This window comes from Python bivittatus, unplaced genomic scaffold, assembly GCF_059951505.1.
Source record: "Python bivittatus isolate LINGU-HERP-01145 unplaced genomic scaffold, Pbiv_v1 ctg000840_np1212, whole genome shotgun sequence".
NCBI lineage: Eukaryota > Metazoa > Chordata > Lepidosauria > Squamata > Pythonidae > Python > Python bivittatus.
Window position 1 is genome coordinate 15,624,799 of NW_028277113.1, and position 144,179 is coordinate 15,768,977.

At 40.9% G+C, this 144,179-nt stretch overlaps 1 protein-coding gene across 2 annotated transcripts; it reads right to left on the reverse strand.

The window, feature by feature from the left end:
* Positions 1-3,876: 3,876 nt before the first annotated feature.
* NEDD9 (neural precursor cell expressed, developmentally down-regulated 9) lies at positions 3,877-64,558 on the reverse strand. 2 transcript variants are annotated; one of them, XM_007427162.4, is made up of 7 exons: positions 63,803-64,554; positions 38,258-38,680; positions 11,851-11,952; positions 9,345-9,446; positions 6,629-7,822; positions 5,727-5,816; positions 3,877-4,907 (listed from the first exon to the last, which is right to left on the reverse strand). In XM_007427162.4, the coding sequence occupies exons 1-7, from the start codon at positions 63,812-63,814 to the stop codon at positions 4,398-4,400; spliced, it is 2,433 nt and encodes an 810-aa protein (XP_007427224.1). In that variant the 5' UTR covers positions 63,815-64,554; the 3' UTR covers positions 3,877-4,397. The 2 variants fall into 2 exon arrangements, with proteins under 2 accessions (XP_007427224.1, XP_025021773.1); XM_025166005.2 differs by lacking the exon at positions 11,851-11,952 and having other exon boundaries at positions 63,803-64,558.
* Between the last annotated feature and the right edge of the window lie 79,621 nt (positions 64,559-144,179).

Genomic DNA, 144,179 nt, shown 5'->3' on the forward strand with positions numbered 1-144,179 from the left:
CTGGAGGTGCCCTGGTTTGGAAAAAACTGGAATAGGACAAAATGTATCACTTAAAACCTGATATTTATTTTTTTCTCAAGCCATGCTAAAGAAATTTGCCTCGATGCTATACAAAATGTGTGAAAAAAAATCCAATGTGAAGATTTGTTTTCAAGCACTCTTTATATATACTGTGATTTTGAAAACTGTTCCTACATTGTAAAAAAAAAAAAGATCCTCGGAATATTTGTGTGAATCGTAGTTCATCCAAAAGAGAAACCTGTTGGGAACCATGGCCTGTAGGAATATTCTTAAGCAAATCTCAACCCCTGGTCAAGCAAGTAATGTAATTGAGGTCCTGTCCTAGTGTCTGGAGACTTAGGAACTGGATGGAGATGGGCAAATGTAAACTTAATCCCAGGAAAGCAGAGTGGTTTTGAATTAGGAAACCATCTGACCCCAGAGAGATTCCATCTCTACTTCTGCACAGGGTTACAACCCCCATTCTGAACTGGTTCATAATCTAGGGGTATTTCTTGACTCATGGTTCCTGCTCAAGAACCTGCTGGCAGCTGTGGCAAGGAGAGACTTTATATAACTTCATCTTATGTGCCAATTATGACCTTTCTTCGAGTAGGAAGCACTGTTCATTGTCATTTGTGCCTTAGCCCATAGTCTTGTTTGGATTATGGCAATGCATACTCCATGGGGCTGCCCTTGAAGATCACTTAGAAGTTACGGCTGATCCAGAATGCAGTGACCTGGAAGTTATGGCTGTATCATGATTAACTCATATAACTCTGCCCCAAAAGCTGTACTAGTTACATTTGCATCCTTGTGTAATTGAATGTGCTGGTTGTCACCTTTAATGCTCTGCATGGCTCTGGACCCGAGTATCTTCAGGCCTGCCTTCCTCCAATTGTTGCTGCCTGTTTGTTAAGATCAGATAGAAGAAGTTGCCTTCAGACCTCTCCACTTGGAGACCTTCAGGAACTTTGGAGTAGCATGCTCCCTGAGAACCATACAGCCCCAAGCTTACTGGATTTTAAAAAGGCAATTCAAACCTGACTTTTCCTATAGGCCTTGGGAAAGAGTTTATGAAATGCTTCCTCCTGGAATATTACAAGCTGTCGTTTCCAGTGGGGTGTCTTTTTTGAATGAACTGGGGTTCACATAAATACTTCGATCTTTCATTATTCCATAGCTTGCAATAAGGAATGTATTGGAATTAAGTCTGTTTATTGTCCCTGGGTGAGACTTGTGAATTGTTTGTTACTTGTTTGATTTGTATGTATATTTTACACTGTATTTTATGGAATAGAATGTGTAAGCTGCTCAGAACTGGTTATGACTGGAGCATCATAAAAGCCAGCTACCCAGCCAGCCAGCACGTAGCAGCCCTGTGCGGTAGAAGCTACAAGTTCAGAGTGATGTGTAAGCAATGTTTTCTTGTTCCATTCAGTGATCACAGATAATTGGCACTGAAGATGGAATGGAAAGCCACACGTTCATTCAGGGCTTTCAAGACTATTGCAAGCCCCGGAATGCAATGAAACCCTTGAAACTGAAATTCAAAATCATGTTTAAGAACTTCTCCGTTTCAGCAGCAAACTTTGTAATTAGAGTTTTGCTGGATTGAGTTGCTTATTTACATTTTATAAAACTATCACTCCAGACATACTTCATGGAATGTAGAACAACAAATAAGTCTTAGTATTCTAAAAACATATCGTTATGTATTGTAGAGAAATAGCTGAAATATATTTGTAGACTATTCGCAAAATGATCTCGGTGTTGTGCTTGTGCCAAATGAACCTTTAAGGCTTGGAATTCTTCCTGGGGAACTCAAAAACTTTCAGCATTAATGGGAGCTTCCCAAGGCGGAGGAAGCAATATCTGTGACATCTAGAACAACTTAAAATGTAACACATTACTTCATGTTCTGGTCTTTTCAGTTGTCCAATATATTACCCCCTTCCAAAAAAAAAATGCATTCTGTTTTATTTTTCAACTTTATTTCCAAGTTTGATGGTGCATGCATGTATGTGTGTGTAAAATAAGCAGATACATTGCACAAGTCTCAGCTCAGCTATGTGGGGTGAGTCTCAATAGATAGAGCTAGAACTTACACCATGGGTGGCTAATAAATTTGAATGAACGAATGTGCTCATTTTACACTATCTATTGTTCTTCTTCCAATACTGACTTGTAGAAAAACTGTCAACTCTCAGCCAGGCAACCGAACTGGGTGAGGAGTTCTTGGTGCTATCTTGAGTTTGGTCCTTTGCTTGCAGATGTTTCATTACCTAACTAGGTACATTGTAAATGTGAGAGTGAGGTTTGCTGCCTGTTTCTATTAGTGGATGACTCATTGGGTCAATAAGCCTTTTTCAGCCCAACCTACCCCACTGGGTTGTTAGGAAGATAACTACCCTATCATGAGGTACCTATGTAAGCCATTTTATGTTCCTGAAGAAAAGGGGATACTAATCTAACAAACCCTAAACAAACAAAAATTGTAATTCTTATGACGACAGATGTGCAATAACTGTAAAACAGCAATGAAAGTACTCCTCTTCATGCTTTGTTAACCAATCTTAGATCTAGGCTATCAGCTGTAGAAGTTAGTACAAAGCAGAACAGAAGGAATCTCTTGGCTGCAATCTGGCAGCCACAGGATCTGAGTCAACATGCATAGGATTGTAGTGTAAAGCACTATCTGACAAGTAAATATACTGACTACAAAGACCCAGACTACAAAAACATGCTGTTGTGTGCAGAAAAGACCTCTAGTTTATTTAAGCTGACAAGTTATCACAAGGTTGTAGGTAACATTTAGTTAGCAGCAACCTGCTGCATAAGCAGCATGCTGGAGTAGCTTAGCTCAAATGATCACAGAGCAAGAGGGACAGAAATGCCATTAAACTTTCAATCATGACTCGGCATTGCTAGCACACCGGCCCTTTAATCCTCACTGCTACAGATTGTAAAGTTACCCCAAATCTATTGCGCGGCAGCAATTGTTGCTGTTAAAGGAAAGACTGAAACAGGAGACAGTTGTAGCACCGTTAACGTAGAATATTGGTAAAGCACCTGTAGGCCATTGTGCAAGGAAAAGCTTAGGAACAAGCATGGATTGAGAAATGTGTAAATGTTAATCAACTGCAAACACTTAACAAGACTCAGATTGACTACCTTTTTTCTTATTACCCAGAAAGGTTAACTCAGCCCGCAACTGCTGCCTTATCCACAAGTTTGTGTAAGTTTGCCTTCCTTGCATAATTAGACCAATGGTCTATCTGGCTCAGGGCTGACTGCTTGATAGAAGCAGTGTTCCACAGTCTTTAACAGTAGTCTTTTCCAGCTTCTCCCCCTCACTGCTAATAAGTGCAGATGCTAAAGATCATACACTCTTCAACTGAATCATGTCTGTTGGGTTCCTGGAAGAGAAAGATATCTAATCACCAGTTGTGGTTTGTAGCTCCACAGTTTGACTTTTTCAGGCACCATTTAGTATACTTTTCAGCTTGTATTATCTGGTTCCTCACTGCTTAAACTCAATTCAGGATGGAGTGTGACTCTGAACATTATCAGATGTTGACATTTGACTGACTGCAGTACTCAGATGGGAAACCGGTATTATTGTAAGGATACCAGATCTGGACTGGTGAAAATTGGGATAATCATTAAATGGCAAGAATGAATTAGCACTGGATTTCTGAGGTCCAAACTAGTAGCCCTTACTCTTGTGAAATGTACAGTTAATTTTTTTCAAAATGGCAGTCTCCAGAAACTAAAGTAAAATTAAGACAGTCATTCTGGGCATGTTCCTTTCGAAATGAAATATGTGGAAATGAACACATTTTCACTTCCAAATAAATTTGCAGAGCATTAGTGTTAAGGGGGATATAGTTTATTTGCTAACCATTATTCCAGGTAGGGTTTGTTGGCATCTTCCCTTTGGACTTAAAACAATATTTACCTTAAGAGTTGCCATAGCCTTTACAACATTGTCTATATGACATAATTAAGCTAAAATAAAATATACATTATAGCCCCTAAAAGGGAAAAATAGTATCCTGTTAATGGATATCCTAAAATCAAGGCCATATATACATCACAGAACTGATGGATGTTTTTGTTAAGGTGCTTACATAATGGATTCTATGAAATGTCCCCACATATACATATATGCAGAATACCATTTTACATTTATAAATGTATACTGAAAGTGATAAACTGAGATTGCTGAAAACCTTTGTAATTTCTAATCCATAAAATGAATTTAAAATATTCAATATAAAACATCTACAGAAAAAAAAAATACATGATCAAGTTTAAAATTTGTACATATTACAGAAGACACTTTCCAGTTCTTAAGCATTATTCCTTGTTGGTTTGAGTCCATCCTGTGCACCTCAGTAAGATGCCATGTGAACCAAAGAACATTTAAACAACTGTGCATAGTGGGAAAGGTCTGTTACACGGTCTACCATATCTTGCAAAGATGCTGTGCTAGGATAATTCAAGGCAGCCACCTTGGTTGACATAACAATGCTTTTGAGCAATTCACACAGCTGGTTGCTGGAATTCATGATGCTGTTGCGCATTTCCTGAGTTGTCAACTGCCTAGTTAGGGTATCCCCAATGAAGACCAGTTTATGAGCGCTTAAAATGACAAACTTGCTATGAGCTACAAAGATCCTTGGGGGCTGGGCAGCACTGATGCAGTTGAAGAAGGCATCAATGGCATTCAAGAGGGAATTAAAATGAGTTTCGCACTGTTCTGAATAAAACAAAAGAAGCTGCCTCTCTTGAGTGGCTACCAAGTTCTTCGTTGGGTGAAGGCCTTGAGGTGACTTCCACTTTGAGATGTCATTTTCTACCGGCTTTGTGATTTCTTGTTCCAACCGCTGGAACTGATTCAACTGAAAGGCGAACAGGAGAGTCAACACCATGTACTTTTATCAGCGCTTGACACCATTCCTTTTAATAGATGGCTGAGACCTGACAAGGTTGCAACCAAAGATCAGTGGGCTACAGTGAAGAACCCCAAGACAGGAGGAAATATAAAACATTTCTTAAATGTTGATTATTATGATCTTTAGGTTACAAGCCTGTAGATTGTCATATGTGTAAAACACAGACCTAGGAATGTATCAATGATCAACAATAATATAATTTCATTGAAATTATGATGACTTTAAAAAACAAACATCCCCAATGGGTACTTCCCAATCATCCACAGAGGACTGGAGAAGAACAAACAGGCATGAAATGTTGGGTGGCATTTGGGAAAAGAAGACAGAAAACTACTGTGGGTGAGGAGTAAGAAAGTAAATTATTTGAACTCCTTATAGCTTATAGTATTCTGGAGAAGATCACTTGCATCAATGGAGGCTTTAAATAAACTGTTGTGCCCAAAGACACATGCACATTTTTCTCAAACATGGTTGCTTGAGAACTCCCCTAGGAGTGGGGAGAAGACTTGGACTCCTCCTACTCCATGTATATTAATTCTGATCTGAAGCAGGTAAATACAGCCAGGAGTTAGGGCAGTATCATATGTAATGTACTTATAATTTATCTCTTAGTGAGTAAATAAATACTTGGGACAGGCTGCTTTCTTTTAGGACAGCATCTCAGTGTAATCTCCTAGTTTAACAACTACCTCCCAGAGCTCCAGGGTCCTCCTCTTTCTTTTTTGCCCTCCTGATAGTTCAGATGCTACCTGTAGGGATCTTTACCTGATGATGCTCCAGCTGCATCTTGTTCTGCTTAATAATGTTTTCTTTTTCTAGCAACTCTTTCTGTTGCCTTTCAAACTCTTCCTTCCCCTGATCAGAGAATATTTGAGATACAAAAAAGTTACGTCATACAAACAATATCTCTTGAGATTGCAATTAAGTAGTTTATTAAACAGCAGGTATTTTATTATGTTTACATTGGGGTTAATTGCCAGTGAGGAAAAAGTAAATGAGAACAGTAAGAACTTATAGTTTGATATGATCTTAATAAAAGGAGTTGCAAAACCAGAGAAATGGCAGGGGAGGCAGTAAAGGATTTTGTGCATTCTGCCATATGGCTGGAGCCTTCCCCTTTGCATTTCCATTAACCAGTTAAGCAGGAGAGAGAATGGCTTGTTACTGCCAGGACATATCTCTGGAACCCACAATCCGACTGGTGCATCCTGGTGGACAATTTCCACTCCATGGTGCAGAAGTAGGGAGTGTGGAGTTGGGAAGGACAGTAATCACCCATTGGGTGGGAAGCAAGAGAGGCAGCAGATCCCATAACACAGATCTAATCAGGCCTGAAATATCCTGAAATGCCCAATATACAATACTAGAAAGACATTTTTGTTCCTCACCCATCAATCATATTTGAGGCATGAACTCATGCCGGACATAAGTACATCTGAAAAGCAAGTGACTTGGGAAATTCACTCCTAAAGGGTGTGTCTATGACCACTTCAGGCATAGTTTGAAAAGACAATTAGAAGATGGATATTATCCACTATAACTAAATGGATATTACATGTTCAGAGACCTAAGTCAAAATAGCAAGGGAGGACTGCTGACTTCAGATCCTGCTTATAAGCATCCCGGAAGCTCTGGCTGAGACATCTAGAAAGGTAGGTGGAACTCACCTGCAAGTGCACATAGTCGTAATCATCCATCCAGCTCTTTTCTAAGCTATTATTGCTGTTGCATTGGTAAGGCTGGTCTTTAGAAAGGAGTGGTGATAGAGAAGTGCAATGGTCCTGGTTTTTATCTCCAGGATGCAATGTTAGGGCCTGAGGATTATCATACACATAATCAGCAGCAGGATTCATGCTCTCTGATGCACTTTTTATACATGAGCTGCAAGGTCCTTGTTTGAAGAGCACCTCAGCATTGATACTGATGCTGGTGGTCAGTTGTTTGGCATCATCTGGGATTGTCCTTGCCACCATAACAAAACGATCCAGGTCATCACATTTGTTCTGAGGCTTGTTGAGTGCTAGGACATTCAAGGACCAGCTACAAGTACTGAGGTCATGGCTAGTCTGGGTCAAAATCTGATAAGAATCTTCCAATCTCTGCAGCTCCCTCCTCATTTTATTGTAGAGACTAAGTTCTGAGAGATAGGAAGCATTGGCAGTTGACCCCTTTGCGAAATGTAGGTAGTCAACCAGCGACTGTTCCACTTTGTCAACAGCAGTATGTATCTTGTTGATATGTTTTTCCATGTTCTCATATGAACGCCAGTCAGGATTGATGAAGGCCATCAAACTGGAGACAGCATTCTCTACTGTGTTCTGATTCCAATAAAGTCTCTCTATGGCTGTGTCAGGATCCAGTACGAGTCTTCTGTCCTGAGAAGGAGTAGCTGAAAAAGAAGATTCCTTTGATGTTGTGGAAGAAGTGGACATGTTACTCCTGGTGCTCCCTGTACTTGAAAAAGACAATCTGTTCATCCCATCAGTCACATCCTGCAGCCTTTTAGTATCCTGTGTGACCTGTGGAGGGACATCATATATTCCTTCTTTTCCATCAGGATTCAGACTTTCACCAAATGCTAGATGCTGTCCAGGGAAGGGAATTCCCCGAGGGGTGTCATAAATATCTGTCTGGGAAACTATCTGCTGTCCAACAAATTGATTTTGGTGGCTCACTGGAACATCATAGAGGCCTTGTTGGAGTGGTGTCAACTCAGAAGAGGCAGCTGCCTTGGCCATGGGAGGAGGGACATCATATACACCTTCCGATCTTGTTTCATGCTTTAAGCAAGCAGCCAAATCAGGCATTCCTTCTCTAGCATCCACATCATCTCTGCATGAGGAAGAGGGATTGGTACAGATCTGGAACATAACAAGTACATTTAAGTTACTAAGCTGAAAGTAATTTCTTAATGACACCATTTAAGGTATCAAATGTATAAATTACTACTATTTATGTGGAAAACAAGCAAAGTTACTTTTTGTGGAAGTGCTATTTCTGGCTGAGTAAGGTCAAGTCCTGGAAAAACAATGTAGTTGTTTGAAAGTGGCCAGAGATTAATATTGGCACAGAAAGCAATTGTTCAGGTGGTTTTCCTACAGCACAGTTAACCTGCACATTATGAAATTTGAGCAGCTGGAAGCATGTTTTTTTGAGCTGTGATCTGTCAAGCTCAAACATAGCACAACAAACATATCTTGCACAGCAGATACCTTGCACAAGATGACAACCTCACCCTACTACTCCTACCTCATGGATACCAAGACACTGACTGTAATGCTCTGTACCAAAGACTGTTACAAATTGACCCCGTTTACACATCATGCTAATGGTCAATGGCTAAACCCATTCCACATAGCCCCTAAATCATCAAAATTATTTGGATACCACTGTGTAGAACTCCTTGAGTGCCTTCATCTTTCCACTTGAGCTGGCTAGAACTCCCTCCAAATACTCAATGCCCTGTCCTTTTCCTTGCTCTTTTCTTGCTGTGTGTGTGTATTTTTTATTTTTTTTTAAGCTGTTCTCTAGCAACATAGCAAATTACTTCAGATCAGCCTGGAAACAATGGAGGAATAGCGTCAGGACCCTTCAGCACCTTCACTCTAGGAGGAGAAGAAAAACTCCATGGGCTGGGATGAGGAAGATGTTCTTACCAGTGGAAACCTTCTATCCCACTACCAGAGAGGAAAAATCGCAAATCTATTTTCATAGGGTTTTTTTCTGGAGCAAGAAAGGAGCTGATCAACTTTCAGTGTCAATTGGCTTGATGTGCAAATACTGCAACAGCCTTACTGTGTTGGGGAGACGCTCAAAGCCTACCCCTTTCCCTGACTGGAGCATGTGGAAGGGCCCTTACTAAAGCAGCTGGATTGACACAACATGCTAAACCAGATTAGCAATATTAAGAGTTCACATGATGTGTGAATCCAGTCATTGTATCACAGAAGTGAAGGCCACACAAACTGACTGCACAATGAATGGGCATTCTGATATTAACCTTACACAGAGATTTGTGCTGATGGAACCTCACAAAAGACTATACCTTGTTCATAGTTTTTGAACTCCTCTTAGATAAGCAAAAAGATACAATCAGTCCATTGCATATGTACAGATATTTTAAAAAACATTAATTACAAGAATATCTTACATAAGGATAGTAATTATGCTCTGCAGTGCACCTTTATAACAGTTATAAAAAACCAAACAAAAAATAAATGAGCTATAAAGCTTGAGGGGAATGTTAAGAGGCCTGGAGTTCAAAGCACTCTCTGCTATTTCTCCCATCTTCCCTTCAATGCAAAATATACTTTTTGTTTAAACATGTCTTTAATTCAGCATGAAATTACATGTTTGCTTTAAATGGAACATCAATAAACTTACCCCTTTTGTGGGAGGAACATCATATATTCCTTGAGATTTCATATCACTCATTTGAGCTGCTTGTGTAGGACTTTTAACTGATCCAGGGGGTACATCATAAATCTAAGCGGAGAAACAATGCATTACACAAAAGAGAAACATCATCAGCCTTGATGAAATCAGTCTGGGCTCTCTAATTGATTCCTTGGCAAATGGCATGTCTCCGCAGGGTAACTAAAGCAGCTCCAGCCAATAGCCATAAATGTACAGCATGTCCAATGTCTCTTGATAGCAAACAAAATTTGTTTATTGCCTCTCAATCACCCTACTTCCCTTCCATGAACCTTTGAAAGCACTTTGTTTAACAAGCCAAGCGGCTCCTTTCAAGGCCAGCCCTATGATTAGGCACAATGAGGCAAGTGCCTCACACAACAGAAGTTGGGAAGCAGAAGTGGCTTCTGATCATTCCTCCTGAATCCTCTGGCAATCTTGGTAGGGCAGTGCTGCATGTCTCACACTGGCCCCTTCAAAAAGAGAAGCAGCCTCTCAGATGGACTAAGAGTATTGTGGCTTCCCTAGGATTTAAGTCCAGTTTACTTCTACACATGAAAAGGAAGATGATGGTGAGGAATATCATTTTGTTCTTTACCCCAAGCAGCAAAATATCTTGGCAGTACTCTTTTGCTGGCAGATTTTCTGCTTCTGATGTGTTTAAAAGAAACACACCAGAAGCAGATGAGCAAAAGTCCCCTTTGATTATCAGCGGATTAACTGCCCTCAAGACTTCTAAGTGCTTGTTTTTTTCCAGGGGAAAAAAGAACAGAACTAAGTCAACTAGTCATTTAAGGGTTGTTGCACAGCTCAGCAGGGAGCTGTAGCCAATCCCTGTTCTCTGATCAGTTTATTTTTATGATCAACTTGTTTAGATCCAAGGTGTGGAATAATACAGTACAGCAAGCACAATATGCTGTATTGTTGCACACCTTGAATCAGTAACAAAAAATTAGAGATTTACATCTAAAAAACATTGTGAAAAATGATTCTTAGCTACAGAAGACAAAAGGCAAAGTTAAGTCCCTTTCACACCTTTCACTGTGAAAGACCTTTGGTAAGTCAGCTGCTTTTCAGTCCAAATCACTTGGTACTGATGTCTTGTCAAGAAGAGACAACTAGGTAAATATATATTTGAACTCCATATATGCACTCAGGCTCAGAATGATCCACCAAATTAAAACAAAAAACAAAAAAAAACAGACCTTGATCCTTCTGAAGCTTTAATGCTTGTGATTTATCACAGAAAAGTGGCCCCCTTGCTGTCATCTTTACTGAAGTATGCACAGCTGCTGATGGTTAACGATGCCTAATCCCCACAATTGATACCTAATCCCCAACAATTTTCATGAGGTGCAATAATGCTCCTCACTCTGTTGCACTGAGAACAGCAAAAATATTCTTCACTACATATTAGATTTGGAGACTTTATAGGATTGAGGGGGAGTGGGGTGCTATTTCTATGCTCCTGAAAGAAAAGCTCTAATAATGCCAAGCAGAACCAGATTTCATGTTTTGTTGACTGCAGTACTAACCACATCAGAAGCTATTGAATCCTTAAGGAAACAAAGATAGGTCTAGCCTCTTTGATGCCTCTTAAGTATTTTGCATATTATTTTTGTAGCATGGTTTTGTCCTTTTTTCAAAGGACTTCATATCCCACTGGAATATGGTTATATCAGTGAAGAAGACCCTCGATTTCACCAATGCTTGCCCAAATCTCTGTGTAGTATGCAATCATGAATAAAATGAAACTCAGTCTGGTTATCCCAGTTGACATTCAACACAGAGAAATTAAAAAACCAAGTAAGACTGGTTCACAGGTATGTACTTCCTATTACGGTAAACCCTCAGTTTAACAGATGCTGGTATAGTGATTTTAGATGTAATGGACAAATGGTTGGTTTGCATTCAACCTGTATTTAACAGACTAATGTCAGTCAAGTATCTGTTAAACTGAGTTTATCTGTTAAATCAAGATTTTACTGCAAATGACACCATTATGCAAGTAATATAAATGGATGCAAGCAACACAAGTGTGAATTTAATGGACACTCCCTCCCTTCAAATGATCCCTCAAGTCAAGGTTTTACTGTAGTGAATTGATGTTCCCCTAAGACTGGCTCTATTTATTATAAATGTTCATGGGAAAAAAAGGTTTCAGAATCTAGAAAAAAAATCTATACAAAGCAGAACATTTATGGCCTTTACATATTTCTCGTGATCAGTTGAATTAGCTGTCTCTCTTAGAAAAGAGTTGTGGATTTTCTGCTTTTCTGCTTCCTAACTTTCAGTGTATTTGTAAAATATTCTGGCCATCTAGACAGTACAAAAGCCCATCCTGTCAAGATTAAAAACAAAACACATGTTTAATTTAGAATGTGAGAACCAGACCTGCACATAGGAAATAGATACAATGTCAAGGCCTTGGTGGCAGCTTAATTTCAGTGCTGATGACATTTTTATTACTACATACCCCTTGAAGAGGACGAACTGGTGGGATATCATAGGTATCCTTCTGGTATTTGGTAGGGAACTCGTAAACATAACCTTGTCCTGACCTGACAGGAGTTATCACCTAAGGGTTAAAAGGGAAGTACAGGAAAGCATAAATAGTGAGCATTTGTTTTACAGATGGATGCATTTTATCTGGCAGTTTTATTAATAAGAAACTTAATCATCCTTATTATTGATAGAAAAATATAGATACCCAACCTTGGATATATATTTTAGCTCATCTCAATCATTTGTGTCAAATTACATCACTCTATTTACCTACCTTCTCTAGTCAATCTGTACACAAGAATGGAGATTAGCTGGCAGACCAAATTCAATGTAGCTGATACACTGACCTCCTGCAGCCATGGCAAAGTGAGGTTTCTGAGACAGGAGCCTAGGCCTAAAATTAGAACCAGTCTTTGAGGAAGAGGAGCAAATTCCAGTGACTAGGAGTGTTTAGGTACTAGATTAGCCTTTCCCAATTGAACATCTTCCAGAGATTTGGGATTATAGTGCTAGAATTTCCAATAAGTATTTTGGCCACGCTGACTATGAATTCTGGGTTCATGCTCCCAGTGAAGCTGGAGAAAATAAGGTTGGGAAAGCTGCTTTAGGTGTTTAAAATATGCATACAAGAAATAGCGTGTGAGTCATAAAGACATGCATTTGTTAGGAAACACATAATATATAGGTGCAGTCATCAGATTGGTTACAGCATCTAAGCTAGCTATGCTGAATAGAAACTTACTTATGATTTATGACAGATTTTATTCTAAACCATTAATTCAGCACTCGCTTTTCACAAGCCAATCATCCTAGTGAATCTTAGGACCAGTCCAGATTTGGGATGACAAACCAGACTAAGTAGGAACAGCAAGTCTGCATTTGTACAACACACTTAACTGGATCATTTCTAGATCAGGTGCCCTGTGCAAACTTAGAACCCTGGTCAATTCAGGGTCAGAGGATGGACATTCTAACTCTGAAGTCCATTGGATCAATCATTAGATAAAGCATCTTCCCCCAGCCTGGACATGTGCTGTGAATCCAGGAAGTCAAGCCCTTCTGACCTGCACTACCCAGTCACTCTTCCAAGGAAATGAGACAGAGGCATGGAATGGCTGAAAACATAAACTGCTCCATTATACAACTCAGTACCAAGTAGCCAAAGAACACACCTGCCTAAAATGGGTTGGCTGCAGCATCCACAGCATCCCCTTTTCTACCTGTGTCTTCTTCGTGGGGAAGAGCTCGTTGATGTAATGATGCCTTGCCAGTACAAGGGTTCATAAGATACAGACAGGGCTGGAAGAAATGGGGAAGAACCTTGTATTCTCCACCAACAGCAACTTTTGATTAGGTAGCCTGATTATGAGCTGCCAAATTCAGCAGGTTGTGGCTGTCTGAATTAGGTGTGTTGTGAGAACCAACTGGCTCCTTGTGGAGAACTTCAAGCTTATACTTCCAAGGAACTGTGGGCCATTACAAAATTAGCAATTTTGTGGATTTTTTTTTCCTAAAGGGCACTTCAGTTATGGTGGGTCTGGGCTGGATCATAACGACTGGCTCTGTCTGCACAACACCTTTCTTGTCCTTAACTTAATTACAGTTTGCTCAATTAACCTAATTGACATATTGTTCACACGGCACATTGAACTATAAACTAACAACACAGATTGAGTTCAGCTGACATGCTAAGCTGAAATGTGGTTGGCTAATTTTAACTCAAAGCCAATATGATTACAATTTGGACTGATTCCCCTTACACCTTCCTCCCACAACAGCAAATAACAGGTGAATGTTTGGCTTGGGTGCAGGAGAGGGAATGGGGATATGGATTAGAAGTATAGTGAAGTCAAGTCCTTCTGCCTTTCCTGCCAGGATCCCAATCTGGATTAGGCTTTTCAGATGGGCAACACATTTTTAAAAAGCTATTTGATGCAATTGCTAATTGTGTGAATTGCTTCACCTCTGTTTTAATGTATTTTAACAAATTACCATCATGGTTTCATACTATTCTTGGGTAACAAGTGAAGGCTTTACATCAAATTTGCCAATGCAGGGCAACTTTTTAGTTCTGTGTGCCTTTAAAAAATTATAAAGCCATCTATAAATAGTGTTTATAGGATAAACTGATACTTCATAAACAATAAACATTATTTACTGCACAATGTTCTGAAGCCCAGAGACAAACTAATATATGCCTGGGAATGGATGGCTAAGCAATGAATTGCTTAGTTTACACAAGAGAGGCCTTGGGAGGATTTCCTGAAATGGGTTGCGAAAAACAGTACACTATGAGTTTGGGGAAAAGTTAAGTAGAATTTATTCATAAACAAATCTATTTTAGTGTGCAATCACAATAGATCAGTTCACACAAATCAAAAGTAGTTTATTCTGGTTTAGTTGACATACAAATCCATGTCAACAAAGGTTTTTGGCAACTAATCATAACTGAACCATGGTTTGCTTTTAATTCACTAATTTCATCTTAAACATGGGTAGTTATACCTGAACTCAGAATCTGCATACAGTATTGACAGGAACTAGCCAAATAATTATTTAACAAACATTCTTTAAACAGATCCTAGATTAGAGTTTGGTGTGAAAACACAGCATGGTGGTTTTTTTCTGAATTATTAGATTAAAATCTTATGGCTTCTCCCTTGAGATATGAAGAGTGGCTTGGCTAATCATTTTTCAGTAAATCTTGGTTTACACTAGAATTGTTCAGGTTACAAGAAGATGCCTTTTATTGGGTTAAAATAATTCTCCATCTAGCTCCTCAGTGCTTCTGGGAAAAGTCTTCACCATTACCAAATATCTGGTCCTTCTAACTGGCAATGTCAGAAATTAAACCCAGGATCCTCTGTGTGCAAAAGATGCATTCAATTATCTGAAGTTTGGGCACTCCAAATCTGTTCAGTGTGCCTCCCAGTATCTGCCATGACCACATGACTAGGTGCAAAAGTGAATTTGAGAAATGTAAAGGAAAAGCACTTAATAAACCTAACAAGCAGGCAAGAAGGAAATCATCAATAGAAGTACCAACATGTCTTCTACCCCATGTGTTTTACAAAACAAAATGTCTACCTTTGGGGCAATCAGCAACTTGCAAAAGTAGATGTTTTCTTTGTCATTACTTGTTTCAGAAACAGAGGTAGCAAGAATGCTGATTTTTCTGAGAAATGAAGTTTTGTTTCAGATATCACATTAGACTTGAATACATTTTGGCACTTCAGACAATAGTTTCTATCCTGCTTATCAGATTCTAGAAGCAAAGTGCTTGGCACAAAAGTTGTAAGAGTTCTTCCCTGGCCTAAGTTTGTACAGGCACAACAAAACTAGAGTCTACGTAAAAGTGACATGGGTGGCTATGCAAATTGAATGAAGAATAAATATATAAATAAATAAAACTGTCACATCCTTATTTTCCATTGAAATGCAGAAAGCTAGGTTGCCCATTAGAAATGATGAAATCTCAAAGGCTGCACTTGAAGTGCTCAGTTGCAGTCACTTGACTGGCACATCATACTTAGTCAACCAACCACATAATGTGAATCTGTGTTTTATGTATCTCTTTATAATTTACAAATGTGTTAATGTGCACAGACACACAGGAAATACAAATGCCACAAGCTGTTTCAGTTCTTTCACTCCCTTGAACATATAAGCAATTTTGGAGTCAGGTTGTTCTTAAGATTGACAAATGTGCAAAATAATATCTCTCAGTGACAAGCTGTCTGACCTACTAATTCTGACTATTAAGCATTCTCCTTGCTCTGGAACTAAAGCTTTTTTGTGTTAAAAAAATAACATATTTTAACTCTGATCTTACAGAGGCTTTTTGTTTGCAACAATTTTTACATAACCAAGCAGTTCCTGTGGTGTTACAAACTATACTTTTGGGGAAACAGATAATTTGAAACAAAAGCTTCATCCTAGGGTAGCCTTACATTTTAATCCTTTTGCTAACGCAACAACTTTAGTGTCCCGCTGCTTATACAAACCATGAAGAAAAATTCTCAATCATGGAAATTTTGAAATCTGCTACTCTGAATTCCAGCCAAGGGCACTTGTATCATATACATTTCTCAAACATACAATTGGGTATTAATATTTCCTTAGGAACAAGAAAATGAAAATGTACCCCACTTGCATGTAGGGATTCTCTTTCTTCCCTGTATTTATGGACCCCAAGGATAGTCTCTAGGGGTTAGCCCAAACTTGCGTGAACATCTAATCTTTGCAAATAGTCAATCATCAGTTGTGCAGAGGCTCTACCCCATATAGTTGGTGTTGCAAATACTTTCCAGGAGACCGTTACTGTTGTTGCTATAATTATTTAATTATAACAAAATGACTGGAAAGATTATTGTCTAATCCAACAGGAAAGATTTCACTTTTTTTCCCCCACTCTCCTAGATCAGAAGGCACTTCTAGCCACAAGCCATCCAAGATTCACCTCACTTTGGGATATTGCCATAACTGATCTTGTAATACCATGGGAAGGGGAACTGCATCCTCAATCCATTCTCTTGGGTGGGTGGTCACAAGCAATGCCCAACAGATTCATGCACTTTTAGAAACAACAATGCCTCTACTTCTCTGCTGCCTGACAAATAACTTTTAAGATTCAGAAGCCCCTGGCAATGTGGCAAAGTGACCTGCTGTCTTATTTTTAGAAGCACATTGTCAGCCTACTTGGAATTTTAAATATCTTTGCAAATCAAGCTTATTAGATCCCAAATTAAATTTGACAGCTGTCTTCTGAATCTGTGAGTTTTTTTAAATTACAGGACTCATTAATACAAGGGCAAGTTTCATCCCTCGAGGGCATAAGGTTGGAGTTTTTTTTGTTTCTAAACCCCTATGTTTTGGAGTTATCTAATTTTCTCACCAAACATTAGCATCTCACATTTCTGAAATGACTTACCATGACTAACTGCCTTTTTGTCCTTTTTCATATAGTTTATAAAAGGGCACATTCAGAGAATCAGAACTTTCCATCTCCCATGCCTTCGGATTACAGTATAAAATACACCCTCGATGAATCCATCTGTTTGGATTGTTTTGCTGATTTATTCTCTAGCTTCCCTTTCTTGCAGTTCTTCCTGTGCAAACAGTAAGTCAGCTGAAGCAAGCAGGAGTAAGACCAGCTGGAACTGTTTTCTTCTGCGCAGGCTAGAGAAGAAAAAACTCCCCTTTCTTGGGCAGGGGATAAGCCAAAATGCAAATACCAGGAAGAACTATCCTGAATAGGAAGTTCCCTGTCCACAGAAACAACAGGATTCTACCATTAAGAGAACTAGTTTGGTGTAGTGGTTAAGGCCCCAGGCTAGAAACGGAGAGATTGTGAGTTCTAATCCTGCCATAGCCACAAAGCCAGCTGGGTGACCTTGGGCCAGTCACTCTCTCTCAGCCCTAGGAAGCAGCAATGGCAAACCAGTTCCAAATCTTGTCAAAAATACTGCAGGGACTAGTCTAGGTAATCACCAGGAGTCCACACTGGCTTGAAGGTGTGTGTGCATGCACACGTGCATGCACACATACACACACACACACACACACACACACTACCATTGCAAACCCCTGCCACAATATGGTTTGATCCCAGGGGTTTCATCTCATACCAAAACTGGGATTGAACCTTCATCTAATAATCCCAGATTAAAGGAGACTGACTTTTATTCAATATTCATTAGGGGATGCATCTAAAGCTGTAAGCCATGAGGAAGAAAATGCTTATATAACCAAATTGATTTTTCAGCCTCTGCCCTGCTCTGCATATTCTTACGTCTTGCCTAGAAAGAGCAAGCATCCAACAGAACTTGTTTTATATTCTTTACAAACACCTTACTGAGGGAAAAAAGCCCAGACATGGGGTGCCTCGAAGAATGACTGAGTTCAAAGTGCTTTGAAGCCCTTTACGGTGCAGCACCAGGGCCAGGACCAGGCAAAGCCTCACCAGAACTGAATGTGCCCATCTGGTTTGGCCATTTACAACGGGCCTGTCGTGAATACTCACCCTGAGAGAACTGCATTTGGGTGGGTGGGTGGGTGGGTGAAGGAGGAATTAAGCAACAGTTCTTCTCCATAGTAGCTCCCACACTTTGGACCCTCTTCCTGAGGTAAATATGGTCCATTAGCCTTCTGGAAATGACTGGAGCAGCCTATAAGCCCAGTGGTGATACCTACTACAGAAATGTAGTGGAATTTTATGTTCTTGTTTTATGATTCTGTTCTTACATTTGCACTCCCCAGTCCTTTGGGTTTTGGGTGGGTTAAGTATATAAGTAACTCAAGCTGCCAACCAAAAGATATTCTGGAGCTACTCCATCATTCACAGATCCAGATTTGCTGCACTAAAAGTGGGGACATACTGGGAAAACATAGATTATCAATGGAGGGGAGTGATGCTGTCTGGGGCCTCTCCATCAGGTTCTGTAAATGAGGCAATATGACTACATAATCCAAATCTCATCTGGAAGTTCTCCTGATCTACTTAAAATCCTAATATCTTATGTGATAACTGAAAAGAGGTCCCAGATCATACAGTCTGAATTCTTAGGGATTCAGGGAAATGTGTATACCCTGAATTTCAGGTTGGGCTTAGCTTAATCAGTTCTTAGGGGATACAGGGGATAAACTTTTTGAGCTTCTAAATTGGCCAGCTGTTGATGTCTTGTCTCGGTGCCCGGTCTGAATGGGAAACAACAGGCTTCAACTGAACCCTGACAAGACTGAGTGGCATTGGGTTTTAAGGCCTTCCAGATCTGGGACCTTACCATCCTTGGTTCTGGATAGGGTTGCACTGCCCCAAACAGACCCTGTGTGCAATCTGAGGGTCCTTCTGGACTCATAGCTCCTGCTCAAAGAGCAGGTGGCAGTTGTGGCTAGGAGGGCCTTTGCACAACTTCATGTTGTGTGCCAGTTGTGCCCATTCCTTGATCAGGAGGCTCTACTCTCAGTTACTCATGGCTTGGTCATGTCCTGAATGGACTACTGTAATGTACTCGACATGGGGATGACTTTGAAGAATATCTGGAAGCTTCAACTGCTGCAAAATGCAGTGGTGCAAGCATTTATATGTGCTCCTAGAATGGTACACATTACACTTTTTCTCCACATGCTGCATTAGCTGCCAGTCTGCTTCCAGGTTCAGTTCAAGATTCTGGTTTTGATCTTTAAAGCCCTATATGGCATGGGACCGGGTTATTTGAAGGACCGCCTCTCCCCAGTTCCATCTACTTGTCCCATCAGTTCCAACAGGAGGTGCATTTTACAGGTCCCATCTGCTAAGGAGTTCCATCTGATGGGACTCAGGAGACAGCCTTTTCTGCTGTGGCATCCACCCTTTAGAACATCATCCTCCCACCCCAAAGTGAGACTGGCCATGACCCTATTGACCTTCTGGAAATCTCTTAAAATGTGGTTTTGCCAGCAGGCCCAGGGGTCCCAGGCAAAATGGTTATTTAAGACCTTGTTTTAATCATTTTGTTTTACTGTATGTCACCCAGAGTCACATTTTTGAGATGGGTGGCTATATGAATCAGACAGACAGACAGACAGACAGACAGACTCTCCTTCTATTCCTTCCAAGTCCATAAAGCAATTGTTTCTATCTACTGCATTTCAGGCCCACTCAGTTCTCCAGCTCTTGTTTCTGTCCCTAAGTTTCTACAGCATTCTTCATCACTAATTCTCAGGCAGACTCTTAAATAAAATGCAGCAAGCGGCAATAACAGTGAATCAAGCAAAATAAAGCAAAAGTAAAGGGACTTTGCAAGGACTTGGCAAAGGCAGTTTAAAAAGCTTGGAAGAAACTGGGTTGGTTGGGCAAATTGTTGTGGATTCCTCCCATGCTTGTCTCCCTCTTGGGGGCCTGAAGAATGCAAGTATGGGAAGGATCCATGTCAGTTACTCAACCTACGTTATTCTTTCCTACCAGATATTGCCAGGACAGTGCGGGTTCCAGCCTTGTGGAAACAGCTTTGGAAAGATATGAACTGGTCTTGAGGTTGAGCCAGAATTTCAATGCCCTGTCTGGCCCTGGGCTGTAGCTGGGCACAGCTGATATACTGATGGGGCTGCCACATAACCTTGCTTCTAGTCTGTTGTCACTTATTGTTCTATCCTCTCTAGGTCTTCCAGTGGGCTACACATTTATAGAAACAAATGATCCACAGATTCATTTTGTAATGTAGCATTTAAAATAATGAACTCCCAGAAGAAGTAAACAGAAGAAGAAAAAAACATATCCCCCCCCCCCCACAGTTCTCTCTTTGCCCTCCCTGCTTTTGACTTTCTGGTATGCAGGAATCTGCTTCCTGAGAAACTCAAGGAACCGAAGGTTTTCATTTCTCCCTTTCTCTTTCCGAATGCCTGTGGTCATCTGGTTCTTAAAAATTGTACATTTCAGACCAGATTTTTAAACTTGTTTATGCATTAACAAAACCAGATGGTGTACCCACAACTCCTTTTCCTCCCCTCATATCTCTGACAATTGCCAAACACTATGATAATTTCATCTGTGCAAAACAACTGATAGGGGTCCTTGGCTCTGCTGAAGTAAGTGTACATGTGTCAGTCCTGCAGCATACAGGAATCCATTAAAAAAGAACAAAGCTGGATGTCTGTCAGAGTTGTTCATCCTCCAAAAGTGGTGACTAGGGCCCTTCTTATGCCAGCTTTGTGTTCTTTTAGCAAGAGAAATGCTGACTGTGCATGTTCTATGTTAGGCATCTAACTTTGTGGTTCATTAAATCCCTTTTCCTTACCCAAGGAAAAGTGAGGGGAATCCTTCCTCTGCTGCCTAATACAGAAGAAAAGAAGAGTATTGGAGAAATGGCTTGCAAGATTGGACTAATTGCTCAGCTAGCCCAACATTCTTTCAACATAGCCAAGAATCAGTTTCATGGAATATGATAGACAAAGGTGCAATTTAAGCAGAGAACTTTATTTCAGATATGTTCTTGGTTACATTTTTCTTTAACGGAATTCCAATGGAATTATCGTTGTGGAGTCAGACCAGCAGTAGCACAAATACAGCAGAGAAGAACAAATATATTACTTTTAAGCTAAGACCCTGATACTGATTCAGTGTATGCATGTCATGGAAAATTACTAGTAGAGAATGTGTAGCTAGTACAGCACCTTGAATATGCTTTCCACTTTAGAATAGGGCTGTGCAATGTTTCAGATTCAATTTGAAAGAAGAACTTTATAATGTATTGGTGGCTCATGAAAGCTGCTGCATCTTTTTAAAGGATCACTTTTGCAACAGCCATGCAATCCTGGAAGCAGATGCAACTGTTGCAGTGAATTGCAGACAAGTGCTGCATTTGCTTTCTTGCATGTTCCAAAGCACCTCTTCCAAATCAAATCCAAAGGCACAGCCCTACTTTAAAACAACAGCCAACTTAAGTTAAACAAAGGATACGCAAAATTCATCAATCCAGGAACAGATCTTCTGGAGAACTTGGAATGCTCTGCCTCCCTCTGGATCATGCCCTGGGGTTTCAGCGTTTTCCAAAAGTAAATTGTCCAAATCCATTTAAGGAGCTCTAGACCTAACATTCTGGATGAAGTAGGACTGTTTGAGGCTGGACCACACCAAGAACTCTTCAAACCACTACAGTTCGGAAGATTTACTTCTGGAAATTGCTGAACCCCCACCTCCCTCCCATGGAACAGTATTATCCTGGGGATAATGGACAGCTTTGGATCACTTAATTTTGCAATCCTTAAACTAAACAAACATACAAGGAACCATGGGGTTATTTTGCAGATTAATTTTAAAGAAACAAAATTATATTGCAGCTAAAAATAGCCTCCAAGTGTTAATACTAAGCAGATCAGTTCTGTAAGTTGTTACGCTTACAGCCCAGCTCAAAAGACTGAACAGAGTCCTGTAGCTAGGTTTCTCCATTTCCCCATAGCACAGATTTGCTATGAAATTAGGGCAGAGGTAAACAGCGTGGGATCCCAAGGTTACAAGCACTCCCTACGTTCCTCCTTGGGGGCACCAGTGTTTCCTCTGACTATTATTGGTGAAGATGAGTGGCACAATTTCTCCTGACCTTGAGGCAGAAAGCACACTAAAAGTGCAGTGCTCATCTTACAAGATGTTTAACAGAGTTTAAAGAAATAAAAGCAAAAAATCCTCACAGAATCCCCATAAAATTCTCCCCACCAACTGAGAAAAAAATAGCTCCACCCACTTTGCTTGAACTTTTACTCCCCAAAGTGCAGCCCAGCCACCAGCAGGTTACCCAGCCCTGGACTGAAGCAATGCTGTGGCAGGGATGCAATAAAACAGTGATAACAAAACAAAAGCTAGACCTAGAGATAATGCAGTAATAATCCTTCACAGTGTTAACTGTTTCAGCTAAGGGGCAGGAATGGATAAGAAATAGCAAGCTTGTTCCCTAAGTTTCAGTGAACTTTGAACAGGGTTCGAGTTCCCTTATTCTTTTAATCATTACAGAACACTATCTAGGTATGTGATAACTGTGCAGAGTTGTAGAAGTGGGCAAGTCAACACAAGGCAGTGCATTTGGCAAGATTAGTTATTTATTTAGACCTCTTTCATGTGTCTCCTAAGAGCTTGAAAGGGCACCATGGCAACATTCAACTGCTGATTGGTGGAATTATATTTAGTAGACCAAAAGATTTCCCTTCCATCTGAAGTCCTCTTACACTCCCCAAATCTTGTCTAAAGAGTTGGGGAATCCGCAAAGAAAGATTGTGAGGGCTCACAGAGAACTGCAGAAGGTAGAAAACATAACAGAAACATTCAATGGCATAATGGAAGTGTGCTTACATTGGAGGTAACCTATATCCTTATCTCATTTTTAGTTTCCCAATCATGTAATAATACAGGAGTTTTGATTGAAAGATAGTGACTTACTCAAAAACCACACCAGTTGAACTTGAAAGATGAGCATAGGACATGGGATGGTTCTTGTAATCTCTCTAAGACCAACAATCTCTTTACACCTAACAATTCCACATTATATTATTGTAAGCATTATCATATTACAATGCTCACTATATATTGTTTGCTACACCCATCTAAAGACTTTTTAATAGTTATTTGGAGTTGTTTGTTCAGGAGGAAATACTTTAAAAACAAATTGTGCTTCCTTGTATTATTTTAACCCTTTTCAAGGTCAAAAGGAAATGATGATTTAACATGACTCAACAAAGGTCACTTCTGCCCCTGCTTCTATGTTTTAAGCGAGACTGGCATCAGATTGAAGAGTTTTGGATGAAGGTGCTTTCTTTTATCTCCTCCTATAGATCAAGGGTCCTGTTAAATGGCAGTTTCTAAAAATAATATAGTCACAAAAAGAATCTAATTAAAACAAATTGTTATTAATGAAAGAATCCAACATTCTCTCCAGTTTTCAGGAATGTTGTTAACACTGAAACATGCAATAACTTTAAGTTTTATTATAAAACATAGATTAAAAATCCATTCAATGTTAAATGAAGTGGAATAATAGTCAAATTTGATGTCATTTGCATACAAAGAGATCATTTTGATTTTGCAAAATAAACTAATTTACAAACTGTCCATCCATGGTGATCCTGTTATCACTGTGGATTACCCAATGTATCTGTGAACACCCAGTTCTTTTAAAAAGGTCAGGAAGATCTTAAAAGCATATGACGGATTTTCCAACTTTCCTCAGGAAGGTTACATATACACTAATAGCTAGAAAATCATAGAGATAAGGAATTAGAGTGAACGTTCCAATTTATGTCACAATAAAATTATTAGCTATGTCTTAAAATATCACTAACTGCTTCATTGTTTTTACAAATCATAGCACATAACATAACCATATTATTTACTTGGAAGTAAATAATATGGAATTCTCTGTAACATATACAATCCTTTACACTAACAATGAATTCATTATCTCAGTGTAATTTTATGTACTATAGCCAAAATGGCTCACCTCGAGCACAGAAGGCTGGTAATGGTTTTGTGCTGGCCATTCTTTCTCACTGTAGCTTTATTGTTTATTGTTTATTTTTTATTATTGAGAAGAAAAAAAAGCACATGGAAAGTGCTTTAACAAAAAACTGAAAAAGTACAACAAAGGAAAAAATATTAATATGTCATAACAGTAAACAATTACAATTCTATATATACTTATCTAATGCAAATATTATTAAAGTACATATTTATTTCTAATACATTTATATGGCTATCATTTTTTTTAACCTACTGTATTTTGTATAAATGAGTAGCTCCCTAAGATTTCACATAAAACTTATTTCAACTTTATCTGAAATGTCATGGATTGAACCTCGGACCTTTTGTATGCAAAATGTATGCTTTTTGTAAGCAATTTTGTCTGCAAAATCCTATCACTAAATTACAGTTCCAAGTTGATTATTTCTTATTACTGTATGAAACAACTTCCCCCAAACTGGTACCCTTCAGACAGGGTTGCTTTTCCCCGTTATCTGGGAATTCTGGCAGTTGTAGTCCCAATGCAATTGAAGGACGCTAGTTTGGGCAAGAGTTCAGAACATTAAGGATGGTTTCACATGTTACACTAAAAAATCACCAACAACCTCAAGCCAGAACAGCTGCAATAAGTGGAAGATCCCACTCCACATGCAACTCTCCTTCCCTGATCCCATTTTCAAACAATTCCTAACCACCAAACATCCCTAAGAGTCTAGTTTTTAAAATATTTTTATATTTAAAAGAAAGTAAAATTAGACCCTGCTTTTTATTAAGAGGGCAAAAGCAAAACACTGAGAAAGAAAGAAAGAAAGAAAGAAAGAAAGAAAGAAAGAAAGAAAGAAAGAAAGAAAGGAAGGAAGGAAGGAAGGAAGGAAGGAAGGAAGGAAGGAAGGAAGGAAGGAAGGAAGGAAGGAAGGAAGGAAGGAAGGAAGGAAGGAAGGAAGAAAAAGACAGACCATAGGTGCCATCAAATAATGGGTTTGGAGATGGTCACTAAGAATACCAGGGACTGCAAGAAGAACCAGTCAATCAGTACTGGACCAAATGAAGGCCAACTGCTCCCTTGAGGTGATGATTAGCAAGTAGAAATTTATGTATTTGGCCATGTGTTGTGAACGCATGATGATGGATTAGAAAAAGGCACAGTTGAGGGGAATAGAAGAAAATGAAGAGAAGAGAGAAGGCTGATGGACAGGATCAAATAGAGTGTTGGAATGTTCTTATTCCTGGGAATGGGTTGAGATGGCAAACATCTGTTCATGCAGTCACCAGGAATCAAACCCAATTTGATGGCACCTAATGCATTAAATCCAATGATAGTATTAATGAATTTCAAGGTGGCTTACCACAAAGTATGAAATGTTTCTCAGGATAGATGTTAATGTTGAAGGAAACCAGTGTTCTATCTTGTATCAGTAGCCAGAAATAAGGTTGACAAAAAGCAGCTGACTAAATAAGTCACTTGCATTTAAAAAAAAAAAACCTGTATATATATATAACATTTCTCTTTAAATATATCTTGACTCTTACATCAGAGATAACAAGCAATTGTCCCAGGGATCTTGTACTTGGCAGCACACCCTCACCTGCCTGCACTCCATAGTCCAGGCCCACCTGCAGCGGCCCCTGGCAGCCATGCACCCCTCTGCACTCCTTGCCTGACACCCCCGCCTCTTCCCACTTAACAACCCGCATGTCCTGGAGTTACGACGGCAACCAGGATTGCCATCGCTAAGCAATGCAGTCACATGATGTCGCACTTTACCACTGCATTGCTTAGCAATGGCAATCCTGGTCCCAATTGCTCTTGTAACCCGAGGACTACCTGTACATCACTGAGTATCTGTGTATTATTTAAATTTAGTTAAATAAATAGGTTAAATATATATTGCCCTTTTTACAGCACTCAGAACCTCATTTTGCAAGGCTCACAGCAAAAACCATCAGGTGAAGCCAGCATCAGTTCTGACTCAGCCAGATTCACAACATGCAAAAAATACACTGAACTTATACATTGCCTAGCCCTAAATAGAGTTTTATCACCCTAACGGAAGATAATTTCAAGTTATTAAGTTTTGCTTTAGTTTCACAATGTTTCCATGAACAATAAAATATATGTAGGTGGAGTGACAGTTTCCTGGAAGAAGCAACTTAGCCACAGCCCACAAGAAAGATTTTTTATCACCTCCTTCCATAAAACTCAGTGCAAAAGTCCAGGACTTCCACAACTTTCTCACAGAGAGAAGGAGAAAAACATGTTGGCCATCTGTTAGGGTAATAGTTTAGTGCTAGAGGTGCCAACACAGAGTTAATCATCTGAGCAAATGTTTGTGCCACCTGTCTGAGCACACGTACCTAGTAATCATGTATATGTGTATGTTTATGCACGTCTCTGCACACGGCTGCAAAGAAACTGCTTGATTGCAAAGACAAATAAAATTCTGTGGGGTTCTGCAAACAGTTACATTATGGAAAGGATGTAGAAACTGAACCACACTGAGATAAAACAGAAACTCCTCTTCCATCCATCCTCTTCCATCCATCATTAAATGTTCTCCAAGAGCTGGCTGTGACCAGTAGTTATGTCTACCTAGTTAGCTGGATCCTACTCACAGTACACTCAGCATCGGTGATATATACTGTTAGATCTCTGTTAATCTCTTGTAACAAACTCTGTTTGGATTGTCCTTGAAGCCCTCAGGGAGTACTGTTAACTAGAGTTCTGACAGAAGTGTATTTATTCATTTCATTTAGATCCTGCCTTTCCTACAGGAGCTCAAGGCATTCCTTCCTCCTATCTTCCACCACAGCAACAGTCCTGTGAGGGAGGCTGGACTGAGGGAGAGTAACTGGCCCAGGCACCCAGTGAGCCTCCGGGGCTAAGAGTGGACTAGAAGCTGGGCCCCTGAGGTGCCTATTCTGTACCTGATCCAGAATCCCACAGTCTGCTAAAGACTCTTCTACTGAAACAAGCATGTGCCTCTGTGGTAGATTAAATTTATTGGATTGCTGACTTGGTTTTATTTCTTTAGTTCTTTCCTGCTGCTTTTTAATATCTTCATATTATTGTTTTTATTATTTTTGTGTTTAGCAAGGTGCTTTGAGTGACTTGAGAGAAAGGAAAAGCAAGGTATAATGAGAAAATAAGAGGTAGAGCAAGGTAAAATAAGAAAATGTATTGTGTAAATTTCTAAAATAAATAAATAGAAATTAGACTGTGTGTTGAAATCAACAGGGCTTGCATCCAAGTGAATGAATGAATGTATATCTCTATCACATATTATTATACACACACACACATACATATCTATGATCCGCTTCATATTTAAATAACTACATGCATATGACAAGTCATCTGTAAGGGTTAAAAGTCATTTGCCTTTCCTTATTTCTTTCAAATGGAATTTGACATAATCAAGATAAAAAGTAATTAATGCTTAGCTGCCAACTTTGGTGTGAAAATGAATGCATTCACTCACTCACAAAAGACATCTTATACATATTCTGGGCCTCTAACTCAAAATAAACTTTCTACAGTCACATTAGTGAATCATTCCTTATTCCTGATTGAACGAGTCTGCAATTAGTGGTTTTCTGAGAAAGCCTGCAAGCTAAAGAATAACCAGAGACGTAGATGCTAATGGCTGAGATGCATGACACTACTCAGTGAATATGTGGGGTGAATAAGAGATGGAGTACTTCAGATCCTGTTACACTGGAAACAGGCATTATGCCTTTAACTGTCTGAGCCTCTTATACTTTGATATACAGACAAACCTGCTTACCAGAATTCAAAAATTAACCCACATGCGTGTTGCAATCATCAATAAATATCCCAGAAATCAAATACTTCATATTACAGTACTTTCTTTTTCAATGCACTGTCCACTCAATCAGCTTCTTGCCATCAAGAAGTCACTTACTTGGTTTGCTTATCCCCAAAATTAGGAGTACATGCAGCATTTAGCTCTTACGTGGTAAGAGTACATTATATGGGGATATGCTCCATCATAGCTTGCATGGTTATTAGCTTATTTACATAAAAACATTTTTCTCCTCAGAATGTGAGGCCATATAATACTCAGATTGCCTAGTGTGTAGGCAGAAGCTGAAGGGAACTATGAGGAATGCAAGGGCAACAAAGCAAGTTGCCAGCTTTAAGTAATGAATGAATGATACTCTTAATGTGTCTGAAAAATGGTTGCCGATTGGTTCAACTTTTTGTTATAATTTAATCACTGGCTTATAGACTGGCAACTTCTGAAAACTGAAGGGTTTACCTATCAGAAGCTGACTATTGGTACATTGGAATTTTAGAAGCAGTGCTGAAGCAGCCCCAGAAGATAATACTTGAATGGAAGATGAATGCCAGCTTGAGATTCTTGAAGGAAAGAGAAGATACACATTTATTCATTGATCTGTCTGTAAGATTTATTATGCGCCACAATCCTGAGGGACCAATAAATGATAGAGATGGCTGTCAAGTCAAAAGATATACACTGAGAACTGGTTCCTAACTATTTATTATTGAAGTGATGAGCATACTTACATTATACACCCACCTGCATTAACATAATTCTGTTGTTTTTTCTTTAAAAATCCATTTTAGCTGCATTGGTCCATGAGGCAAATAGAGCAATACCTACATTAAAAAATAAAGACTTCCTCAAATTGAGTTTGGCTCGTGGGGTCTACCATGTAGTTTTATTGGTAATGACAAGTGGCTTGCTCTTGCCTTCTTTCTTCTAATCTACCTACAGCCCTGGGATTTCCTTGTATCTCCCATCCAAATCCATCCAAATATAACCCTGCTTAGCATTTATTGAAATCAGGTAAGTTTAAGAAGTTTTTGTCCATGAACTCGACAATACCTTCATCAGAACAAAGAGTGTGCAGACTAAAATCTGTTTCAGGATGAAGATCATAGAATGAACACATTAGTTAACGGTAGGCACTGTCAATGTCAGATTACACCTAGCAATTAGGGGCATTAATTGTATGTGTAATCTGAAAGCATCCATTACTAAGCACTTCTACTAATGCTACTGTATTCAGCCTACAATCTTAATTTAGGAGCTGACTTTGAAATGAAGATCTTGTGGCTGAGACATCTGGCCTATTTTTGGGCCTGTCTTTGTGTCTTCTACACCCCAAGATTGCCTGATGAAGAGTTTTGGAGAATTTGAAAGCTTGTATGCTCCTTTGTGTCATTTTGATTAGTTGATAACTAGGACCAATCATTTGGCATAGATTACACTTTTGCTGTTAATGTGGTCCAACAAACTGAAGACAATTTTTTATCGCCATGAAAGTGTTCTTTAATGCAACTTCGGAACCCATTGTTTTAAATGATAACCTCATCTCTGCAGAATATTTTCCAGAACTGAATAAAAGTGACAACTTCTATTAAAAAAAACAACTAAGAAATTTAAGTGATAGCTGAGAATTAGAGCACCCTACTCACTAGAACCACAGCTATTTTGACATATTTAAAATGAGAAGTGAAACTGTACATTGATGTTTAGGCCTCCTTTTCTAAAATAAACTTTGGTTTCAGAATTATGTAGCAAGAAATTGGGGCATTATGTGACTATAGTTGAAATGAGGGCACGTAAGGGGAAGAAGTATTCTCCAAACGGAAAAAATGGTTCACAATCAAACTTCAAATAGTGCAGATGTTTTTCTCCCTTTGATGTGAAAATGTCTTGTGCAGAAAGAACAAACAAAGTTAAGCTGCTTTCACCATAACCACAGCCTCTGGCTTTTAAGGAGCATGTGAACAACAGCAGCAAACAATAACGGGCCAGAGAAAATGTTTCTTATTTTCAATCTTTTTTTTCCCCTCTCCCTTCTCAGTTGAGGCTGTGATTGCAGCTTAATTGGAAGGAAGGACATGGGAACATGGAACAATATGATGATGCGACTCATTTCTGTGTGAGCCTTTGCCAACCTTGGATGGGACGGAGAGAGGGAAGAGTGCCTTAAAACCCTTTTTTGTAAGCGTTTTAAGGCACTCAGAGTCTCATGGAAAGCACAGTTGTGAACAGTTTGCTCAGAAATGTTTATACGATCTCATGGATGCCTTAGACTGTGGTTATCTTTTTATTTAGACTGATATGATACTTAAAAAACTTGGTAGCATACCAATTTTGGAAATATGTTTTAATAACAAATAGCAGGCACTGGCTTTGCTACAATACACAATCTTTTTGGGTTGCTTTTGACTGGGACTTAATTATGCGCTACATCTCAGCTTCAGCATTTGTTGTCAGTGCCAGGTCTCAGACCTGGAATAAACAACATTGTAATAAATGGTGCCCTAGACACATTCAGAATGCCTTTAGCTTCTCTACTGACTAAATATTCCAAGCAAAATACCCCTTCACTTGGGATAAAATGTCAGGGATTTGGGATAGCACCTATGACTAGATCTAATTAGGTATTGCCATCTAGTTCACCATCATCAGACTTGTTCCTGATGACACAAACCCTTTTAAGGATATGTATGTACATGTTACTTACGCCTCCGCTCTACGGACCATCACTCTCCAAATCTAGTTCCTAGCCTCAGTGATATATTGAGGAACAATGGAAGAGTGTCAGGAAATCAGTAAAGAGCTCTATATATTATGTTGCGGTCATCCATTACTTAGACCCAAACCAAATCACATAAAATAGTTACATCTCTGTAGGGGCTCAAACCATCACATTTTCTAACAATTTGGGTTCATCTATGATGGACAGGTTCAGATTCTGTGAACAAATTACAGTAGAGTTTCATATGTTGTTCATTATTAGCCTCAAGTCACATTCGTTTGTTAGATTTATTTGTTTGTTTATCAAATGTATATGGCCACCTATCTCCCACAAAGTAACTCTGGGCAGAACCAGGAATTAAAACATTTTACAAATCCATTAAAAACAATAAAAATAAATAAACAAGACCATGAGAGGAAAGATGTTACAAATACAACCAACATGCAGGGTCCCTATTACCAGGGGATCCCCAGGCTTGCTGAAAAAAACCACGTTTTGAGGGCTTTTCATAAGGCCACAAGGGTTATTTATATACTGTTGCTTTCTCTTCAAAGATCTGGGCAATTTACAAATATAAAATACAACAGTATATAATAAAACCCATAAAACAGAACACATACAGAAATGTGCATTATCAAAATCCCAAACAAAAATAGTAGCCAAGCATCACCACTAAAATTCAAAAGCTTGTCTGAACAAAATCATTTCAACTACCTTGCAGAAGATCTACACAGAAGGAGCCAGACATGTATCGGTATTCCAAAGAGTTGAGGCCACCAAAGAGAAGTTTTGCCTTTACAGTTCTGCCTGTGTCCATCACTTCTCATGGAGCTAGGACCCTCAGTGATTACACAGGACAGGCAGAATCATTTGAAGGAAATGGTTTGTAAGATAATCTGGGACCACACTGTATAGGGCTTTACGAGTGCACTCTTTCCACCCAAGTCCCAGTAAAGGTAATCTAACAGAATGACCAATGCTGTTTCTGTACCATTAGCAGGTTTGAACCTGGATTGAAAGGGATCTAGATAACCTTCATTTAGGAGCTGAAATTTCACCAAAAAAGGAAGATTGAAAACTGAGTGGAAGTTGTCTAATAAAGCTGAATTGAGAGATGGCCTCTTTAGGAAAGAGCACACCATTGCCTACTCCAAGGTTGGGGGTACCTTCCTCACTTTCACTAATTACTTCAGAAACCAGATGTACACATTCATTCAATCAGTCTATTTACTGCCTCAGTCTTCATGGAGCCTGCACACTTATCTACCACCAAATTGTGCATACACCTGGCAGTCACCAGTGGCAGTCTGAAGCTAAGGTATTTAGCAATCCCACCTCCCTGACTCAGAAAAGGCAATGGCTATTTGTGGGGGCCTGCACCAGATTGCTAGTCCCCTTCTCCTTTACTGACCAGACCAATGCCTTCCACCATACCTCCCTCTGCCCATCACTGTGGATATATGGATATTTATAATCACCAATCTCATAGCTCTTGGCTGGATTTCCTGATCCCTCCCACCAACTCCAAATAGGTTTATGTATACCCTGGGAATCATGGTCTGTCTAAGCATTCCTGCTGATTCCCCTGACCACTCACACCCACACAAATGTCCAACTAATATACCTGTGAAACCCCCCCCCCCATAAGTACTACTTTCACTTCAGGGGCAGCCCTCCCATCCTTTCCCTATCTCCCATTTGACAGCAGACTCCAAGCCTCCCACTACTCCACCTTGATTGCTACACTCTTTAAGAAAAACTAATAGACTGCACCAGTACTATATTATGAAAATCATAGGCTTGTTTATTCCAACCCTGGTCAAACTTGCTTCAATTGCCATTGTAAGAAATAATAATAACAACAACAACAATAGTAACAATAGTAACAATAATAATAAAAAATCAAGAGCAGGGCAGAGTAAAAAGCAGACTTGTCTGCAAATCTTCTGCAGATTAATTTCAAACCACTTCTGATTTATTCTACATTTTATTGGCCTTGCAGTTTTGCAACCATTCAATCAATGTAAAGACAATAGCACTGAAGGAGGATATATGTGTGTGTGTGTGTGTGTATGTGTGTGTGTGTGTGTGTAGCGGCTGGACAGCATAGTGGCTAGAGTGCTGCCCTTTGATGCGGGAACCGGGGTTCAAATCCTGGCTGGTACCTACTTTATCAGTAAGGGTCCTTGGGAAAAGACCCTTAATGCTTTACCTGCCTACCTCGGATATGAAAGTGACACTAACTAAAAGAGTCATGCTGGCTCAGACGTTGCCCAGATGAACAAGGTCTGTGCCAGATGCTGGAGAACCAGGACAATCTGATTGTAAGTGGGCTACTGGAACAAACCATACATGGACAAGACAAGAGAACCTGGAATTGATTTATAACAGTAAGACCTAATGAGTATTACAGTATTACAACAGTAGACCTAAAACAGTATTACAACAATAGTTGTACCTAAATAGTATTACAACAGTAGACCTAAAACAGTATTACAACAGTAGACCTAATGAGAGGGGTTATATGAAACGCATGAGGGAACTATGGATGGACAATAGACCTACATCCACACTAACTGAGAAACAGCATTACCCAACGCTTCAGCATAGTGAAGAGGAAGCTCTTGTCACAACTTGAGACAGACCAAATACACATTACATCCCGGATTCAAGAAGACCCGGAAGAACAACTGGATATGCAGCCAACACCTGAAGCTGGAATGTCACTGCCACCCCCTCCATTACAAAGCAGAGCAGCTGATGTGAGGCATAAGATCATGGATAAACTAGCCGCAGTTAACCCTTGAGACTGATTACCAAGTCTCAGTGGAAAAGTACTATCAGATAGTATGCTAGAAGATGCCAATAGTACCTTCATGACAATCGCTACTACAATGCTTGGCTACATGACCAGACATTATGGTAGTAGACAAGGACCAGAGGACAACAGTGGTGATAGATATAGTGGTGCCAAGTGACAGCAACATCAGGAAGGAGCATGAGAAATTGGAGAAGTACCAGGGCCTGAAGGAGGAATTAGGATATGGAAAGTAAAGGCCAAAGTGGTCCCAGTAATGGTTAGGAGCACTCAGGGCTATGACTCCTAAGCTGGGAGGGTGGCTCCAACATATCCCAGGAATGACATCAGAGCTCTCTGTCCAGAAGAATGCAGTGCTAGGAACAGCTAAGGTATTGCACAGAACCCTCAAACTCCCAAGTCTCTGGTAGAGGACCTGAGACTGAGGAAGATTCCATAATCGAGTACCTAAAAAGTAGCTGAGAAGGCCAAAAGAGTCTTATACTGCTTATAAAGATTGTCTACTTAAGGTTGGGCAGAAGTCAGATCTGTAACTAAGATAAATCTCTGGACTTATTATAGTAGATTGACAAGGATTTATAATCCATAATTGTTGAACTAATTCAACAGCAAAATATTTCCCTGCTCTTAACCCTTCCATATATTATTCTGCTGAAATTATTTCTGTACAATTGTGGTACTCAAATCTTTATCCAGAGAATTTTATTTGCATTTAAATGTCTGATCTTTTCCATGAGGTTCCAGGTTATGGCTCTTCAGAGTCCTAAGAAAAACTAGCTAGTTTCTGTTAGCCTGAAATCTGTTTGCTCCTACACTACTAAAATTAGTAAAAGAGCCTCAGTTCTGAAATCTTTTGAGAGAATAGCTAAAATCAGTCTACCAATCCAGGAAACCCTGTTGCAGCTTCAATACTCTCCATATTGTACTCAAGTGATCAAGACAGGTGATCTTTGAAACAGTTATTTCATTATTTAAATCAGAAGGGTCCAAATACACACATTAAAAAGATCAGCATCTTGTTCAATGGTATGAGATTTCCCCAAACTCAGATGGGTGTTAATTATCTTCTACGCCCAGGTCATCATTCAATTTTAGCAAGATAGCACTACCCTTGATGGATATGTCAAACACGCAGGATGTCAGATGGACAATTCCAAGCCTCCTGTCCACATCCTAGAATGCCTTGGCCCACCAGACTGACCTAGGGCATTTCCATACTGCCACTGCTTCCCACAGCTGGCCCTGACAACAGTAAAGCCAAATAGTTCCTATCCCAACATTGCTGCAATTTCCCATCTGCATAAAATGCCACAAAAGCTACAGGCAGGAAGAAGGGTTTCTCCGTTTAAAAAACCACTTCTTTTAAGTTACTTTGATTTAAGATCACCACAAAGCTAAAGAAGCAACAGCAGCAGTTAAATCTAAACACTTATCACGCTGCCAGAAAAACCTGGATAACCATCAGGGATTCCAGGATTGTTCAAGAATTATGGACTTTTAGACAGTCAGAATTAAGGACTTTTAGACAGAAGAAGTAGCAAACACATTGTAAATGTAGCTGCAACTCAGCTTTTTAATTTATTTTTGTGACAAACAATCCTGACTGAAAACCTCATTTTCAACAAGGGATTTAAAGATTTATTCAAGCCATCCATCATTTATTTCAGCCAATTTGAAATTATTTGTTTTCAGAGCTGTATTTCAGCACCATAAGAGAAGTTGATCCAGCAATGGCCTTCACATTCCTCAGTTATTGCATCACTCTAATCACCTGCCTGGAGACGTCTCTCTGACCTGTCTTGCCATGCCCGCCAGCAATAACTGCTGTGTGAGCATGGTTTTATAATGCTTGGTGCTTATCTAATGGAAACTGTTAGGACACAAACACTATGTTCCACAGAGGGAATTAGCCACTTGCAAAGACCTCAGTGCCCGCTCCCTTTCATAGGCGCCTTTTCAAAAATCTCTTTGAACAACTGGTCCCATGCAGATATCTGCTATTTTGATAGAGGCACATGGACTAAGTGGCAACAGGTTCTAGCCCAGCTCATTTCCTGATATGCTAGTTTGCTGTTTTCATGACATTTTCCACATTGAGAAACATTTGCAAATGTTTATCAGCTCTGCAACTCTATTTTCCCATTTCATGGTCACTTCAATGTGGTGCATGCAAAATAATTAATTGCAACTAGATTAAGTATAATTATATATACATGGAGTCATTCTTTCTTCCTTGATATGTATGCACACTTATACACTCTTTTTCTCCTCTACCTCCTCCTGTTCTCTTACAGGCATCTGATATGTTGTGTGCAGTACAGTACTGGAGGCCTCATGGATGTTGCTGAATAAATAATACATAGTGCCTTCCCCTGTACACAGCTATGAAAACAAGCTATCTATACACCTTAAAATAAAGTTGTAAACATAGAGAGTTGTTGCATTTATTCATTAGTTTATATCTTGCCTTTTCATTGGACAAGGATGATGACAAACAGTGTGTTTACATGGGAAGATCCTGCTAGAAAACAGGAGTCAACCATTTGCAGTCTGGCTGTAGGCTTCTAGATATTTTGACCCTCTGCTATTAATAAGGCTCTTTGAGATTGTGTGAGATGGAATATTTTTAACTCCTGAGCTTTGCCAAGACACACAAAATACTTGCAAGTATTGGCTGTATTAGGCACAGTAGTTCATTTAATCTGCCAAGGACAGGTGTTGTCAGTTGAAGGAATGATATTCATAATTTTTGGTGTCAAGTAAGAAACCTGGAGCTCATCTGATCACAATGCCAGTGAATTGTGAATACTCCAATGAATAATAAGATTATTGATCCTCTTGAGAGTAGGGATTTAGGATAAGAGATTGCTTTGTTTAGATGAGGAGCACAACCTTACACACAAACACATTCACCCACATACATTTTAATTAAAGGGCTTTTTTTTTTTTTTTGCATCAAGATGATTGGGTAGACATAAAACTGTCCAAAAGACGGTTTTCTGCAAGTAGGAGATATGAGGTGGGTTTCCATGTCATGTTACTTAGGGTTACAGCTTTAGGTTATGCATACGGGCTTTGTTTTTAACCTTGGGTATTCATATTAACTTTACTCTGGGCTCCACTTGACCACCAAACTGCCACTCCCCAATAATAAGTTTTGCTATGTTTAAGTCCAAAAGAGTTTCCAATACGGTGATGTCAGCCTTTCCAGAGTACCACTCCACAGGAGGAGGAGGAGGAGGAAGAGGAGGTGGCAGCAGTGGCAAAGAAGTTGTCTTCTATCAAGGTATTTTACTTTGGGATTTAGTTAAGCAGATGAAGTCAGTTTATATATAATTTATACTACAATTTCAAAATCTATAGAACACAGTTGGCCACTTGTCATCTGCTATCCCCAAATCCTACTCTGCAATCTCCAAAACACCCACACCACGAGCTGCCCAAATTTGGTAACAACATTTTCAGTGACCTAATTTGTAAATTACTTTTTGTTAAGCCAAGGGTTAAAATAGATGGATTAAGCCTCAGTGGGGTTTTTACACTCCCATTTCTCCTCCTAACACATTCCCAAATCTCAATCCTGTCCCCCAAATGGACATAATTAAATTAAATTAAATTAAAGCCATGATTAAATCAGGTATCTGTGGATGGTTTGGCCAGTTATAAGTATACAAATGAACTGATAAATCATTTACTGCCTATAGAAAATATGCCCGTTGCAATGGGGGAAGGAGGGAGAAATTAGTAGTCAAAATATCAGATAAGGTTTTCCAAAAAAGCCTGAACAGAAAATTTAGCTCTTAAAAGCTGTTACTGGTTTGAGTTACTCTAAAGTAAATGGAGGTGTGATTCATGGGTGAACTGGAAGGATTTTCTGTCGTAGCTGAAAAGGCAGAGTCCGAATTTCTGTCCATATCAACTGCCGTGTAAGATTAAACCCTGGCACCCGCCAGACATGTACTTCCAAGCTGAGTATTCCAGGCTGTTGTATGTCACTGCAACACATTCATAATGGCTAAATAACAAGACTTAAGTATTCCAGAGAATATTCTGATAGTCCTGCCTTCCAGCCTCTATATCAGATGAAATGTAAAGGGTTTTTTTAAAAAAAAAAATCAAAGCAATTTTTCCTCTAGCTTTTAAGAGGCAATTACCTTGACTCATGCAAAGGGCATGTTAACACTGTTAAGGAGTGCTAGGTGACACTTTCTTTGCTCTATAGATTTTGTATTTAATTATGATTATCTAGACTTCCTGTTATTTCTGGTGTACTAACAGTGTCACTCTTGCATCATTTTTTCCATATATCCTGCAGCGTAAATTACTTAAACAAATTGGCACTTTTATCTACAGCTGGCATTTGCACAATTTCAATACAAATAAAGTATGCCCAACAAACAGCATAGGTGACATGCTCCAGGAGACTGCAGATGATAACATGAGCCACACTCTGTACCATCTGTGGGGATTTCTGTTAATAAAGATCTAAAACGTTTCCATTCCATAGGAGCCCCAAAACATTTCACCTCTTCATAATAGCATTCTGGCTAGTCAATTTACAATTTGAGTTGAATTAATTAAACAAAGTGAAGCAATTTACCCATGGTTATTTGTATATAATTCTTTGGAATATGTCAATGCTGACTCAATTCCTCCTGCTCTATAACATGGAAGGGAACACAAGTCCCTTGAGTATGTGGTCAGGCATCATTTGTGCTAATGTGGGACTAGAGCCCAAACTGTCCAGATGTTGGCCCAAGCTACTGTTCCTGTTTTTGATTTGAATACATAAATCTAGAGGATGGAATTCAAAGGAATTGTCTAATTCTATTATCCCGTGTAGGGCTGAATCTTTTCTGATAATGGCTATTCATCCCTCTTGGTTTTTAACATATTTCACTCCTGACACATTAAATATATACATAAGTATCACTAGTATAAAAAGTGTTCCACCAAGTTCAGATACTTTTTCAATCCCACAATTATGTGGTTCATGCAAATACTTTGGAAACAGATGCTTCAAATATCAGCTGTACCAACCTTACTGCCCGCATCAATTCCACCAAAACTTCTCTGCCCGGATGGAGGCACTTGGTAAACATCATGGGCTGTGGGTACCTGGTAGATTCCCTGATTCAGATAAGAAGGTGGCACTTGATAGATGGGATCCCGAGGAGAGGCATGAGCATTTGGCACTTGATAGATTTTTTGCTGATTAAGGGATTGAGATACTGGTCCTGAATTTGGCAAGTCTTGGTTAGATGGACTCTCTTGTACAGGGCCTACCAGAAGTTTCACACGATTTCCAGGAACAATGCCTTGTCGTCCATGTAAAGAGCAGAGCCACCATCCTTCCAATCCTTCAGTGTTCTGTTCTATCACTGTCAAAATATCACCTTTCCGGAAGGCCAACTCTTCTGCACATTCTGGAACATTATCATAAAGGGCTCTTGCCATAAGATTCTGCAGAGAAAACAGACAACGGAAGGAGAACTTAAGGATAATATTTCTAATTAGTTGCATAATGCAATTTATGGCAGAGAAATATGTTAAATAAATAAAAAAATCTGGATGCATCTGGCTTTACTTAAAAATATAATCACAGTTATCTTTATTTTGATAGTTGTGTGGAAGACACTCTAAGTTAAATCTTGATTGTTCTCATGAAATACACTTGAAATACTTAATTTCTGATCCAGAATTCCTAATTTTAGACTGAATCATTCGCTATGCTTGTTGAAGTCCAGGAATCTGAATTTCCAAAATTACAAACTTCAAGCGGACATGTAATTTGAAAGCCCCTGATACCACTTTCCTTGGTACAGCTTTTCTTTTAAGCCACTACGTTTGTCTTGTTTGCCTTAAACTAAAAGTATAATAGGTAAAAAAAAAAAAAAAATGGCAAAGCTGCCATGTAGCAAACATATTCCCCCAAATTTCTAGTTTCTTTAGTGCAGTGTTGTCCAAACTTGGCCACTTTAAGATGAGTGGACTTCAACTCCCAGAATTCTCCCAGAATGCTGGCTGGGGAATTCTGGGAGTTGAAGTCCACTCATCTTAAAGTGGCCAAGTTTGGACAACACTGCTTTCGTGGCAGTGAAAGGGATAGTATGCCAGAATGAAACCCCAGTCCACATCTTGGTCTACCCCTGGACTCTTGCTAAATTATTCTGAGCAAGCCAACTATCTCTCAGCTTTATTTTTTAAATTTATATCCCACTTTTAAATTTATATCCCACTTCTCTTCCAAGAGTTCATGTTGGTTTACAGCGGAATCTTTCTTCATTTTAGCAACACAACGACTCTGTGAGATAGGTTGGGCTGAGAAAAAGTGACTGGTTCAAAGGTATCCCATGCATTTCCATGGTTGAAGATGGACTTCAACCTCAGCCTTCCCAGTCTTAATCCAGTGCTATAACCACTACATATTACCAGCTCTCAACTTTATTTTATTCTCTGGAAAATGGGAATTGTACAACCTATCTTACTGAATAAATAAGAAAAAGTGTATGAAGAATTTAAATACTAACTGACATTTTATTCCAGATGTTTGACAAATTTTCCCTCTCCTCTGCTTGCTCTCAGGTGTTTAACATCTCTTCAATAACCACTAAAAGTGTTTCCAAGATTGGATGTCTAGAATTCGATAGATCTACCTAGAGATGAAATTTTGACATGCCCTTGCAAAATCTGACAAGTTACTTCAGAAACTTGCCTCACTCTTAAGAAAAAGCAAAACAAGATTCTAACATCTGTGGAGGAACAAGGGTATTAAAAAATGAGGAACTTATTATAATGGACACAAGTGGGATTTCAATATTCATACAGTAGGATTTTCATTCTTTTCAATCATTTTCTCTCTCTTGCCAATGTCCTGTACTACCATCCCAGACCCATCCTGAAAAAGCATCTAGCTAAATAACTGCACAAGCACAATTCAAAAATAGTAATCACAACAAGAATGATCCTGGATTCCGGATGTTGACATCTAAACCAGAAAGCTGCTGGAAAGGTAGGAGAACAACTAAAAACCTGATTACTCAAAATCATAGATAAAGAAGTTATTGTTGTTGTTGTTGTTATAATTATTTTAAATTTACTAATTTACCACCCAACCCCAATGGACTCTTCATGAAGCTTCAGATTCTCATCCAATAATTTTGAGTCCACTGAGTCAGAAATTTTAATATAAATGTATTATTTTGACTGGTTTCTAATCCTTGTGTTACTCAGGAGCTGATTTCCTGGAAGGGAACGCTTTATGTAATATGTTTTTCCTGTGAATTCAGCACAACATTCTTAATATCAAAAAGACTACCTTTGAATGTATTCACATTCATACTCCATCAAAGGTAGCTCCCCCTAATTTTCAAGATACCAAATAGAAAAATCAATATATTTAGGGTTCCCCAAGTGTCTTTAAGCTTAGATTTAAACTTCTTGCTCTTGAATCCAGAACTTTATTAAACCAGCATCAATTTATAAGGAAATTAACCAAGCTAAATATAGTCAGGGATTTCTAGCGTGGTTCCAATCTTTCTGCTTTACTTGAGATCATGAAAGCACAGCACTAATGTGGGATTCCACATCAAGAAAATGTGAGCATCAGGCCTAAGTTTTGTTGGGCATCCACTGCAAAACACCTTAGCTCTCCTCTTCCTGTAGGCACTAATCTTAGCCCATACCTATTTTTTAAAAAGTCTGCTATCCCCATTCATAGACAAAATATGCCTTGCCCCCATCACCTCTCTTTTTGGCATATGGGGCTGTCTGGCACCTTCTGTACTGGGTTTGTCAGCCAAACAGGCATTCAGAGGAAAGCAGACAAACTGTAGAGAGTCTTATTCTTGGAAACCTTCACAAAGGCCTGCCGTGAAATGTTTTATTTCTTGGCTCTGTTGGATATAGCAAAGCACAGCCATTCATTTGGTGGTTCTGGTGCTCCAAGGAGCTGCAAACTCTGAAAAGTCAAGAGGGATGTAAACCTGGCCTGCTAAAATACACAGCAATGGTGCACACAAAGACAGACATGCATCTCATTTCACCTATTTATAAGTTTTTCTCAAATTCCTGCTGCAAATGCAAATAATTGCTTGGATTCACTAAACCATCGCTTATTTAATCATAGTTTAATCTATAAATGTAATGAGCTGTGAGAATAACCTTGAGGAATAGAAGGAAGAGCTGCAACCAAGGCAGATAAAAGAAATTTGAGTCCAAAGCAGAATTGTAATTTGAGAAAGCGTCTTAGATAGGACCTTCCCAAGTACTCACAAAGATAATGGTGGGAGGGGGGGAGGCGTATTCAGGCTTGCAAGATTCTTTTACTGTAACCCTATAATAAAAGTAGTATTAGTATTCATAACTTTGGTTTCCTAATCTGATCTACCTTGAAGGGCCGACAATAAATCATTACCCAGTTTGGAAAACCCCAGTTTCTCATGCAAATGAATTTAATAATATATTTACTTTCTCACACAATGAAAAAAAGAATGAGTGTTATTTTCAGAATAATACGCCATTTGACTAGAGCAGTGTTGTCCAAACTTGGCCACTTTAAGATGAGTGGACTTCAACTCCCAGAATTCCCCAGCCAGCATAGCTGGCTGGGGAATTCTGGGAGTTGAAGTCCACTCATCTTAAAGTGGCCAAGTTTGGACAACACTGGAATAGACAGTTTTGGACACAGAAGTGATGCAAGTTCATTGCTCACACCTTTCCAAAAAGGCTTTTTAAGCAAGTGGCCCTGAGGCATCTCCAGCCACGACATTTGCCTTCTTCTCTTTGATGTTCTCCAGATGTGTTGCAATTGCAGTTCCCAGAGGGCCTAGTCATTTGCCATCTATGCTAGAAATTCTGGGGGATGCATTTTCAATACATCTGGAGGGAGCCAGAGAGGAAAGCTGAACTCTACATTGGCCATAGTACTCCACCTATTTTAGGTGAAATAAAATACAAAGCCATGAAGAAAAGAAATTAAAAAAGAAATAAATTGTTCAAAATAATATACATTTTACTTGAGTAAATGTATCATGCTGTAAATTAACCAAGAATGATAGTGAATCAACTCTACATTTAGCTTTTTTAGCCTTGCATTCCTATTGCCTTTTTGTCATCCTGAATTAAGAACAAGATCATCGTAAAAATTATGTTAGTTTGATGAACAAGAATTTGTTTATACAGACTACATAAATGGCAAACTACATTTTAATAGCTCTGTCAACTAATTAAAGAAGTTTTAGCTAATTAATCATATGCTTTTTGACAAATTATGAGCAAGATTAAATACATGTATATATTCCCAAGATAATCAACACAGATGTTGGCATATCAAGGGAAGTATATTTATAATGTCATTCAATGTCAACCAAGAAATAAGCCCCAGGAGTTTAGTGGTGCTTTTTCCAAGTAAATAGAATGTATTCTTAGCCTATTTGGAGTCTCATGCCACCTAAACATGTATCCTCCTCTTCAGAGTGATCTCAATTTTTTTCTTTATTTTAAACAACAGACAGGACCAGGTTTTGGCTATGCTGATAGATACTAAGTTATAACCCAATATATATGAAGGGCACCAGGGAAAGCTGTATTAACTCATTTGGTTTCAGAATCTAAAGAACAACCTGTCACAACGTAGATCAATCTCCTTTCCAACTTCTCCCTGGTTCCTGAAATGTTGTTTTATGGGAGGCAACCAATTTTTTGCTGTGAGGGTACCTATTTGCTCCTAAGCAAGAGAGCCAGTTTGGTGTAGTGGTTAAGGCACCAGGATAGAAAGCACTGGGCTAGAAACTGGGAGACTGTGAGTCTCTGTGTGACTGTTCTGCCTTAGGCATGAAGTCAGCTGGGTGACTTTAAGCCGGTTATTTCCTCTCAGCCAAACTGCATGGATTTGTCCAGACAATCACCAGGTGTCAAGATTGACTCAAAGCCCCCTCCTACACACACACACATGGCTTGAGAGTAATATATGTAATGAACGTTTATCTTTATCCTTTCTTCACTGCTTGTGACTGACATTGATCACCAATATGCCCTATTGGTGTTTCAACAATTTGCAGGGATTGTTAATTTGGTGTCCCCCAGATGTCTGGGATGATAACTCTCATGGTCCCTTGCCTTTGGCTATGGGAGTTGTAGCCTGAAACAGGGACATCAGGTTGCTTGTTCCCCTGTACTGGATGTAGTGGTGTCTGTTCTTCTAAATTTGTGCACTGATGGTGTTAAAGACCCAGACAGCTACAATTGCTAAACCAAATCTTTTGCAAATCTCACTCAGATTAAAAAAAATATCATCCACAGAAGGGTAACATTTTGTGGACATGCTAGAGAGGATGGAAAAAGAGCTCATTCTTTTGATTTTTTTTTTTTAATTCAAGGCAAGGGAAGTGAAAAAAGTTGTTCTGGAAGGCGATGAGTCAACAAATTTCATACAGTAAAAGGAAAGAGGCCAGCTAGCACTAGGGTGGGACGACAGGGAGTATCCATCCTGTCTGCTAAAGTAAACAGGGAGAATGGCAGTGACGTAGGTCGATCACAGGAACATAGTAAGGATACACAGTCTCAGAGTAAACAGTAAAACAATAATCCTATGCACCATAAGATGAGTACAGTGGTTTCTTTAAAGTGTTTAGTGCAAATGCCCAAAGACAAGGTTCTTTGTCAAGAGCTTCACTGGGCCACAATAATTAATAAGAAAACAGCTGAAGGATCCTTTGCCTACCAATTTTTTTTTGCCCCATTTGAAGGAAGGGAAAGGAACATGCTCCCAGGCACATATCTTTGTGTACCCTGAGCAATATACCAGGCCATTTAACCTTTTTTTTTTATTACTGACACCTACGCACACCAAGAGTTTGTTGCTACAGTTTCCTTGGTAGCTATCACCTTTTCTGAGTAAAAGAAGCATCATTTCCAGTATGAGCTGTTGTAGCAGCCCACCAAACAAGTTATCTTTTCTTTTGTAAGGCGTGGGGGGTGGGAAAGTTGGAGAGAAGGAAACAATAATAGTGATGTAAGTGTCTCAAGCAAAAGCTACAGCAAGTGGTTGCCATTTGCCAAGATTACTTTTTTAAACAGGAAGAATTTGCAGCCGATCTTTCATAGGCTGTTTTATTTCCCTCTGTTTGTTTGCTTTGCTTTTACTCCAAAAAGGAGATTTGTGTGGCCCCCGCCCTTAAGTCGTTCAGGAAATTGTTGAAGGCCAGGTTGTTCTCCCAGGCCTTGGGGACGGGGGTGATTATGGAGTCCTTGGTTTGGTTTGCTTTTTTTTGGTTTTGTATTTTCTTTTAATCAGCTGAATTTTACTTGTAAGCCACCCAGAGTCATTTGGGAGTCGGGCAGCCTATAAATTAAATAAAACAACAAATACATTTACAAACTGCCAAGAATGGTGAAAGATTGGTGACAATTCTTAGTCAGGAATCACTCTGAAAAACAGTGTATTTTATATTCAGGTTCCCTGTCCTTTTTCCAAGTTGCTGGAGGTGGTATGAATAACTTTCCTTCTTATTTTATCCTGTGAGTTATATCAGGCTGAAAGCAAGTAAGTGCCACAATATTATATAATCCCTTGCTTCCAACCAACAGACAAGAATGCTTTACTTCATTAAAAGAGCCTTCTGCTCACCTTCCTCCAGATTGTAAGAAATGACATTTCTATAGCTAGCAAGCCTACTAAAACTTATGGGCTAATCATTTGTGAAATTTCACCCCCCCACCCCACCCCCAGAAGGTAGCCAAAGGCAGTCTTTAAGATTAATAACAAAAGATACCATGGAATTAAAACAGGGTCAGGGAGTAAACCAAGGAAAGTTCATGCTGTGTTGTGTGCCTGATGATAATGAAAAGCTCTAAATGCCAGCATACAATTTTATGCCACTCTTTTAAGCCTCAACCTTGCCTCCAGCTTCCCTCATCCCTCACCCCTGGGATAAAGTATCTATTGTACTGCACTCTCAAGGGGAAACCTACTGAAGCATTGGGTGTGACAAATCTGTCTGCAGAATGTAGGCAGTTATCTAGGAACGAAAACAGTCTAATTCCTACTACACAGAGTGTAAAACTGCAGTTCTGGAAAACTCTGCTTCCCCCCCCCTCCTCTTTCTGTTTAGAAATGGAAAAATGCATTTTGTCTAACTATTCAATCAATGCAAATGTAAAGATGTTATCTTAAGTTGCCTTAGCCATAGAAATATCCTGTATAGCTGATTCTAAAAAAAAAAGCAGGGAGCTCTGTTTGCAAATGGTTAATTAGTTCAAGCAAATTCTAGAAAGGTTTTTTTGTAATAATATCTAAACCTTTACACAGCTCTAAGAATCAGACAGTTGTACAGAATGAACCTGTCATCTGTTGTTCATGTACACTTAAATTTTGTATTATAAAGAACAGGAGAAGTGGGACTGCAAGGCCTCTCCAGTGACTCTGGTAAAGGACTGGGCATTTCCTACTGATTTGGGTGCTTCCCTCAAGTGTTATTTAATACAGCTCTGCAAAGTTTGGATCTGAGGTACTCTGGCACACATGTAAGCATGAATACAACTTCTGTCAGCAATTCATTAAAGGAGCTGCATCTGCTTCCATGGTCATCTAGCTGCAGCAGAAGTCTCTCTACAGCAGCCATTCGATCCTAGAAACAGAAAACAGGTGCTGTGTTCATGCTTCTTCACATTTCAAGGCACCTTTTCTGAACTGAACTCAAAGCACTACACAGACCTATTAACCAGCCATCACCATCCTATTGGATCATGGTAGAGAAAAACATGGACTCTGAGTCTCCTCATTTAACTTAGCTGAGACAGTAGTTCCCAGAGTCCTTTATTTTCTTTAGTCTATTTCAGTGTTGTGCAAACTTGGACACTTTAAGATGAGTGGACTTCAACTCCCAGAATTCCCTAGCCAGCCATGCTGGCTGGGGAATTCTGGGAGTTGAAGTCCACTCATCTTAAAGTGGCCAAGTTTGGACAACACTGGTCTATTTCATTCCAGCTCATCTTTACAGGTCCCTGTAAATGTAACCAAGTCTGTGGTTTTCTTCCTCTTCCTTCACCATTTTGTTTTCCTTGTCCATCATTCTTTATCTTGTTTTATGACTTCACATCTAGTTTGAGAGCCCCCTAAAAAGACTTCATAGTAAGTAAAATAAGACAATAAGATTTAAAAGGCTTTACAAATACATGAAAAGAACAGCTAAGGAGAAATGCAGGCATGTTCAAAGAAGGGTAACTCCCTCACTTCTGACATGCAGTCTTCCAGCCAAAGACAAAAGCTCCTTCAAGAAGACATTTATATGTGTTTTGTGAAGAAAGGGTGGGGGCTTTCTTTGTGGAAAGTTTGGGTTAAAAATAATTCTAGCAGCGCAATTATTGTCATCAAGAAATCCCATTGATCCCGCCCATAAATTGGAAGATTCACTTTCAATACAAATAAAAAGTGAAGACTTTTAAGTCTTAGCAGAACCATAAGAAGATGCTAAGTCCCAAATCTCTGCGATTTCATTTTGGTTCATCTCCCAAAATGCCAGCCCTGGAGCAACTCAGCACTGTTAACTTGTCTGAAGGCAAGGCAGGAAAACACAAGTATCTCTATTTATGATAGCTCCCATGGAGTTATCATCCTCTAACTGCCTGTTTTCCTATACCACATCATGCGTGAGGTCCTGCAAAGGTTGCAACGAAGCCATGACCAGCCTCAGACAACAGATGTAAAAGCAAGGATTTAAAATGTATTTCTAATCACCATGTATATGTTTTTTAAAAGGTAATTATGGGCCTTGCTTAAAAAAAAAAAAAAAGTTAAACCACTTGCATTCTTTCCCTTGGCATAATGACCTAAATTCACATCCAAGATAAACCATGCAATGCCAGGCTCATTTTAAGGTGTGGCAGGCATGCATCCAGCAAGATAATTAGATTCCAGATGTTTCATTCTGCTGTTCAAGGTTTTGATGCAGTGCAGGGATGATTCAGACTTTAAGACGGATCCTCTGAAGGCATGCTGACCAGTGTCTCCTTTTCTAATTAATTCTCTTCCTTTGAACTCAATTCAGAGATGAATCTGGGAACAATAGTTGATTTCATTCATTCTGCATCTTTAGTGCCATGAAGGAAGTTTCTCTAAAGAACTTGTGTTGGATTTTGCTGAACCACAGCTGAACAAGGAAGGAAGGAAGGAAGGAAGGAAGGAAGGAAGGAAGGAAGGAAGGAAGGAAGGAGATTTTCTCTCCATCTCCTTTTAATAAAGATATGATAAACTAATATGATTTCTCAAAGCAAGTTACTTGCTTACTGGAAATTATGATTATACTATAACATTTCTCTCCTCCTATCTATACCAGGTTGTGTTTTTTCTTTCTTTCTTTCTGTTATTTCTTTTGAAGGAAAAAAGAGAATAGTGAAACAATATTGGGACAGGTACAGTAATGTTTCTTCCAGGAAGTTCCTTAATTTATCTTAAAATCCAAGCTTATTGGGGGCAATTTGCTTCTTCCTTAATGGATTCTTATTCCTATTTCTCTATAAAAGCTTTAGGGGGATGAGAAGTGATTCCCAAGCAGCAGAAGAAAAAGATCAGTAGGTTATCCTACTCAAACTTAAATTAGTTTAAGAAATAAGCCCACTGCTGTTAAGTCCTGGAGAGTAGGAAAATGAGAGGCAATTAGCAAGGACTTCTAAAGAATGTCATCTGATTTCTTGTCTCTTACAGAGTGAATGAGTCAGAACTGGAGTAAGATGGTAGAGTCTTCATCTTCTGGAAGCATTACAAACCAAGTGAAGGGAAGAAACAAGTCATGATTATTCTAAAAGGCAAGCAGACTGCTTATTTGGCTTCTTTTCTTTCAGAGAAATTGAGATGATAGTGAAGGTGGCTCCTTTAAAAGCCCTGTTCTTCATTGTCAGCTCATTACCCATCCAGGCTACTCCTATCCAAGATTTAGTCCTGGAAAGACCACCGCTCCCAGCTCTGTCACCAACTTATTCCATAACACAGCAGACCTGGACTGGAAGCAGTCAGTAGGAATTCCAGCTTGTTGAGTCGTATTTCATCTGTCAGTCTGTTCATTCTGAGAGAATGCTGCTATAATTTGGGTAGATGAGACAATGCAGGGATAGGGTTAGTGCTCTGATCACCACCACCGCCTCCCCCCAAATGCCTTTCTTCCTGAGAGAGCTGGGGTGATCTCAGGCTCAGCACAGTTATTTGCAGACAATCAGTCAGAACTGCTTCAACTTGGATCCCCATGTTGGGGCAGGTCATAGTGAGGTATCCTAGGCAACCATTTATCCTTTTATTTTGAATTCTTTTCAGCCTTGCAGACCTTGAAGATGCAGATGGGCTGTGTGCAGAGATGAGGGCCACCACCTGTTTACTTGACCCCTCTCCCTGCTGGTTGATCCAATGGGTCAGGATGAGGTTGCCCCCATGCTTAACAGTCATGATTAATGCTTGGGAAGTGTTTCCCCACTCTTTAAATGATGCTGAAGACATTCTCCCTTGACCTGGAGGATCTATACAATTATAGGCCAGCCTCAAACATTCAGTTAACAAATTTCTGGGAAAGGTGACTGGCTTTCTGCTTATTTACTTGATTAATAAGTAAGTAAAAAGGCAGCTAACAGATAAGGAAAAGAAATCTTAAAATTAGTGAACAATTAAAAGTCTGGAGAAAAATGATATTGAAGCAGAGGGCAGGAGAGGAGTATGGCAGTGTTTGCAGCCATCACTGTGTGTATTACAGCCTGTGTTGGTCTCTGAATGAACTAGAGCTGGGGGTGAGTGGGAGGCAAGGTTGCTCCTCTTTAATTTTATTATATTCATGTTACTATATCTTCTTGTTTCACAGCTCTGTTCAAATGGTAACTGCTGGAATATACTCGTATTTGGATAAGGGGTTTCCCTCCCCCTACAATGATATAGAATTATTTTGCTTAGACTCTCTTAAAGCCCCTTTTAGGATGTTTCTTACATTGCAACCACTTGGAAATGCAGTGTTCTGGATGAGCAAGAAGCAATCCCTTTCTCCTAATATGTAGTAAGGGTATGAACTAGGTCAATATATGGGCTGGTTTTGCCCAACTATGCAAGCAAAAAAGCAGCCATGCCAAAGATCAGGCTCAGGTACTCCTAGTTCCTCCCTTCTCTAGCCAGAATTCACATGCTAACTATGAAATGGGACCTAACATAAACTGTGGTTTGTCAAACAGGCTAGAATAACATTGAATTCTACTTTATTTCTTCTCTTGGCAGGGGAGAGGGGAGGGTAGCATTCAAGGCCAGGGTTTTGCTCAAGCTCCTTTCTGCTCCTGCTTACTTTGTTACACTGAGATTACTGTTACATGTGAACACAACCATTATCACAAATACCCAAGGCAGCCTTTCCCATGAATTTCAGCCAATCATAAAGGCCACTTTGAAGGAGTTATTAGTCTGCAATTCACATTTGTAAATCCATATTTAATCAATATGACTATTCACAATTTTATGGTAGTCCCAATGAGCAAATGCTCTCCCAAGGTTTTGAATGATACTTTAATAACATATTTTAAGCAAGGCTAGTCTTGGTAAAGTTGAAATATTGTTTGCTTCGAGGATTGTTATTAATTTGAAATATCTGTGAACATCCATCCGAAAACTCAAAACAGATTGCAGGGTATGCAATTTTCCCTTTGTTTGTTTGCTTCTTGTTTTTTCACTTTGTCATCTTAAACTTAGTTTATTATTTCCTGACCTACACCCATCACACTAACACCACCATTGGTGAATCCCAGCTGTCTTTGAGAACATGTCCACATGCTGCAGTGTGATAAAAGCAACGACATACCTTGCACCTTTTCTCTGTGATAGCCTAAATTGTTTGGAGCTGACTGCTCATTTTCTTTAATAGATCAATGTATCAAGAGACTGAAGGCCATCTGCTGGGAGACTAGTGGGCTTCCTTGTGCAGTTAGTTGGCCACTGTAAAAACAGATTGCTGGACTAGATGGGCCAGGGTTCCAATCCATCAAGGTATTGCTTATGTTTTTATGTATAAAGGGCATCACAATGAATGCAGGAGAAGAAATTAAGACATCTTTTAGCCATCTGAGTCAAACTGTTCTTGCAATGATGTAGGAGGGATAAACGTTCTCCAAGATATGCCCTGAATGATCAGAGAGACACTCACAGGCAATGCTTACAGGAGTCAGGGAGAGGCAACCAAACTCTGGCCACATTTCCCAAACTCCATTGGGTTTTCCAGAGAACTGAAAGCAATGCTGGAATGACATAATTTTATAAAAAAGGGAAGCCTCACCTCATTCTTTTCCAGCTTAGTCCAGTCAAGGCTTTATAAGCAGCACCGGCTCACAGAATTTGGCCCAAATATATATTTAGCCCCCATTTCCTGGATTTTGTTACCTCTGAAAGTGAAAGGGGCTTTCTCTTAAGAGCACGATATATCATATACTGTAGTTTTGTTGATCATGGACAAAAAAATACACTAAAAGAGAGGCAGAACAAGCCTGGGAATCAAGCAAACCAAGTATGATTTCACTATGATTTAAATATTGCCCTACCAGAATCCAGAAACATATGGTGGAAATATTTAAAGGCACTCCTTAGAGACGCAGAGCTGACAGATACCATTGTAACTTTATGTAGGGTCTTTTACGCTTCTTGGCAAGTAGTATTATGATATTTTGTCATCCATTGTTTTTCAGTTATTGTCTCATACATTTTAAGTGACTTAATTCATGAAGATTTTATTTGACAAATATTTTCATTTGGATTGTAAGTAATCTTGATGCTTTTCAGTAGAAAGATAGGGGGTAAATGCTTTAAATAAAGAATAGGTCTGTGAATGAAGAATTTATTTGTGGCTTAGGAATTCATATTTGCAAAGGCTGAGGTTGCTTGTGTGGTGATAGAATATATTGTGTAACTAGCCCTTAGTTTAAAAAGGATATCAGATGTCCTCTTGTATCTAACAGTGCAACTATCGTATGGCTGAGCTGGGATGGAGTCAACTAGACTCTATGCAGTATGCTTCAGTATGATAGAAACTGAAGGATAAATTGGTCCTGAACTTTAATATGTGAACATTTTATCCAGTGGTGGTAATTCATGCCATAAAAAGTTCTTATCAATACCAAAGACATCAGAGGGATTCCAATTCTCATCCCCACAACACTTCTGAAAAGCTGTAATTCAATGGGGGAGAGGGAAAACCATATATAACATTCCCTCTGGAAGTTATTGAGCACTGTCTTGTCAAAAGCAGAATGATATGACATTTTCTGGGCAAGCACAACAAATAACAAAAGCACAGATGAAGTTTCTGTTGTGAATGACAATGTCAGAATTTTTCTGCATATCCAATTGTTCTGAATCTTATGGATTCAGCATAATACCTCTTGATTCTTCACGGCCTTTTACTTTTTTTGATAAGCCTACACTGTGCTTAGCAAAATTTTATTCTCACAATTATTAAGCAGTTCTTAAAGACTATTGTTTCTGTATGAGTCACAGGGTTTCCCTGCTGAAATTCCAATTTTCCAGTCAATGGGGCACATCTCAAGAAAGGTCTCTTATTATGCTGCCTAGATTCACGCAGGCTAAATCCATTCTTATTTCCTCAACTTCATTGGGAGCATACTAATCCAGCCTGGTTGCATGAATGAATGAACACATGAATAAATGAACAGGGGAACACACAAACTTTAAGTAAAAGGAATTGGCCCCTTTTCTTAGAGACTAAAAAGCTAGCTAGTTTCTTCAACCTACACAAACGATGCTCCCCAGTGAAAATTTTAGCAAACTTATTTCTCTCATTTGTAAATTACATCCATGGGCATTCTTAGGGAGGGCCAAATGATGAAACAATGCTTCACCCTGTTTGTACCTGTGTCTTAATGCTGCATGTCTCTATGAAAGGGGCATAACTTGCATTGTGATGTTATGATGCTCTTTTTGTCATTTTGAGGAAACTGTCCAATTCTGTAGACACTTCTGGTTATATCTTGCTATACATCTTGGGCTGTGAATTACATCTTTCACAGATGAACATTTTCATTGCCGCTCAGAACTGAACAAAAAGGAAACAAACTCCCCCCAAAAAGCAGCATATGGGACACAGATTTCTGTCAGATACTCAGGCACTGGATCTTGGACCTAGTACATAAAATCTGTTTTTGGATCCAGATTAGAAGCACCTTATTCTCACTTCTGCTTAACAGAATACAACCTCTACCACAAAATAAATCAAAGTAATAAGAACTGACATTTCATTTATGTGCTTGGAAATATGTTGGAACAAGTATAGATCTCAGTATGCATGGGAGGGTGGGGGGAATAATTGGATGTGGATAACTAGTTCTGCTGTTTTGTAACATTTTCATTTGGACCAGATGAAGAACGATACATACTTTTCTCCCTCTCTGCTTCCCAGCCCATACAGCTTAAAAGAACCATACTGGGTCTCACAAGTTGTGACTGAGTGCAGAGATGAATAAGCACTTGCACATCCTCATCCATTACTAATTATTTCCATAAAATTCTGAGTCACTTTTCATGCCCATTCACAGCACCATTCTGAGAATATGGCAACCCACATCCATCACAAGGCCATTATGGATTTATCATACTTGAATTAAGTTGTAGTAGATCACAGAAAGGCAATATGGTATATGTGGGCGGGCCGGCATCTTGCCATGTACTTTTAGTCCTAAAACATTTAATCATAAAGTATAACCTTCAGCATAATTTCATAAGAATGAAATTACAGGAATGGGGTCCCTGTAGGGCATACAGGAAAAACTCTCGGGAAATAAAAATGGTGGGTGGCTACAGGTGACCTACTGCCTTCTATCTCTGAAGTCAATTTTCTCCATTATTCCTTCACTGGGAGTTCTGGAGGCTGTAGTCCAACACATTTGGAGGGTGCCACGTTAGGCAAGGCAGGCCTACAATTTAAGTCTTGAATATAGGAAAACTCAGCTCTAATTCTTGCTTTTTATGAAACTTATTTGAGATCCCTGTGGTACTGTGTTGGTCTCGTTCCTGTCCCTTAGCTTGCCTGATAATACTTGCCTGATAGGTATAGCTGCTATCTGAATTCCTTGTGAGAGAGAAATGAAGCAGATAAATAAGATGAAGTAGCCCTGGTTGTTTCCATGTTAGTTCTGCTGAAAGCCAATATACATTTTCAGAAGGTATATCCAAAGTTGTGCGGGACTACTACCACTTGCTTTAGGTTAGTAAATTTACTTTTGGATTATACAATCCAAACACAAAGAGTGAAAACTAAGTCCTACTGGCAAATATATATAGACAACCATCTTCATTCACTACTTTAAAAAAATCTGAAGGTCACAAACAAAAAACTCAGTAGTAGTACAGAATGCAAAGTCTCATATTTTCACAAATCTACCCTTTCCATGACACTAAACTCTTCTTTCCTATGGTAACTCACTAAATGAAAATATCCTGTCACTGTTTCTCTAGTTTGTCTGACTTTCCTTCATTCACACTAAACTTAGTTTAACTCATGGTATAGAACATTCATCTTGCATTCACTTCATCGGGATGCAAAGCTGTAACAAGAGAAGTATTGTATACTAAGTGGGGTACATTACAGATTCCAAAAAGAAAATCAAGATGTACTTCACACTTTCTCCCCTCCCTCCCTCTCTTTCTTTTGAGTCAATTTTGATCTAAACTTTTCCAACTTGGCTTTTCTACAAATGTGTTTCACTACATCCCATCCTCCTCCTAATCCAACATGGCCCTTAATCAGGCTGGCAGGAGATACACAACCAGAGGGCCAAGAGTTTGGGAAAAGGCTGATGTATTATTTTTGTTATTTATGTCATGTTTACAACATATTTCATACTGAGAGTAATCCTCTTAAAATAGCAAGTGACGAGACTGATTTCCTTTCTTGCCATATCTGGGCACATCTTTATGACGATGTGACTGGTGCCTCATCTTTTGCTGATCTCATTCACCATCCTTTATACCTTGACAGTCAGAGGGCAACAATCAAGAATGTCCGGAGTAAACACAGTGCTAGGATTTGGGACGGCAAAGTGCATGCCATTCCTATGCCTTTACAGGGTTACATGCTTGGGGACTTTCATTACCTTGGTTACGGATAGTTTTTTGCAAGCACATGATTAGAAATATAGTCATTCTTCCCAGTGACACCGTTTTAGTTTGCCTTGGCAATGCAGACTTTGTATTTAAGGCAGCATGCAATCCGAATGGCAGGCATTACAAACCAATTTGCTTAAATTTCTTTCTCTCCTACAAATTATCTAAAAATAGATAATCAAAACTCAGTTTCTGCAGTGGTAACACATGCCTTGTAGATTGTGGACTGCCCACTAGTGAGTTCTGTATCTGATTTTTAATCACCCAACGAAGTTTCTCTACTGGGAACTTCTAGTATTTTAAAGATACTGTAATTGGAATGCAAAGTTTGTTGGTATATGATTGTGCTAGTATGCATAATCAGCTGTGGCCCCGTGCACATTTACTTATCTCCATTACAGTTTGCACAAAAATGAAGTCTAAGCTAATGTATACTTGCTTGGGCCCCAGAAGCTCAAACGGGCCCCAGAAAATATATTTCAAGGAAAATTTTCAAGGAAAAGGATTGACAAAAGAAATAAAGTGCCTATTAGCAATAAGGCCATAGTTTAGGGGTGAAGACAGATGTGTTGCTCTCAGGCATCTCCACTGAAAAAGGATCCAGGCTTCAAGAAAAGCCTCTAATGAGCACAAATAAGCAGGCCAAGCTGAGCTAGATGGGCAAAGACTCCAATTTCTCTCAGGACACCTTTATGGATGTCTCAGTCTATTTTGTGCACCTATTAATGCTCATAGCGCGATGCTTCAGAAAGGTTCTAGAGCTTGTTATCATGTCACAAAACGCAGCTGAGGTCTACCAGTAAGGTCATGTACAAAGGATACAGTCATTTCAAGTTCCAATCTCTTGAATCCCAATTTTATCTGGTGGTTTGGGGGACATATTATATTCTCCAGAAGTTGTTGGATTCCAGCACTAATGCAGCCCAGATAAAGGTCAAGAATGATAGGAACTGTAGTCCCATAATATTTGAAGGGACATGAATTCCCCACTCACCCTGTATAATCAGAGGCCTCAGGACACCATGTTTATTTGAAGCTTCCTTTTCCTCTTCCTTTTCCTTGCAACTTATGACACAACTGACATCAGAATTTCAGGAATATGTTAAGACTGTAAAATTAACAACAAAATCAACAAGCCCAAAGTTACCCAGTGACCTTCCATCACTGAAGGTGAACCAGAACCTGGTTCTTCTAGCTCCTAGTCCAACATCTTAATCATTAGGCTACAGTAAGCACACACTATCTTGGCTGATGTAAACAAAAATTGTTTAAACTAAGTCTAAGTTCAATTGTCCTTTGCAAGTCAGCATAGATATTACTAAGAAAGTGGGAAGTTTGTCCTGTATCTGCAAGGCACCAAAACTGAGGAAGACTGTGACTGTATCTTTTGGAAAACCTGGTCGGGATTACTAAGAAGAAAAACAGGCCTTCATAGTTTGGGTTGTGTAAATTTTAATAAAACTATTTATCTGAAATATTCTATTTTTTTTTCTTCAGGAACGAAAAACCTTCTATCATACAAACAGCAGCAATTACTATTTTTCTGCTTAATTATAAGAATAACTGATTCAATTTCCAGATTAATAAATCTATTGGATTTGCCTTTTCAAGGAGTACTTAAATCACTTATTTCATGACATAGTCACATTATTATCACACAACGGGGAGTCTGAAATTCTTTATCATTGTTTAATAGTTTATTAAAATTGCATTTGAGATTTCGAAAGGCAAAAGTAGTTGGCAGCATGGCCTATAAAGAACTTTAAGTTGACTAACTTCTCACCTGCCCTCCCTTGACTTAGGCTGGGTTCACATATCATACTAAGTTGGTTTGATTTGGTTAATGTAGTATATGAATTGAACCACTGTAGGGTATAAACCATGGTTTGTGGATTAGCATACTATGTGACTCCAGCCATTATAACAGATTTAACACACCTTGGTTTACTGTAATGTGTGAAGCCATCTTCAAATTCCTAACTTGTAGCAGTCAAGTAGCTAGTTGCAAAGTAGCACACACTGATGGCATTGGTATATGTACGTGATTATCTTGTTGGGCTTGGGAATACTTATGACTTTAGAATGTATAGGTTTGCACCTAGTTATTGTTTGACCACCGCAAAGATCATTTATAGCTGAACTTCTGAAATGGTGTCTGCCTGAATCCTTTCTCCTTCTTTGCCTTTAGGTTCCTTCATAGCACACTGGCCAAGAATGTCTTGGAATACATAGTTAATAATTACAGTTCTGTGCTACCACTTCTACATACCTTTAAAGAAAACTCCATTATTCTTTAAGGAATAACTAGTGCGTTTCAATAACCAGAATTTGTATCTATTAGTTGGCTAATGGAAATTTGTTCCAGTAAGGTGAATTCTTACCTCTTACATTTTTGTTTACTACAGAGTCTCTGAAAGCAAGATTATATAGAGTTTAATGCTAGTTTCTATAAATTAGTTTAGGGAGAGAAACCAGTAGAGCCTTGCCAATTTCTCTGAGGCCAAAGAGAGACTGTTTTATTGTGTTGTCCTTCTGAAAAAAAAAATAGAACATTCTCTGGGAAACTTTCTTATGGTCTCTTGATTCAAACTGAGAAGGAACTTTGGTCAGGGATGTGGAGGAACCCACCCAAAATTGGCCCTGAAAACATCTTGCCATTTGTATGAATTCATGTATGAGTTGTTACAGCACAATCTCCTCAACCCTAATTTCTTCTCCTTTGGCCAGAAACTTCCGGTGACTCCCCATCTGGTGGCAGCTGCTACTGTCTCCCAGAGCATGGTGCTTACTGCAACCTCCCAAGTTACAATTTTCTGTCTTGAGAATGCTCCCTCAAATCACTCTCATAAGGAGAAATTACAGAGTAGGAAGGATTTAAGTACCAGAATCTATGCCTATCAGATTTCAGTAGACAGAGAAGTAACGAAAGGCTTGAAAAAATGCTGATCTAAATCCTTTCTTGAGTTTCTGACAAAGTGGATCCTCGTTCATCTTTTTCGCAGCTGGAGGGAGCTGAGTTTTTCAAATATTTATTTCAGCCCTCAAGGGCCACAAAGAGCATGGCAGGTGGTGTGATAGTATCACTGCAGGGCAGAACAAGAGATGGTTTTGGATTGGGGGGGGATAGTTTTAATGTAATTCTTTTGTTTCCCACCCTAACTATAATTGCACTATAATAATTTCATATAAAGATCTCTTCAAAAAAGGATCTGGAGGGCCATGTGTGGCTCATCTTCCTAGGTTGCCCATTCCTGCTTCGGTAATATAGATTTACATTTTGCAAGGGAAGAATATTTTATGAGAATTAGATGAAGGCGAGAGATATTACAGCTTTTAAGAAGAGCCTTCTGTGATTGGACCAATCATCATCTAGCCAAGTATTCCTTGTTAAATACTAGTCAGCATCTGTTGGAACATACAAGTACCACTGTATTTTGAAACTGCTGGTCAAATGGATATCTGAGATTTGCCTGACTTTTCCCATTAAGAAAGAATTAATGAGTATTGATTGAAGAGGAAACTTTGAGGCATAAGGATGATCCAAGCCAAGTTACTCAGCTTCAGAAAATCACTATGGTGATGGTTTAGACTATGGTGATGGTTTAGATTTAGATGGTGATTTATTTAGTAAATAAAATGCAAATACATAATATGTTTTGGAGGGTTGATTGGCTTGTTTTATGGAAAGTCTCTATAAGCATTTCTTCAGCTTTGAGAAATGATAATAATTGCAAGGAGTCATTTTTAAATATCCCTAGAGTCAACAGATGTATTCTAGAACAAATCACTCATGGACTTCAGATTAAGAATGCTAACCATGGGTAAACAATTAAAAAAAATAGACTTCCTATGAAAGGTAAACATACTAGTGTAACAGAAAAGGTTTTAAGGAAGCTAAAAATCTTCCATCTTATATTGGACTTTCTTTTCTTTTGTCTAGCCCAGTGTTTTTCAAACTTTGTATCTTTAACTTTAAGCCACCCATGCTGGCTGGGAAATTCTGGGAGTTGAAGTCCACACATCTTAAAGTTGCCAAGTTTGAAAAACACTGGACTAGCCTGTTCCATCTAGAATTATATAACAATCTCCTTAATGAGAAGTGTTAATTTTTACTAAATTTACTAAATTTTAGTAAAAATTAATTTTTACTTTTAATACTTTAAAAGTAAAGTATTACTTTAAATACTTATTAAAGTATTTAATAATACTTTTTAAATAGTAAAAAATATTTACTAAATAAATATGGAGAAAGCACCTTACAGAGCATGAATGATTTTGTTCTGACTGAAATGGGTGATTTCAAAGAAGCCTAGTATTAAGTAGGTTTATTCATTTGAGTTTTGTGACAAGAGAGATCATTAGAAATACCAAGCTGCAGTACATTATAACTAGAAAAGAATTACTTTGTACTCAAACCAGAATATGCCACCTCAAGTCATTTAGCACATCACACTAAAGCATAATGTGTTTTGCTTGGCTATTTTAGCATGTTGTATGAATCCAGCCAATTGTGGTTTATTCAGTACAGTATGATTTAACAAACCATGGCTCACAATGCATAAATAATGAAATAGCTGTGGCTTTTAATAGGGCCATGCCACCTCAAATCAGATCTCCTATTTCTTTCCAATGATAGGTGTCCTGAACTGATGTGTAAGGCCTCTGCAATTTCTGAACAATTAAAATACTGATGAATTTTAAAAAATAGCAGTCACTTGTTTTTTGGCAACTCAAGCACTATTTCAGCCTACAGAATTTACACAAGTGAAAAATGGAGCCTCAAGGCACAATCCTATATGTGTCTATTCAGCAGTAAGTCACTCCTAAGTAGATATGCTAATTTAGCTTCAATCTCTTGTCTGGGCAATAGGAATTTACTAAGCAGACTTGGTTGTCAACCACAAATGGTGGAGATGAAATTATTTGATTCAGATAAGCTAGTTTGGGATGCTTTCCAAATAGCAAATTACATGGAAACCAGTGAAGAATTGGGCTCCCAAGTAAATTTGGTTAGAATCTTGTTGTACCTCTTCAGTTAGGATTCTCAAGTCTAAAAATAAAAGGTGAAATCAAGGTTGTCTCCTAATGACTTCACAGACACATCTATGTGGCTTTCTTAGCAACAATCTAGACTTTCCAGTTTAGTGTCAGCCCTTCAAAATAGTCCCAACCACGAAACCAGAACCAAGAATACTAACCTTTATTGTAAGATTACAGTAACAGAATCTTGCAAGTCTGAAAGCACTTCCCCTGTCCCCCGTCTTTGCTTTCCAGAGAACTAGGGAGGGTCCCTTCCGAGACACTTTCTCCACCCACATCCCTCCTTTGGACTGAGATTTCTCTTATCAGACTGTTATGTAGGCTGCGGCTCTTCCTCCTCTCTCCCAAGGTTCTTCTCACAGCTCATTACATCTAGTTTATGGCCCTGGAATTTCCTGTTGGTCTCCCATCCAAGTTTTAGGTGGTCTGCTGCTGCTTAGCTTTTCAAGATCAAGTCAGATTGGCTAAATGTTGTAATTCTAAGAGCTGCAATTCTTAGAATACTGTACATACTGCCTATCTTGAAGTAAGTCATGTTCAGCACAAAATTGTTTGACTATTCCAAATATGTAGGCTGATCAATGTCATAGTATGTTAGCCATACAACAAGTTATATGAAAATACAGTTGTTATTATTAATGGGCTATTAATGACAGCTGTTCTACAAAAATGGTTTCCACTGAATCAGATCAAAACATTGCCTGGAATCAGAATTTATGAGAATTAGATTGTTGTTTAGGAAAATGTAACCAAGCCAGAGTTAGGCCAAGCTGCACTATCTAACTTATTATTTTTAGACTGTATCAATCTTATCATGATCAACTGGATATAGCCCAGTGATTGGAGGAATCTGATAAAGTTGGTCTTTCAGCAGGATTGAGGAACCAGTCCTGCCCCAGGTAATCTTTTCTAAAGAATGCATTTACCAAACCCAGTTATGAAGAAAGAGCAATTTTTCTCTTTGTCCCATTTCTTGCCCAAGAAGAGACTCAGACTATGCTAAGAAACTGAGATATCTTATATATGGATTTGCTATCAGAATGTGGTACCTTTGTGATATTACGTTCAGAGCCAAAATATGGAAAGAGATGGCTAGAGTTTCCATTTGAAAAGGACCCCCAAAGCACAGTATTGAGCCAGACTATGCTGCCATTGGGAGGCTCCAGAGGTCAGGAAGCAAACAGAGTTTTTGGATGAATGGCACCTGCTTCTGTTTGAGGTCCTGAACATTTGCAAAGAGCAGCATGAAGGCAGAGCCTCTTCCTCCTCTGCCCATTAAACCATTCTGCATCTTTCAGGCCTGCTGGAGAATTGGAGAGAAGGACATGCCACAATCCTTTTTCAGTGATTTTCTGGAAGCCAACTTTTGGGAATTCCTGCTGTTCCTCACCCTGTTATATGGAAAGGAAACATGCAGTCCATAGGCCTCACATGGTTATCCTTTCTAGGTTGATGCTGGGCAACAAATTGCTGAACATCAGCCATGTGATGTCCCCTCAATTTTCACCAGGAAAAGAATTGAGCACATCTAAAATAACCCTCCAAAAGAAAAGCAAAAGGGAAGAGAATCAGCCCTACTCATTTGTATAACATCACAATATCACTGCCCAGTTCCTGCAGCCTCTCACCACCCAAAATGAAAAACAAAACAAAAAAGGGGTCAGCCACAAAAACAGTTTCACCTCCATTTGGGACGTATCAACAGCTTGTCTGAGTAAATGACTGGCACGTCCTCTCCGAGTCACAGTAACAACTCCCCTGCCTGCCTTCTGTTTCTTCTGGATGCTTGTGATCAAATCAGCTCCTGTTTGGAGAAGATGGGTTTTTGATTCAAACTATGGCAGGGTTTCCTATTGCTCTAAACAGAGCTGAGTGGCTCGATTTTACTTTTTACTTCTTCATCTAGGTCAGGAATATGATGGGAGATTACAAGAATTATGAGAAACAGCCACTCAGCATCTACAAAGGGCCTTACAAGGATATTGAGGCCCCAGTAGTTGCCTAAAAACATCAAGCGCTGGACCTAGTGCCATGGCTAGTTGCAGCCAAAGAGGGTGAGCAGGTAGGCAAGGGAGTCCTGTGATTGCAGCTGCCTGAACTTCCCCCCAAGAACTGGGAACCAGCACTTTTATTCATATTACAAAAAAAAAAAAGAGAGAGCTAATGAGAATGTTATTCCAAACCAGACTTTCAGAACCACAACTCCAACATGCACCAATGGTATGATAGGAGTTATAATCCAGTATCTCTGAATGATGCCAGACTAAATTCATGGATGTTTCTAGTTATTCGTCAAGGTTCTTTCTGTCTAAACTTGCAGATAATCATAGATGCAGTTATTATAATTTTCAGGTGTCTAAACTAACCTGCAGCTTGCATGCTCCTGAAAGTTCTGGTAAGACATGGATATATTACTGTTTAAGTACTGTATATATATTTAGGCATGAATTAATCTTATTATCTTCCTTCCTTCCTTCCTTCCTTCCTTCCTTCCTTCCTTCCTTCCTTCCTTCCTTCCTTCCTTCCTTCCTTCCTTCCTTCCTTCCACATATCCAGGCTCCTCTTGTCATCATAGGCTCCTAGAACTAACACAGAACTGTACATTGAACAAATATATACTTGAAAGTTTATCTGTGGCCAAAGGCCCTAAATAAAGAATGCTGTGAACATCTTTTTGCAAGAGATAGCACTTTTGAACAACTCTTCTGGATTTGTGTTAATCTTGATAAGCTTCCTTTTCCACATCCTTGCTGATTCCAAGAAAACAAGATTGCATAAATGTATTTGCTAAATTGATGCCCCAGGTATACTCCAGTGCTGTGTACACATCAATGCACACAGGACTACAATCTAACAGTATCTTCCTAGATCAGTGTTTCTCAAACTTGGCAACTTTAAGATGTATGGACTTCAACTCCCAGAATTCCCCAGTCAGCATGCACAGGAATTCTGGGAGTTGAAGTCCACACATCTTAAAGTTGCTAAATTTGAGAAACACTGTCCTAGATTCTACTCAAGTAAATTCTATGGAGTTTTACTCTAGTAGCAATCAAACCATGACGGCCTTATTTGTAAGTACTGAGATTAGTAGGATTTCTGAGCAAGCATGTACAGATTTAAAATAATAGATAAAAAAATAAGTAGTTTGGAAAGACAATACTCTGATTGGAATATACAGATTTCTAGTAACAAGCTTCTAGTAACACAGCATCGGTTTGAGGAAGTCAGCACTTTGTCACACTGTCCCTTAAAGCATTTCTACTTAAAATCACCAAGCAATTCTGCAATTCTACATTATCAAAACAATGATATCTCATTGGAAGAAAACTTTTCAAATCATCTGCATACACTTGCACAAGACAGGGTGAAATCCTAGCTCCTCTGAAGTCAACACCTGATGGTTATGTCACCAAAACTATTTTCTACAGTACCAGCAAACAAAATCCTGATTTCTTTAAGATTTTGGAAAAGAGAAGAAATACTTGCCTTGCTTAAAGTCAGAGCATTCCAGAACAGCTCCAAAAGCAACATTTTCACCATTTTTGCTTAGACGACATTAGTAATAGATTGTTTCAAAATTAAGCAGAAGATGTTTACAAGTAACTGAATGCAACCAGAATAGCTTTTCTTTTAGCTGAATATTCAGACTGAATGATTTACATGGTTTTATTAGTAGTAACTGATTTGTCATATTTTTACTTTGCCTCTTTGTCAGAAAAGTTAAAAACAGGGACGTGATATACCTATGACAAAACTGAGCTAACAAACTTATTTGTAAGCAATAAACTTGGCAGTATGACATCTATCAAGTCCCTCAGTTCAACAGGTTTACACTTAGATGACTGGATAGAGAAAGGGCACTGCGTGCGACTTATATCATGCCATGTGCTTTGACTCAGAACTGTGTGAGATTTTACTCTTAAAAGGAACTTTACCGCGGAGTGCCCCAAGGAAGCAAGAGTGATGCAAATGCCCTTCAAGTTGGCAGTACAGAGTCCCGGGGGGAAAGAGCCCCCAAGTTTAAAGCAACGAAACATGTCCGAAAGTTTAGAACAGCCTTTCTCAACCTGGCGCCCTCCGGATGCGGGCAACTACCATCTCCATCAACCCCACGGTGACGGGTTGCTGAGAGCATCTGGAGGACGCCAGGTTGGGACGGCTTCGATTAAAAGGCGGGAATAAAATCAGTCTGTGAAAGATGGCAGGGCAGCAACGTAGCAAGCCTTTCACCCCACCTAGTTTAAACTTCTTTGACAGACGGGCTGCAAACTGAAGCTGCGCTGGCATCATCCGGGGCGCTCGCTCTGTCCCTTCCTCCCCAGCTCTTCCAAGCAACTCGGTCCCTCCGTTGCGACGAGCGACCGGAAAGTTTCTCACTCCGCGCGTGCACTCCGCCCGCCCCAGTGGTCTCTCCTTACCTTGTACTTCATGCTCGCGGGCTCGGTCACAGGGTCTCTGCTTGGCGAAATGCGGCCGACTACACCCAGCAGCTGGCGCGAGCCGAGCGCTCCATTTCACCGCCTCCTTCAGCGAAATGTAAATAGAGCCTCCGAGCGCCGGGGATGCGCCGCTAGCGTGCCAAACAGCACCTCGCACGCAAGGGCCTCCGCTCCGCTCCGCTCCGCTCCCAGCCAGTCTGAGCTCATTGTTTTGCTTGCAGCGGGCAAAACGCTCGGCTCGTTTGCATACCTCCCCGCGATTGGCGAGAAAGCCAGCCGGGCGGAGGAGGGGGGCAGCACGACGTCGCCCCGCCCTCCTGTTCCACCTCCCGGACGCCGCTTTTTGGGCTGAGTGCGAAAGTCCGCTAAAGTTTTGGCCCGAGTCCTCAAAAGAAGTCGGGCGCTCCGAACAAAGTTTATACAGTAAAGCTCTCCGTATCCTGCACCTGGATCTGTTACTTAAACGACTTCCTCGTCTGTGTTGTGGCCCAGCCAGTGTTGTGGCGGCATAAACCCCGACTTCCTCACGGTTACACCGTCACAGCGAGATACGCTGAGAAAGCTAGACATGGCCACACTCGCTCGGCTTTTCCACTTTGCTTGAAGGACAGTTTTAGAAGAAAGGCGATCTGCCTGTTGATCTTTATGGCTGCTCGTTCAGTTCTTGCCTGATCTGCACAGGCGTCTGGCTTCAGCTCCCCTTCGTGCTGCTACAGCAGATTACTGGAGGAAAATGTGAGTTCTCACAGGAAGCATACCTGCGTTAGGGAAACCTGTTTTAGAGCGGAGCTCTAAGTGTCAAAGGAAACCTTCCTTTTTAAAGCGAAACTCTGACAGGAAACCATCTACTTAAATTCTCACGCCCTCATTTGTCAAACCGAAGCAGTGGTTTGGCTAAAATCCAGAGCCCAGAGGTCCGAACAACTCAGTGTTTCTCAACCTCTGTAACTTGAAGATGTGTGGACTTCAACTCCCAGAATTCCCCAGCTGGTAGAAACACTGAAAGAAATGATCAGAAATCACAGGGGACTGAAGCAATGGCAGGATACCTATAACTGGACAAAATTAACCACAGGTTAGTGTGTTGTGGATAGCTAAACCCACAGAGATTAGTTAAAAAGTGGATAGGAGAGACCACATCAGTTTTTCTATAGACAAAAAGAGAGCCACCAATTTTCATCTATTATTTTGCTCACAGTTCTCTTGTAACCCCAGGGTGCCTCTGCCCACAAGGGGAATTTGCTTTAATCAGACTTTCACCACCACAGATATGTTGGAACTGCAACTCCATGCCAAAGATGGAAACTTGTGAAAGGTTGAGTTAGTGGATCGCTTTGCACAGGGACTTTGTGGATCTAGATCTGTACATTCTCATGACATGCACAGAATCCAGGAGCTGAGTCACTTACTCAGTCATTTACTCTTCCACTGTGAGATGACAGCAAATCTAGCCTTTTCTCTTTAGCACCCCAGTTCTGAGCAGACTTCTCTATAAGATTATAAGAACAACTCTGCTGATCAGGTCAAGGCCCTTATTAATCCAGGGTCTCTGCTACTATTTTGAGAGCTGGAGAAATACTTCTCCTTGTCCACTTTGTCATGCTATGCATCATATTATGGATCTCAGTTATGTTCCCCCTCAGCCTCTTTTTTTCTAAGCTAAGGAGACCCTGATTGCTCATTGGAAGGATTGATAATGAAGCTCAAGCTCAGATACTTTGGTCACCTAATGCGAAGAGAGGACTCTTTGGAAAAGAGCCTGATGCTGGGAAGGATTGAAGGCAAAAGGAGAAGAGGACAGCAGAGGATGAGATGGTTAGATAGCATCACTGAAGCAATGAGCATGAAACTGAGCAAACTCAGGGAGGCAGTGAAGGACAGGAAGGCCTGGTGCAATATGGTTCATGGGGTCACGAAGAGTTGGACACGACTTAACGACTGAACAACAACAACAAAAAGAGACCCAGATGCTATCACCTTGTAAGGAAGATGTTCAAACCTCCCGATCATCTTGGTTGATCTGCCCTTTTCCCAACTCCATTCTGCCCTTTTTCAAAGGAGGCCACCAGAATTCTCCATAGAATTCCAGGTGCCAGCATACCATGGACTGGTAAAAGGTCACTCCAGTGATGACAGTCTTATTTTCAATCTTTTCCTAATGTTCCCCAGCATTAAACTTTTTCACAGCTGACTTGATATCTTGATATCATCCCTTTTCATGGTTACAGACAGTTCAGACCCCAACAGTACACAATGGCAAGAACCAGAGATGTCCATGGGGAGCGGGGGAATCAAAAAAGCCAGTCTGGCAGCCACTATTATGCAATTGAAGCCCCACCCTTTTCAATATGGGTCATACATGAAATCTCACACATGCAACCACATGGCTGCAGCCACTATGTTAGCTTTTTTGAACATTGCTCCCCAGAGCAGCCCTGATGGGAATTCATATGTCACCTCACCTCCCTTCTCTTGTTTCTCTATATTTTGAAGTTGGCGGTCATGAAGATAATGGTGGCCCAGCTTCATGCAGTTTTTCAAGGACCTGGGGAAAAAAAATGGGAGTGATGGCGGAACAACCTTTTCATAATGTTGGAAAAAATATTGGTACAGCAGATGCAAAGCAGTCAGAACATGCTTTCATTTATTTTTCATTTATTTCCTTTATTTTTCTCCATAACCCCTTAGAAATCCAAGGAGCCAAACAATATCTTATGAATTTGGGCATAGTATTTTTGTTCATTTCTGTCGCTTGTGCAGCACCTTCCAGTCATGCGTAGGATAGCTGTATGTCAGTATTTGGAAGAGCAGCATTTTAGTTCTTTGTAGGAATTTAGCAAGTGATGAAGTGGGCTTTGAATATCTAATTGCATTGCACAGAGAACAATTGTCTCATAGTGGTAGAACAGTTTCTTTGTCCACTGAGGTTCTGAATAAAAGAATCAGAAAGCAAAGTACACAGAAGGGCCTGTTTGATACTCTAGAGCAATGTTTCTCAAACTTGGCAACTTGAAGATGTGTGGACTTCAACTCCCAGAATTCCCCAGCCAGCATGGCTATCTGGGGAATTCTGGGAGTTGAAGTCCACACATCTTAGAGTCGCCGAGGTTGAGAAACACTGCTCTAGAGATCTGTCAGAGCAATTAAAAGTAGACTAGCTGGAAAATAGTCTGCTCTGGTCTGACATTCCTAAGAAGTGTTACACATAATATTTATGTTGTGCTACATACCAACCTTTTCCAGTCTGCTGCCTTTTAGTTGTGTTGGATCACATCTTTCATAATCCCCAACTACATGCAAGCTCTGAATGATAGCAGTTGTAGTCCAGTTCATCTAAAAGGTGAGGAAGGCTAGTATCTACATTCTTTGCAGATAAGGCTTTCATGAACAATGCTTGCAGGTTAATTTTAAAAGCAGAACCTATGAATTAAACACTGTTTAACTAGAAATGGCAAAAGTAGGGGAATGTAACTGTATTTTCTAGAATTCTGGAGAATTCATGTGTCCTAATGTGGATGATCATTAAATGACATGTTAGGAGGTCTCTGTATTCTGGAAAGTTATTTTGTAAATTAAGATGGAATGAATTTATTTTCCAAGAAAAAGAAAAGTAGAAAGTCTAATTTTAAACAAAAGAAGGTAGAATTCCCTTTTTTGATTATTGCTCATCTTTTGCCAGTTTTCACATTCACTGCATCTTAATAATTTTGGTCCCTCTCCCACCCCCACTTCTCAAGAAATGGCCTCTTATAATGCTCGAAATATCTCTGCAATCAAAAAGTCAAAGGTTTATCTTGCAAAAGGAGACAAGGGAGTTCCCTTTTCATGCCTTAATCAAATGCCAAAGGACATAATAGTTTAAAATGACCCAAGTTGCCTGTTGGTTGCATTTTTGAAATAAAAGCCGTAGTGAAAAAGTAATCTGAGTTCACTAGGGAGCAAGCCAGAGAGAAATCAAATGGTGAAATACTACTGCCATTCCTTATAATGAGGTTTAGATGATTCCTGGCCAGACGTTCACTATCTTGACTGGGAGAAACTCCAGCCAGACAAAATTATTTGAACTAAAAAAAAATCTCTTGTCTGAGACTCAAAGCATTCTGCTAGTAGGACTCTGGATTTGTTTCTTTTATTCTGACCAACTTGGACCTGCCCCAGTATTCCTGAGACACAGATGGACTCGGATTGCTTCCAGTGGTCTAAAAATGAGCAGAAAGCTGCATTCTCTTACCAGATTACTGTACGAAGTTTCCATTTCAGAGCAGATACAGCTGGACTTCCAGCAACTCTGAATAGGCAATCTGGATTTTAGTTCTTTTATTATGTGTTGTCAAGCTATTTCTATATTCCTAAGAGGGTCCCCAAGACGCATTTACAAAAACAATGTAAACAAATCAGGACCAGAATGAAAAAAATGTATTAAAATATTTTATATTGTATAGTATAATTATATAACATAGTCCTATTATCAAACAATGCAGTGAAAATTGTTTTTTGCGCAGGACCAGACAAATGCATATATTATGTATGAAATGCATAGATAGGGTGTTAGCAATTTATTTCCTTCTTGTGGGAAGCAAGGGAATGAGGATTTTTTTATTCCAAGGCCAAGGTCAAGCTTGTGGTAGGGCACTGACGGAATGATGTTCTTTGTACTGTTTCACTGGTCAGCTGGTGGGAGCACTGTTTGGATCTTGATTCTTGAACGGTTCTGCATTTCCAGGTCAGTAGACGTGAAGAAGACTGCAGTTCAGCTTCACTTCTCTGAGTGGTTGAGGAGTGGAAACTATCTGATGTGGAAGTTCCCTTTATTGCCTGGAGCTGTTCACCTGGAAGCAACCTGTGTCAAATTTGCAATGGACATCATTGTTGCTTTCTTTAACTGAAAATAGATGAGTGGAGTGGCTCTACAGATAGTGTCATATAGTTTAGTCAGTGGATAGCATTGGACTTAATTATCTCTGGTTGAAGTAAGGAATTCCTTGTGGAGTTTCTTGTTTAATTGGGACATTTAAGTTCTTGTCTGGCTTCCTGATTAGTACAATCTCTATGCTTTCTATGTTCTCTAAGCTTTCTATGATAGTTACCTTCTTTGGCAATTGGTAATTTGAAATTATTATAATGAGAGCCAGTTTGGTGTAGTGGTTAAGGCACCAGGCTAGAAACTGGGAGGCAGGGAGGTCTAGTCCCACCTTAGGCACAAAGCCAGTTGGTTGACCTTGGGCTAGTCACTCCTCAGCCCTAGGAAGAAGGCAATGGCAAGCCACTTCTGAAAATCTTGCCAAGAAAACTGCATGGAATTGTCCAGGCAGTTGCCAGGAATCAAGACTGACTCAAAGGCATCAAAATAATAATAAAAATCACTATAATAATTAAACCTCACTACCTCTTCTGCTCTGTTAGATCCACTATTGGCCTTCCTAGCTCCAATTTAAGGAATTCCTTCCCCAGAGAAACCCTCTAGGATCCAACACTAAGATGATTATTATTAACTGAGGCAAATGAGATGGACTGATGAGCACCACTTGACAATGTGTTTTCATTTATTCCTTCCATAACTTTCACTTCTGCACTTTCATAGAGGGGGATCATAGAGAGCTCATCTTTGCATAGTTTGATCATTCTTTGGAGCCTGACTACAGAAGGTAGAAAGTGGGGGACACTTGTACCTCAAGACCGTTGGTTTATGGGAAGGCACAAAGTTCCATTTTGCTTTGTGGTAACAATTAATGGCTATAAGAAAACATTCCACAGTAATATGTAATATGTGTATGCATATGTATGTATGTGTGTGTGTATATATACACATACAAACATACATACATACATATAATTTAGATTGTATTTTAATTCAGAGCTGCCCAAACTTGCATTGGTGAGCTGGATGGCTATATAAATCAATATAAATAAATAAATAAACTTAATTCTAGCACCAAGGTGAAATTCTAAATATACCTAAAGAGAAGAAAATTAAAACATCAGTGGTTCTTACTTGCACATAAATGTTTCTAGGATTACAGCCAGGTAGCACAAAGCTGGCTAGTAGGAGGAGAGAATCCATCACTGCCAGAGCTCTACCAGCTTGCTCTAGAAGTCCGGATTATTTTTGTAATTAGAGGGTTATTTAAGCAGTATTATTTGTAGAATTTTCTTTTCTTTCTTCATTTTCTAAATTATACAACAGATCTTTAGTTGTGCATTTACAAGCAAATAATTAAGTTATCTGAATAATAAATCCAGCATTTTAAACTTGGAAGCCCACAATATTTAAGGTCAACAATATTCAACCCAAATCTTTTAAAAATATCATGCTATTCTTGGGGTTTCTTCAAAATCATGTTTATTTTTTTGCGGGGGGGGGATAGAAGACTCCAGCTGACTGCAATTATTTTTACACCACTCAAAATGTGGTTGTATTTCCCAAAATGTCTGAAACTGGATCCAGTATGAAAGTGATATTGAAGATGGTAGAACTGCAAAAGTAAAACAAATTCTATAAAGGACATTTGTGGTTAATACAACTACTTAAGTTTTTCTAACAACCTTGTAGATGTTAATGGTTTTACAGCCTGATATTATGTTACTGTTCCCTTTTAGAAAATTTAGTGTCTGACACTAAGTTCAATAAAACTGGATACTGAAAAAGCTATATTAAAGTGGGGTATGCTTGAACTCCATAGCCTATGGCTGGTTTCAGAGGGCAGCTTAAGCATACGGTTAGAATCACTGGAGGTCAAGTAAGTGAAATGCCAATTAATCTCTAGATAGTGGAATCTGAGATTTTCCAGTCCCTTATTTATGTATTTCTTTGCTCTGCAGGCCTTCCTGTAAACTGACTCTATCAAACAGTGACCTTTTCTTCTAAGTAAATTTATATAGCATTCCACTGAGACTGGGTTTTCATCAAACACTGAAGTAAAATTTAACCAATCATATTCTAGCCTAGTGTGTTGTGCAGATACAACCCACATAGGATGGGTGGGTGGGTGGGTGGATGGATGGATGGGTGGGTGGAAGCTTTATTACAGTAAAGATAAAATGAGATAAGGTTCCCTAAATTAGGTTTTTAAACATTGGTATTCCTGGAGCACCCCACTAATGAGCCATCTTTCTCCATTCCAAGGATCACATATAGCTCCAGATCAGCCTGTCAGTGGGAAGGAGAGGGGACTGCAATGGAGGAAATATGAAGCGAGAAGGAAGAGTTCTGTCTGAAAACCCCATTTGCTTCTTAAGCAGAGGGAGGCAACTTGGTGTCCTCCAGAAATATTAGACTGCATTACAAACTGGGAGGAGGGGTGGATTGAAAACTTTCACTGGCAGATACCATCTTTCAAAGGTTTCCCAGCTTTTTTTTTTTTTTTAATCTTAAGATACAGGCAGGCTGAAACACTGACATACCCTAATTTGCCTAGCTGGGGAGGGTTAGCTTTGTGTCAAGAACATTTCCTCTGAGCCAAGATTTAGGAAAAATTGAAAGGAAAGTGGCCAGTGACAGAGAACTTACCAAACCTCGCGCCAGTCCTGAAACAGAAGTAGCTAGTAGGAAGTAGCTTTTTAACCATGCAATGTTGTATATGGGACAGGGTTTAATAAGAAATCCCCTTATAAAGCCAACTCTCTAGATATAAAAGGATTTTACAGGGAAAGGGGAAACACTGAAAAAAACGGGGCCACAACAATCACACACATAGAATTCCAGATAAGACAAATACAATTAGACTAGATAAAGCAGTTATTATTACCCGTTTAAATAAACTGTTCAGATATCACTGCAGAGAGTACCGTTGAAGAGAGATTATCTGAACCTCTCCTTGGATCTTATTAGTCAAGACCTGTTTGCTTTTTCTTCTTCTTCATACTTTGCTCTTCTTGAGTATTGTCCCCAGTTCCATAAAAAATGATGGATAATCAAAAACCAGCCTGTTTGACTGCTGCTTTGCCCAATTAAGAAAAATACTTCATCTCTGATGCCCTGGGTCTAACCAGTAAATCAGAATTTCTCTAATGGCTAAACTCACCTTCCTAACAACACTTGGTGGAATGAAAAAGGCCCAATCTAGTTTCACCAGTTGGATTATTGTGTAATTGAGATTATATGGGAAGAAAAATAAAACTGAATTCCATTTATTCAGGCCTTTCAGCAGGGGTCAAATTATCTGATAAGCCATAATGCATTATGTGTAATATTCTGCTGCTTGTGGTCTTTGTTTACTGTTTTAATTGTTTTTACTTGGTTTTGTAGTATGTTTTTAATTGTATGATTGTATTGGTTTTATTGTACGCCACCCAATGTCTCTTTGTGTGAGATGGACTGCCATATAAATGTGACAAATAAATGAATGAATGAATGAATGAATGAATGAATGAATGAATGAATGACTAGATGTTGGTCATTACTTACACTCACCAAAATTGGCAGAAAAATATTTGCCAGTCTGGTTAGGATGAAGCTATGTTGTCCCAGAACCAAGTTGGTTTAAGCAACTTCTTAAGGCTCTGGCCCAGCCCTGGATTAACCATGAAGCAAAATAAGCATGTGCTTAGGGCACCAAGAGAAGGGGGACATCACAGAGTTTTTTCCCCCTAGCTATCATGCCCTTAACTCTTTCACTGCCCCCTCAACTTTAGTCAACCTTTTTTGTAATTGTCCTTATCCGCCATGTTTGACTTTAATCTGCATTGTTAAAAAAAACATTTTCTTTGGCATGGTGAGTGACTAAAGTTTAAAAGTTTGGTTTGAAGGTGTCATCAGTTACCACACTTTTTTCCATCTCATGGTGTGAGGGTTTCTCTTCTGTAGAGGGACATCTTTGTTGGCCTGTGTGCCTAGGGCATCAGTTGGCCTTAATCAGGCCTTGCTCCAGCACAATACTGTAAAAAAACAAAAACAAACCCCAATTAATTATAAATTATCAAAAACCTAAAGTTAGGGTTTTTTCCTAACAACCCTAAGATCCATTGCTGGTATATTAATAATCAGGCTAAAGGGCAGATTAGATTTTTTGAGGACTTTGGAGTAGTTGTCCAATCTTCTTGAAGGAAAACTACTCAGATAAACTCTGCATCCTTTGTATCTCAACAGAATAAGGAGGTAATCCTAGGATTCCACAGGAATCAGGGAGGGAACTATGTATCTGCTACAATCAAGCTATTTCCATTAAACCAGTAGCACAACTGCCCTGTGATGTAAATTAGGACCCTTTTACTAATGTTGATGCCTATTAAAAGTTCATCTGGGCTTTTAAGAGCCCTTTTTATGTTACTTAGATGTATGCCTAACATGACACTGAGATTAAAAGCTGGTCTCTCTAGAATAGAAGTCAAAGCATGGCAAACAAAGTTATTTGCTCAGATCTGGATTAACCTGATGACCATAGGGGCTGCTGCCAATAACAGGACTCATCAGACACGAATCCAAGTGGTGGGATTGTGTTGTAGCCAAACTGCAAACATATAGATTGTCTCTGATGCAACTGCTAACCTCTAGCTTAAATTGAGCAAAGGAGACAGTTAAGCAAATGATCAAAGAGCTACAAGGTGAACTTAATCAAACTTCAAGGATGTACTGACCTCTTAGAGAAAGTCAGAGTCATCTTTCAGTGGGTTACCAAAAATCAGTTACTCACCCTAAATATAGCTGGGCCTTTACTGGAGCCTGCCTCAGTGCCCTCCCCTCAGCAGTTTGAGAGGAAGATTTAATAATATTGCAACCTTGTCCTTGCAAGCTGGGAAGTGGAGTCAAATGAATAGGTGATTTTGAGATATATATTTTATATTCACCTCCACATAAAGGGTAGAGATATCTGGCCACTTGGATGATTTGTCTATTGTTGCCTTTTAGTAGATAAAAACCCAAAAGTAATATACACAGTTGCAAAATACTGTTTTCAGTTTCAAGGACTTGCTGTATTACGTTGACTTCAGCAGAGTCAGACTAAAGTATATAACTACCACAGCCCTGTCAATTGTACTCTATTTTTTGTCTGTATTTTATTAAAGTTTTGCTGGTCTAAGACCATGATAAAGTGTATTCAAGGTTTGCCATAAACTCCCACAATATGTACGTATGTATTTACTTTATTTGTATGCCACCTATTCCTGAAGGCACTGGGCAGTTAACGATCAAAGTCATATCATAGATTAAAAGGTGAATAAGGTATGAATGATTAGAAACAGCTTCCAGGAATGGCCGCAATTGGTGCACAAGATATAACTGCAAAAGCCTTCCCCACCACAGTTGCCACCCAGTCATTGAGCAAATAATGAGAGACCAGGATAACTCCCAAACCGTAAACCAAGATGAATAACTGGGTATCATCAGTATATGGATGATACCTGACCCCAAGCTGAAAGATGATCTCCACTCTTTAACATGTACATGTTAAAGAGAAGTAGGAAGAATAAAGAGCCATGTGGCACTCCATAAAGTAGGGGTCTTCAGGTAGATCTCTCTTCCTCCACCAAGACTGACTGGAACCACCCACTTCTTGGGAAGCAGGAGAATCACTGAAGAATAGTGCCCCACACTCCAATCTTGCAGAGGCAGTCCACAAGGATACGATGGCCAGTAGTACTGAAAGCTGTGGAGAGACAACTAGTATACTGTACTTGTACCCCTGGTTCTGGTCATTGTAGACAGTAAGGAAAGTGACTTTGACAGAAAGATGTAAGAAGTATTACCTAGGCAAAGGGGGCTGAAACATCTTTTAAATTCTGGAAAACAAGATAATATTAGGAAGCTGCTCAGGCAAATGCCTTTCTGATTCACTGTGGTATGAGAAGGAGGGGAGGTCCAGCACAATCAGACCTGCAAGATATTTTGATTTTCCAATCTGGTCTACCTAGTGGGGCTGATAGTTATCCATAAGCATGACAAATGCAGTTTGCATGGTGAACTGTGGCCTGAAGCCTGACTGCCAAGGGTCCAGATAATTGGCTTCCTCTAAGGGTCATCCAAAGTTGCAGTGACACCTCTTTTTCTACAACCTTCCCTAGAAAGGGAAGGCTGTAGAGAGGCCCACAATTACCCAGAACGGTGGGTAATTGTGAAGGTGAAGGTCTGTTGAGCAGGGTGTACCACAGCCTCTTTCAGACATGAAGGTGAAGGTCTGTTGAGCAGGGTGTACCACCTCCTCACTTTCAGAGGCATTGATTATTGCTCAAACCCAACTTTCTGCCCCCTCACAAGAGGCCTTAATCAACCATAAGGGCAGGGATCCAGACAGGAAGTACTGGAACTATAAAGAACCTGACATGTTTCTTCAAGACTTATAACTCAAATTAATCCCAGATCCCTTCACAAGATGAAACCCCAGCCATCTCCATTGGCACAGCCAGCTAGAGTCCAACTCCACTTGGACCTGAGTGCTTTTAGCTACTAAATATATACTGTGAGAATTATTCATAGCAGCCTTTCAGATATTCTTGGCAATCATTGTATCCTAAAAGAGAACAAGGCAGCTTAAAAAGGCCACTGGGCATTCAATGGACACAACAAAGGCAGCAGTTTTTGCCACTTGTATCACCATGTATAGGCTCGAAGGTGAGCAGTTACCAGTGTCTGGTCACTCTAGGTATCTCCTCTGCCAATTCATCTCCCTGAGCTCCACAATAAACTAAGGAACTGCAGTGGATATTCAGGAGGGGAGAGGCCACTCTGGTACAATCTGGTCCAGTGCATAGTTATCCCTTACTCCATTGGGTGACTAGGGTCTTGACCAAACTTCCCACCGTATCCTAAGGAAACTCTGCAAGCACTCTCTGAAAACCATCTGGATCCATTAGGCGTCTGGGGTGGACTGATCTGACAGGTCCCTCCCCACTACAGAAGGGGATCACACAGTCAAGCTCCATAGCAATCAGAGAGTTATATGTCTATGACAAGGGGCAAAGTTCAGTGTCTCCCACTTGCAGATCTGGTGTGTGATCTCTTATGTGGTTTGGGGCCCCAATAAATTATGTCAGGTCCATGTCATTGGCCATGCTGTCTGGAGCTGATAGGAACTGAACACTTCTGGAAAAACTATGTTGCTCAAGGTAGAGGCTGGGAAAGGTGATCTGGCTCTGGAGAAATAAATAAAAGGTTTCTGTCCAGTCTTAGATTTTGCTGGAAGTGGTTACTGATCTGGAACTTTCTGCATTGCTACAATTACTGTCTCTATTTACCCCATTGTCCCTTGAAACTCTAGATTACCATCTCAACAAATACAGGCCATCATTTCCCCATTTTCCTCTTCCTTAGTCCCTGTAGCGATGAAACTTCCATTCCAGACTTGTGTGTATTGTTTGGAAAATCATGAAGCTTCTGATGTGGCTTCCATCCCTTTCCCTTGAATGGAATAGGCAGCTATGTACCCAGAATGCAATGCATCCATAACAAAGGGAAATGTCCTTGTGGCCAGATAAACTCCATGAATGCCTCTAAGACTATTAGTAATCCTTTTTATTAAACAGGAAATTCCATTAATAGCGCAAAATCAGTCTCATGCTGTAAAACCTAATTACTCTTGCGGTCTTGCTCTGTACATCTTTAGTGGAGGGATATGTCCCAGAGGAATGTACAGTTCAGAGGAAAGCTGAACTATATAGTTATATGTTTTTGTGCACTGGGAAAACAGGGAGAACCTAATCCAGGTTTTGTCTGGTATATGGATCATCCATATACCAGATGCTCACAAAGCAACCTAGGCAACTCCATCTGTAGACTGCCCTAAGCGAAATGTGGGATGCACAGAAACCCCAAAGCAGACACAACCATACCTGTTTGTTGGGAAAGCAAATGGTTAGAGATGGAGTTCAGTCTTGGGTGTTTGAGAAGCACTGATGAGTGCAAAGCTCCACATAGTTCTCTAGGCTAAAAGCAGCGTGCTATCTCTATAACACACTGTATCTGTCCTTATAAATGGTTGCATATTTAACCTGTTGGAATTAAGAGCAGATTCATGGCTGTGGTTCTAGTCTCTCTTTTGCCCAATCAGTCACAAGCTGGTGTGTTGGAAGCAAGAGAAGAATCTGAGCTATGTAGAGAAGGGAAGAAAGAATGGAATGCACAGATGTCGCTCCACTGCAGTCAATTGCTTCTAATGACACTTTCAAAGATTCTTTCATTTCTGAAACAAAGCCGACCAGGCAATCTTCTGCTGCTCTGAATGCTCATTCTCTTCTCTGTTCCCCACCCACTTAAAAGTAGCCACTCTCATACACAGACACACTTTAGAAGTAAAAATGAGAGTGGCGGCTCCCACTTGAGCCAAGAGCAAAGAAAGAACACTTTCTGGCTCTAAGAAAACTGGAAACATCCTACCCATGAAAATGCAGTGCCCATAACTCCCGCAAACACATTAGGCCTCTTTAACTGAAATACCTTTGTCATTTTCAGACATATACTGTATTATTCTCTTTTCTCTTCCCCTACACACACACACACACTAATTTTCTGATTTCCTCCATGTCCCTCCAAGTAATTAGGAACTGTGACTTTCAAAAGATCAGAACAATAGTGTTACTGTGACACAGGGCTCTTGGTGAACAAAGCAGGAAAAAGATTCAACAGTGCATTACTGAGGCTTTATTTGACTTTCTTTTCTTCTTTTTTTCCATTTTGCAAAACACCCACAGTTTTGTTTTTTAAGCAGAAAATGTGAATACCCTCCCAGGATATATTAGAATAAGAATATTTAACGTGTTTGCTCCTTATACCTATTTGCTGCCTTACAGAACAGATTCTTCAAAGTAGTATAAAAAATTCAAAATTAACCCAATAAAACACAACAGACAGTAAAATCCAAATCCAACATAAAAGGTTAGCATGAATTTCAGCACCAGTAAAAGGTAATCAACCATACAGAAGAGCTAAAACCAACTTACTAAAAGAAAAAAAACGGAATGACCACCAGAGATGAATAAAATGATTTCAATAAGGTTTAAAAAAGGAATGAAATAATTAAAGTGCATACTTGGCCTGGTATTGAACAGATATTAGAGTGGATACCAGGTGAGCAAGTGTTTCTCAAAACATTCTTCAGGATATCACAACCAAAAAAGGAGTCACACTTCATGTGGTGAGATTCATGCTATGCTTTAAAAATCCCTGTGGGACACAAAGCCTGAAGGCCACTGATTTTATGCACCTACAGATACAGAGGGAAAAGGTGTTTATCTGGCTGGTGAATGGGTCACCTTTTCAGCCCTGATGGCCGTATCAGTTGATAGGTCATTAGCAGTGAAAAATCAACAATCCTATTCTCACAAGCCAGATGATCACTTGATCAGCTGGGTTAAAAGGGCAAAACCATTGGTCTCCTGTTATTAACGGAATCAAAAAATTTTGACTGGTTTACCGCCAGCTACTAATCATGCCAATCAACTGATCAGTTGATTGGCATGATTAGTAATGATCAGTTAGAAAATTTAAAAGCGTTTGTGGGAAGTATAGGGCTCTGGACAGCGTCAGCTTCCACTCTCTGAACTTGGCAGCTGAACAAGACCTATGTCTTCATCTTCAGAAATCTTCCCCTCAGAGGAGGACAGGAGGAGGAGGAGGAGGAGGAGGACAAGGACAGGTAGGAGCAGATATCTTCAACCTTGGCTAAGACAGAACTTCAGGCAGTGCAGACAGATAGGGACACCCCATCTGGTTAGAGGTTTTAAATGTCTGCCTTGAAGATAAACAGTTATGTTCTAACACTACATCTAACCAGTTCTCCAGAGAGGGGGATGCTGTAAAGAGCTTACTTGAGTGTAAGGCAAGGTAGAATGAGATGACTGGGGTTTTACTGGTGTCTTTGAATGTATGTATTGCAATAAACTGATTGTGATAGATGGAGATGCAACTATCATCTGACCGTAAATGACAGGCAGAGGACAAGTGGAGTTTGAACCCCAACAGATTAAACAGAGCTTTCCAAAACCAATCATGAATTTGTTAGAAATGAGATGATTGAACAAACTGTGATTCAAAAGACTTGAATGAACCAACAAGCTGTCTCAGGACTGGAGGGGAGGCCATCACAAAGAATCTCTAGAAAAAAGATCAACTACCACCAGGGAAAGAAAGAGAATAGTGGTTTGTTCCAAGATGTATAGTCTTACTTTACAGCCACTCAATCTCCAGCTCTGTTTTAGGGAGATCTATCTATGCAATATGGAGCAACCGACTAGGTTTAGATGTTCCTGGCCTACAACTGAGTGGATACAGTTAGTTTAATTCTCTGCAACATTGGTCAGATTGTGGCTAATTCTGCAGGTTAAATGGCTGGGTCAATTGACCCTTTTTGATGTTCTGACAACACACTAATTTCTCACCTATCCATTTAAGGATGTTGTGGGAACAGGATCACTGGATGTCTTGGAGAGGAAACAGAGCATCATTTGTTCCTTGAACTAACCAATCAGGTCTATACTTTGATCTGTCGTTTTCAAGAAACTAGCAAAAGAAAGCAGATTTTCTCCATAGAAGCAGATATGCAAATATGAGGATACCTTTGGGCTCAGATATTTTCTGTTTCTCAAAAAAGTGAGTAGCAGGCACACATTGAGACAGAGGTTTGTTACTATGTAGAGAAAAGGAAGGCAAAATTACTCCTTTCTTTAGAAAGGAACACAATATTGTCATTTAGAACAGCTTGCTATTTGCTGTAGTGTTTTCTTTTGCATCTAAAGATATTTGATTAAACCCATCTCTATTTACTTATTTGATGGTGGGCCTATGCAGTCTAAGAATATTCTTCATAAAGATCAAATTGCATGCATATAATTGTCAAAATGATTTGTGAAAGTTTAATTTTATTAATTCCGAGCACACACATTCAAGAAAACACACACACACACACATACAATGTAAAAGTTATGTAAGTTTCTATTTTAAATTCATCTGGTCCTAATTTTCTAAATTTACTGCCTCAGAGCTAATGCCAAAGGACTACATTTGAGTTATGGAAATACTTTAGCACATTTTTCCATCATGATATTGTAGAAATGAATTTACGGTACCTTTTGTTGTTGTTAGAAAATATTGTAAACAACCAAAAATCCTTTAAATAATTCTTTATTATGAAATACTATAAAGCATACATAATTAATGAGGTACCTAGTAAACAATGCAATGCACATTAAGAGCATTCCACGTAGCTTACTAACTTTTTCTGGTATTGAACAAATTGATGTATCTGGTAAGTGGAGACTAAAAAATGTTTTGTTTGCGCCAAACTTTTTTTCAAGTACAAGCTACATTTTTTGTAGGCAAATATTTGAGCAAGGCCTTGCTATGATGTGCCAGTAGCCTTAAAAAAAAAGCAGCTATGAGTACATATAAACTTACTCAAACCCATACCACACAAAAGAACTTCATACAAATGGAGATGAAATCAGAATCCTTTGCTGTGATTTTCTTTAAATAGAGCTGGGAAGAACAGGCAGGGCCCATATTCTAGCATTCCCCCTCAGAAAGCATTGAAACATTTGTAAAATAATGGTGTGAAAAAGCAGCCAGATTACTTGAAGCCTGAATAAGGGCATGAGTATGTCTGACAAAAGAGGGTTGTTTTGTTTTTTGGTTTTTTAAGTTTCTGGATTTTTTTCAACCTGTGTGATGACTATGGATAAATTAGAATTTGCAAGTATAATTTCCAACAAATGTGCCATCACGTGTACATTCAAGGAGACACAACGGTTATGATAACCCTATTGGCTCCCTTTCTGTTATATTTAAACTTAAGAAATGACTGTCTGCCAAAATGTATATACTGTAACCCAGTGTTGTCCAAACTTGGCCACTTTAAGATGAGTGGAGTTGAACTCCCAGAATTCCCCAGCCAGCATGGCTGGCTTGGGATTTCTGGGAGTTGAAGTCCACTCATCTTAAAGTGGCCAGGTTTGGACAACACTGCTGTAACTCATTTCTCCCCAATAATATCCTCTTGTCCATGTTCTTCTCTTCAGAGCAATCTTTCCTGCCCTTCACTCTCATGAAAGACAGCAAAAATAAAGGCAGAAGTGATTAAATGCAGAAGTGCATTTCAGCCTTGGAAATATCAGTTGACCTTTTCCTAGGGCTTCTGAAATACAAATTCATTTTATGAAACAGAAACAAAGATAAGGCTAGGAAAGTAGATAGCCATCTTCCTTGCTGTTGATGGCTTTTATACCTTACTCTTTTATGCTTCATTCGAAAAACGAAAAACGTACAAAGAGAAAGAGAAAGCAAGAAAGTAGGCAGGATTTTACAAGGGGGTAAAAATGTTCAGGAAACAGGTTGACCAGAAAAGGAAGCATATTAGAGCTGTAAAGCTCTGCCCTTTCTGAAGCTCAGACAAGGTCCCAGCCCTCCTGACTAATCTCCAAAGAATATAAAAAAAGATACAGACTGTGATTTCCTTAGGGTTAGAAAAGGAGGAACATTGCCTATTTTAGGAACTGCTTGTACATGATGTACAATAGAACATTACTTTTCTCAGTTTGCAACAGATTTATATCAAAACATCTATTCAAGTGCAAATGAATTGAAGCAGAGTAAAGGCACATAAATAAATGAACAAATAAACATATAAATAAGCAAACCACTATTGTACCACTATGGATTATGCGCTTGTGTGAATACAAAGGTGGTGTTTTAGAAAGACTGAATAGGGAAAGGAGGTTTGCAGTTCTCCAGATGTTTCTACAGTTACAACAATCCTGTCCCTCATTGTTCCCTATGTTGGCTGTGGCTGTAGGAGTTCACCAATACCTGGAAAGCGACATGTTCCCCATCCTTGTCTCGTTGGGCCCTTTATTTGGAACAAAATCATGGACACCAGTTTAGATTAGGTGAGGGTGCAAAGTTTTGAATGGCAGGGTCCAGCAAAATCCAAAGGGTCATTCTAAAATATTTGTCCAAGGACAAAGTACGATGGATTCCACCTATTTTCCCAGAATGCAGGACCTGTTTGAAGAATGGATTTGTTAAGTCTGAAATGCTGTAGTATAAATTTGACAGTTAAATCAGTATAAATTGTGATTTTTTTTAAAAAAAGAATACTTTTTATTTACAGAGAAATCCTTTCAATACATCAGTATTGTTTTTCTATCACTTGACAATAAAACATACAAGCTTTTTCTGATTTACAGCAAAGCAATCCACCTATTCAGTGTGGAAATACCACAGTGAAGAGTGATTGACTGATTTTCTCTTTCTCTCTCTCTCCCCCACCCCCGTTCCCCTCTCCCTCTCTCTCTCATTCTCTCAGGCAAAATGATTATTGCACCATACAGCTGCCTGAAATAGTAAAGAACTGAAAATAAATCATTCAGGGAGTGAAGTCACATGATACTGCAATCACAAGTTTGCTGCTTACAAACTTTTTTCCATGTGCTGTTATGATACTGTAGGACCCTCCAGATGTCTGGGGCACAACTAGCTGGATCCCTTCTCATTGGCCAAACTGCTTCTGGCTAATTAGAACTGAAGTCTTGAATTTCTGGAGAACATCAGGTCACTTTCTCCTGATTGAGGTCATTGCCCAGAGAAGGCTGAGTTGACTGGAATGATATATAAATTCACTGGTCTTTTTCTAGCAAGGCTCCTTTGGTCTTTGGCCAATCTGCATTTTTGAACGTGAAATAGGAAGAGGCACATGCTACCTGTTTAAACAGTTTTCTGTTGTTGAAAGAAGGGGACAGAATGGGATCTATTTAGCCTTTACTTAATATTTGGAACTATTTATTTCAGGGGAAAAACCATAATAAAGGGGTATAAAATTATACATAGTATTCACATGATCATCACATCTTCCAAAAAACATGACTGGGGGAGATTCAAAATAGACCAAAAGAGAATACTTTTTCATACAAACTATGGCATTCACATTCTATAAAATGAACTTCAGTTGAAAGCCAAGTCTACCCCTTTTTGATTATAAGCACATTTTGACATAATGTAAAATGTAAAATTCCATAATTTGTAACAAAGCTCTTCCTCACAATAGAATGTACAAAAAAGAAAAGAAAAGAAATTGATCGTAAACTGTAAACTCATGGTTACAACATCTGGCTTATTTTTAAACTTTTAAACTTCTTGCTTTTTCTGCTACTTCTCCTGATGAAGAGTTCTGCAAAACTCAACAGTTTGCCTGCATATCCTTTGGTGGCATTTAGACTGATGCCAATTAATGTACTTTCCGATCATACATTTTGGATTTTTACAAAAAGTTCTCATGACCAAGATACAGTAGCTATCTTTGTTTCTTAAATAAATAGCAGCCTGTGCCTTCTTTGTTATGTATGTTTACCTTGGAATTGAACTAAACTGCTTTTCAATTTTAATTTTTGTCACTGAGGCTCTTCTGTTGGTTTGTAGAACCACTGGTGGGGGAAGGAGACGCATCTCATTACACTCCAGTCATGCCTGCAGAAGTGAGGCATATAGGCTGGGTGAACAGTGTGGTTCATTAGAGGGAGTAGATACACTTACACATAATAGATGGATAATGAGAAAGAGAGAACATCTCTGTGCCATGAGATAACAGTATTCTGGTGGTCTCTTTCAATAGTTGAGGCAGCTTACATAAAACAACTGCAAGTTGATGCTGCCTTAGGTCATAAAATCGCAAGCTGTTATTAACTGCTTTTCTGAGAAACCATAATTATTATCCAACATGAAGGATGAGAACATATTTTGTCTGCTTTAGGGATTTAGAACTATTTTAACTTGGCCCTAATTACAAAACATCATAATAATCGTAGCCTGCGGCTTTTCCTTCCCACCCAGGAATGGTCGCTTAAACGTAGCCACTCATAACAAAGCAAAAAACCTGAACAGAATCCTGTTCAGAGGTTCTACATATAATGGGATCGTTTATATCTAGTCAATGTTTAGGGAAGACTTTTTAAACCTGCATATGCCAATGTTCCTAGTTATTTCAGTTTAACATTTTTAGAAAGAGTGCCCAACTTCAGCAATTTGTCCAAACCAGAAGAGCTCAATTACATTTGGTGGGCCAGTGTATACAAAGTATACAGCTTGAAATTGTAACCTTGGACCTTTTATGATTCATGAGTGCTTAACGTGTTATAAAAAATCATTTAGCTTTAGTCATCTGGCAGCCTATTGTAGAAAACAAGATATCAGCTTAAATTACCTTGAAGAAGCAGAGGTTACAGCACAGGTAAGTAACATTCTCTCTATTGCTAAACTGAGCAAACATTAGTCTAGGACACTCCCAGTACCGCAGAACTGTATGGGACAGCTAACTAGTCCTGAGAGGCTGTTCTCAAATTACTACACTTCCAGTCACTAGCCAGAAGTCTCTAATTCCATGTAGGTATAAACAAACACACATACAGACTGATTCAGGCAAAACGAGAAATCAGACAGCTAACATGGTTCGCAAATGTGGAACTAAAGAAGGTGAGTAAACAGACCTAAAGCCAAATAGTGATTTCACTCATCTTTCTCTCTTTTAATACCAAAAAAAAGCTCCTGGTTGCAACTACTGTATATCAACAACAAAAAATTGCCCTTATTAAACAGGGGTAATTATTAACCCCAATACTGTACTCAAAATGCAGATACCCTCTTATTTATTTATTTATTGTTTAAAAAGACCTCTTTGAACTTCAGTTCAGTTTGTTTTCTGTATCAGAATGCTGCCAATTCCCAACCTTATTAGGGCCTGGTCTCAGTTGAGAAATATCACAGAGTGGAAAATCCATAAGCCTGTATAAAACAAAATGCTTCAGAGTGCCAAATCTCATATTCCTTTGAAGTGCTATTAACAAGAAGACAAACAAAGAAAATGAGCCCATTCCCATTTATTTTAAAACTTAAAAACATTGACATTTTGTTTGCTCATGCTATAATATGGAACACACCAGCTCCTTTCATCCTCAATCAGTAGGAGTTCCAGCACCTCTCTCTCTTTCTCTCTCTCTCTCTTTCTCTCAACTGCCAAAAAATATACAAATAGCAGGGATACCAAAAGTTAGCATTTTTAAGAAACCATGGTCCTCCCATCAGTGACTCCCTCCTTTCAAATAGACAGAAAAACCATACATTTAATAGCCATAGAACGTTCTAACAAGTATTTGGAATACAGTTTTCTCCCCCTGTCAATCAACGTAGAAAATTGCCAATGGTGTTGGAACTTTGGGTTGGAGAGGCAGATGTGAGACCCAATAGACAGAAGTGAATGTGAAAGACAGGGAGCAAGGCAGTCTTCTCATCCTATGAAGTCTGAAATCTTGGCTCCAAAGAATGAAGATTTTCATGCAATAAGTCGCACCATACCTACTAAAAATAGAGAAAGAATGAGTGTTAAAAAAAACCCCAACTATTACAATGTAGGTAAAATAATTATAGAAGATACTGGAGAGTTAAAAATGCCCCATAGGTCATTCAGTTCATTGGAAAACAATGCACTCTCTCTCCATTCATTTAAAATAAAAAGGAGGCAAGTGTAATACTTTTAAAAATCTATAAATTCAGACAAGGGATTAATGAACAGAACATGGTTGCATGATTGAATTTGCCACTAAACAATATCAAACAAAAGATAATTAAGTGGAAGGTGTCTGGGACTCAGATACAACTTCCAAGACTGGAATTAGTCCCTTTATTAAACCCCCCATTTTCTTTCAGAACACACAGATGATAGTAGTTAAAATTAACATTTGCCATGACAATTAGTAAAAATAAATTATTAAAATGCTACAGCTATGCGATATTGGATTATGTCTGCAAGGAGCTACATTCAGACATCGACAGTTATATGTAGGGACATCCGAGGCCAGATTGTTTGAAAACTTAAAAAGGGAATATTAAGTCACAGAGAGATCATTTACTGAGTGAGGAAGAAATATATTCCACTTGTAATGTTAAGAGTGTGACACTTTGGGGGGGGGGTGGAATGTTGATGCTGAATAAGGTTTTAGTTAGTTTTCAAATTGAAGCAATTAAATCTCAAATTGTTTTGATGTTTTTATTATTGGTCTTATCTTTTATCATTCCACTTTATCAAAGAGCCACAATCAGCCTACTTAAGAACTTAAGGCTGTCTCATTCTTTTATTTTAGCTTCTGGCTGCCCACCAATCACTTATTCCCTCCCTTCACCAATAAACAACTTGAGATTTTGGATTTGATGCAGCACTACATTATTATTTCCACCTATATAAAGAGTGTTGCAATGGCGAAGTAACAGTGGAGTTCCCCCAATTTAGTCTCACAACAACCTTGTCAAAAAGAATAGACTGATATTGTGACAGGACTGAACATGAGCATCATGACTTTGCTGGCTGGCATTTGAAGTTCTGAAGTAGCCACATTATTCTTTTTAGACTGGATCCACTGGGAAAAAAAGTTTAAATTGCTACTTGTTCACGAGAGCTTATGGCAGCCTTCACCAAGACCAACACATGTAGAGGCCATTAGCTGGGGGAAGCCTAAATTAGGAGGTTAAGCATTTCACGCAGAACACCTAGTTCCCATCGATCTTTTAACTGTTTATGTATGAAATAAACCTCTGAGAAAACTAACAGCAACCTAAAAGATACAAAGTGGTATCTTAAGAGGATGCAATGATTTGTAATGTCAGAAGTGTCATATCAATTAAACAAGATTTTGCTTCCTAAGACATTATGTAAAAAAAAAAATCACAGATTTTCCTGTGTATTTCTCTGTGTACGCCACTGTCTTCCTTATTATATCTGAACCAAGTTACCCTTCTCAATAAATCCCACAGTGTCACATGTATCAAGTCGTCCCCTCCAATGAATAAAGACGGTGTAAAAATACCAGTGACAGTAATCTTCCCCACCTCAGCTCCAGCTTCCACACATCTTGCTGACTGCAGTTCAATGAATTCTGTCTGCAAATCCATTTACTAGATGCAGTCACAACCTTAGATGACATCCCAGATGGCTCATTGGAAAGCATAATGTGGAAGTCTATGTGACAAATATTAAAACCATACCCATGCATGACCTTTACCCCTCAACCTTTCTTTGACTGTCTGAATCAACATGAAAAAGCATGCCGATACCATAATTCATAGAGAAGCCACTTAATACTACAGAACGTCATTGACCCATGGAATCTGGCTGGGAATTTTCAGAATCACAGTCCCAACATCTTTTGAGAGTCCCATCCTGGAAAAAGTTGGGGAAGCAGCATTTGTAGACAAGCTCTTTTACATCAGTGCTGATTTCTTCAAGCAGCATTAGATAAAATCCCTAGGAATCTTAATGTGCTTCAAAATGCAGCTTGCAAATCCAAAAGAACCAAATAAATATGTATAGCTATATCTCTATTCCTAGTTAATGTTTACCAAACTTATATGCACTTTAACTACAAAACACGCAGAACCATATTTGCCATTGTTATACGTAGGTAATAAAATATTAACCTGACCATTTCACTCCTACTTGGCAGCTGTGAGAAACATCTATCTAACCTGATATCCATTTACATCAACCTGTGCTGAGATAATAGTTAGGTAGATCACTCAGCATCATATGGCAGAAACACTCCTATAAGTAGCTCCTGGCCTGCTAAGACATATTGAAATAAGGAGAAAGATATTTGCTTCTGGCTCAGATGGGTCTCTGAATGAGCCCCAAGGGCTAATGGCCCACAGAAGGGTTCATCTTCAGGGTAGGAGAAGAGATGATTACTTGGATGCAGAGAAGAACTTATGGATAAGAAATCTTCATTTGTACACTTCTCTGGGTTCTCTAGATACACTTAATGAACTTTATTCTATTCCAACCATGCATCTCTGCTGAATGTGGACTATGAAATGGAAGATTCCAACTGGGTTATTTCAAATATTTCTGTATGATTTACTTTGCTTCGTTCATTAATTGGTATCTACATCTTTTACTGGAAATGCAAGGGACTGAATCTCATACTTCCTGCATACAAAGTACTATATGTTCTATTAAGCTGTGGAATTTCTCTGATCAGAGTGAAGGATGAGAAGATGTAGTTTCCAGGTTCATTTGAACCCCAGGATTTATTTTTTTTTAAGTAATAAATGCATACATTGGGAAATGATTGCAAAATAGCCAAATGACACATACATGCCCTGACACACTCATGCACTTACAAATATATATAAATATATCAGACACCCTCAACAACTCTTTTGTTTTCACGTTCCAGCAGAACGTCTTTGTTTATATGACTTAGCAGGAGCAAAAGCGGATTGTATGAGTCTTGATAAAAATCTCCAAAACACTTTGCAGGCCCACTCCTTGTTGTATGGTCCCTTAGCAATCACTGTTAGCAACTCCACCAAGCTATTTGTTCTGCCTAAATGCCAGGAAACAAGGCAGTAGGCAATAAAACACAATGGCTATTATCAATTTGCAACCTATTTCTTCCAAACAATTATGTCAAAGAAGAAAAGAACTGCTGATGCCTTTTAATGAGGTATTTGAATGAACAATGGCTGAGGTCCAGGTGTTTGATCAAATGGGTAAGCAAACTCAAGATGCAGCCTTTATCCGGTATTTGTGTCCTCTTTTGATTTGTACAGGTGCAGAGAACAGTGCCAAAATAAGAAATATTGACTATGCACTACTGTATAGCATCAGATCCCTGTGCAAACATGTTCTCTTGTTTTACTCACTGCCAGTTTAATCCAGCTGCATGGATAGCAAGATTTTTACTTGGCTTCAAATTGGGAACCAGAACAGTAAATCCAGTCCTGCAAAGAGATACACAGTGCAAACAACAAAACCCAAAGGCATTGTGACTTTGAGCAAAGTTGCATTCTACATTATTCAAGAAACTATGCAGTAGTGTAGGCAGATGTTCTGAAAGCCTCATCATCTCTACCCTTATTGAAGCTGAGCTGATGCAACTGAACTGAGGTCTTTTCTTCCCATCTGGCCTTCATCATTACACAGTCCTTTGTATAAACTTCTTGGAGTTGGGAGAAACTGGTTAAGGTAACGAGGCCAGTGTCAGTGTTTGGCATCATCAGGTATCTGCTGAGGACCACATCCCAACAGGAGGCCCATTGCCAACCTGCAGAAGGCCATGATGATGATGATGCTCCTTGGAATCAATGTACATTGAGCTGCTTTCTCCAACAGCACGGAGTGATGAGAGAAGGTAGAGATGCACAAAGAGACAGAGAAGGGAGGCAGCCATTGTGATAGCTAGGAGATGGCATTCAGACAGGAAGCCCAATCTAGGCATTTTGCTAAAAGCCTTGCAAATAACAAGAGCTCAATTCCATACAGTAATGCATGCATAAAGACCTTTCATAACCATTTTCTATCTAGCCTAATAAAGTCTCTCCTTCAAACTACTCCTGATCATGGATCAACATGGCAAATGATCCTAGTTTGCACTCCAGTGAAGAAAAAGGCATGTATCCCAATCACTGTATCTATGTGTGTATGAATGGGTCTGTCTGAGAGGGGCCCCCTATCTTAGGCTCTGTGGCCACTGATTCATATTTTGTCACTCTTGGAGATATTTTATAATCCAGTCCTGCTCTCAGGCTGGGAAAAAGTTCCCAGCCCTGCTTTAACATAGAAATACATAATGAAAGAGTTAACAATGGGTAATCTTTACCACTGAGTGAGAAAGTTCATTCTTGGGTAGTTTGAGTATCTGAAGGATTTCATTGAAAGAAAGAAATAGGTGAGCCCGAATCTGGGATTCAGTGACAATACTTGGTAGCAATTTGCAGGTGGGTGAGGCTGGAGAGGAACAACTCTTTTGACCCTGTTTTAAATGCGTTCATTTCTAGATTGCTGACATGAGACACCAACACAATAAAATGCCCAGACAATTCAGATGTCATCTGCAACATTTCTTTGTTTCCTGTGGCAATACCATTTTCCTCCCTGATATGGTTACTTTCTCAGTGCGACTTAGCTAACTCCTATCCCCCCACACATACACTTAATCAAAGACAGAACACTCTATGCAGACATAATTTAGCCAGTGCCTGTCCTATTTTCCTCATTTCAAACAAGAAGGTTAACACTCAGTCTAGACAAAACTCCTGGTCGGCCTTCGCTTGTGAACCTTAATCCCTGCAGGACACTTCATCTCTGTACATGTTTCTTATTTTCCAGACAAGCCTAGGGGATTTGAATCTTTCAATAAAATTCCTGGCTATATTCAAGTTGCCTTTTAGTACTGATTTATACATCAATAAAACATTTCTAAAATCCCCATACCATCAGTGGTAGAGTAGGTTTTAGACATGTAAATAACATGGCTTAAGGCATGGTGCATTTGGACAGTAATTCATCCTAGCTTTTGACTTTTCAAAGTGGATTGCAAGTTCTAATAGTATAGAACAGATTTATTTTTGTTTGTAATGAGAAGAAAAGACCTAAGTACTGGTCATGCCCTTTACTCTACTTTTCTTATAATGGGCCACATTATTTTGCTTTCATAAGAGGTGGGTATCATGTTGACATCCTGCACTGTACCAGTTCTACCATTCTGCAGGTAATTCAACTTTCAACCAACTATCAATGTGTGTGCGTACGTGTGTGTGTGAAAGAAAATTGACAATTTGCTCAGTCTCCAGAAGTATGATAAACTTCATTCTGAGCCTGAGGTATTCACAAAATAGTTTCTAGAATGTTATAAAATGTAACAAAGGCATTTTCTCCAGAATGTGGAATGACTACATCCAGATGTCTGAGTTTATGAAATTACCTCCTTAAAAAAAATTGAAATTATATTATTCTGATTTTCATTTTCATTTCTAAGTCTTAGGAACACAAATACTCTTGTTTTCTGTACTTTTCTTCTAAAAGTAATTCTCTTTTACTTGTGATTCATAATATCAAATACATTTTCATGCCATATATAAATACGTGCTATTATGACAGTAAGCTGCTTATAGGCCACAGAATGTGTTGTGCACATCCCACTTCATTCATACACAAGAAAACTGACTGATGGCACTTAAACCAGGAAAGGATAACCCATCGGCTTTAAATAGTTTCTCCAGATCCACTTCATAATCACATCAGACTGCCTATTTATACCAAAAATTGGCAACTAAATCCATGCCCTCCCTTCCTTCCTTCCTTCCTTCCTTCCTTCCTTCCTTCCTTCCTTCCTTCCTTCCTTCCTTCCTTCCTTCCTTCCTTCCCGAAATAGATGGATTAAGTGGATTGAGTGTCTGGTGGTCCTAATATTCTTACTTTAAGCAGACCATCCCAACCCCCAAAGGTAAAATTGTTGGCCCCACCCACTCCAGCAACATCACTATATTATGTCATGTCCCTGATGGCCCTCAGAGTCCAAATGCTTTTTCCTCAGGCTTCCGGGAGGGGGGGCTAGTGGCATGTGTGCCCATGTGACTGAGGCCCTGCCCCTTTTTACATGTGTTCGGAAGCTCAAGGTGGCCTCCATAGCAAACCCTCCTCCCATTTTCCCCCACAACAACGCTGAGGTAGGTTGGACTGAGAGAGCGCCTGGCCCAAAGTCACAAAGTGAGCTTCTGTCACTGAGGGTGGACTAGAACCTGGGTCTCCCCAGTGTCAGCCCAACACTTTAATATGCAGGTGGGTAGGAGAGATAATAGATTGGCAACAATCTATTTTTTCACTTATTAATATTTCATATCCCCCTCAGCTTTATCAAATAGGAGTGGGCAACTTTTGAAAATTCATGAGTTACCCACAAGTCAGCCTCTTGACTTTCTAGCTGCAGATCAAAATATGTGGACTAATTTTTTAGCATTGGGGAGCGGGGTAAGGGTGGAATGGGAGTGGGAGGCACAAAATTGGTCTGTATGACTTCGGGGGTGGAGGTTAACTTTGTGGCTGCTGTTCCTACCTTCAGAACATAGTGAAATTACAAACTGAAATTAAGCTGTTTAAATGTCAGCGTAGTGGGGTGATGTTTGGACTTACATATGCTAACCAGTGAATGCCACTAAGACATTACTTTTTCACGTAGCTGAGCATACTGTATGCATCACATAAGTGAAACCAAACAAAATAGCAGCATCAGGGCTACTTGTAATCAGGCTCAAATATGTGAGTAATTCCAGATACAGGTTACCACTCCCATGTGTAATATATGAGATAAGCAGAAATAAACTGACTCTGGTAATCTGTCTCTGCCTGGCCTCATTATATAAAATTTACCTATTAAAAATATCACTGAAATCACTGCAGGTTCAAGGACTGAAGGTTCTTGGTCACAGAACTGTAATGCTATCCCTAACATGTAGGAGAGAGGAGTGAAACTTGAAATTCATGTTCAGCTAAGTCTTCAGTAGTAAATATAAAGACATAGAGTGGGCTCTCTGCTGGTCTTGGGGATGAGGCAAAGGTCCAACCACACCAACCTCAACCTTTGGAGCCAGCACTGATCAAGCTGCTATTTGTGGTTGGCATCACAGCAGCATTTCATAAATATCTGAGAATTCTAAATCATGCCGATACAACAGGAAGTGTCTTTGCTGGTGACTCTTTGGGATCACGAGAACCATTATGTACTTAATTTCTTGAGCACACTAGCTGTTCTCTGACAGTATACCAAAGCTGTATATGAATGTCATACTAAAACCATGGTTTAGTATGTTAAGAATATATGGATGCCCCTCATCCTGCTTGCCCCAACCCCTGATCCATGGGTCTGCTATTCCTGTGCTCTCTGGTGAAGCTGTGAGAAGTTTAAGAGCTTTTACTTCCATTTATGATTAACAAGATAGCCAGTTCAGTGTAGTGGTTCAGGCATCAGGCTAGAAACCGGGAAACTGTGACTTCTAGTCCTGCCTAGACACAAAGCCATCTGGGTGACCTTGGGCCAGTCACTTTCTCTCAGCCCTAGGAAGGAGGCAATGAGAAACCACTTCTGAAAAACCTTGCCAAGAAAACTGCAGGGACTTGTCCAGACAGTCTCCAAGAATCAGACACAATGGAATGGATTAAAAAAATAAATAAACAAAAGTCTGTGGTATTGCCTGAACCTAATGTACCTAAGATCACTAATTATGGTTTGTTAAAATAGCTTCAAAGTGTGGGCTGCAAAGCTAGCTTGTTCAAGATAAGCACAGTTGATGTCTGGATATTAGTTAAACGCTTACTTATGTGCATCAGAGAAGAAGAATGGAGAGAGGAAGTACTGTATGTAAGCTTGGGGGTTATTGTGTGGTTGAAATGTAGCCAGTCTGGAAATGGCATTTGAAGCTGCTTTGAAACTATAATTAGGGCTGAGCTGCAATATCCAGATAGCCAGCAGAGGGCAGCAGACACTGCAGAACACTTTAATCTTTGCTGCCACCTAGTAGTTGCCAATAGTTTTGCAGCCCATATTTTACTGCTCTAGTTAATGTTAAGAGATTTCGTCAGAAAGAAACTCTTCTAAGAGCATTAATTTTTAAACAATGTTTGGCACAAACCGTTATAAATATATTATCCGTCAGAAAGAACACATGGAATTTTTTTCCAGGAGAAGAAAAGAAGCTATAAGTTCATTATTTACAAATTTTATAGCCTTACTGATTGGTTTAATGAGTCTTTCCAACTAGACACTTGATCTCTTTCCCCCTCCCCAAAATACTTGGAAGAAACCATAGCTTCTCTGTTTTGAAGTTTGGCTAAGTTCTAAAGTTTAGCTGAAACATTCCCCAAAGATGTCTTAATTGGTAAAATGATCTCATCTGGGCAAATGTTATGCAATACTGATGATATATAATTACAAGCTTTGGATGGGCTCACATATGCCAGTCACAGTCACACACAATCCCACAGCTAAATCCAGAGGATTTGTACTTGGGCCAAGAATGCCAAGTTGCCAGTGTTTCTGGTCAGTAGCTATTTTCAAGTATTCACACAGCAGCAACGTTTAAACAAGAATGTCTCAAGGTAATTACTAGTGGAAGAACTTTGATGGACAGGGTAATTTTAATAGGATTCCTATTGGCTTACTTTCAACCAGCTTGTATAGCCTGATATCAAAATGTATTAAAAATACAAGATTCCCAATTTATAAAGTGGTTTGGCAAAGTTTGAGCCCCACAAGTTACTGAACAATGATTTGGTGAAGCTGGCTTATAATGTGTCTGCAGGAAAAAGTATCCTGGATTCCAAGTATGTGAATCAGCTTGAACCAGTGTTACAACAGACTGGAGCACAGAATTTGGTTCACCAAGATCAGTGCCCAGCTGAGCATTTGTGGTGGAGTTTTCTCCTGACTTCACGATGTTCATGTTGCCTGCAATCACCTTTTAAAGATGCCTATTGAAAACAATGCTCTTTCCCTATATTTTTCCTGGGTGAATGTGAAGAGCGATCGTTTCCTCCTTCCCACCACCTTTGTAATGCATAGTTTTATATAAAATGCTTTTAATTTAGTGTAATTTTGCTGTTGCATTTCAATCATGTTTATTCTGCTATTTGTACACTGCTCCAAGACATATTGTCCTCTGGATAAGTTGTTCACACTGCTCCATACTAGTTAAACAAGATTGTGGCATGATTCCTAGCAATCTCAGATTGTTAGCTGGCCTTTACTGGATGCACTCTTTTTTGTGCCAAGGGATGGCATGAGGGTGGGGATGAATGGAGGCATAATAAAGATATAAATTCTGGCTCTCTCTCTCTCCAGTCTGATGCTGCATCCTTTCTCCTCTCTAGTCTGCAGGCTTGTGTTCAGGGCACACCCATTTTGCTTTGAACCAAGGTTCTGAGTATTCATCTCTATAGACATCTCTTCTGTATCACATTTCCCTGGGCACAGCAGGCAGACTTTTGAATGCAATAGGTATTTCAGTTTGTTCTCCATTTAAATGTATACATAATTTTATGAATGAATAAATGCAAATGAGCAGTACTTGCCTATGATTTTTTTTCTTCTGTGCAGTTTCTCACTATCATAGCTGCAAAAATATAAATGCTACTCATCTGCAATCCTCTATATGCAATAATAGGACAAGCCCATATCATATGAGTAAATGTTGACTCACCCATTTTATGACTCAACACAATGAAGTTAATAGCCAGTCCAGTTAAAAAAATCCCTGGTTTTCTTTATGAAATCTCAGAATAAACAGTATCAAGGTAGATTGGCTGATGGTGATAATTAATATAAAGTCGCTTTATATAGTCATACATAGACCAAGCTGTGAGTAGATCTGCTTAGGACAGCAGTCTTAATTTTACAAGTTTTTCTCTTACTTTATTTAGAACCATAAGATTCCAACATCTCTACTTGGGTAAAGCTGATATTTCAATGCGTTCCTCATTTAGTTTATGAGAAGAATATTCCCATCTGAGATTACTAAAATTTGGGCAAAATGTAATTTAAGGCTTCAGCTTTTTAAAAGTGAAATTTAATCACCATCCAGTGTTTTTCCACAATTCACTTGCTATTTATTAGTCTAGTGAACACTTTCATTCGTGACTTGAAAATAACAAATAGCAATAGGAACTCCCCTTAACATTTCTTGCCAGTTTTTTCTGTGCTCTTAACAGTTGGTTTCCCATCCAAGAGTTTCTTATTCCAGATCTTCCTTCACAGGGTTTTATCTGTGATACAGTAAGTTGAGAAATATTGTGTGTTTCTAAGCATCTGATGAAATAAGCTGCAGCTTGTGAAAGCTGATGGCGTTTAATAAACTTTGTTAGTCAGAAAAGGTGCTACCAGACTCCTGATTTATTTGCCACCATAGACTAACACAGGTCTGCTCCTACATTGTGTGTATGTGTGTGTGTGTGTGTGTGTGAGAGAGAGAGAGAGAGAGAGAGAAAGAGAGAGAGATGGGTACCCCAATCCTATGGAGCAGGATTCGAGGGGGCAGTCAGAGGTTTGTAAAGGAGAATGAATTGCCCTTCCTGTTCCATTAATAGGTACTTTCACTGATGGAGTAATAGTAATACAATTTAATCCACATTTCATCCAACTGTAAAAATGTGCTCAACTGTCATTAACCTGCATAAAGATTTAAAAAATTAAACATTGCTTGGTACAAAATTTGGACTGCATGCATGGTATAGATCCTGTAGAACTGATGTTAGATATAACTGACATTGGGTGCAAATCAGAAATTTGTATGAAATGAGAATTGTACAAACAGTTCTCTGGATCTTCACCCTTGGCCTTAATAGGACATGATATAAAACATTTGTGTGCTTAATTTTCAGTTTGTCACATCCTTGAACATGCAGGGAAGTTTGAAAACAGAACAGCAGTTTTCATTATGGTATCAAACATCTCACTGATATATTTTGGGCTTCTGAAAAATAGGATGAAAAAAATATAACATTTCCTTAGGTACCAGAAATACATTTTTGGAGGCGTTTTTTTGTACTATAGTTTCCTCTCAGTAATAGTCTGAATCCTGTGTCTACACTGATTTTTCATAGTATGTTTCTGAATATGGCCTTGGCCTTGAAGGAACTCTCCTAAAACATCAAGTCATATCCAAGTGAACAGATTAGATAAAATGTTCCTTATTGAAAGAAATTAAATACTGTAGTATAAATTGGTCACAGAGGAACTGAGGTCAACTCAGATTGCTGATATAAACAGAAGTTTTGGGAACAAAGGCTGATGCACGCACTCCAAAAGCCTAACACTTTCTGGCAACAGGACCTTTGTGCAGCTGTCTCATTTCTAGTTCCTCTTGTGGGTCAGTCCAATATGATTTCCCGTTGGTGGGTTCATTGGCTCTGAGGTCATAGAAGTACAATTCCTTCTGTCTTTTCATTGCATTCCAACCGGAGACCTTCAGAAACCATGGAATCCATCTTTCTTTCCTACTGTTTCTTTTGCTATTTCCAAAGAAACTTTTCTGTCCTTTGTGTATCAGTTCTTCATCTTGTGGTTCATATATGAGGAGATGAAAGACAGGCTTGATGAGTTCTATTAGACCTCTTAATAGTTGAGAACATGATTCCATTTGTAATAACCTTGGCTGAAGGATTAGAATAATCCTATTTTAACCTAATTCATAAAAACAAAAATCCATATTTGGCCAAAACCTGCTCCAAAAATTTAAATGATATCATATCAAAGGCCTTTTCCACTTTAAATGAGGCCACCATTACTGGTTCCATTTTTTTCTGAATATGTATCTAAAATATTAATTTGTAATCTAATATTATCCAAGGTCTGCTATTCTTTTATGAAACTAGATTGTACAGGATGGATCATCAAAGGTTATATCATCTGTAGTCCTCATGCCATTGACAGTTCTTGCATGACATTACATGCAAAGGATGATTAGTTCAGTACCAAAATTCATGACATCAAGGGTGAAATCCCTGCCAGAAGTGTCTAGGTGAAAATCAAGAGAAAAAGAAACAAAAACAATGCTATTGTGGATGTATAGTACAGCCTACCCAACCAGGCAGAAGTTATAGATAAAATCTTCCCAAATTAGATGGCCAAGATGTCCAGGAAACATACCGTTGCGACAATGGGGATTTCAACTACCTTGACATCAACTGGGAATCAAACGTGACAGCAAATGGGAGAGCCAAAAAGTTCTTGATGTGCTTTGCAGACAATTTCATTGTCCAGGAGATGGAGGGGGGAACTAAGGGATCAGCTATACTGGACTAAATGCTTATCAAAGAAGAAATGGTTGAAGGAGTGGAAGTTGTAGGAACCTTGGGAGGGAGTGACCATCTCATCCTAGAATTCACCATGCTAGAGGCAGGGAAAACTGAAGGTAATCAGATTACTATTCTAGACTTTAAAACAGCTGACTTCAATAAGCAAAAAGAAAAAATAGAAAGGGTTTCACAGATGGAAATCTTGGAGGAAAACAGTTTAGGAGGGTTGGGAAATACTGAAAAATGAGATAGTTAAGCCCGAAACAGAAACGAAAGAGAAAAGTGGGAGGCACCTGATAAAACTCACATGATTGTATAAAGAGGTCTCTGATGCTTTATTGACTGTTTTTAGTCCTTTTGTACGCCACCCAGAGCCGCTTGTTTGTGAGATGGGCAGCTATATAAATTGCATAAATAAATAAACAAATAAATAAATAAATAAATAAATAAATAAATAAAATAAGCTCAGAAATGTTTTCACATGCTTAAAAAAAAATGGAAAGAGGGGCATATAACAAAAGCAGAATGTCAGAAAATAGCCCATATTAATAAAGGTATCAGGAAAGCTAAGGCTCAGAATGAATTGAGTCTTCCATTGAACGCCAAAAATAATAAAAGGGGGTTCTTTGGATATATGTGCAACAAGAGGAAGTACTTGATCTGCTGGATGGGGAAGATGGTGAGATAGTAAAGGGTATCACAGAAAAGGGTACAGGTAGTCCTCAGCTTACGTCCATTTGTTCAGCGACAAATGTTATGGCAGCACTGAAAAAATGGACGTATGGCTAATCCTCTAAGTTCTGGCCATTGCAGCACCCCGCAGTCACATGATCACGATCCAGGTACTTGGGTGCCTGGGTCACAGTTATGACGTTGCAGGGAGCTGCGGTCATGTGATCACCCTTTGCAACCTTTCCTGCTGCCTTCTCATGAGCAAAGTCAATGGGGAAGCTGGCAGAGAAGGTTACAAGTTGCTCTGCTCAGTCCCCCTGGCACCTTCCACCTCACAGGCTTCTTGTGCTGATGCAGCACCACACCCTCCACCCCACACCCTCCCCCAACTCACACACAGCCTGTGCCAGGCCCCCCAGGGCCACCTCTGGCCTCCCTCCAGAGTACCTCTACGCTCCTTACCTAAGACTCCTGCTGCTTCCCACTTAACAACCTGCACATCTTGGGGTTACAACTGCTGGGATTGTTGTCACTAAGCAATGCCGTCATGTGATGTTGCGCTTTACGACCACATAACTTAGCAATGGCAATCCCAGTCCCAATTGCTGTCATAACCTGAGGGCTGCCTGTAAACGGTTTAATTCCTATTTTGCATATGTCTTTTTGCAAATGGAAACATTGGTCCAGTTTGTTAGAAGCCACACTGAGGATGGGGCACAAGACACGTGCAGGTCAAAAAAGGTAAAGAAGGGGTGAAAGAACATCTACCTGCTTTGAATGAATTCAAGTCTCCAGAATCAGGGGGATTGCATCCCAGACTCCTAAAGGAACTGGCACATGATCTTAGAATTGCTCACTGTACTCTTTGGGAACTCTTGGAATATAAGGAAAATGCCAGAAGATTGTAGAAGAGCTAATGTTGTTCCAATCTTCAAAAAAGGGGAGAAAGTGAACTCAGGAAACTGCAGACCAGTTAGCTTGACATCTGTACCTGGGAGAATCTGGGAAAAGATAATCAAGCAATGGATTTTCAAGCACTTAGAAAGGAACAAAGTGATGGCTAGAAGCAAGTATGTTAAAACAGGTGCCAGACAAATCTTATTGCTTTTTTTTTTTTGGTGACAAATTGACTAGATTAGATTAGTAGACTAAGGGAATACTGTAGATGTAATGTATTAGATTTCAGTAAGGCATTTGACAAAGTTGACCATAGCCTCCTTCTTGATAAAGTAGAACAACATGCAAAAAATGGACTCATTACTAGATGGATTTGTAGTTGGTTGAACAACTGTATTCAACACATGGTCCTTAAAGGATCTGTGATAGATTTGAACATATCCAGCAACATACAGCTCAGTTGTGAGAAATATAGGGTTCTGCACTTTGGTCAGAAAAATCAGGTGTACAGGTGCAGGATAGATGATACCTGGCTTCACAGTAGCACTTGTGAGAAGAATCTGGGTGTTCTGGTCATCCACAGATTAAGCATGAACCAGCAGTGTGCTGCAGCTCTCAAGAGAACTGATGCGTTTTGGGGCTGCATCAACAGAGGCTAGCACTGAGATCCTTTCTATGTTGCAATGGTCAAATTACACCTGGAATATTGTGTCCAGTTCTGGTCATCACAATACAAGAAAGATGCTGAGGAACTGAAAAGAGTGCACAAAAGAGTGACAGATGATCAGGGGCTTGGAGGCTAAATCCTGTTAAGAATGGTTAAAGGAATTAAGTATGTTTAGCCTAAGGAAGAGAAGACTAAGGGGAGACATGGCAACAGTCTTCCAATAGTTGAAGAGTTATCACAGGGAAGAGAGTGTGGATTTATTCTTCATAGCACTCCAAGACAGGACAAGAAACAATGATTGGATGTTTTTCAGAGGGAGATCCAAATTTGAAATAAGGAGGAATTTCCTTAAGGTGACAGCTATTAAGCCTGCCTTCTGGAGTTGTGGAGGTTCCATCACTGGAGCTGGACAGCCATTTGTCTAGGATGATATGAGGATTCCTGCTCTGGGCAAGGGGTTGGACTTCAAGACCTCCAAGGTCCCTATTCTATGACCTATGATTCTATGACCTATGATTCTATATTGTTTGTCCTGAACATCCCTGATAGTTAAAACAATACTGCTTTGTTGTTACTGTTTCAGTGAAGAGGCCAATAATTTACCAGGCGATTCCCCTTGTTCCAAATATCTTTGCTTGATGTGATTCAATGACCATTCTCTATCAAGTGTGCAAAGACAATTAAATTCCTGTTTAGCAGACATACAAGCTTTCTATAGTTCTGTGGTAAGTTATCCTGTATATATTCTCAAAAGTTCTTTAACGGTCCACATTTTCTTGTTCTGATTTCTTACTCTTTTTTTTCCAGCAAAGTATAAGCAATAATATAACCACAAAAATATACTTTAAAAGTATCCTAAGCAACCATTAAGCTCTTATTATTATATGATTATGCCCTGAGCCTACCTATCATTAGGCAGAATAAGATAGTAGCCTCAGGTGGTAAGTGTAATGGGGGAAGAACAGCAGTGACACCCTTCATGAATTCTCTGACTTTATTATTCTGTGGCTTCACATGTAATGGAAAACACATTTCCTGTGTTGAAGTTAGATTCAACAGTCTGTCTGTACAGGGAATGGAGAAGGAAGGGCATTTTGTTCTTTCTCTTGGACAGTAAAATATATTGGGTCATTCATAGCAGAATAATGCAAATTATAGTTTATTACATTGCAACCCAACATTACTGAACAAACCAAGTATGTGTTTTAAGATAGAGGCCTTTGTCAATGACAACACAAACCCCAATCTTTTTTCCAGTTTGACTATTTCTTTCCATCTTTTCTCCAGTTTGACTGTTTCTTTCCATCTAAAGCTGATACAAATAAATGCAGTGGGAAATGTGGAGATTCTTTTACGGCTAGTTTAGAAAGACAAAGAACGAAATGCAGACAACTGTCTGATTTTCGTGTTCCCAGCAAATGAGGAAAACTGTTTGCTTGGCAAAGGCTTTGCCCATCTGTTTGGATGCAGAAGACACTTCCCTTGAGAGATAAATGAAGTGGTATTTGGGGAGCAAGAGCCAACTAACTGCCTCCTTTCTTCTATGTCTGGTGTCCAAACCCAGAGGGAAAAAATGTAGCTGCTTGAGCAAATTTCCTAACTCCATTCCAAACTTAAATATTTATACATTTAAATTCCATTTACGACACACACAGATATACACACAAGCATACACAAATCTTTACACTATAAAATACCAGAGATCTCAGTGATATGGAGATGTGGAAGTCCTCTTACAGAACGTAAATTAACATCTGTCTGTTTTGGACCAAATCCAAGGGTTTTTCTCTCTCTCCCAACTATGTGATTCACATTCACATATTGCTGCTTTCTGGGAATGGAGAGATCTGTCCGTGCACTTTCTTCCAGCATCACAGCCACGGATTTCCACCAAGCTATGGTTTGGTCTGCGTCTCTCTCACTTTTATTTCCTGCCAAATCCAACATTCCTGTTTTGCAGTCACTTCTAAGCATGCAGTACAACCCAGTTTCTTTTGGTACCCCTTCAGTTTACTGAGCACTGATCAACTATCTCTTAGAGGCCCACTGATCTGCCATTGATCTAAAAGAGCATAGACAAATATTTTGGGTTGGGGAGACACTTTCTCTTGAAAGAAAGAGATCAGAGATTGCATGCAGGAGAAAGTGGCCCAGCTCCAGCCCAATTCCAAACCCAAACCTGAGTGATGTCGAAGTCATAACTTTCTAACATCTTTAGTTCATAATCTAATCAGTTTATATTTCACTTATTAAAATTACTTAAAAGAAGTGGATAAATGTCATTTACGAAGGGCTCTTACCCTTGCTAGATTTGAGCTAATGCCTACTGCAGTTGTAGAGGGCAGCCTGACCAAGGCCCCTCACGAGCTTGGTTTTTTGTCAGTGTCAGTTGCAGCAGGTGGAGGATTTACTGCACTGTTTGTTACAGGCATTGCCCTCTCTTAGGGGAGGTTAGGAACAAATGTGTGTTTGATTACATGACACTCAGGAAAACAGGTCCGTTTGCCAAAAGATAGATAGTTCTTTTTTTAATGGAGGTATGGGAGTTGCAAAGACAGAAGCTGGATATTTATTTGCTCTAGAAACTACATGGAGATAGTTAAGGAGGAGGAATCAAATGGAATATGTGAAGTAGCCAAGGAGGCCCTTTTCTAATATCTTCATAACAGAAACATTAGGCACTTTATGGTTTTTGACAATTCTGATTATATTTATGGCCCCATATACAGGTAGTCCTCACTTAACAATGGTAATTGGGACTGGCAACTCCGTCGCTAAGTGACACAGTTGTAAAACACAATGTCATGTGGCCGCGCCAACTTATGACAGCAGTTCTTGTAGTGCCAGTTGCCATTGTTAGGCCTCCTCCCAGCTTCCCCATTGACTTTGCTTGTGGGAAGCTGGCAGTGAAGGTTGCAAATAGCGAGATGCTATGACAGCTGCAACTACAAGGACCCATTGTAAATCCCCTCGTCCAGCACCATTGTAACTTTGAATGATGGCTGAATGAGTGGTTGTTCAATGAGGACCACCTGTACTATTTCAAGATGTATTGGTTCCTTTGTTATACACTTCCCTTGTTAATTAAAAATACTTTCTTTATTGTAAAGATTTTATGCACCTAGAACAATAGTTTTATATATTAAATTTCATATTCAAGCTTGAATGTTTTTTATGCTGATTTGTTGAGATGTTATAAACCATTCACCTTGGGCTGTTAATCAAAATTGATGTGTTGTGCTATGCTACTGTATCCCAAAATGGCCCTAAAATGTCAGTAAACTGGTTGAACTTAAGCATGCATTAAATTAAAACTCCATTCATTAATTATTTTTCACTTTTCCTGCTTTTCGTGCAAATATAGATAATTTACAAAAACACATGTATCTGTCCCAGGGCATCTATGATTTCAAGGAGGTAGATCAATACAAATCCAAACGCTTCTTCCCCTCTTTCTCTACCATCTCTCCTTTTACTTATATATGCTCATACTGTAGTTGCATATTTTCCCATACCCGCACTTATATTCTTTCCAGTTTTCCTTTCTCCCAGTTTGCTAGATAGGAAGGCATATTGCTAATCTATTCTCCCACTAAGAAAGTGCCCAGGGGCCATGGTGGCTGTGAATTTCAGAATATTTGAAGGTTGAAGAAGACTAATTTAAGGAAAGAAATTACTCCTAATCAAAGTTCACAAGTAATAATATATTAAATCCTAGGGCCATTAGGAAAAAGCTTTAAGGAGACCTTGATCAGCATTCAAGTAAAATGTTTTTTTTAAAAAAATTTTAAAAAGAAATTCTATATGTATAGCATTCCGTTTTGTCAGCTCTCCATTTCTTCTTCATCATTAAAAAGTGTGTAAGGGAGACGTTGCTATTCAATCACTTTTATTGCTGTGTACATGGTTGTGAATGGGCATGTTTATATAGTGTAGGAAGTCAAGCAAATCCTTTCCACTTCTGCCATTTCTGAAGAGATTAAACTTTGTGAACTTCCATTGAAATGAAATGCTGAAAATTTATTTTCAGCTATGTTTGCCTTGTAAGGACTGTAGAGCTCAGGAAAGTTTAGTGTCAGGTCATTTTCTCCCACTGTTCAGAGGATTTAACAGGCCAAAGTGTCCTCCTCCCTGATGCAGGTTCTTTAAATACATTCTAGAACAGAGGGGAAAGGAATGTGAAAGACTGAAAAAAATAGCCATTTTGGGGTGGCAGAATGGCTCAATAAGCTTTCTACAATCTGGTGCCTTCTAGAGGTATTGGACTACATCTCCCATTGTTAAAAGTCAACTTGCTAGTTAGGAATGATGTAAGCTATGATAAGAAATGATCAGATTTATCTGGAGGGTGCCAGGGTGGGGGAGGCTGTCTTAGACATTTTAAATCTTCTATTCAGTGTCAGCTGTGTGACATATTTGCATCATTATGACAAAGTGATAGAACGAGAATTACAGAAATAATAAGCACTTTCATAAAGTGATTTTTCCTTGCCTTTTGGTCAGCATTCATTTTATTTATATAGGAAGTTTATATGGCTGCCCATCTTAAGCAAATAACTCAGGGAGGCTCACAATACAGACCCATAACACAAGAAAAATACTATTAAAACAGACATCGTAAATTACAGAATACAAAATACAAAAGCCAAGTCATCTCACCTACTGTATTATCCCCAGTGGCAAACTCACTTATGTCAAGCTTTGCTAACAACCTGGCCCTATTGCCTATGGGAAAAGCCAGGTTTTTATAGCCTTCTGGAAAGCCAACATGGTCAGAGCCATCCAGTTCTCCCGGGCAGGCAGGGGCTGTTTCATAGGGCAAGCACTGCAACAGAGAAGGTGTAGCCCCTGGGTCCTGCAAGGTGGCACTGTTTCACTGAAGGAACCTGGAGCAGGCCCACCCTACCTAATATTGCAGGACAGGCAGAAGCAACTGGAGACCGGCAGTCCCACTAGAAACCTGGCCCTGTGCCATGTAGGGCTTTCCCTACAATTTCCCTACAATTATGTTGTCTCTAGATAAGAACCATTGTTAGAGAAATTTCTCCAATTCCTCACCATCCTCAAAAAATCCAATTGCGTTGTTTCTCCCTCCATTCAGAAAAATATAAAATCTGAGATCTTGTGAATTTGTCTTGTACTTGTGGGCATCTTTTTCCTCAATAGGAGGGACTGACTGCAACAATCCCTATCTCTCAACTAGCATTTCATTTAGTCCAATTTTAGTAACAGGCTAATCTTATCTATCAGGGAAAAAAACTTTACATGCAATACTACTGGCATTTGCTGGCAATTTTGTTCTCACAAGGCATGGTGCAAAACCACACTCACCAGTTTAGTTTGGGAAGACCCATTTCACAAGACTTTCTTTGCTCTGCATGTAGGGCACCATGATGAACAGAAAACTTTTGAGGCTTCTCAGTGTATTTATTAATGTTTTAAAAGCTATTTCTCTTTGCCACTGCTCTTGTGGGAATCTGTTAGGAAGAATGTTGCAAGTTGTCAAACAATGTATACAAATACATGTCAGGAATTCTTTTTTGAAAGGCTATTTATTAATTCAAAGAGTGCAGAAGTTCTGGGAGTAATACACTAAGCAACTGGCTAATCTGAAACAGAAAGAATGTGTATTGATTGGCTAGCATTCTTTAAATTCAGCTTGTAGCTAAGTCAGAAGCACAAGCAATTATTGGCTAAAATTATTCTCTGTGAGTTCCAGACTTTCAAGCATTAAACTAATACTATGCTAAAAGTGTTTGAGATTTAAAGATAAGAAGGGTGATGTGGAGAAATCATGGGTTGCTTTTCGAGTACACTGAGAGCAACTGGCAAGTGGAAAAACTTGTGGTATGGATGCCTTCAATATCTACCACCCAATGTCTCTGCCTCCTTGTCCTTTTTACTGAAAATCATACATTACAAAAATAATGTCCTGTCATCCTTGTTCTTTATTTTTGTCCTGACCCTCTGCATTACATGAGCCATTACTTGTAGGGAATCTTAGAATTTATTTATATTTCCAGATGTTATCTAACTGACCTAGAGGTACAACTGCTGTTTTAACCAGCAACCAAACACACTGAGTTCCAGTCTCAATGAGCACATCACTTCTTGTGAACAGAAGAAAGGCTGGAAAGATGTTTTATTCATTCATTCATTCATTCATTCATTCATTCATTCATTCATTCATTCATAAATTTATACATTCAATTTATATGGCTGCCCATCTCAAACAAATGACTTTGGGCAGCTAACAAGGAATAAAAACAAGGTAATAAAACATCATAGCAAAAACCATAAATAGCAAATGCAGCAGTGTGTTCGAACTGTCCACAAGGCAAATTATTTGGGCTGTGCAAAGTCTTCAAAAGGGGGCTTCACATAAGCATGTTAGCATGAGCAAAGCACCTTTCAGTGTTCAATCGACTACTACTTTGCGTGGTTCATGGGGCTGCTTTAAAGCTCTGCCCAGTTGGCTGCACATGGCGTGTGAATCATATGAGTCCCCACCTGCATGTCAGGTGACTCTCAACCCAAAGTCTGAAGTGATACAACTTGACTGTCACAAGATGGTTGTGCGGGTGAGTAGTTTAAACCCATCTGGAGTGACTCAGACTGGGGAAGGCTGAGGCAGACCCTACCCTAAATCTTTACCCAGCATGCTAGTCCCAAAGACAGGTGTTTAGATGAGGTTGAAATAGGAGAAGGAAGGCCTGCATTTTGCAGGGTAAACAGCTTCATGCTAACAAAGTACAGGTAGTCCTCAGGTTATGATGGCAACTGGAACCAGAATTTCCATTGCTAAGCCAAGTGGTCATAAAGTGCAATGTCATGTGACCGCATTGCTTAGCAACGGCCATTCTGGCAGTCCCTGTTGCCATCGTTAAGAGTGGATCATGGGTCATTAAGTGAGGACCTCATGTGACAGCAATTTGCGACTTTCTGCCAGCTTCCAACAAGCAAATTCAGTGAGGAAGCTGGCAGGAAGTTGCAAGTCCCAGCCACCACAAGCCTTTCCTTAAGTGGCTCACAAACAGACTGGCAGGTGGGTGAGTGCTATGGAGTGCGGGCAGGTGGTGTGGGATCGTTGTCGTGTGGCATGACTGCAAGCAGGGTGGGTAGGTGCTGTGGCATGTCACAAGTGTGGGCAGGTGGGCGGTGTTGCAGAGTGTGGATGGGCATGCAGGTGGGTGTTGTGGCCTGACGCAAGTGCAGCCAGGCAGGTGTACACTTCATAGTGCGAGTGGGGGGGTTGCTGTGGCCAGGTGCACACTATGGAGTTTGAGATCTCTGGGATCTCGCACTCTGCAGTGGGGCTCCTTGGGAGAAAAAGCAGTGGGAGCAGGAGCAACTTATGGGAGCAACTTGTGACCTTCCCTGCTGGCTTTCCTATTGACTTTGCTTGCGGGAGCCAGCAGGGAAGGTTGGAAATGGTGATCACATGACTGCAGGATGCTGCAACCATCATAAGTGTGAACCAGTTGCCAAGTGCCTGAATCATGATCATGTGACCGTGGGGATGCTGCGATGACTGCAACTTCACGGACCGGTCATCAGTTCCCCTTGTTCAGCACTGTTGTAACTTTGAATGGTTGCTGAACAAGTGGTCATAACTCGAGAACTACCTGTAATATTTCTGCCTTTGTTCTACGTAGAGTGACTTGTAAAGATTTAAATTTAAGTGGTCTCTATGCTTCTATCCAGGAAGTTATTCCTTAAACACAATACAGGTAGCCCCCTGGTTAAGAATACCCAGTTTACAAATGACCCATAGTTAAGAATGGAGCCTATTATAGCAAAATTCGAGTTAAATACACAATGGTTTGAGTTAATTACACAATACTACTTATACAGTATTATACAATAATACTGTTCTGGATTACATACAAATTTGACTTAGGACAGACCTTGGGAAGGAAGTCATCCTTAAACTGGGAACTACCTGTAATTTATTCTGTAGGTTTGTGCAGACATACTTAACAAGCAAACCATCCTAAACACGGAGCCTTCAAGCATTTCCAATTAAGTCAGTAATTGGAATTTAAGTCATTTTAAAATGCAATGATCTAAGTATGTTTCTGCAAATGTTAAACCTAATAGAGGAGGAATGCTCATAGCACAGGGCAAGAAAGTTATTTTTAATATCAGGAAACTGTGGTAGATAGGTATTTCTGTTTCACCCATTCTCTGAGATGTTATTCCATCTCTTCAAATAAATTATACCCAGAATGATAAATTGGATCAGCTTTAGGCCAGACAAAATATTAGATCAAATACATCACACATAGGACACTTGAATGATGTATCAGTTACCTTCCCCAGGCATGAGAAATAATCAGTCAGTTTCTTAAAATATTCTGTCTGGATTTTGAAAGGCCACATGAGTTCATTTGGCTTCTACTCATAATGGGATGAGTGTATAGTGAAGGGTTGTTAAAAAATGTTTAAAAAAGATATTAAGGAGAGAAGAAAAAAACATAAGCCCTTTTAACAAAAGTCAAACTGTACCAATCAGAAGAGGCCAATGTGAAGTCATTACATTGTCCCCATTCTCAAAATAGACTATTTAAATGAAGTGAAATGACGGTTGCACAACCTCACTACTAATCAAGGTTTTCTGCCAAAAGATCACTCATCTTTCTCTAGGATTGCCCTTCATGGGGAAAATTCATTCTTCCCTGAATTCCTCAGTTAAATAACAGCAGTACTAAGTACTGTGGGATGGAAATGAAGAACTCTGTGTTGTGAAAGAGATGGAATATAACTGGAAGAGGAATTAGGAGCTATTTAGGATAGTTGGAAAATCAGAATGCGGCAGAGAAAAGTTGGTTCTGGTAGGTCACCCAGAGTTTATGCACTCTTTCATTCAGCACGAGACTTTTCCAACTGCTGATTCAAAGGGCTGTCCAAAAATTATATTTGCTATACCTGTTACTAATCCTCCTGCCGTTCTTCCTGTTCCCATTTGCTGCTAATCCCCCAACTTCCCTTCAAGGGGTTGGAAGACTAAGTCTAATAGATTTGAGGCTTTGAGGCTGCCCTTGGATGGTGTCGGAATAAGGGGGAAAACACTACTTTAATTTGGGTGCAGCTGAGGAGGACTTAGGCCTGTCTCACTCATGGTGGCGGTGGGGTGTGTGTGTGTGTGAGATGAAAGCATGAGAACCCAGCAGGAAAAAAAGCACGTTGTTAGATAGGCATAGTCATGCCACTGTTAGGTGAAAGTGAGGAAAAGCCCACTGTACAAAAAAAGAATTCACTCTGAGTCTCTCAACTACTGTATTTGACTTCTTCCCAAGTTTGCAGTTTGCATGATGAAGTAGTTTGCAGTAACTTGAAAGTCAGTCATCTGCCTTGCCCTAATTCCTGAATTTCAGGCTGACTTTCCACATTTTACTCTCTTTAAAATGGCTAAGGGAAAATGCAGATGGTTTGGCTAAAATTGGCAATTGGGGTGGGGCATTTTAACCTTGCTTTTATTTGGAACTTTTCAAAATTGTATTCTAAGCCCCTTAGGGCACCTTTTCAAGGTTAAAAAAAAATGTTCTATATGTTTTCTTGAGCAATTTTGTATGCTAATTTTCCATAATGTAGTTCATTGACTAATGTTTTGGAAGAGAGATGGGGTCACTTAAAATTAAGGCAGCAACTTCTATAGACTTGAGGAACTCCCTGGCTATGCCAAAATATGTATATTTTGTAATTTAAAAGGGAATTATTCTTTTACATTTGGAATGCAGCTTAGCAATATTTTTACAGTGGGTTTCTGCCACAGAGATATGTGACTTGTGGAGCAACAGTACATAGCCCAACTTGATTCCATACATTGGATGTTTTACAATAATGATTTGCCAGCAACCATGAACTTTAAAGTGGCCTGAGGTTAATTTGCATTGTACTTGCACTCTGTTATTACAGCCAATTATTCCTCCTAAAGTTCTTTCATCGTATCTCCCCCACCCACTATCTGCATTCATAATCACTTCTATGTTTTTAGAAGAAGTTTCTGGACTTTCACAAGGAATGATATTTATTCTTAACTTGTGCAATTTCCAGAAAAGATAGACATAAATATAGTTCTCTGTATATTTCTATTCTTACCTGTTGTGAATATTGGAAGCATACATTAGCATTATAAATACCAACACATGTAACTGTAGAGTATCTCATTTGATTTCTTCAACTGTAGTTTCTTTACTTCTGCTAAGAATGTATCAGTTCTAAACGTTGCCACTGAGTTCAGAACAGCCTTCTCCGAACTGGTGCTCTCTTGAAGTGTTGGATGGACCACAATTCTTCTTGTTTTTACCAAGTAGAATGAAGTTATAGGCCAGCACATCAGGTTGGGGGAAGATGGCATAAGGAACAGACAGCCGCAACTCTGAAACTGTTAGGTAATAGCTGGAAGGCACCTAAACCACAATAGCTTGGCTTCTGCAGAATTGGCCTCAAAATGTCCTGCCAGCTGCTTGAGTATACTGAAGTTGTCCTTTCTGAGAATTTAATAATAGTCAAGTTACATCTTTTAATGCTTGTTTTTCTTGTCTCTGTGTGTCTGTGAAAGAGGCATGCTTATATTCCAATGTTCTAAGCAGATTCTGAATTGGTTTGTTAGCTTCAACTCAGTGAGAGCAACTAAGAGAAAATCTTCGTAACTGCAAGCTTAAGGATAGTAAGCCTAGGGAGAGTTAACAGGAAGCTTTCACTACAAAGTGCAATCAAAACATTTTCTTACATGGCATCAATTTATTAAATAACCAGGGAAAAGGTAAGAGGTCCTACTATTATACCTACTGAGGTCCAAGGAAGAATTTTTAATAATACCGAATAAGGTAACGCTTAGTCCATTGACTACTTGTGGGTCCTAAGACACTATTACTTTTGAGCAGCCATAGCTTCTTAAAAGTTCAGGATCATATTATATAGAGGTGAGATTGAAATATTCACACATTATTCCTGTGGGGGAAAGTTAACACATAATTACAGCACCAGGGCTAGGCTGCTGTTCTCCATCCAGATGTCATGCTGCTGCTCCTACCCATCCTCTATGCATCGGCATCTACACAGAGAAAGCAGATGTGCATATACTTCTATATATAATTGTTTTGAAACCCTCTTTCCAAAAGACTTTGGAACATGAACAGTGTGTAAGGAATATGTACTGAGTTCTTCCAGTCTGATATGGGGAACCTCCAGCCTTCCCTGATATGTGGGAAACTATAGACAATCACATACTCCTGCAATGTTCTGACATGGTGAATTCTGCCAGATCACCATTGATTCATTTTCAAGTCATTGCTAAAATGTTATATAAGCAACTTGCTTTTCCTTCACCTCTGCAGCTCTGGGTGCAGTATGAACTTTCTGGTTCACCAATCTTTAAGCCTCAGGTGCTCCATTCAGTAGAAGAAACTCTAGGTACTCGCACCCCACCATGGCTGCCCTTGGGAAAGGTAATGACCTCAACTATAAAGCTTCTCCCTTGATTGGATTGTGAAGGATCAAATAAAATGTTCAGATGGTGGTCTCTGAGAAACGTGCAGGAAATTGCACATGATCCAGTCCTGAGGCAAAGGAAGAAATAAAAAATAGTTTCTCTGGGATGGCCAGAAACCATCCTGCTTAGTGATGTGCTAGTGCTGGCCTGTTCCTAGTGTTATGGGCATATCTCAAAGTAGATGAGATTATAATTCCTATGTTTCATCCAGTGCAAACTTAATACAAAGGTTGACTGGTTCTGCTCTTAGTAGAAACCAAGAGTCCTATGAGACAGTGTTTACTTTTATTACCTTAATCTAGCAGGAACAAGAAAAAAGGAAACACTTCCTAACAATGCTCTCCATTTGCACCTAACCATACACAAACATGTCCTGGCAACTTCTTTCTTTCTGCTGTATCCTCATGATGTTGCTTTCATCTTGTCTCCAGTAAAACACCACATTTGAGGGAAATTAGATGATTGCTTATTCTTTTTCTTTTTTGTCCAAAACTTTCTAGGTCTGAGCAAAGCCAGCATTTCCACAAATACCTCTCTGTACTTCCTGTGTCTGAGGAGCTCACCCATCTAGAGTGAGCTTTTTCATTTTGAGTTCTGGGACATTGCTGGTCTTTGTGAGTAGTTTGCTAAGCATATTGAGGACAAAATCACTCATATCTACTCTGAACTGGACGCCAGATGGGCAGAATCTCATGAAAATACAGTTTTTGTGCAAGATCATCTGGTATTTTTGAGGAAGTTAATAGGGTCCTCTGTGAGCTGAGTTCAGCTATCTGTAAATTAGATCTGTGTCCCTCTTGGTTATTACAGGCAGTTAGAGAGGACATGGTGGCATGGATCCAAGAGATAGCAAATGCATCTTTAGGGGAAGGGATAATGTCACTGGTCTGGAAGAAGGCAGTGATGTGACCCCTCCTCAAAACACCATCTCTGGATCCAGCCATCCTAGAGAATGATTGACATTATTCCTTGGTAATGTTGTAGAGAAGGTGGATGAGTTTCAGTTACAGAGGGCTCTGGATAATAAGTTATCTGGATCCTTTCCAGTGGGGTTTCAGGCCTGAGCATAGGATGAAGACTGTATTGATCACTCTTGTTGATGACCTGGAGGGTGCTGATATGCCCCTTTGGTACTTGCAAGATATTTCAGTGATGTTCGGTACCTTTGATCATGGTATCTTTCTGGATTGCCTAAAAAAGAAGGGGATTGCAGGCATTGTTCTATATTGGTCCACTTTCCCTGAGTGCATGGTTGAGCCCTTGGGCACTTCAGCATGGGTTATCCTATGGCTTGGCCCTCTCTTCCATTCCGTTTAACATCTACATGAAACTCAGGCAGAACCAGAGATGTGGGGGAGGCCTGAGCTGGTACCTGGAGGCTGTGAGGGACAATGGGACAGGTGACTATAGCTGAATCCCAGCAATCAGAGTTATTACTGGTTCAGAAACCTGCTGATCCCATGGATCCATCTGTAGCTCTTGATGGGGTAGCACTTCTTTGAGGAATCTGGTGCACAATATGCACAATTTTTAATTGCTGATTATTTTAGATTATTAAAGTACTGGATACCTTACAGATTTTTATTGTATTCATCATGAGCTATCTAGACAGGCAACAAGCAGCAGCATGCAAATAATTGCAATAAATAAATAAATGAATGAATGAATAAGTGACAAGGTCTGACTTTAGTGCTGGTTCCTGGCCCATGTACTCTTCTTTTGCTGACAATTCAAACCCATCAAACTGGCCTTTCTGTTATTTATCAGCTTTACACTTATCTTGGCTTTTTTTTTTCCTTTCTGAATTTGCAAAGGCACAACCTAGCCAAATTTTTCTAGAGCAGTTCCATTTATCAAAAATAACTCAGAGATATAGTTCTTCCCCATAGAAAAAGGTAGCCAACTCATAATGTGTAATGCCAGTTTTTAAACTGCTCCATCCCTGCCAATTTTTTTTCCAATCTACATCAACCTGAACTGCTGATGTGATTGCTACCTAGCGGATACGTACTGAGTTCCTCTGTGCTGAAGTGGATAAATGTAGACATTATGAACAATAAAAGTTTCAATATAATGTAACATAACGTAACGTAAATAATATAATATAATATAATATAATATAATATAATATAATATAATATAATATAATATAATATAATAATCTTAAAATTGTCATGCCGTCAGTTGCTAGAAAGATCATGTTAACAAATTTAGTAAATTTTCTGTCAAGGCACCATAAAATCACAATTTTTGCCCAGAGCTCTTCAGTTTCTTTCAAAAAAGGTGGGATAAAAATATAACAACAAACAACAACAACAATCTTTGTTTCTTGCTGTACTACAAAACTCCAATTATGTCTGCTAAATGTGATACTGAACTATGCTTCTAGTCTGAATGGCATTGTGAATGAACACTTGTCTGAGTTAATCAACTACAAGCCATAATATAATTGTGCAGTTTACAAGTCATTGTTTACCTGTTGCTAGGTATTTGTACAAGATGTGAAACTGACATTAAACAATCCTTTCTGTGACATATTATGTCATGAAAACTTACTCCCAGAGGAGAAAAAACAAGAATTATATTACACAGAGCTAATTCAGTCATGTTTCCTACTGATTTTTTTTAAAAAATAGATACTTATCTTTATTAATTTACATTACAATGTGATTTTCTTAAATAACATCAGCGATAAAAAGAATGTATTGAAACAGAAATAGATACCTGAGAAGTACATAGTAACTAGTTTACTAAAATGTAAATCCCATTATATTAAACAGGGTTTGTTTTTAAGTAAATGATTAAAGAATAATATGCAAGTGATTAAAACAATAAAATATAACTTACAGAGAATAGCATATACTCTATTTGCCTTTGGGTTTCTTGCAGTCAGTATGTCCACACATTCCAAGAATGTATGCAGTGTATTTATCTGAATGAGGATAGGAATCAATTATATGTTAGGTTGAAGAGAATAAAACAAAGGAATGATTTAGATTTTTGGACTAAGGAAAGTAAACCTTATTAAATGCTGGTTATGGTTTGTATTCTCTTTCATTGTGGTCATCCTACATTAAAACATCACTCAAATGTTGGCAGCCATACATAAAACATCTCTAAAGTTACAATATGGTTTAAACTAACTTTTGCCAACAAGGTGCCCTTCTGATCTGTGGGATTATTCTTACAATTATTTCCAGCCATCAGAGGAAGATGAGAGTTCCCTATGCTGGAACATATCCCTGCAAATTTACTGACCTCCAAAGAGACATCAAAATAGTTTTGCAAGATGCATGACGTAGAATATTCTCTTAGAATGTTGCAGGATGGAAAACCAAAATAGGGATGTCAACTCATTATTTTACCTAGCCGAATGTGATGTTGTGATCATGCAGGAGACATGGATGCAGGGGGAGATTAACTAGATTAATTAACTATTCAATCTCATTGCAATAATCCATGATTTTGGGTAGGAGATGTTCCAGTGGAGGACTTGTGACATGAAATTTAGTGGAGTCAAACATTCCATGTCCAAAACTGCCCCTTCTCTGCTTGGAGAGGTATGCTTTGACAGTTCTAATTAAGATTAATCAGTGTAGCCTATTTCTGATCAATGCATACCTTCCTCCCTTTAGTAGTAACGTACAAATCAGCCATATATGATGCTGTCTAATAAAATATTTGGGGAAATCACTAATGATAAATCCAAGAACCCATATGATTATGGGCATTAACTGCAATGTCAGAATATATCTAAATGACAAAGTACTATATGTAAATATTATCAGAACATTTCTCTCAATTTAAAGAAAGCATTTCTCTTAGTAGACTGTCTTTCTGTAATGATTTAATACCGTAATTATGCTAGCTTGAATCTGGCAAAGGCATTTAGCAGATTTATCCATTTTGGATGGACCTGAAAGAGAAGATTATTCTGGGTAATTTACATATTGGGCAGATGCCAAAATGACTAAACTATCTGGCTATATTCCACAATTTGATGAAATTTCTGGGTAGATTTAGGGTTGATTGCTGTTTAGATAGTGACTATTTACCACTAATCTTGGAGTTACACCCAGTGGAGCAAGATCTACACACATATATTTCACCAATATTTTTTTTTTAAAAAAAGTCCAAATAGTATTTAATTGCTTTATACCTTTGTGATGAGTGGAATGTTCATCATTGTGCAGAACATGCATTTGCAGATCATCAGCAGGGAGGGGAATTGAAAGCCACATGCTTATTTCATAGATTGGAAACAGAGAAAGCAGATGAAAGAGCAGCCCAGTTTGCAGGGCAATCTTGTCCATCTCTGTTTTTCTCCATCGTTTTCTCACTTCTCCTCCTTTGAATCCCCACCAGTATAGGATTCTTCTATGAGCGTTGAAGGTTGGAATTCAGCAGGAGCTCTTGCTAGAGGACGTGCTCCTGAACATCAGTAGCATGCTGAAAGAATACTGAGTAATTAAGTAATTTTTTTTCAGTATATTTATTGTTTTGACCACTGGTTGTAACAGAGTAATTAATTAGCAGAGGTTTCCACTGGAAAAAAAAAAAATACAGTGCCCCTAATATAGTTGTCTTGAATGTAGTGTACGGCCTTAACCCAGCTATGCTAACAGACATTCATTATATTTGAAGTAAAAGTTAGATTTATTAAGAAATACGTAGGAAAGCCTCACTGTTGCCTAAGCTATGTCTTGAAGAGAGAGAAGCACAAGAGAAAGATAAAGAAGACCCCTTTTTCCTCTTAAACACAGAGCTTCATGTAACTAACATTAGGTCAGGGGAGAAACAGACACAGAAATAGCACATGAAGAACCTCCGTCTCTTTTATCTCTCGCCATTTGTCCTAGTGATCAAAACAGCTCATAGGTGCAGAGAGATTATGTCATCTCCAACAATGAAACTACCAGAATCAAGGGGGGAAAAAACCCAAAACCCGGCCTTTCCATTTGCTAATTTTAGCACTCTTCCCCACCTCCACACGCTGGACAAATTGTAAGCTTTTTTTCTTTTTTTTGTAAAAGAGAAACCACAAGCATTTTATTTCCCCTTCCTTTTTAGCACTGCTGGATGATAATCTGCTTGCATTTCCTGTCATATAGAAGTTGCAAGTAGCGTTGGTTCTTTTTTAAACTGCCCTGAGACTTGCTGTTAAGCAGAAATAACTTAGTTTTCATTTGCAATAATTAAATATAGAAACTGCTTACGGTCCTTGCTTTTCCTAGCATACATCAGCTAACCTCTGCCTTTTGTTCTTTCTGGGTTCTTTCTTGCCATTGGAGGAATAGGTTCCTCTTTCACTGGCTAGGATTACTGTGCTACTATAAATAATTGTGTTGATCCATTAAAAACAAAATAAAAAGTAGCAATAGTTGCTAATTTCACTGAGGGTTCTTTTGCAAAGACTTAGCTCTCTGGAGAAGGCTCTAATGCTGAGAAAGGTGGAGGGAAATGAATAGGATGATCAGCAGCAAGGCAGATGGACTCAGTTACAGTGGCAATGGGGACACTGTTAGAAGACCTGAAAGACCAGGTTAGAGACAGATTGTCTGAGAAAATCTATGTGGTCACTAAGAGTTGACTCTATCTTGATAGCACACAATTAATGTTACACATTAAGAACTTAGACTTAAATTCAATGTTCCACATCAGGCTATTTTCAAATCCCTATTGAATTGAAAAATTCAAATTTTTCTCTAGCACTGCCTTCCTTGTGTTCGACAGTCCATCTTAACTAAGAAACTACTTCATCTACTTACTAGATGTAAGTATTGTCTTAGCCTCTTAAATACGAAACCTCTGTTAAATCGTGCTTTCGTTCTAGCTATAGTGGAATATTGTTCTCTCTCTATATTCAGAGTCTTCCTACTGTTGGTATATGACACCAGAGAAACGATCAAAGATGTATAAAGGTACCTCAAACCAATGCTGGAAATGTGAAAAACATGAAGGGACATTTTACCATGTATGGTGGACTTGTGAAAAAGGTAGAAAATTCTGGATTCAAATATATACAACGATACAAAAAATCTTAAAGATTAATATTGAGAAAAAGCCAGAACTTTTCTTATTGGGATTATGGATAGCCAGTTAGAAAAAACTCATGGAAGATTGATTTTATACATGGTAACAGCAGCAAGACTGTTATATGCATAACAGTGGAGGAATACTGAAATTCCCACAATGGAGGAATGGGTTGTGAAGATGTCAGAATTGTTAGAAATGGTGAAACTGACCTGTTCGTCCAGGGATAAAACATTAAGTACCTTTTTAAAAGACTGGAAATCTTTTATGGACTTTTTGCTGAAAATATAGAAAAGTGAAGTGATGATTTATGGATCTGATGATTGAAAAAGGACTAAATAAGGGGCTGAAGGGATTTTTGTAATAAGAAAGAGGGAGGTTGGATAATAAGTTTGTTAATTTCTGTTGCAAAGAAAGTCAGAAGTCACTTATTTTTCTGACTTTTGTTCTCTTAGTTATTCTTTTTTTCCTATCTTTCCTTTTTTCTTTTTTCTTTTCTGCATTTTCTTCTTCTTCTCTTTATTTCTTATTCTTTCTTTCTATTTTTTTCTTTTAGATTTCTCTTTTATTGCTTGAAAAAATCTTTAATAAAAAAAATTACACACATACATATTCAAGGTTCTCCCTAATTCCTGGTGAAACCATCAGGGATTCAAGTTCCATCTGATACTTTCAGGACTGTACAATTCAAGGGTTTTCTGCTGACTGGTCGGGTTACATGGCAGCAAGGTCAGTAACTGAACCCCAAGCAAACCTGGTAGGAGAAAGCTTCAGACTATGACAGCAAAAATTATGGGCTTCTCAGATTTAGAGCAAATATAATACTTTCTTGATGGATGCAATTGCACATGAGTTAATCTCTGGGCAGCTATTAAAGGTTAAGGGATTGTTTGAAGACAGCCGACAGTCAGTCAGAAGCAATCAGGTCTCACGCACATAATGGTATCTAGAAACCTGCTAGGTTCCAGATGGCTGCTTATTTAGAGGGGAGGGAGCATTTACAAGAGCAAGATATACATTGTGTGGAGATTTTAGAATGTAGTAGTGATTTATATTCTTACACCTTTTACTGATCTCCCTCTCTCTGTGTTGTTCCATTTGGTTGAAGCCGTGAATCATTGGTAGCCCATTTTAAAAAGTGAATAACTGAAGTGTGATTCAGCTGTGTCCACGGCCAGTGGTCAAAATCAGCAAGATGGTGGGCATGGCATTGCGGTGCAATCCAAGCCCTGCTCATGATTCACTGATTCTACCAATAAATATATTTATCATTTTCTGGCTGCCTCCACAAAAACTGTTAATCTGTGGTAACTTCCATGTCTTTAAATGGAGTCCCCTTTATGAGCTGAGTTCTGTTGGTTGAAATAAGATAGTTACTGCTATTTCATGGCTTTCATGATGATCCATCTGACATTGCTTTGGGTCAAAACAGAGAAGGAGGGAGGGCAATATCTGGAGTGGGACACCCCGATGATGGTGGCACCTACCTTTATCATCTCTAGACTACATTACTGCAATACACTTTAGATGGGGCTGCCTTTGAAGATGATTCAGAAATTGCAACTGGTACAGAATCTGATGATCTACCAGCTGGTAGGTGAGAGCCATTACTGCCATGTCACACCAGTTTTGTAGGTGGTGCATAGATTACCAATTTTTTTCTATGTTCAGAGCAAAGGACTGGTTTTAATCTATAAAGCTCTATCTGGTTTGGCACTCAGGTATCTCCAGGACTGTCTCCAAGGTGAAGCAGCACACTCTGTCTGGGATGAAACGTAATCCATATTCCCCTCTGAAAGATCTGAAGATCTGGGGATCTCTTATCCTGCTATCCTTTAGAAAGATGGAGTCTTTTCGCATGGGTTTTGGTGCCTGATTGCCACTGGAGTCCCCTGTATGAGCTGAATCCTGTTGGTTGAAATAAAATTGTTACTGCTATTTTATTTGGTCTTATATTTCTTTGAGTCAAATATTATTGTTCATAAATAAAACAAGCCAAGGTTAAGCCCCCATTTTTAAACTACACTAGACCACTAGAAAATAGTGTAGAATTATTGCAATGATATAAACATTTCTAAAAAGCTTTTAAAGCAGTTTTGTCATTTAATTATAAGAGAAATCCATCTGAACCTAACCTAAACTCTGAACCTGCTTTTAGCTCATCCTAGTCCTTGGGCAGTGGGGTGGTCCAGTTTTCTTGTTTAGAGATCAGCTTCCTTTCCTTCTGGAGTCTTTGCCCCAACCTCTGTCTTGGCTTCTGGAGAAACAGCTGTAATTCAGTTGATTTGGAGAACATCACCAAAAGCTCTGACTGAAGTAAGAATTCTTCCCATTATAAACAAATGCATATTCTGTAAACTAAATACAGTGGTACCTCAGTTCACGAACTTAATTCGTTCCACGATTCTGGTCGCGAACCGAATTGGTCATGAACCGAATCAAATTTCCCCATAAGGTTCACTGTAAATAAGGTAAATCCATATGTATTTTTTTTAACCACAAAAATATGAAACAAAGTACAGTACAGTATGAAGAAAGAGAACACTAACCTTGCTTGAGGTGACACCAAAAAGCTTCACAGCAAGTGTCTGTGACCGTGATCTCACCTAGAGGAAGCCACGACCACGTGTCAGAGCCGGGAAGATGGCTGCGGGTTGTGTTTGTCACCTGATGTGGAGTTCGCGAACGGAAGCAAAATTTTGCGAACGCTGCTGTTTGCAAACTGAATTGTTCGTGACCAGAGGCGTTCGTGAACAAAGGTACTGTATTATTGTAATATGCACTTTAACAAACTGTAAAAGCATTTGAATGTAAAGAAACTTAAATCTTAGCTTATTTTTTTATTTCTAGAAAGCAGAATTATAGCTTTTGTTTGTACTAGACTTCAGAATAAGCGAAGTGACTCAGAAAGGTAAAGTCTGCTTCATGCATTATTTGAAGATCTATCAAAGAAAACCAACCTTAAATCATTTGGATTGGGATAAAATAATCCATTTTCACTTTTATGAGATCTAGAAACAGGTTTTGACAGGTTCTCTCAGCGCACTTAATCTGTATTTCTTTAACACTGACACAAAGAAAATAAACGAATTACAAGTTAGATTGCTTGTTCCCCGGGCAACTGAATCAGCCATTGTGAACAATTTCATCTTTTAATAAGAATCTTTAATATAAAAATAAAACAACAATCTTCAGTCATAGAACAAATAGATGGCTAAACAACTTAATTCTGAGCAGTTAACAAGTTGATTTTTTTTGTATCAGTGCACCTCAAAAACAATTTATTAGTTACGCAACGGTCCCTTTAAAAAGAAACAAGCACAAATACCTAGTCCCACTGGAACCAGCAGACTTAGAAAAGCTGTTTATATTTCCAATAGCAGCAACTGAATTAACTCTGTGATGATAATTCAAACCACAAGATATCGCCCTCTCATGCAAAAAAAAAAGTAAAAAAAAATACAGCTTTTAATAATTTGAAATGTTAAACCAAAAGAAGAAGAAGAAGAAGAAGAAGAAGAAGAAGAAGAAGAAGAAGAAGAAGAAGAAGAAGAAGAAGAAGAAGAAGAAGAAGAAGAAGAAGAAGATTGCTATTTTTGTGAACGTGATAATAGAGGATGAATAGAAATAGTTCTATGATAAAAACAGATACAGCAAAAACTTTGGTAAGTCAACTATAGATTTACCAAATGGTATGCAGACTTTCAATTTCCAAGAACTCCTCAAGTACGGATTTTTCTTTTTCTAAAAAAGGTGCTAATGGTGATTGAGTTGGGGAAAATATGGCTGATATTTAAATCCCATCTGGACTAGTGTTTAGTCAAAACACTAGCCCTACCACACATATACACACATACATATAAATCCATGCTTCTGTGTGTGTTTATTTGTATGTGATTCTTGTGTCTTTTCATTTACAAAGTTGCATAGATCAGATCATTGGCTAACAGTCCATGCATCTCTGGGATGATTCCTAATTTCTGAAACCTGAAACTTTCAATTGGCAATGCCAAGAACTGAACCTGAGATGACCTGGAAAAGGAGATCTTGCTACTCAGAGGGCCAAATATTATTTCTAGTGAAAAGAGTCCTCCTTGGCCATTCCCAATATTTGAGGAAGGGGCCATTGCTGAGCAGTGGGATACACAGGCTATGGTTCATCTGAATTGATAAGGCCATTATCTCAAACTCAGACATTTCTCTTCAGAGTAATTAAGTTTTAATTCAGTTGTTTTGAAGGTTCCCATTAGAGATGCCCTATTTGTTTGATGTTTAAAAATGCTTCTGTTTTTCATGAAAAGGAAGAAAAGTTTGACAGAATCATAAAGAGGAAAATAATATCCTGTAAATTTAAACCAGTCTTGGATTATAACTCCCATAATCATGAGCCAGCATAATCCATTGGCTCTGCTGGTTGGGGATAGGGGATTTGTAGTTCAGTACATTTGTGATGGGCGTGAAGTTGGCTGTTTAAATTTGGATGGACCTTCCCTCTCTTCACTCTCACTGAACCCAATGGAGCCTGTTTCTGAGTATACATGTAGAGAATTGTAATGCACATTATGAAGAAAAGGTTAAATGACAAACAAAAACAAAAGCAGATTATCCTGTGAAGCATCCCAACTATTCTCAGAAAGCATTGCCAAACAACACTCTATATCTGCACAAGCCAAGGTTTAACCTCCATTTTTAACCATTGACAAGGGCATCTAATTGTTTCCAGATCAGATCCCATGTCATACAATCAATGGCTTGTCTAAGATTCTCCTTACGACAATCTTCTTCCATCACAGCAGAACAGTGCTCATTTTGCATCAGTGCTCCTCCTGTGTCTTCCCATGGGAAAATAAAAAAAGGAGGGTCAAAGGGGAAGCATATCCTCAATAGGAACTTCTGCTGTAACATTTGCTCACCCTGCTTGTTAAAAAAATCAACCAAACCAAACCAAACCAAACCAAACCAAACCAAACCAAACCAAACCAAACGCTCACTAGATCATATCAAGGCTGATTTAGTGTATATTGTGACCTTAGTTCTGTGAATATAAATATGAAACCAAACCAGTGGCATCAATGAATAAAGAACAATTGACAAGACCCAGGGCTTGTACAGTAGGGTTCCTCAACCTCAGCAACTTTAAGATGGGTGGACTTCAACTCCCAGAATTCCCCAGCCAGCATGGCTGGCTGGGGAATTCTGGGAGTTGAAGTCCACCCATCTTAAAGTTGCTGAGGTTGAGGAACCCTGTTGTAGAGGACGAAACATATTGAATGGTTGTCATAAGAAAAACAGAAATCAATGTATGTGTGCAATGGAGTATTCTGGAGGAAAATCAGGAGATGAAAAGTATTTGTCCACATATGTTTGGAAGTACCATGGTTATGTATGTGGACTTTCCTTTTAACAATCCTGGCTAAAAACTGCATTCCATATATCAGGATTGGAGGTATATGGGGTATGTAAAAAAAAGCAAGGAAGCCATGGTATTTCTCTCTTCCATTGCTTGTAGTCACTGGATGCCTTTCATAATCATCAACATTTGTTATTTGTAAAAAATAATTAAACTATACAGAGTGTCATCTATAGATACAAAAATATTAGAACTCTTCACACACATTTCCTCCCTTCCCTTCAGGTGATACATATAATTTTACAATGTAACTATATAAGCCATAGAGTTTTTCTTATGATAAAATCAAATATCTTGCAGTCTGCAACTATAACAGTAAGAACTGCAGTACCTAATTCATATGAAATTACTTTGGTGTGATACAGTACATAGTATCTGGACTGCAAAGCAAAACCACCTCTTATTTCCTGATGCTGAGACAGTCCTGTAAAGATTTCAATGGATCTTCGACTCTGAGTTGGATTCAGACCTAACATATGATTCCCTTTCTATTAAACGAGAAGCCAATTTATATTATTTTGGTCTTCTGAAATAAGTATTGATCCCAGATTGCAACATTATATTCCATCCTCTTTTTTTAAGGCACAGGCTAGAATGTAAATAAATTACCATTGAAAGAATCATCATTAAGCAGAGCTAGGGACAGATACAGGCATAAGCTATCTTTTAGGCTCAGGGAGCTGCTGCAATCCACTTGGCAGTCTGAATTGGCATCCACATTTCAGCATTCCAAACAGTACACACATACACACTTAAAGGCTCCACGTTCCATCATAATAAGCTGGAACACCCAGTTCAGCTGGTGTTAGGCCCCTATCTTTATACACAGTCCGTGTAGGAAAGTTTCCTCTGGAATAGCTATTTTCATCGAATGGTTTTTGCTTGGCATGTATATAGGAATATAATTGATGTCCAAGCTGGACAGAAAACAACATCTTTGTAATAATGGAGGTAATCATGTGTTAATGGCATGACAGGTAAAGGAGCAGCACTCTTTTAGCTTTGGTGACCCACCTTTGTCAATTAGGTGATCTCACCGTATCAGGATTTTGCTTCTCTCTTTTTATGCAACTGAAATGTGTGCATATTCCATGCAAAGAAGGGAAGTATCCATATAGTTGTTACATTCCTCCCTCCATTGGATTAAAAAATAAACAAACTCAAGCTCTTTCCATCTTGATTTGGCAAATTCTCATTGAAAACGAATCAAACATGATGTTCACCTACTCTTATTTTGCACCCCTCTTGCTTGCTACCAAGTCTTTTCACTGAAAAATGCCAGGCTGGAATGCCATGATCTTCTTCCCTCTGGCAGTTGATTTTTTTTCCTGATTTTTATTCATTTATTATTTATTAATTCAATTTATATGGCTACCCATCTCAACATAGTGACTCTGGACACCTTACACTACATACAAACACAATACAAAATAAGCATCAATAAACACAGTATAAAAAGCCTATAACAGTAACCAAGGGCAAAGCCCAATCAACAATGACATGACAACATCTCATGGGCTTCAAATAACCTCCCAACCCCCACACCCAGGAATGCTTCCAAGACTTTAGAGCCTTCCAAAAATCTGGCAGAGTCAGGGCCAGACTTAATCTTGGGGTGGTGGTGGTATAATTAAAGTTCTCAGTGCTATATATGCATGTTGATTGTGATATTGTTGATATAGCTTGCTTTTTATATATTGTTGCCTTGATTCATCTTACATACGCTGGGCTGTATGCTAATGAGAGTCACTCACAAACTATAAACACAGTTAAATAAATAAAATAATAAATGTGAGGCATATGCTCTACTACTAAATAATGCACAAGTGTTCTAATGTTATAGAAGTGTTTTAAAAAATTGTCTTTATGTTCAATTTACTTTTACTTTACTTACTTCATCTTTACTTACCATTTACTTAATCGACCCTCCCATATTTGTAATGAACGTGCATGCCTCTGTCAGACCCTTTCATTCAATTGATTAGCCTTATGTCTTATATCTGGGAAGGTGGATTTCACTAGATTCAGCACTTTGTTGATGGACTTAGTGTATGAATTAAGGGGACAAGCAGCATACAGTATGTGGAAGGAACTAATATTGATTGAGTCAACTAACCACTTTGTCCATACTTTCTGATTCCTGGGTCCCAAAGCCTCAGAATAAAAAGCCAAAAGCTCAGTAGACACAGACATGATCCCTGCCAATGATAATTTGAATTCTTATATCTTATGCAAATGACCTCAACATCAGCAGTGTGAGGCTACCAACTCAGCTGGCAGATGTTTTGAGGAGCAAGATGGTAGAAAAGTGTCAGAGGACAGAAGTGTTTCTGTTGTACAGCCTGCTAGTCCTGTGGTTAGTCTGCTCCTTCAGATGCAGTGAAAATGCTCAGAACTGAGATAAGCTTCAGTTATCAAACTGGTCCATTTCTGGAAGTTGAATGGCAAAGCAGGATGCTTCCAGCCCAACTTTGGCAGCAAAATGTCTTAGTCTGGTAAATGACATGATGGATGCAGTGATGGGAGCCAGGGAGAAAGGAAGGTCAGGAGGACCAGAGAAAAGAAAAAATAGGAGGATTTCTTCCCCAAATTTACCCATAATCATTTATACTCATTTGGGGGACACCAACAGTGGATTGCCTTGGACAGGCATGTTATTAAACATATCTCTGCAGATGGAAAGCAACTGTCATCTTCTTTTTCAATCAGAGATACAGTATTATCCCATCTTGTAGACAGTCAGATTGAAAAACATAATCTAAGAAACTCCAATCTTTGCTTCTGAAGTACTCCTGCATCCTACTGTTACTTAGACATGGAAGCACAAAAATTATGAGATCCACAGAAGGTGGGGAAAAGTTATGTTATCAGCCCTTCAAGATAGGCCAGGTCAAGGCACAGCAGGGATTCCAGGAATCATGTAGACTGTTGTAGGCTAGAATAACAGAATCTTGAAAGCTTGTCAGAGTTTCTCTATGCCCCATCTTATACCTAACAAAATCAAGGTAAGGTTATTTTGAGTTTCTTTTTCACACTTTCCTCTTTCTCAGGACTGTGAAATCTCTTCTGAAAGTTGCCCCTTATTGGTTTACTTGTTCTTTCCCCATTCCCAAGGCCATGTCTACACTCCATCACATAGGCAGAACTTAGACTCCTAGTTTAAAGGAGATGTACTCTGAATGTAGTTTACCCATTTGTAAATAGCAGTCTCACAACTTAAACTCAAAAGCTGAGCAGGTAAGAGATGAACATTTCAATGTGACCTTGCCCTCATGATGCTGCCTTTTTGATAGGATGACTGAAAGCACTATTACATTTTCTAGACCATTTTATTACTAAACAGAATCCCTATTCACCAGATTATTTTCTTGTGTTCCTTTTTCTCTGCTTCTCCAGCCCTTGGGTGGGGACTGACAAAATGATAAAACACCTTGCCAGCAAAGTCCAGTAAAATAAATCTGTATCAGTTAATAAAATAGATCAGGGGGAAAAAAAACACCAATCCGACTGAAAGTATAATTTACAGTGAACCAGCACTAGCTTCCCAAGTACATGAAATGTGAAAATGTAAGTTTTTCATTATTTTCAGTTGATACTATTTTGGATTCTAGCCAGTCTCCTATGCACTTGGTGGGTGCACCAAGTACTCTACCACTGTGCTTTTTACTTTCTTCCTTCTTCCTACCACCCTCTGCCAAAAATAGTCAGCACAAATTCTCCTTCAACCACCTTCTTGTCTTTCCTGTTTTAAGACTTCTGTAGTCTTTACCAGGTGTAGTAAGATCTCCCTTTTAGCAGCAATAGTCTTATTCAGACAATGTAAAGACTGGCTCTCAAAGAAAGAGTTGAATTTGCTTGTAATGTAGAAAGTACTATATATGGCATAACATAATCTGCCTTATTTCACAAAATATATGTCCTGTCCCCACTTCTAGTCTACTGTGGCAGCATCATGTATTGACAACACCACAACATTGTCCTCATTCATTCCCAGACCATAAGTGACACAGCCACAAGTTGTCACTAAGGGGTCTTCCTCACAGCCAGGCTAATGGGCTTGCCTCCTGTCTGGATCAGGAAGAAATTGCATTGCCTCTCTTTATTGTCCCTCAGCAATGAGGCTGGACAGTGTTGCTGTCCACACACCACTTAATATAATACAACGTCAGACACCAATTGGTTTATTTCCTCTTGTTCTTTCTCCTCCCATCTAGCATCACCTATCAGCAGGAAAACCACCCACTAATTGCTTTCTTGAACAATGTGACAAGGTGGGGTCTCAAAACTATTTATTTATCATTTTGCCTGATTTTTAAAATTACTTACGGCATGTTTCTTCTGACAGGGCTATCAATCATCCAGGAGATTGATAACAACACCGTCCCTGCAAAAAGCTGTGATTGGAAGAGTTGATCTGAAATAAAAGTAGAGAAGCCCAAACCAGACAACTCTCAAGTTTATTGCACCTTTGCATCTCTTTCTTTTATTCCTCCTGAATCAATTCTCCCTGCAAATCATTTCTGGTCATGCAAAGAGCCTCTTCTTTCTCCTGCCCCCCACCCCAATCCCACATTTCTGTTGTGTGTGTGTCTCATGTGCTATTCATACTTTATGATCTCCCTGGCACACAAGCACACGCAAATGCACATATATAGCACTAAATAACAGGATTCCTGGCTGACAGACCATTGATCTCCTGGGAGTTTAATGTTCACACATAGAGAAAAATGCCAGTTTCTCCAATCTCTCACAACCAGAGTCAAAATGGCAATGGAAACATTGTGCCCAGGATGGGGAGGGGGTGTTTTGGCAGCAGACGTGCCGGGCCAATTGGAGCTGAGCATGTCATCACGAGATTCATCCCCGGGGTACCCTAAATTGTCAGCATGCAAAGTTTGATGTTGGGACTGTGAGATTTGCCCCGTTCGACAGAGAAACTCTCGTGACACGTGTGGTTCACAAAGAAGGTTTACTCATGCGTAACGTAGTAGTCACAAGCAAAGCCAGGACTGGCTTGGTACAATTGCATCACTTGTTATATTCCCCCCTTCCCGCGCTTTTTCCCGCCTCGTGATCGCGTTGCGGCTGTGGGCAATTAGGCCCCCCAATGTCCCCCCTGATCGTTCATGATGGCAGGGTCGGTCAGAGTCCATTGTCCTTGATTGCCAGTCCCCCTCCGGCTGGGTTGGCCCCTCCCTGCTACGTGCAGACCCGCGGGTTCTGTGCTGCGTTGCGATCTTGTTTCGCTGCCCTGCGGCCCCGTTCCTTGCTTGCTCGCGCCGTTATCAGTTCGTAATTAAAAGCTTCCGCTGCGGTTTTCCTGTTTAGCTGGCCGCAGGTGGCTCGTTAATTAGCGGCGCTTTCGGTTCCTCTTTTCCCCGCTAGCTACCGCCGGTGGATTCCGCGTGGTCTGGTTGCGAGCTTCCCTGCAGCCCCGTGCTTCCCTGAAACCTCGTGCTGACCGAACCTGACATGCCGCCCCCCTGACGACAACTCCCCCCCTCGGTCCTATTTCGGCTTCCCGGGGTATTTACTGTAAAAGTCCCGCACTAGGTCCGGCGCCCTTATGTGGGCTTTACTCACCCATTCGCTGTGGGACTTGGGGAAATGTTTCCATTGCACTAGGAGCTGGGTCTGCCCCTTGTGCCTCCGGGCGTCCAGTATCCGGTTGATTTCGAAATGCTGCTACACCCCGACCATGATGGGTGGTGGTGCTCCCTCCGCCTTGTGCCAGGCGTTCCCCGGCTGGTGCAACTTTAGCAGGCTGCAATGGAACACCGGGTGGATCTTCCCGAGGCTTTTCGGGAGCGTCAGCCTGACGGTCACCGGATTGATGATCTCCGAAATGGGGAACGGCCCCACAAACCTCGGGCTGAGTTTTTTCGATGCCTGGTGCGTCTTTAGGTTTTTGGTTGACAGATACACCTGGTCCCCCACTTTCCACTTTTCCTCGGGGAGCCTCTTGCGGTCCGCGTGCTTCTTGTAGTCGGCTTTGGCTCTTTGCAATGCCGCGTGCGCCGCTCGCCGGGTCTCGTCGATTTGGGCGAACCAGGCGTCCAGGGAGTTGATCTGGGATTCCGGCTGAGGCAGCTCCGGCATGGGGACGAATTCTCTCCCGGTGGCTATTTTGAATGGAGAGAACCCGGTGCTCTTGTGGACGGCGTTGTTGTATGCCACCTCCGCGAATGGTAGTAGCTCCGCCCAATCGTCCTGTTGGTGCCCCACGTAGCAGCGCAGGTACTGTTCGAGCCCCCCGTTCAGGCGTTCCGTGGCTCCGTCCGTCTGCGGGTGCGCCGCGGAGGATAGGGCTTGTTTCGTCCCCACCCGCTTCAGGAACTCCCGCCAGAACCGCGCGATGAAGTTGCCGCCCCGATCGCTGACGATACGTCGAGGTGCGCCGTGGAGTCGGTAGACATGTTGCACGAACAGTTTCGCCAGCCCCTCGGCCGTGGGGACTCGCCGGCACGCTACAAAGTGCGCTTGTTTGGAGAATAAGTCCGTGACCACCCAAATGGCGGTCTTCCCCTTACTCTCCGGGAGCTCCACTATGAAGTCCATGGCGACCTCTTGCCAAGGGCCGTCGGGTTCCGCTACCGGCTGGAGTAGGCCTCTAGGTTTGCCTTTGGCTCCTTTCGCCGTTGCGCACACCGGGCAACCCCCGAGTACGCCTCCACGTCCTTCCGGAGCGTGGGCCACCAAAACTGCCGCCGGATTAAGTGGAGCGTCTTTACGAAGCCGTAATGCCCCGCGCTCCGGCTGTCGTGGGCTCTCTCCATGACCTCCCGTCGGCAACCCTCGGGCACGTACAGCTTTCCTTCGTGCCACCACAACCCCTCTCGGCCGGTTAGCGCCTCTCGGTTCTGCTTGAGCCAACCGTCCCGCTCCGCTGCCTCCGCGAACCCTTGCCTTACTTCAGACGCCGCGTCCCGTCGCTCCCCCTTGGTCTGGCTTCGGGTCACCGCCTTTGCAGCCAGCCTGCTGGCGGGGATGACGGAGTCCACGATCTCCTCCCGTAGGCTGGCGTGTTGGGGCATGCGAGACAGTCCATCCGCTAAGAAGTTGCGCTTCCCGGGGATGTGTTTCAGTGTGAACCTGAACCTCCCGAAGTATTGGGACCACCGTGCCTGTTTGGGGGATAGCTTACGCGGGGTCTTCAGGGCCTCGAGGTTCTTATGGTCCGTCCACACCTCGAACGGTTCAGTTGCCCCTCCAGTAGATGCCTCCACGTGGCCAGCGCCCACTTGACCGCGTACGCCTCTTTCTCCCACACCATCCACCTCCTCTCCGTCTCGGTGAATTTGCGGGAGGCGTAGGCGCACGGGTGGATGGCCCCTCCGGGCTGGGTTGGAGCAGGACTGCTCCCGTTGCCACGTCTGATGCATCCACTTGGATTATAAACCGCCGGTCTGGGTCGGGATGGCGCAGGATCGGCTCCGCGGTGAACCGCTGTTTTAGTTCCTCAAACGCCCCCTGGCATTCTGCAGTCCACGCGAGTGCCATGCTGGGCTTGGGGGTTTCCCAGTGCCCTTGGTTTTTAGCAGGTCGGTTAGGGGAAGGGCGATTTGGGCGAAGTTCGGGATGAACTGACGATAGAAGTTCGCAAACCCTAGGAAGCTTTGGAGTTGCCTCCGGGTTCGCGGCGCTTCCCAGCCCAGGACATCCCTTACTTTCGCCGGGTCCATCTCAATTCCCCGGCTGGATATTCGGTAGCCGAGGTAGTCTAGTTGCTCTCGATGGAACTCGCATTTTGAGAGCCTTGCGTACAGCTGTGCCTTCAGTAGTCTCTGGAGCACCGTGCGCACCAGGCTCACGTGCTCCGCCAGGGTCTCGGTGTAGATGAGGATGTCGTCCAGGTAGACCAGGACGCCCCGGTAGAGTAGGTCGTGCAGCACCTCATTAATTAGCTGCATAAATACCCCGGGGCCCCTTTTAATCCGAACGGCATCACGGAAAACTGGTAGCTTCCGAGCGGGGTGTTGAACGCCGTCTTCCACTCATCTTTTGCGCGGATCCTAACTCTGAAGTAGGCTTCGCGCAAGTCCAGTTTTGTGAACACCCTCCCCTTCGACAGATGCGACATCAAGTCCTTCATCAGGGGGAGGGGGTATTTGTACTCCGTGCTGATTGCGTTCAGCCCCCGGTAGTCTACGCACATACGGAGCGAGCCGTCCTTCTTCTCCCGGAATAACACCGGGGCCGCTAATGGTGACTTCGCGGGTTGGATGAATCCCCGTGCTAGGTTCTTGTCTATGAACTCGCGCAGGGCTCCCATCTCCCTCCTCGACAGGGAGTACATTTTTGGCTTAGGCAGGGTCGCTCCTGGCTCTAGCTCGATGGCGCAATCACTGGGCCGGTGTGGTGGGAGCTGGTCAGACTCCTTCTCCCCGAACGCTGCCGCCAGGTCTCGATACTGCCTCGGGATTCCGCCGCCCGTCGGGGGTTCCCCGGGCCCGGCCCCTCGCTTTGCGGTTGCCTCGCCAGTCGCCGCTGCCTCCCCTCGCCTCGGGATCGTGGCGGGTCTCCGGGGTCCCGGCGCTGCTGCTGCTGCTGCTGCTGCTGCTGTCGCCGCCCGGGTCTCGGGCCCCATCTGCTCTCGTCCTGTCTCCCGGTGTCCCGGACCCTCCGCTTGTCCGCCGGTGGTTGCGGCTGCCTCCGTCTCCACGGCTCGGTCCCCTCTGCTCTCGCCCCTCGCCGGTCTGTCGACCCCGAACCGCACTGCCTCCGCCGTCCAGTCGACTCGTGGGTTCCGCCGCCGCAGCCACGCCAAGCCGAGTACCACCGCGTAGTCGGCCACCGGGACCACCACGAACCTCAGTTCTTCCCGGTGACTCCCGATCGTCATCTGGACCGGCTCGGTGTAATACTGAGCTGGTCCCCCCCCTGCCAGCGTGCCATCTAACTGGCTGAATGAAATGGGCTCCCGGAGGCGCCTCAGCCGTAGCCCGAGCCCCGAGACCACCGCTGGGTGCATCAAGCAGTGGGTGCAGCCCGAGTCCAGTAGCGCCCGTAGCTGCGCCTCCCCTCCGGATCTCAACCCCCGGACGTGTATCCTCACCCGGAACGGTGGGCAGTCCTCGTCTCCTATTGGGTCCGCGCGCCTCGACTCCCCTGCTCGCACTGGGACGCCGTTCAGTGCGAGCGCGCCTCGTTTCCCGCCGGCTCCGAGTCCTCTCCGGAGGATGCTGTCTCCGGGGTCGACCACCCCCCGCGTCCTTTCTCGGTCACCGCCGCCACTGCCCCCTTCCGCGGTCGGTCACCGGTCCTTTTCCCGTTCGCACGCGGGGTTTTGACTTCGGGCCGTGGTGGGGCGCCTTCCCGCTCCGTCGGGCACTGCGCCGCTCGGTGGCCTCTGCCTCCGCACCGGAAACACAGATTCGGGGCTCTGGTCGCCTCTCGCCTCCCGGTGGACTGCCGTCGACCGCTCCGTCTCTCCTCGGGGGTCCTCTCCCTCGGCCGGTCCCTCGTCTGGTCCCGTCGTCTTGTGCTCTGTTGGATCTGCCGCCACGCCGATTCCGCCGTTCCGGCCAGCCAGATCCAATCCTTCACTGTGGCCGGGTCGTCCCGCCCCAGTGCCCGTTCCAGGATCTCTGGGTTGAGTCCCCTCTTAAAATACTTCACCTTCAGGGACTCCGGCCAGTCCGCGAGCTTCTCGGCCAACCTCCGGAACTCCAGGGCATATTCCGATACCGATTTGCCCCGCTGCCTGAATTGTAGGATGTCGTCCTCCGCCCGCTTGGCGCTCAATGTGTCCTCGAATCTGTCCCGGAGCGCCTGCATGAAGTCCGGGAAACTCCGTAGTTCCGCCGCGTTGGCATCGTACAGCCCGATCACCCAGCTGGCGGCTTGGCCATCTAGCAGCTCGGCCACGTAGGATACCCTGTCCTCGTCTCTAGCGAATAGGTGACCACCCCTCTGCATGAACCCCCTGACGTGCGTCAGAAAGTGCGGCAGCTGTTCGGGGTCCCCTGAGAACTTCCCAGTGATACCTCGAAGTCTCAGGGCGTCTGCCGCCCGTTGGTCCTCCGACCGGGGCGCCGTGGGTGGTGCCGGCGGGGGTGTCGGACCGCCCCCTGTCGCTCGCCTCCTCGTTTACCGCCGGTGGCCCCACTCTCTGCAGTAGGGTCTGGAGCATCGCCTCCACGGCGTCTAGGCGTCGCTCGACTCTCTCCTCTAGTCGGGCGAATTTCTCGCTCCACTCTCGGTTCCGGAACCCCGAACCCCGGTTCATCGTAACGCCCGAATCGTCTGGTCCTTGATTCACGCCCATCGACCACCGCTCGGATGGAGTGCGCCCGGCCCTGGCCGCTGCCCCGTCGCTCCCGGGCGGCTCCGACCGCCCTTCCGCGAGCCTGGATCCCTCGCGCTCCAGCTGACCCACGGATTCCTCGTCGCTGGTCATGCCTGTATTGAGAAAGAAAACGCTCCTCGGTGGTACCGGGTAGCGCTGACGGTGAGTCCTGGCTTTATGTGAGATTTGCCCCGTTCGACAGAGAAACTCTCGTGACACGTGTGGTTCACAAAGAAGGTTTACTCATGCGTAACGTAGTAGTCACAAGCAAAGCCAGGACTGGCTTGGTACAATTGCATCACTTGTTATATTCTCCCCTTCCCGTGCTTTTTCCCGCCTCGTGATCGCGTTGCGGCTGTGGGCAATTAGGCCCCCAATGTCCCCCCTGATCGTTCATGATGGCAGGGTCGGTCAGAGTCCATTGTCCTTGATTGCCAGTCCCCCTCCGGCTGGGTTGGCCCCTCCCTGCTACGTGCAGACCCGCGGGTTCTGTGCTGCGTTGCGATCTTGTTTCGCTGCCCTGCGGCCCCGTTCCTTGCTTGCTCGCGCCGTTATCAGTTCGTAATTAAAAGCTTCCGCTGCGGTTTTCCTGTTTAGCTGGCCGCAGGTGGCTCGTTAATTAGCGGCGCTTTCGGTTCCTCTTTTCCCCGCTAGCTACCGCCGGTGGATTCCGCGTGGTCTGGTTGCGAGCTTCCCTGCAGCCCCGTGCTTCCCTGAAACCTCGTGCTGACCGAACCTGACAGGGACAAGAAGATAAATGCCACTTCCAAACTAGAACAATTAAAGATGGTTCAAGGCTGCCTCAACTGTGGGCTGGGAATGAGATAGAAGAGACATCATTTTGATGTCACTCAAAAACAATTAGTAAAGCATCTTCATGTCACAGCAAGAAGAATGTGAGGCTGAGCCTTACATCTACTGATATAAAAGTAGTCTTTCCCCCTTAAGTTGAACCTCTCCCTTTCAAGGTGTATAAAATCTGTAATGCCTTGTCACCAATTTGCTTGGAAGTGAGATCAGGCAATCTGTTGTGTTTTGGGAGTAATGGAAGGTACAGTATATTCCTTCCCTTTTGATCTCTAGCTAGCCTTTGCCACAGCCATTTCTTTCCCAGTGTTTGCTCTTCCCAAAGCACTATATTTCATAAATTCTTTTTGTATTAATTATTCTTGCTTGCCATTATGGAAACCAACTTTTCTCCAGGCTTCCAACAAGGCAGAGAAGAGTAGAGCAGAACTTCATTTTTTTTTTTTAATTTGGGGAAGAACAAAGGTTACATTTACACAAATCCAAATAAAAATGTGTTAACTCAATGTTAGGGGAAGGCCCATAATGTTGTGTAGGAAGTTTCATGATCCTGCAGATTACCTATAACCATGACAACCAGGAAAGGAGGAAACTGTGGTCCAACATAGTTGGAGGCCACCATGTTGGGGAAGCTTGGTAGATATGGAACAAAGAGATGCTCAGACATTCCAGCAGGGGCAGAATGAGGCAACTGCTTCAGCTGGCAGATCCCAAGGGGGGTAGGTGAGTAACACTGACAGCCTTCCAGCTGAATTATTCTGCAGCCATTCCTACATATATCATATAGGCCATGCTGTCCAGAACCCCTAAAGAAACCTGCTGCTGTCACATTTGATGGAGGACTTTGTCTCATTCTCATTGGTAATCAGTTGATTAAGCTCTTCAACTCCTATATGTGGCATGTAAGGAAATGGGTAATATCTTGACTTTAGCCTCCAGCAGCAAAATCTTTGGGACCCCAGCTGTGCTTTATTTATTTCTTCAGCAAGTTTATATTTTGGCCATCTTAAGCAAAAACCTCTGGGTGGCTAACAACAACAACAACAACAACAACAAACTAATAAACACAGTATAAACAGTCCAAAACCACCAATTAAAAGAATATTTGAGGTACCCTTAAAAATTGCACTAAAATTAAAAGATGAAACACCTGTACCAGGCTCCATTAACATCCCAGTCCCTATGCCTGGAAGAAGAGCCAGTTTTGAAAGGCCAATAGGGTTGAGCCATCAGAATCTCAGGGGGGTAGCTATTCCATAGGACAGGTGTGCCAACAGAGAAAGCCTGCTTCCTGGGTCCCCCCAAGTGACATTGCTTCACTTGAGGGGACCTGGAACATGCCCACCTTGGCGGGACAGGCCAAAACTAATAGAGACAATATAAAATTCTTGTTTCTGTGTTTTTCGTGCACACCAAATTATTTTTCAACCTTACCAGTTGTGCATGCTGACCAACATTTATCCATAACCAGTTCTTTCTGTGTGGTCCTTCCATGGTGCTTGCAAAAAGTCCATCCCATCTTCTGTTTCTCTCAGACTGAAGCTCTTTTGGGTTTATGGGATCAGATGGTACAAGCAAAAACCATCTGGTTTAGCTTATAAGTTTTACTCTGTGAAAACATGCATACCTGCACTCAACAGCTTTTGAAAAAAAAACACTTGCCAACTTTTTGCCAATTTTTCTTATATAATAACTTTCTACTGCATAAGGAAGACTTATGGACAAAGATCTAAAGCTCTAATATCTTCTGGCAGTATCCCTCAAACTGCTATTTTCATCAAGGAACCTTTGGCATTCGTAAGACAGAAAACAGACTTATTCGCGATTGGATGTCTGTTACCTGAAAATAATGAAAAAAAATGTTCTTGATTTGAAGACAAGCTTTGTTCAGTTATTCTATCCTTGCAAAATGAATGTATGTATTAGGGGAGAGGCAAAGACAGAGGGAGACTATTTTTGTGGCAATGTTCTCCCCAACTTCCATATGGTTTTGCATCAATGTTCTAGATTTTCATAAAAATGCAACAGACAGTCCATCGCATGTGTCTGCATCCATGTTTTTGTGTTGACTACAGGTTTGGTCTGGTTGCATACAATGCTTAAAAACATTTGCAAAATCCCCTTTAATATCAAGACTACTTGGAGTAAAAACTCTGATATACTTGCTCTCCATTTGTAAGTCTAGTTGCCCTTGTTCCCTAGTTCTCTGCCTTTTTTCTGCCTGTTCTTGTTCCCAGCCATTCATCTTTCGGCCTATCTAGTGGATTCTGTGTTTGGGTAGTCTGTTGTATCCGGTGTATTTTGCCTTGTAGAATTGTTATATTATAGACATTTCTGGCATCGTATGGTTGTGGTATAGAAAAAAACACTTGATATTGTCATATGGACCAATTTCTTAAGGTAGGAGTGAAAAGCCTATCTGGGGCTCACACTTTTTAAACCAAAATTCCAGCCTTCAAGAGGCATGGCTGACATCATTACAGAAAATGAGCCAGGATTTTCATATGTAAACCAAGAACATACATATTAATATATGTTTCTATAAAATTATAGTGATTATTTTATAATTTGTACTGCTGATCAGAAATTATGGAAGTTGAAATCTGGGTAGCACCAGTTTGGAGAAGGTGTATCAACAATAGCCTACAATATCATTCTAAGGTTTAAGGTAGGATTATTCTCCAGGTGTTCCCCAAAACGCTGGAAACTTCATCTAGCATCTTTTGCATATGAAGCTGTAAATATTGCCTTAAACGTAAAGGGGACCCAGCATCACTTATTCAAAGACTTACATAATATCAAGGGGCTCCCTTAAGACATAGAAAACGTAAGTTTAATAAGCTTGATTTACGAGGGAAACCAGCAAATACAGGGGTTGTGTTTTAATGGCCAACAAGGCAAATGGTAGAAGCAGTACCTAAACCAGCAGACAGGACAAAAAGAGAACCAAATTAATAATTTATTAATTATATACATAATTAAATGTATATAATTTCTCCCTTTGCATACTTGAAACCCTGAGAGATGAGAGGGCTGCAGGGGCCACCAGAAGGATCAATCTGCATACAGGGGAGGTCTACACAAAGGGCTCCAAGTGTAATTTTCAAGGGGGAACATTTCCAGCTGCAGCCAGAAAAACATCTGTCCTAAAACCTTGCTTGTAAATGCATATGTCTGTGCACACATGAGTGTGTGCATAGCTGTATTTATATTTCTTCTTGGGGCTATAAGGAAGGAAGATGCATTGTTAAATATCATTTCAAAGGAAGATGAAAGTGCTAACATTTATTAGGTTGACAGAACACAACAAAAGCTTGTATTAGCAGTTGGGCTGGGAACTTTCCATCCATTTCTCTAATTAGTGTTTGACAGGCCAAGCTGTTTTATGTGGTAAGAATTTATCAGGGATGGAAATAGTACGCAGAAGTATATGGCTGTTGATATAACAACCGTTTTTCATCACGTCAGAAAGAGAACAGGTGCTCTATTGAGGTCACAGCAAAGGTTTCTTTGAAGCAAGCACTGATTGATGGCACATGTTGTTCAGAAGAGCTACCCAATTCTGTGTGTGTCTGATCCAGCTGATTACATACGTTTGTGGCTGGAGTGCAAGCAATCTGCCAGCTCTTGGCACTGTGGCATTGAAACCAGAATGTTGGAAGCTGGTAATTTAAAAATAAACATTATAATCATGCCTTCATTCCCAATCTGATGGAACAAGCTTATGCCATATTAAGGAACAGTTTTGGATCAAAGCTCAGCCTTGTGTGCCTGACTGTGCCATAATGTTATCCCAGTGCAGGGGAGAATCACATCCAATACAGCCTCAGGTTGGAAAATACCGCATTAATGGAAAAGAGTCATGAAGAACTGGCCTAAAGCTACAACCTGGGAGTAAGTCCTATTGAACTTAAGAATGAAGCCCTGGCCATCCACGTGATTCCATGGATGCTTTTTAAAAATAAAATAAATAGGAGAGCTGGAGCAGCAAACTAAGACCCCAGCAGAGAATAGAAGTGTTAAACCTTTGCCTTCCACTGCAATTCTTCTAAGGATCCCTCTTTTCATCCACCTGCTATTTGTATTTGGGAAAAAAAGATGCACAGAGAAACTTAGCCAGACAGATAAAAATCTTTCCTTCTAGATTTCCAGTCTATAGTTTTCCTTGGGTAAATGAATATGGGATTTTCATAAGATCTCATATTTGTTAGCATGCATTGTTATGTAAAATCCAACAGTATCTGGAGGATGAGAGGTTACTGAAGAGAAACAATATAGAAAACCGAGGATGTCTCTTCTATCATTAATTCTGGTCTTGAGTATTTTGAAATCACAGACAGGTTTTCTGATGATATCACTTGGGAAGGGTTGAGCCTCCTCCTTCTTTTTACCTTATTGTAATTCAGTAAGTCTCAGTATGTTCTGCAGTATTTTGCAAGAAGACAAAGGTAGGACTTCAGAAAAATTACTGTAACCTGAGGCTATTGACTGGAAAAGTTTACTCTTTGATAACTTTGAAGCACAATAGGTCTAGTGACACCTGCCCAGGTCTTTAGTAAAACTCATCCGGGCTTTGCAAAACTGCACTTTTGTGATCTGCAGTCAGCCAGACAGCCTGCCTTTTAGTTGGGCTGGCTATAGGAAATAGGCACTTCTACCTCCCCATGACCTCACTGCATCTTTAACAAGCCCTGATCCAATTACTCAAGAGCTGATGGGAATTAGTCATGTCAACTGTCAGCCTTAAAAACCAAGCTGCTAACTTTAAAAGATGCTGAACTCAAGAGTTCTCCTTACAGTATATGATGCCATAGAGGACTAAAAGTGTTCTACTAGAGAAAAAACCAAATGGTGCTGGATTTCAAAAGCAGAGTCATGTTTCAGTCTTGCAGGAATGTACAGCAAAAGGGGAAAAAGCAAAATTAAAAGGGAAATATATTTTTTTTGCAAAGGATATTAATATTCATCCTTTACAACCAATAAAATGTGGTGATTGTATATAGGATATATTTGCTACCTCTGTATTTTCAACCAAAGGATCTATTTATACAAAGACTGTTTTAATTAATATGAAGCTGTTAACATTTTGCATCACAATCTCATCTGTACACACTAGCTGATCATAGCTATGAGACGATGTAGAATAAATTGATTGCAGGAGAATGATTTAAAAAGAAATGCCTTTGGAAACTTCAACATTGTGTTCCAGTTGGGATGTGAATGTGACTCCAAAGAGAGTAAGGCTGGGTATTTGCTATACCCCAAATACAATAGTGGACCTACTGCAGAAACAGCACAACGTTTTTATTTTTGCATGGTACTCAAGAAGATCAGATGGAGCCTAAGAGAATTCATTGTATCCACATCCTGACTCTTCTGGCTTAGGTGACTGTTCTCTGCCCACTACTTTCCTGGAGACAGCAACACCAGAATATTATGCAATACCCTGGGTAGAATGGCACATTATCATTCTATTCCCTGGGCAGACAGTTTGGTTTTATTGCTGGATATTATTGTCTCTCTACTGTGTTTTACTGTAAAAAAGTGCAATCTTCATTGTATCCTCATTGTGGTTTTACTCTGCATTTTACTATATTTTTATTATTTTATAAAAATATAAACATGACTAGAAAACATTCATTCTTGGGCAGTTTAAAGGAAAATAAGGTTGATTTTTACTATATATGTGTGACAATGAGGTACAAAGGTTTTGTATGTAACTTATCCATTCATTGGGACTTAATTGCTGTTTTAATCCCAAACTGCTTGCATCTGGGATTCTGTCCTGATTTTTTTCCCCTTGATGCTCTCCATGATGGCCAGCCTTACATAATATAGAATTACTTGGTTAAGGCTTGTGGTAGCACATTAACAGGTGTGTACCATACATTGTCTGATTCAGAAAAAACAACAACAACTTTGAACAACTCTGGTAACATCTCATTGTCAACTAATGCAGCAGCTATTCTTTGAGATTGGTTCATAAATATATAAGATAGCATTTTGACTGGGTTTTCTGGCCCACAATGTATCTTAAAACTGCTAAGAAATTTACCCTGCTCAGTGGGTAGCTTCCAAGTTATTTATGAGCTGCTTCTTTGACCTATAAAGCCTGGTGTGAGATTTGCCCCGTTCGACAGAGAAACTCTCGTGACACGTGTGGTTCACAAAGAAGGTTTACTCATGCGTAACGTAGTAGTCACAAGCAAAGCCAGGACTGGCTTGGTACAATTGCATCACTTGTTATATTCCCCCCTTCCCGCACTTTTTTCCCGCCCCGCGATCACGTTGCTGCTGCGGATTATTGGCCCCCCCAATAATCCCCCTTGATTGTCCATGATGGCAGGTTCGGTCAGGGTCCATTGTCCTTGATGGGCAGTCCCCCCCGGCTTGGGTTGGTCCCTCCCCGTTACGTGCAAGCCCGCGGGTTCTGTGCTGCGCGCGATCTTGTTTCGCTGCCTGCGGCCCCGTTCATTGTTGGCTCGCGCCGTTATCAGTTTATAGTTAAAAGCTTCCGCTGCGGTTTTCCTGTTTGGCTGGGCGCAGGTGGCCCGTTAATTAGCGGCGCTTTCAGTTCCTCTTTTCCTCGCTAGCTGCCGCCGGTGGAGTTCGCTGGCTACGAGCTTCCCCGAAGCCCCGTGCTGACCGAACCTGACATACCGCCCCCCTGAAGACAAGTCCCCCTCTTAATTGGGCTACTAGGGTGTTGCCCCCCCCATCTGCCATAACGGTGTGCCTTTCCTTGGCTAAGTCACTTATAGGATGGGTCCCCGAGGTTCTCCTTCCCCTCCTTCCCTTCCTTCGCCGCTGCGCACGTCGAGCAGCTGGCCACGTACTCCCTCGTATCCCTCCGGAGAGACGGCCACCAGAACTGTTCACGCAGGAGGTGGAAAGTCCTAACAAACCCACAGTGTCCCGTAGTGTCCTCGGCGTGCCCTCTCCGGAGCACATCCACCCGGCAAGCTTCTGGAACGTAGAGCCTCCCCTTGTGCTCCCAGCAGGTCCCTTGTTTCTTCAGGGAGTCCTTGTTGTTTACTAACCAGGGGTCTCCCTCGCTCGCCTCTGCACAGCGCCGCCTCAGCTCCGGCTCGGCTCCCTTCCCCTGCTTCTCCCTTGGGGTTGGGCTCCGCCTTTCGCCTCCAGCTGGGTCGTCCTTGTTGGGTCCCTGGATTCGAGCGGCGGCTCCCTCAGTGTCCTACAACCTTCCAGGTTCCCCTGGCCGCGGCCAGGTCCCGGTCTATCGCCGGTTGCTTCACTCACGCTTGGCGCGGACCAGTCGGCTCCCGGCGCCGCTCCTGCCCCCGCTCTTGATGCCAGTGTGATCGCCGCCTGCTTTGCCACGGGGCCCTCGGGTCCCGCTGCCACCGTCTCTGCTGTAGCCGACCCCTGCGTTGCTGCGGGGCCCTTCGTCGTCGATGCCACCGCCACCTCGGCGGTCTCTGACCCCTCTCGTTTGTTGGTCGCCCTCGGCGCCGTCCTCGTATTCGCCTGACGGGCGGTTGGTCGCCCGGGCCCCGCTGCTGTCGCTGCTGCGGCTTGCCGGCCCTCGGCTCTCTGTCGCGCAGTCGCCACCTCGCCTAGCTCCGTGGGGTCCTCAGCTCCCGCGCCGCCTCCGCGGCTCAACCTGGCTTCCCCGGTGGTGCCGTCGAATCGCACCGTCTCTGCTGCCACGCTCTCTCGTGCGCTTGCCGCCTCGGCTCCTCTGCCGGTCTCCCTCGGCGCCGCCCTCGCCGCGTGTGCAGTTGGTTTCCCGGGCTCTATTGCCGCCGCTGCCGCAGCTCGCTGGCCCTCGGCTCGCCGTCGCCCAGCCGCCACCTCGCCGGGTTCTGTGGGGCCCCCTGTTCTCGTGCCACCTCCGCAGCTCGACCCCGTCTGCTCGGTGGTGCCGCCGAACCGCACCGTCTTGGCCACCCAATCGATGTGCGGGTTCTGGCGCGTAAGCCATGCCAGCCCCAGCACTAGTGCATGGCCGGCCCCCGGGGCAACTACTAAGCCTAGCTCCTCCCGGCTTGTCCCCACTGTCAAACCGACCGGCTCAGTGCGATACTGTGCCGGTTCCCCCCCTGCCGTCGATCCATCCAACTGGCTGAGTGCGAGGGGCTTCCTGAATCTCCTCACGCTGAGCCCCAGCGCGGATGCCAGTACCGGGTGGATCAGGCAGTGGGTGCATCCCGAATCCAGCAAGGCATCGACTTTCGCCTCTGCTTCTGATCTCACCCCTTGAGGTGGACCCTGATCCTCATGGGCGAGTAGCTTCTTCTGTCCCGCCCTTCCTCATGCTGCCACTCCGTTGGCTGCTCTGGGGTGCGCCTCAGCGTCGCCGGCCATCGCCTCCCGCTGGCTCGCTCTCCCTCCTCGCAGAGCCGGGCTTCCTCGTGAGCCAGCCGGCTCCGCTGCACACCGCTCCACTAGCTGCTGTCTCCTCCCAGGATCGGTCGGGGTCCCTTATAGCCGGGAATCGCCGGCCCCCGTCCTTTGTGCAGCTCGCCAAGACTCCCTGCCTCGAGGGGCACTGCACCATCCGATGCCCCTTGCCTCCACACCGGTAGCAGGTCCCTGCAGTCTGCCGGGCGTTTCCAACCTCGATCCTCTGCCGTCGGCTCCTGCGCCTCGCCTCCGGTGCCGCCTCACTTTGGTCCACTGTGGCTGGTATCGGGGCTCGCGCCTCTCGCTTCCCCGGGTCTCCGGCATCCCCCGCCGTCTCCACCAGCCAGCTCCACTTCACTAGAGCCTCCAGGTCGTCCCTAGTGGGTGCTCCCCCCTGGATCTCTGAGTGGAGCCTGTCCTGCACAGGGAGATAGGTTAGTGGCTTGGGGCGCCCCAAGAGCTCGCTCCTTGAGCTCCTGAATCGGGGCGCTTCTGCTGGCCGCCGACCTCCCTTCGCGCTCCCCGTCAGGCTGACCACTTCTGCTAGCCTGGTCTCCACGCCGCCCTCTGCGGCTGCCCCAGCCGGGGCCCTGGGTCCGCCACTCCATGCCTCCCGCATGCCCGGTACAGCTGTCGTCTGCTGCTGGAGGTCGCCCTCCAGCCCGTCCAGCCTCTCCTCCGGCTCCTGGCTCCTGGACCCTGCGCCGCTGCTCCCGGGAACCGCACGTCCCGTCAAGCCCTCTGGCTCCGTCCCGCTGCTGAGCGCCCGCTTGGCGCCCCGCGAACTGGCCGTGGTTGTGGGTCCCCTCTTCCTCACGCTAGGGACTGGAGTCATCTGCGCAACCTCTGGTCTAGGCTCCGTGCAGTTTCTTGAGGTCGTATCCTCACTGCTGCCGGTATCGCCCGATTCCTTCTTCGCCTGCGACTCTGCCCCTGGGGCCTTGCCCCGCCGGAAGATGGCCTGCAACATCACTTGGACAGCATCCATCCGCTGCTCGATCTTGGCCTCCAGTCGGGTGAATCGTTCCTCACGCTCTCGGGCCTTGGGTTCCGAGTCACTACTCGTCGCGACCCCCCATGCTGGCGACCCGTTGGGGCTCCTGCCCCCGCCGAACGACCACCCGTCCTCTGGCGCCCTCTTGGCTGTGTCCGTGCGCCATTCGCCCCGGACTGGTCCCGCCATCACGCCTTCGGATCTGGGCTCCTGGTAGCCCAGCTGGCACGCGGTTTCCCCATCGCTTGCCATCTCCTGGTGCCGTTAATCAATTCCTCTCCGGTCTTGGCTGCAGGGAAAGAAAGGTGAGCGCTCCTCGGTGTGTACCGGGTAGCGCTGACGGTGAGTCCTGGCTTTATGTGAGATTTGCCCCGTTCGACAGAGAAACTCTCGTGACACGTGTGGTTCACAAAGAAGGTTTACTCATGCGTAACGTAGTAGTCACAAGCAAAGCCAGGACTGGCTTGGTACAATTGCATCACTTGTTATATTCCCCCCTTCCCGCACTTTTTTCCCGCCCCGCGATCACGTTGCTGCTGCGGATTATTGGCCCCCCCAATAATCCCCCTTGATTGTCCATGATGGCAGGTTCGGTCAGGGTCCATTGTCCTTGATGGGCAGTCCCCCCCGGCTTGGGTTGGTCCCTCCCCGTTACGTGCAAGCCCGCGGGTTCTGTGCTGCGCGCGATCTTGTTTCGCTGCCTGCGGCCCCGTTCATTGTTGGCTCGCGCCGTTATCAGTTTATAGTTAAAAGCTTCCGCTGCGGTTTTCCTGTTTGGCTGGGCGCAGGTGGCCCGTTAATTAGCGGCGCTTTCAGTTCCTCTTTTCCTCGCTAGCTGCCGCCGGTGGAGTTCGCTGGCTACGAGCTTCCCCGAAGCCCCGTGCTGACCGAACCTGACATACCGCCCCCCTGAAGACAAGTCCCCCTCTTAATTGGGCTACTAGGGTGTTGCCCCCCCCATCTGCCATAACGGTGTGCCTTTCCTTGGCTAAGTCACTTATAGGATGGGTCCCCGAGGTTCTCCTTCCCCTCCTTCCCTTCCTTCGCCGCTGCGCACGTCGAGCAGCTGGCCACGTACTCCCTCGTATCCCTCCGGAGAGACGGCCACCAGAACTGTTCACGCAGGAGGTGGAAAGTCCTAACAAACCCACAGTGTCCCGTAGTGTCCTCGGCGTGCCCTCTCCGGAGCACATC

Excerpts from the sequence above, each read along its gene's own strand:
- NEDD9 (XM_007427162.4), bottom strand. Across the intron at positions 11,953-38,257 it reads GAATTGATGCGGGCAGTAAG|GTGATAACTCCTGTCAGGTC; the intron begins GTTGGTACAGCT and ends TTTAACCCTTAG. Across the intron at positions 5,817-6,628 it reads ACGACTATGTGCACTTGCAG|GGGAAGGAAGAGTTTGAAAG; the intron begins GTGAGTTCCACC and ends TTCTCTGATCAG.